The 102,090-nt window shown below is 34.3% G+C and overlaps 2 protein-coding genes and 1 long non-coding RNA gene across 13 annotated transcripts; 1 reads left to right on the top strand and 2 right to left on the bottom strand.

Annotated features, from left to right (window-relative positions):
• Positions 1-33,022: 33,022 nt before the first annotated feature.
• On the top strand, positions 33,023-44,464 carry LOC138128046 (receptor-type tyrosine-protein phosphatase alpha-like). Of its 4 annotated transcripts, none has more exons than XM_069044247.1 (23): positions 33,023-33,194; positions 33,251-33,358; positions 33,410-33,558; positions 33,611-33,770; positions 34,431-34,757; positions 34,814-35,062; positions 35,111-35,233; positions 35,288-35,421; positions 35,474-35,654; positions 37,994-38,091; positions 38,235-38,628; positions 38,847-39,121; positions 39,175-39,262; positions 39,319-39,395; positions 39,446-39,580; positions 39,645-39,919; positions 39,977-40,112; positions 40,163-40,367; positions 40,424-40,551; positions 40,724-40,861; positions 40,909-41,054; positions 41,112-41,247; positions 44,292-44,464. In XM_069044247.1, exons 1-23 carry the CDS (start codon positions 33,056-33,058, stop codon positions 44,361-44,363), a joined length of 3,873 nt encoding a protein of 1,290 aa, XP_068900348.1. In that variant the 5' UTR covers positions 33,023-33,055; the 3' UTR covers positions 44,364-44,464. The 4 variants fall into 4 exon arrangements, with proteins under 4 accessions (XP_068900348.1, XP_068900347.1, XP_068900350.1 ...); XM_069044246.1 differs by having other exon boundaries at positions 33,024-33,194; positions 44,286-44,464; XM_069044249.1 differs by having other exon boundaries at positions 33,025-33,194; positions 33,294-33,358; positions 44,286-44,464.
• A 1,458-nt stretch (positions 44,465-45,922) lies between these two features.
• Positions 45,923-47,176, bottom strand: LOC138128047 (uncharacterized). The gene is made up of 2 exons (XR_011158504.1): positions 46,844-47,176; positions 45,923-46,778 (listed from the first exon to the last, which is right to left on the bottom strand). It is a non-coding gene; the product is annotated as an uncharacterized lncRNA (long non-coding RNA).
• A 21,062-nt stretch (positions 47,177-68,238) lies between these two features.
• On the bottom strand, positions 68,239-98,009 carry LOC138127882 (uncharacterized). Of its 8 annotated transcripts, XR_011158464.1 has the most exons (9): positions 97,901-98,009; positions 92,077-92,179; positions 87,625-87,883; positions 85,336-85,623; positions 80,696-81,010; positions 80,367-80,639; positions 79,050-79,154; positions 69,285-69,717; positions 68,239-69,230 (listed from the first exon to the last, which is right to left on the bottom strand). XR_011158464.1 is itself a non-coding variant. In XM_069043975.1 (8 exons), coding segments are annotated over exons 2-8 (1,248 nt in total). In that variant the 5' UTR covers positions 92,083-92,179; positions 97,901-98,009; the 3' UTR covers positions 70,995-72,559. The 8 variants fall into 8 exon arrangements, 7 of the variants coding, with proteins under 7 accessions (XP_068900076.1, XP_068900071.1, XP_068900073.1 ...); XM_069043975.1 differs by lacking the exons at positions 68,239-69,230; positions 69,285-69,717 and adding an exon at positions 70,995-72,561; XM_069043970.1 differs by lacking the exons at positions 68,239-69,230; positions 69,285-69,717 and adding an exon at positions 73,292-76,491.
• Between the last annotated feature and the right edge of the window lie 4,081 nt (positions 98,010-102,090).

Below are 102,090 nucleotides of genomic sequence, written 5' to 3'. Positions count from 1 at the left end.
TAAAGATTCAGATGCAGGGATAAATAATTTTAGACTTCTTCCAACACCCATTTTGTTTTTAAAATTCCATTTTCAAAAAATTAACCCGACAAGCTGGAAAAGAACGGGAATGCTTCCTTATGTTACAGTTTTACATTTATTGGAAATTTGATGCTAGTGAAACTAGATTATGTTCACATCATTAACAACTAGGTACCTAATTCATTTCTTTCTGGCAGATTATAATTGCATAAATAAATATCGCTTTAAGTTTACTTTAATCACGAATTTATTTAACGGCAATTTTGAGAACAGTGTCGTGATGGGGCCTTCTAATTACATTTGAAAGTAATTAGCAATAAGTTACTACAATCAGTGCGAGATTTATCTTTAACTTTTTAAATTAATATTGATGTCCCCGAAGTCATTCGCCGTGTACCCAAACTGTACATTAGAACCTAACCTCAATAAAATAAAAACGCAAAAAAATTAGGGTCGTTTTATGGAAATGATGGGGCTCAATAAAGATTCAGACGCAGAGAAATATAATTTTATTCTTCTTCCAACACTCATTCTGTTTTTAAAATTCCGTTTTCAAAAAAGTAAACTGACAAGCTGGCTAAGAACGGCAGTGCTTTCTTATGTTACACATTTACATTTTTTGGAAATTTGATGCTAACAAAACTGGATTATATTCCCATCATTAACAACTAGGTACCTAATTCGTAAAACTTGTTACTTTAAAACAAATTTAGAGACATATTGGGCCGTATCAAGACACCCTAATTAAACTTAATCATGACTTTAATTACCATGATGACGAATTCTTCTCTGTCTGGCTGGTTATAATTGCATAAATTTACAAATCGTTTTATGCTTACTTTAATCACGAATTTAGTAACGGCAACGTTAATAACGGTGTCGTGATACGGCCCATTAATTAACGATTGCAGTAATTAGGAAAAAGTAACTTCAAACAATTAAAGGTTTCTCTTTAATATTTTAAATTAATATTGATGTGCAGGAGTTAAAATTATGCAGCCAAAATTACACCGTTTGCATTTGATTCGTAACTTTGCTAAATGTAAACTTTGGTATAAATTAGTTCCTAATCTTCCCGTAGCCAGTGACTTTGAGGACTGTCCTCGAACTATAACCAAATGTCCCTGAAAAATACGATGCAAGCTGTATACTGTCCCCGAAGTAAACGATTCCCATACATATATATATATATTATATTTTATATAGATATGGCGTTAAAGAAATTAGAGAGAAAAATGACAAGATATTTATCTCCCTAAGTTACTCCCCCAAGGGATTAACGCTAAAAAAAAAATTTGGAAACTTACCCGTTCGCTATATGCGGACGAAACTTGATAATGAGGACGAATTTAAGATGCTGGAAAAGGTGGTGAAACGATATAAGTTCAATTTAGTGGATGAGGACCTTGAAGAAATGCATCGTCTCCAAACCACCACGAAAAAACTTTACTTAGAGGAACCCTCGCAAATGAGTGGTGAGGATGATGATGATTCGGAGACTCAAAATTTAAATGGAGCCGCATCCCCAGATGGGCAAGTGTTTATGTAAGTTTCTTTTTTATTTAGTTTTGCTTAATTTTTTACCTTTTCTCTTATAAACAGGGTAGAAGATGATGATTGGAATGCGATGAAAGCTGGTTCATCTCACCAACAAAATCATGAGGAAGAAGGCAACAGAAAAAAAATTAAAATATTGCAAAATGTTAAATTAAATAAATAAATTTTAAAAAAATTTTCAAATTTTATTTTTCTGAAATACCTATATTCAACAATGTTTCTAAAAATTACTATATTATTTTTTACAATATTTACACCAGTTATATAAATTATACACATTTTCTAAACTACAGTATAAATTATTAAAATAATGTTTTTGACAGTGTTGAGATTTGAAAATTTCTTTTAAATTTTTAAGTGCTGGATAACAGTCTTCTTCCAAATCAATGACTTCTATTTTGAGTAGATTGCTTAACCATTCCTTTTTCTGAGCACCTTTCACTGCAACTATAATGTCATCATAGTCGGTGACGTTTTTATTGTTGTTAATAAAATTTTCAATGAAACCAGTTAAATTTTCAAAGTTGATGTTACAATGCCAGTCACAATCCCATTGAAGTCCATGTACATTGTTTGTCAACCAGTCCCACTGTTTTTCGGTTCGATGATTAAATAATGTCTTATCGAAGGGTAATTTTAAAATTGCATGATCAACATTTCCTGTTATGGTATCTATTAGAGCTATTTCTTTGCATATAAAAGAGGATGTTCCATATTGGAAACCTTGCACGTCAACGATAAACATTTTTTTTTTAATTATTATTATTTTTACAAAATTCTTACTCTATCAGTTAGAGGTTCGTAACTCACGAACTGTTCGTACAAGACTAAACAAAAAGCTGAAGTATTTGCAGGCATATCAGCGAGAGTTTCAAATTCTATTCGCGCATCTACAGTTCCGTTTTAGAACGTTTCATTTTGATACGAACAATCAATAACAAGCAAAGGTGCATCCGTTTTGAATTTTGCAGGTTTGAACAACGGTTCACAAATCATTTTTTTATTGTAGTAATAGGACTGTTGAAATCGTGCATACATATCATAGGCCAAAGCATATTGGTTATGTCTATAATCTAGATTTAAATTTTCATATGGATAAGATTGAGAATTTAAATATAGTTTGATATTTTTTAAATGACAATGATCAAACTTGGATGCATCTTTTCTCAGATTATTTTTTCGATCAGTTTGAAAACCTATTATAACGAATCGCGGTTTTTCCAAGGACGTTGATGATTTTAATACCCACGTAAACGAATGACTTTCTTGTAAAAGAGGATAAGTAAATAATTCCCATCGTCTATGTGCAATTGATAGGGGATTATTTTTCTCAATTATATTAAACAATTTTAATTTTTCTTCATCGGAAACGGTGAAGTGTGGAACTTGCCACACAATTCTTGTAATTCTTATATATGCTTTTTCTAATCCTGTTGCTTCGAGAGTAGCATTTAAATCAGTACTTGAACGAAGCAGTATGAGTTCTTGACGTAAATTCAACACAACCTTTTTATAATCTTCAGCAAAGCCTAATATATTCGAAAGTGGCCAACATACATCAAAAGCACCTGTTTGTGCATCAAAATTTGTATAAGTATCTTCGAGGGGACTCCAACCGGCATTTATTAATGCTGTACTCTCATTAGGTGTATGTGATACATATCCTTTCATTGTTGTTGTAATACCTGGATTTTTTATACGATCTACGATAACACCTCCCAATTCCAAACGAATCTCATCGAAAAGATGAGCAATGAAATTATTAATTGGTAGAACTTTAGTTGAAACGGCTGACTGATCATGTTTCAATATCCTTCCTTGTATGTGTAATTGACTTAATCCTGGAGCAGTTAGTAATTCTTGTTGTTGAATAACAATTCGACACTCATCGTTGTATTTTAATTCACCTGGTATATATGATTGATATGAATGATACTCAACATTCGTGATTGCATTATCGAACATCACTTTTTCATTCACATTCAACAAACTGATGGATGCCATTATTTCTCTTATTTAGGTTGTAAACCGATCGATTTCAAAAATAAAATATTCTGTGATGTTAACTTGATCAATTTTCTTTCGTTAATATTCTTTTTTCTGGCAGGAAACGTTCTTATATCTTGTGAAAAATACTGATAAGGTGTGTTGAATCTAATAACCATCACTACACTTTACACTTTTCTCAAATGCAATGTTACCGTGACAACTTCTTTTCGAAAATTAACTGGAAAACCGTTCTGATCGATTATTTTAAGAGAAATGTTATGTATTATGCGTGTATTTATTGGTAAATATATAACATTTCGAGGATTTTCAACTATCTTATAACCAGGTGGATCGGTTGGATAGAAAGAATGAATGATGTGAACGGGCTCACCATTTTTATATGAATTAGTTGCAATATTACATTCAATTCTAATCATATTTACGCGCATAATATCAACAGGAAAATCTGACGTATGTAATTTGTTACTTGTCAATTTTCGGGGTTCAAAACCCAATAGTTGCCCTATAGAATTGGGTTTTGAGAAATCTATAGTTTTATTACATTTAATTTCACATTTTAAAGTATTAAAATTTGCTTGCAAATGTAAAAATATTTTCTCCTTCTCTTCTTTAGATGTTTTATTTGTAAGAATAGTCTTTAAATACTTGTTTATATCGGCTATTTCATAACTACCAACAGGTATTTCGATCACATCGTCCTTATCACCATAATGGAATTTATTATTTTTCTCATCAACATTCGGTATTGCATTGTTAACACTAAAATTAGTCAAACCAATTTCGTAAAAACCATCGTTTTCTAAGATAATAGGAGGATTAAAATCTTCAGATAATTCTGATGTTTCTTGATCACTAAAGAAAAAGTAATAAGACATGTTGTAGGCTATAGGATTAAAAAAGAACTGTTGTTTTTCGAATTGGTGAACAATTTATTTATTTTTTTGTAAGAAGGTTAAACAAAGATGGCCACAATTAAATGTATTAAATTTTTGAAAACGTTCATGATTATAAAATATTCTACATGGACCATTCGAAGTAAAATATTGTACTGCTTCCTGGGGTGGTTGCAAATTTCCAAAACTATCAAAATATTTCACAACATTTCCAATTTTTTTATAAGCAACCCAATGAGTTCCTCGTCCGCTGTTTTTATCCAAATTAATCACACCACTTTCATTCTTGTGTATTTTTTTAGGTAGAATGTCACGAGAAAATACACCTCGAAAATATGGAATTTTATTCCATTTTACAAATGATTCTATATCAACATTTGATAGTGGTTTGTTTGGTAAATTCATTATTGTCTTTGAATGTTGTTGAAAATCCTTTAATCTAAACAAAAGACCCAATCCTTTTTTGTACGGTTTCAAAAATAAACCTTTTCCCATTGCAATAGCTTCCATGGTTTTATTGTGACGTTGGGATTCTTCTAATTGTTTACGTGCTTCTTTGGCTGAATTTATTGCTTTAGCAATTCCACCAACACCTCCACTAAGTGCACCAAGTGCACTCAATCCAGCAAATATTGGAATTAATGGTAAAATACCACCAGATTTTGGAATTTTTATTATACGTGATGGCTTAATACCATTCTTCTTTTTTTTCTCTTGATGTGCTGCCTTTAATGCAGCAAAAATAGCATCATTGGCTGTTTTTGATTTGCTTCGAATAAGTTTATTTTTGATTTTCTTTAAAACTGTTGGAAAACTTATTCCCCCACATTTATTTTTTGAGTTCTTCTTCTTCTTCGTTTTGCTAACCTTCTTTTTACTTTTTCTTTTGATTCTAACCATAACTATGTTGTGTGTGTGTTTATTGTATGCAAGCAAATAATGGACTACGTTCAATTTCTACATGTATTGAATATTTAAGTAATTTTCAACGTCTTAGTAATAATACCACCATCAGCAACATCATCATCATCATCATCATCAGTTTCAATATCAAGTTTACGTTTATTTTGTTGTTTTCTTTTAAACGGTTTAAGTTTAATTCGGTTATCTAACTTTGGTTTTTTATTGTCTTCAAACGGATCAAACTCTAATTTTCGTTTAAATGAAGATTTTGATATTGGATTTGTTACAATCTGATCATCTGAATTATTATTAATCATCATATTTTCAACAGCAGCAGCAATACCTTCTTTTTCTTTTCGCTTTCGATTCACAGGAGGCTTGTTTTGTTGTTATCGTCGATATTTATTTTCACTTGCATCATTCGTTTTAAATTCTGATATTTTCTTTAAACAATCTTCAATTGTTGTTTTAGTTTTCTCCAGACTTTTTTCACACTGATTTAAAACTTTTACACAACCAACTTTTCGTGTTGATATTCCCATACCAAATTTTATTTTTGCTTTCATCGCTCCAACTACACCTAATGCTGCAGCTTTTTCACCCCAAGATGCATTCTTCGAATGGAAACGTTGCAAGGCTTTTTCCGCTAATATCCTATCAGCATCATGACGTAATTTTAAATCTTTATTTTGTGAATAAGCAATGTCATGATCTTTACATGCCATATCAAGACCATTAATACCTACATCACCTCGTCTTAAACGTTCCTCAAGTTTCGTATTCGGTCCACAAAATTGATAACCAGGTATATGAAATTCATACGGAATTTTATACAAAGTTTTTTCCAATATTCCACTACCGCTGATGTGACGACGATCACTCATTTTTTGTTTTTTTGTTTTAGTAGGTTGTGTAATAACGATTTTAACATAACTGAACTATACATAGTAAAACTAAATCTTTTATTTTATTTTTATAATAAAACAACGCTTGTTTTTTGTTTTTATTAAAATGAGGTATAATCGAGGCTAAGCTCATCCAGGCTAAACTCGAACTTATATACCCAATAATCACATACGCAAGTTGCAAACACTTTGTAGCTCAATGGATCATGCATCCGTATTCGCAATCGCATCTACGTGGTTCGAATCCCGACCAAGTTCAACAAAAACTTTTTTTCATTAGTACACGCCCACTAACCGCACCCGACCTTCAAATAATACGTCACAGGACCAGGTGTAATTACCTGTACAGGTAATACAGGTAAAAATAATTTTTTTCACCTGTTTTGGAAACACCTCAAAAACACCTTTAATTACACCTGGGACCACGCCCTTTTTTGGGTGTGGTAACGGCCACTGTGACGTAGCTTCTGGTCATTGTTGACCACTTCTTCGGCTGCAAGAACTTCTTCAGCTTCTGGTCATTGACGATCGACTTCTTCGCGACCTTGAGGTCACCTTACCATTAGATGCGGATGGACACGCCATCGAACTGTCCCAGAACCCCCCCATGATAACTACTTAGCGCTTTTCCTCAAAGCTTTGAGTCATTTTATCAATAAGTGTTAAAATAGCATGTGAGGTGGAAGAATCGGAAGAAGAGAAATTGGGAGGAAGTTGTTGTTATCACTTACATTACCTTTTTTATGAACAGGTTGTATTAAAGCTATTTGTAGGCAGTTCGGATAAACACTTGAGTTTAAGCATAGATTAGTTAACTTTGTAAATGGTACAATTAAGATGTTTTTTTATCGAACGTATTACATCAATATTTAGGGCTTTAGGGCATAAATGTCCCTACTCCTAGAAGCCCGGAGTCCATCAAAACATTTTCGTACTTCGTTGTAAGTGACTTCATGAAAAGAGAAGTGAGTTTGAGTTTTGCCCTGACTGGAGGTCAAAAAACTAATAGGATCAAACAGATTGGAAGTTAATGAATCTAATATTTTTTTGGGCAATACTACTGAAATAGTAATTATACACCAAGGTAGAGAACACATTTTTTTAAGCCGAGGTAGTTTATTCAGAATAAAGAAGCGAGGCTTAAAATTGTCTTCTCTACCGTGGCGTATAGTAAGTAAGTAAGTAAGTAAGTAAACTGTTTATTGTACACTGTTTTACAGGTATACAAATGGTAACGGTTAGGTAAATACCTGTCTAACACCGTTTCACAATTAAACAAAATAAAAGAAAATAACAAAGTATGACAAAAAAAGGAAAAAAAAAAGAAAAATCAAACTTAAATCTAATTACAAAGCAAGAACTTAACATTCGTATCGAGAAACCGCACACATTAGAACTAATAACAATACATAAAGCAAATCTATAAAACTGGTCACAAAAATCGTTTTATGACTCAATCAGGTAACCAACACATAGTTTTTCTATTTTAATTCTAAATTGCCCCTCTGGCAGATTTAAATATTCAAGAAATTTATTTAATATTGTAGGAGCCATATAAGAAAAACTACCTTCAAATTTTTTGGAAGAATGTTGTGGTATCGTAAATGTATCGAATCTAATATTCCTACAATGTTCCTCAGACCTTCTAACCAGCAGCTGATGTAAATAACTCGGAACTTTGGTTAACAAGAGCTTATGCAAAAAGACTGCTGCTTGGAATAAAGTTCGCAATATGAAATTCAACTCATTGAGTCGCACAAGATGTGGTGTGATATGATGTCTACGCGGTACACAGCGCACAAACCGTATGCAAGCATTCTGTATTTTTTGCAACTTAAGGCAGTTTTCATTTGTTAAAAAATAATAGTACACCAAAGAACAATAATCGGAATGTGGATAAATAATAGTTTTGACTAACTGGAGCTCCGTTTGTTGATCAAGCTGAAATTTAAGACCATATACACTTCTCAATTTTTGCATAGACTTCCTATATATATTGTTAATATGTTCTTCAAACGATAATGATCCATTAATAACCAATCCTAAACTTTTTACACTTTGAACCCACTTGACATTTTCATTATTAAGTTTAATGGTAAAATTAGATTCAATGGTTATGCGTTGCCTCTCTGATCCTACTGTTAAAGCCAAAGTCTTCCCCGAATTAAGTCGCAAGCCATGGTCCGTTGTATAAGCAGCAATGTTAGCCAAATCAGAGTTTAGATTATTTATAGCGTTATATGCATGGTCAATATGAAATGAATATTGCAATTGAATATCATCTGCATACATGTGTAATTTGCAATACTGTAAGTATTTTGGCAGATCATAAGTGTATATCGAGAACAAAATGGGTCCGAGGACACTGCCTTGAGGGACACCCGATGTGGTTGCTTTTAACAACGACTGCATCGTATCATCTAAAAATATTTTTTGACGTCTTCCATTTAAATAACTTTTCATAAATCTCAAAGCACCTTCCTTGAAACCAATATGTTTTAGCTTGATCAGTAAGAGATCAAAATGAACAAGATCAAATGCTTTACTTTGATCGAGCAAAATTAAAATTGAGGGCTTTGACTTATCCATCGCATGAGCTAAATCATCAGTTACGCGTAAGAGAGCTGTCCGAGTGCTATAGTTACCTCTAAAACCAGACTGAATGTCAGGTAGTATATTATTTTGATCCAGAAAATTTACTATTTGCACAGCCAAAAGCTTTTCAAAAAGTTTCGATAATGCGGGCAAAATACTGTATATATATGTATATTATTTTTTTCACTACTAGATACGTTAGAACCCTTTCTAATAATAATTATTAATTAAATTATTTTTCGGCCTCCCAATCTGGGAAATATAGCGTTACCTTACACTTTAGGTCAAGGGAGGTGCGATTTCCCGTACAATGTCAAAAATTTCTAGTGGAATGTGGGAAAAATCTAGTGGAGTACGGGAAAAATGTGCGGACACCGTTGATTTATTCTTTTCACAGTTACTTTAAAATTAAAGTGTCCATACGTTACTTTAATTTAGTGTAAAAAAACACATTTCCCTGTATAATTTTTCCGATAAATGTATTTGTTTAATTTATATCGATCGAAAAAGAAAATAATCGTAACAGGGAAAATACAACCTATTGGGTTGGCAGCTGTATATGTCAAAAAGTTTGACAATTGTCAGCTATTTAATAAATATCTGCAAAATTGCACAATAAAACTAAACCACAGAAGTTGATATATGGTTTTGTGTACCTACTTTATCCAGTACCAGCTGTTAGTGCTAAAGTGCAACTGGAAACTAAAAATTTACAAAACATTTAACCCCAAAATCTTGTATTCACCTGAAGAAAGATGATTCGTTTTCACCAGGAAGTAGTGGTTAAGTACAAGACATTTTAATAATTTACAACATTATTAACATAATTTATTTTGTAAAATTACAGTTGTAAACAGTATTGTTACAATTCTCCACTTTAGAGAACAATGCAGAAACAATTTGGTAACTGTCAGCTTTATTACTTCTGGGTTGAATGTCAATATGTTGTACTGGTGCTTCTCTTACGGTACTGATGAAGTGATGATGGAATTCTCAATGGTTACATTGGAAGCAACTGCTAAAAATTCAAGTAGATTAAAGCACTGTATCGAAGTTTGTGACACAACTCACCATTGTTTGAGCTGTAGCTGCAACACAGTACATTTTGTTTTTGATGTTGAAGGAAGGCCATCAGTCATCACGAATCATTTTAGGAACTTCAATCTTGTGTTAATAGGGCAATCAAGGTTCAAATATTTGTCAATTTTATTTGAAATTGTTTTAATACCAATTTAACCTGACTTCCATATATTTCTTCACAGTTTCAACCTAGTTTGGATTGGTAATGGCAAACGATCTACAAATATTGGTTTTTGTGTCAGTTATCAATATAATATCTTCTCTTGACATTTTCCATTTTCAGAGTATATAACTCCTTTCGGAGACAGGCACCACAAACACCTATTAATAAAACTGTCTGTAATAAAATATGGTTTATTAAAAATTTGTGAACTAAAGAATAGTTATTACATACTTTTGTGAGAAAAAATTGTCCTATGTAACGTTGTTTCGATTTTTGTGGTAATAATTCAGAATTTAGTCCTGCCACTAGTTGTACTGCATCTGGTGTCACATTTAACTCACTCTATATTATATACTAGACATTTTTTTCACTAGATTAATACACCAAAATCAAATTTTGAAGCACGACCGTGAAAATTTAGCCGGCAAATAATTTGTTAGGAAAAAAACAAATGAGCGGTCACGGTCGTCAAGGAATTGATTCCACAGCATTCGATTCTTTATTGACGATGTCAGATTCTACAATAAAATTAGTCTTGATTTTTCAAAGATTTAATATTTTGGTCAGCCGAAAAGTCTAATACAAATGTCGTACGGGACGTATTTTCCGGCCCTCCAACTAATCAGGCACTCGGCTGCGCCATCGTGCCCGAAACCAGTTGTCGTGCCGGAAAATTCACATCCCGTACTCTAATGTAAATAACTATTGTCCGATGCGACGAGCCGAGTTCTCATTTTTCAACGGTTGCTATGAAAATTGAAAATCTTCTGTCTACGTTAACCAATGAAATCAAAGAAAATCTTTCGTTGCTAGGTGACGGCTGTTCATTATTAACCACTGGTTAATAATAAAAAATTATTAACTAGTAGAAGTTCAAAACATAATGCTAGGAAAATTATATTTGGCAAATATAAGGGTTGGTAACGCTGGTAAATAGAGGAACAATTGTAAGTTTTGAATTTAAAGTGTCATGAAGTGCACCGATCACGTAGCACAACTCACTATCAGTCACTGCCAACATTAAAAATTGAAGTAAATGTTCCTGAAACGCGTATCGAAAAGACTTCCTTTTCGAAACCCGTTTGAGTGTTATACTGACTGTTTTATATGTGCAAAATAAAAAAAAGATATTTAAATCATCCGGACTCGCTTGGGGTACTGTTTGAGTTGATTTAGGCCTGCACTGATTTATCACGTGCCGCATTGACTTAGTAATGTTATTAGTTGATCTTATAAACTCGTCATTTGCTTTAATCTTTGCTTTTTTGATAGCAAAGTTATAACTCTGATTACATTTGTTCATTACAACTTTTAACTCTAGAGTTTTATGTTGTTTATATGCCTCTCTAAAGAATTATAATTTTTTCGCACGCAAGTGTGAAGGATCACGGCAAACTAAGTGCAAAAAATTCTCTTAAGTAGTCAATAGGTTCCCATACATCTAAAGCTACGGTTTCTTAGAGAAGTACGCGGCGCACAACTCACAGTGCGCGACGCACGACTGAAAACGCCATCATCGACAGACAGTGCATTTTGCGTCGATGTGGTTTCTTATCGCCATTCGACGGCTCCAACGCAGTACCTTGTAAGTGCTTAAAAGTAAATTGTGCAGGAATCGAAAAAATGCTGACAGTCAATTTTTAATAGATTTTGAAGATTATGTTATATGAGTATAATTATATAATAGAGACAAATCATGTTTCTATAATAATTTTTCCTATCATATTTGTTTAGACAAAATTAAAGAACTTGCGAGGTACTGCCTTGCAAAAGGTTGAAATATTTAAATAACAAAAAAAAATTGTATCAATTTTGTTTATTTTTTTTAACGCTGACTCTTTAGCAAGTGGCATAATAATCATAATATGTCAACAAAAAATTTAAAAATACATATTATCGTTAAATGAAAAATACTAAATACATATAGTCAAAACAGAAACGAAATTTTATTTTTTCTTAGTATGGAAACAGAAACTATAATATACAAGTCATTATTAAAAAATTAACATTGTTAAATAACAATTATTTCAATTATTATAATGTCATCAAGGCATCATAAAACGGCCAACAATCTTTAGGAATGACTAGCTTCATTTGTTGCAGGTCCTCAAATTTCTTTTTTGTTATTTTGCGGGCCGTCGAGAATAAATTTCCAAATTGGCATTATCGCAAATTAATATTTTTCGCACGCCGTGGTAACAGTTTATATTCATCATCAAAATCAATTTTGAAATAAATTTCTCCAGATGGAAGATATTGAATTTCCCGCAGGTCAGTTACGACGGGATCCTTTACAGTTGTCCCTAGACGGATAGACTCATATTTGAGATTGTTTTTATCACCATAATTGATGAAAAACGTGTAATCTGGACATTTAACTTCGTAAGGATTTATTAATTTTTCATTTTGGAGTTTTTGTTTTCGCCTAGATTTTTCGCACAATCTTGCATAATCTGATGGCAGATAAATGTCTTGATTTTTTAGTTTCCTTTCAATGATAGCATGAACGGAGTCACACTCCATTTGAGTGTGGCCCTTTTCCAAAATTTTTTGCGTAATGCACACTTCATATTTTTCGGCAAGATAAAGTAAGGCATTTGCCATAGTTGCATTCCTGTTCTGTGCTGCGCACCCGTGTGAATATATTATTGTTGGCTTTTTGTCAATGCTTAAATATTTTTCTTGTAGAAAATCTACTAAGCACGATGCAAAAGTAGAGGCCTGTAAATCGGCATTCGTCTCATCGAACCAATAACATCTCACATCATGGGATTCTAAATCATAAATTGTAGAGTTGTGGCAACATAATTTGGTTCTGTAATAAAGTGCACTAGCTTTAGTTTGTGGAGACAACTTTACAGCCTGGAGATCAACTGTGATAACATGACATGTGCCAGATTCAGCCTTTTGTTTATCACTGTCCTTTTCGATTCTTGCTCTTATCTTCTTTTGGTTGTGTTTCTCCCATTCTTCTTGATCTAAATTTTGATGTTTATATTTTTCGCACAAGTCGCATCTGTCTTTACGGGGTGTAAAAACACCTATCTTTTTTTCATCCATTGCTTTCATGAAACTAGTTAATGACATATTTTTTAAACTGCTTTCTTCACAACAATCGATTCTGGTTCCACAGGTTATGCTTCAGTTTTAGTGTATTTAATCGTCGCTTGTTTTCTGTTTCTGGATCACGTCGTTTCTTGGGTTCTGAAACTACTACTGTATTAGCTACGAAAGTTGTTCTTTGGTCCCAAGTTGTTAACTGCTACAAATTCGTAAAGGTTTCTGTGCGGATATCTGAAAATTCATTGCACTTATAGTAAGCTGCTTTACATTTACATCTGTCTCCCATTTTGCGTTCGTCCCTCTGCGCATTGTGAAAAGTATTTCTTTGGTTTCGTGGTTTTGAATAGCCTATATAAGATTTTCCTAACCTTCTTTTCATTTTATTAATAACTCTCTTATTGCCCTTATTTTTTTCGTTCTTCGGATTTATTGTATTGTTTTGCTTCTCAGTTTCAACGTTTTCTTCTGTCTCATAAGTTCTGTCTACTAGTTCATTTTCACTATATTGATAGTGAATCGTTTCATTTTCCATGTCGATAATTATATTTTCAACAGGTTTTAATACTGTATTTTGAATAATTAAATTTTGACTTAAGATGTCTGTATTATCATTAAAAATGAGAATGAGTGTCAAGTTTGTAATGATTTGTATACATTACTTTTTCCGCCAAATATTTGAACCTGCGCAAAACGGTAACAAATGTGGTCGTGATCGTCATCGAAGCGGAGGAGCCCTACGTTGTGTCTTTCTTTTGGCGGAAAAAGGTTCGGAATGCAAACGATGAGGGTTCCAGTTGGAAGAGTGCCGCAAATAAAACACACATGTGAGGGACGCAAAATACCTTTTATTAAAAATGCCTGTAATAACTTTGATGAAAAAGAAATTGAAACGAATACAAAGGACAGAAATTAAGTTTAACGAGGTACAAGAAATTAACTAGTTGAGTACATCACAAAGATAAATGACAAGATGAATGCAACAATATTTAAAATAACAGAAAAACGGGCACATGACAGACAATTTGACAGTTAAAGCTTGCAAGACAAGTAAGCTAATTATGGTGCAGTTATTACAGACAGGGACGGATGAAAAACCCTCTTCAAAAACCGTATCCCAGGTATTACTCATATTTCACAATTAGATTAACGACAAAACAATGTTTAATTTGGAACTACGCGGTCAAGGTACGCCAACGGGAGCTTAGAGCTGGAGGTAACAAACTTTCGGCTGCGGGGGGACTCAGAAGAATAATCTGAATCATCTTGAAATCAAGCGACGTTTATAGATATTCGGGGTATTAATGAGCGTCAGACTATTTCACCGACCAAGCAAGAGTGACAGAGCGTTTCGGGGTCGTACGATTAGCATTCCTAGACCGCAACCGCAAAGACCTAGGTCCGCCGTCCCCAACCAACCGTTTCCGGACAAAACCCTGAAGTCTCTATAACCGTCGACGGAAGCTTCACGAAAACATCCCGACGCCGCTCCCGCAAAGACTAAGGTCCGTCCCCGCTAACGGCTCTAAATAACCGTAGCTTCCACAGAAATTTACTAAAAAAAAAAACCCCACGACTTCCTGATTGTCACCTAGCTCCCACAGGGGCGCACTTACAACATTTTACTTTAACTTTTCCGAAATCTAGCAACAACACGAAGGAAAAAAAAACGAGTTTAACTCTATCGAACAAAGCGTAACATTAAACGATGAGAAAATCCAACAAAACAAAGCGCAACATTAAACAAGGATCAAATAAACAAAACAAAACGCAACATTAAACAAGGATAACATAAGCAAAACAAACCGCAACATTAAACAATGAGGAAATAAAAGAGAACAAAACGTGAAGTTAAATAACGATAAAATAAAACCACTTTAAATGGCACAAATATAAGTAAACAACATAAATCACGAATACAATAATCGCTGGTAATGTTAAACAAAAGAAAATGGCGGGTCGAGTGCCGTTAGAAAATGTTCGTGAAGAAAAAAAAAACAAAATGGACGCACGCGGTTGGGACGACGGCTCCGAATTTTCGAAATTACGAGATTGCAAAAAAATGAACCTCCCGGGAGAAAGATAACGCTTAAAATTAACAAATGGGCGCTTTCTTAAAGGAACAGCATGCAACAAAATGAAATCTACAACATACCCTTACCACGTGGTCCTGGTCCCAAAACAAAACACAAAAAAAAACAACGAAAGTGGAATAAATTACCCAGCTGAATTAAAAAAAATGTCGAATTCCTCACGGGGACACAAATATCTACTCGGAACGGTAGTGTAATTGTTCAGATTTAACTTACAAATTTGAGAAACTTGGATCGCTCTTCGCAAGGTGTGTTCGTTTCGAAAAACTAAACAAAAGTGACCTACCCCCTTCAACCGCCCGCGCGAGCCCGTTTCCTCCCCCCTATCTTTCCGATTTTCAACCGCGTCCACAACTCGCCAAGAGTACCAACCCCATCCCTTAGTTCCTAGTCTAGCCGCTAGTACCTTCCCATTTGGCGCGCTCTCGTGGCGGTACCGGGAATTAACAATTTTAAATTTTAAACTGGGTCACTACAAGTTGTTAACTATGTCATTCATTGTTTGGTTCATTGTTCACACTATAATTATTATGGTCGAGTCAGCTCAAATCAACGACTGCGTCCAAATCAAGTCGAAACAGATAACGACGTACACCACCCAACTCATACGCCAACAATGCGTTCAGCTGAACTTTTTTTTAAAAAAACGCTTCCGATAAAGCTACGGTTTTTTAGAAAAGTACGCGACTCACAATTTACAGTGCGCTCAAGTCAACGACTGCGTCCAAATCAAGTCGAAACTGATTACGACGTACACCACCCAACTCATACGCCGACAATGCGTTCAGCTGAACTTTTTCTAAGAAAACGCTTCCATCAGTATCAACTGATTGGATTTACGCGGTTGTGCGCGGCGCTCGACTTACCGTGAGTTGTGCGCGGCGTACTTCTCTAAGAAACCGTAGCTTTAGGCAGAATATAGCCTAAGGGAGTCTGTTTTGGCTCTGGGACGTGAGGGTCGCGGGTTCGAGCCCGACCCAGGGCGAAATTAAAAAAAAGGCTATATTCTATCTCGTGATTCGGAAGTCAGGTTAAGCCATTGGTCCCGGTCTATTGAATTAGTCATCATGCCCTTCATAGATTTGTAAGCCAGTCCTAGACTGTGAAACAAATTTATAATAATAATATTTATTTGTCTCCACATTTACAAAGAGAAAAAAAAAACAAAAATGTAACAAAAGTATTAAATTTTTTTGAAGTGAAACTTTTTATGGGAGGGTTTTGAAATTCTGATCGGCAACCTTTTTGTGTGACGAAAAGTGGTGGGGGTAAACACTGTCGGATCGAGTGGGAGCAATGTCTCGCACAACGGTCGCGCCAATATTTCCATCTCACTTAAATGTAAGTTAATCTGTTTGACACGATACAAACATCCCTTAATTGTGTATACTTCTGTCTTTGTCACACTCACGGCATTTATCGATAATGTCCTCTCTTTTAATTTGGAGGCTTAAAAATGAACAATGAGTTACGCATTTCGATATTGTTTAGTGTTATCGTTGTTTATAATTTATTTTCTTCATTAAAATATACAATTTTATTGTGAATATGCTATTTAAAAGTGATTGATGAATAATTATAATGTTTCCCTGTCATACAAAAGTTTCACTTCTATCGTGCGTCTTTACGAGACACTCTGTTTTTTTTTTCAATTTAAACGAAGCCGGTCGTAGAGATTTAAAATCTGGATTGATATTGTTCATAATGTACACAATATTATAGGAAAAACTACGTTTAAATATGTTCTTTGTGTGAACAGGAAAAGATAATAAGATTAATAAGTCTTTTCTTCTGATATTAATATTGTGTACATCAGTCCTGAACCTAATTAAATGTATCAAGTACTGCGGTTCCTGGGTGGAGAGAAGCTTATGGAACAAGCATGCAGAATGCAAAAGACGTCCATTCTTCATATTTAGCCAGTTCCTTCAGCTTGTAGGATACATGGTCATAACGCGATATGCCAAAAATGAATTTCATACAAGAATTCTGAACGACCTGAACTCTTCTTGTGTCTTCGAAATCTATAAACGACATCACAAAACGAAAAATAAGATAATACTAGCACATTACACAGGAGGATGCGATGTTTGCGACTGAGAAATTTTTTATGATTTTATTTTTCATTTTAGTATAATTGCATGTTAACTCCTAGGATACGAAATACGTAAACATGTCCATAACAACCGGGGCATAATACAGGGCATAATAAGAATAAGCGGGCGTAATAAGAATAAGCGGGCGTAATGAATTCATAACGCCCTCATCAATTGATAATTGCAAAGATGCCATTTTTTTTTAAGAACACGTATGGTGAAAAATAAAATCTTGTATGCACCACGGCGTCACCGAATGATTACGCCCATCGAACGATGGCTAAAGCCCTCGAGCTGGATTCATCGTTCTCCGGGCGTAATCATCGTTGTAACGCCCTTGGTGCATAAATAGCTAAAACATCAGCTTTAAGTTGCAATAAGCCTGTCTTATGTAATTTGTTACGTGAGCTTCAAATCTTAAATCAGAGTCAAAAAATGGACCTACATTTCTAGCGACTGGAACAATACCTAAGTCTGTACCATTAGTGGTAATTTTTATCTGATTAAAGACTGATAAACGAGCAGTTTTATCACCATTAGAACACTTTTATTCTTATTTATAGCTAGACCATGTTTATTTACAATCGTGGACAACTTATTCAAGTCGTTATCGATCTGGTTCAACGCAATTCTCACATCATACCTTTTAAAAGATAAGTAAAGCTGAGTATCATCAGCATAAAAATGATACTTGCAGTGGGAAATTTGTGACTCAAAATAGGCCGTATACATGCAGTATATAATAGGTCCCAATATAGAGCCCTCTGAGGCACACCCTGAACAATTGCGATCCTATCTGAAATATTCTTGTCGAGTTTTACTCTCTGTGTCCGATTAGCAAGATAATTTCTAATTTGTGTTTGAGCCTTGCTATTGAAACAAAGAAAATGTATATATGGCTCAAAATCACCAAGGTGGAAAATTTGCTTCGGCAGCAAATAAATTACAATAAATACCATTTTATTGCACAAGTGAACATTAGTAAATACTAAAGTTTATTTGTTTTAACTGTACATCATGCAATATACTTCAAAAGTAAATAATATTTGATATTATTTCAAGATATATGTATGGAAAATCATTTCGAGAACGCGTCCCAAGGATCGATCCTTAGAAACAAACACCAGGAATTCGCATAAAATAAACGATATTTAACAGTTTCCACTACTTCTCAGCGGCCAATTTTGTTATAAGTATTATTCAAAAAAATCTAATTAATTCAAATAGAAATATGCTTAAATATTTTGTCCGACAAAGTATGCATCATTTCAGTGAACGCAGTTGTAACTAGCTGAAAAGAATTTATAATGAACACAGCCTTTAGGTGCTAGCCGCAGTTTGTAGTAGGAGATGATATTATAACCGGCTGTCATAAGTGTTTTTCGCCAAATTAATTATAATTACGTGATAAGTACCTTTCAATTCACTATTTACAAAGCGTACATCAATAGGTCATCATTCCGGGGATGCGTTTATAAGTTTGGAATATTGAAAAAATACCTTTTAGTTTGTAACGTGTCGTTTCCACCCCGTCGTCAGAGCCGTTTGAGGCTCGGTTTGAGGTTATCTTGTTTGTTTACATCGGATAGCCCCATAACCTCAAACCTCCGCGATTTGTCCCGTGTCGCGGACTCCGTCAGCGATTCTGACCTCCTGTTCCACCTCCACCTTGACGCCGCGTCTCTTCAGTTCGACCAACCCACTTTTCTAGTGATTTGATTGATGTCACCAATTTTCTCCTTTTTCCGTTTTTTTTGGGTCGAACCGTCGAGCATCATGGGCGGAAGGGCGGCCATGTCACTTGTGGTTTTGTTGGTCTAAAAGTGAGAGTGCGTGTCTTGTCGGTCCTGGTGACGAATTGGATTTTGCAACCGCAATCTTGGCCGGTTGGTTCCATCGACGATAGGTACGTCGGATTAGGTCACCAGCGAACCTCCATTGTGCTGCTTGGGCGAACATTTTGTTATTTCGGGCAGGGGACGATTGCGCCGATATGACCTGCTATAATCCGGGGTCTCTCAAACTACCTGTAATTCACAGGTACGATTGCGCCGGTACTAAATTTAATCCCTTAACGGGAAGGGTAATTAGGAAGGTACCTGTATCTGTTTGCAAATAAAGTAGGCGTACTTGGGAATATTCGGACAGCGTTTTACTAAAATCATTAGTTTCGTCCAACAATATTCAAATGATCGCTGGAATAAACGCTACAATGGAGAACATGCTTAGTGAACGTGGCAAGATTCTTGTCATTTTCGAAAATTTTAAATTCCGTAATTGCGGAAGCACGGAAAAAGGTGTTGTAGGTATATTTTTTGTTGTAAATAAATGATTTGTTGAAAATCTTTTATATTATTTGGTTTTCATAATTGCTTTTAAACATCGTTGGGGTCCACCATTACCTACTACCTATATTTTATTGAGGGGCTTAAAGAATCAGGGGTGCGGCGCAATCGTGCCCAGGTATTAACAACCACTTGGGTCGCCTCGGCGCAATCGTACCATCAGCTTAAAACAACTCAGGTAATACCGGCGCAATCGTCCTATACCGGTTATTTCGCAACCTTGAGAAGGTTGAGCACGCGACTTCAGGTCGGATAGGGAAGACACCACCACGCCGAACACCACCACGTGAAAGCCGACCACCATCTGAGGTAAAGACCGCTGCCGAGTTTCCTACACTAGGCCAGTTTCCCGTTGTGACGCGGATTTCGACTTTTGCCCTTACAAAAAAATTAATGTGTTTTGTGCTTGCCCTATTTAAATATTATTTATACACAAGTTTAGTGACGATTTAAGCTAATTTTCATAATCATAGCTTCCAAGTTTTTTCATCATAAAACCAAACTTGTAATTTACCACCTTGGTGATTTTTACCCATATATATGCACACTTTTTAGCTAAAAATGCACTGAAATATGCATAAATATGCTATAATATGCTCTATCACTTTTATAAAAAAAAGACAAATTTCACAGAATTGATCTATTGATTCAAAATTTATTAATATACAGTGAGCGGCAAAAGTATGGAATAAATTCATTAAAAATTAAACAAACTTTATTTCAAAAAAATCTTCAATTTTAGTTTATAAAATAATTATTTATTTAACGAGTTCGTGTGTAATTTTGGCTTTTTTTGGCATGAGTGGACCAGTTTAAAACTCGAGTGAAACGAGAGTTTTAAAGGTTCACGAGTGCCAAAAAAAGCCCAAATTACACAAGAACGAGTTGAATACAACGTTTTTTTGTTCGACGAGCCCCTTAAAGGCTCCAAATCGCTAAAAATCTTTAAAATTAGCTTGACGTTTCGTTTTGACAAGTTGTCAAATTTATCAAAATCCGTTCACACAGGAGAAAATTCTCAAATTTTGGCAGTGTCGAACAAAAAATACATATTTTAAAAGTAAAACCAGATAAAATTCCAAGAAGTCATTTATTTTCGAGTGATGACGTCATCGATGTTTTTTTTTAAATGGAAACCCCGTATTTTTTTCTTGATTCTGATAGACCTTTTAATTTTCTAAACGACAGTATAAAATTTTTGTTATCTTAGATAAAGAAATTTTTGAGAAAAAAAAAATGTTTGAAAAAATTAATTTTATAACGCACAAAAACAGTGTTACTAAGTACTTAAAATTAAGGAATTAAATGTTCGAATTGCCATCCCCCAGGTTGTTGGCAATACACAAGTCTATGAAGAAATTTCTCCTGTTATAGTTTTATCTAGTTTTAACCCCGCACCCAATCAAAATTAAAATTTCTATACGGAGTGTTTCTGTTAAATGAGTCATTTTCCAAAACGTTTTGTAAAACAAATAACACAAACGATTGAAATTGGCAGTACTATGTGACTGTTTGATTTATATACTTGATTTTTTGACTTGTTTTTGTTCGTTATAAAATTTATTTTTTCCAATTTTTTTTTTCTCAAAAATTTCCTAATGTAAGATAACAAATTTTTTATATTCTCTCGTTTAGACTATTAAAAGGGCTCTCAGAATCAGGAAAAAAACAGGGGGTTTCTATTAAAAATAAATGCCGATGACGTCATCACTCGAAAACAAATGACTCCTTGGAATTTTGTTTGGTATTAAAATATGTATAAACTAAAATTGACCCGTCCAAAGAGTAAAAAAAAAATAAATTTTAATGAATTTATTCCATACTTTTGACAAAAAAATCTGGAAAATTGGAGAAATATGCACTAATATGCATTTTTCCCCAAAATATGCTCAAGGTGCTTAAAATATGCAAAATATGCATTTTCAAAATGACGTAATTTCATTCAAAATTTGTTAATACGCCCAGAAAATCCAAAATTTTGTCTATACTGGGTGCCCCAAAATTTGCGGAACAAGTCAATGAGGCAATGTCAATTCATGTTAGAAAACAACGAGAAAAATAATTTAAAAATTCTATACCTCTTAGATGTGAAGATATTGTAATGGTCCGAATAGGTTCAATAAATTAAGAATTTTAATTGTAAAATAATTTCAACGAAATATTTTAAATACTGTTCATTTGCGACGGAAATGCTGGTCAGTTGTAAATTTTATTGTTGCTTTGTCCACAAGAGTGGCACCACACTCCTCAAGTGAAATCTGCCAACCTTTCTTTGAAAATGCAGGTACACGTCCTGTCCGAACACAACACAAAGATAACAGTTTTTATGGGAAAAGAAACATTGCAAAATTTACTCGTTCGACAATTTGGGGAGTCCAGTTAAAATCAGGGGATAATTGAATTAATGAATTTGATGTTAGCAGGTTTCAAATTGAGAGAACAACAAAATTAATGTTCATTAGGTTAATTTACTTTTTTAGCATTCTCAAATTTGTGGCATATTTGTAATTAAAGGGCGAGAATTGCAAATTAAAAACAGAGCGCTTTATCGTAGAAAATAACTAGAATCGTTTGCACTTTTAGTTAGAAAAGTAACAAAGCAAAGTAGAAAGGGAGTCGGTAGAAAACACAGAGGACCTGGTAACGGTAAAGCCAGGTAGTCGTAGAAATCAGACGTGTGAGTGAGAGAGAGAGAATGAAATTTACGAAGTAATTATTAATTAGAACGGTTTTGGGGAATCAAACCAATGTAGAACAATTTTTAGAAGTACGGAGTGATCAAGAATGACTGAGTCTGTTGGTAACAATGAAATTTGGCAAATTTAAAATTTACCAACGAAGGTTAATTTTTGTAACAGTATAAACATAACCTGCATAACCAAGAATGTTTATAATGTCATCTCAAGTTAAAAAATCCGGTCAGTGCGTGGTCAGTGCCAATTACTAGACAAAAATCACTAGGATTTTCAATTGTTTCATTGCCAACAGACTCAGTCATTGTTGATCACGCTGTAGCAGATCAACGGAATTTAGTTGCATGACATGACAATTACGTAACAGCGTTTCAAGCCCAATTTAGGTTTCAAAATAAGGTTAATTTGTTTCATTGTAATTCTGTTTGTTTCATTTTAATTATGTTTGATTCATTTTAATTATGTTTGTTTCATTTTAATTCTGTTTGTCTCATTTTAATTATGTTTATTTCATTTTAATTATGTTTGATTCTTGGTGCTGATTTTTGTTATTGTATAGAGTCGGTAATTCAGTGTTCCTGTTAATTCTGTTTGTTCCATTTTTTAGATTGTGTTTGTTTCTTGATGTTGATGTTTATTATTGTATAGAGTCAGTAATTTAGTGTTCTTTTTCAGAGTTCTAATTCAACAACAAATTATGTACATTCGGTCTGGTCCTAACAAAAGTCTAAATTTAAACATTTAAATTAATGGTGGAAAACGGAAACTGTAATTTCAAAAGTTCTAGAGATATCGAAAGGGTGTCGCGGTCGGCGTAAAGTAGAACCGAGCTGATTGGTCACTTTGGTCAAGTAGGGGTTGCGAAAGTGGGGTGCGCGAGAAATGATAAAACCGATTTCGGGAGGGGAAACAAGGTTTTTTTTTATTCACTCGGGGTTTGATCTCCAAAGTAGCCGGAGGTACGTTCAGTACTTCCAGCAGCCATTTTGTGACCACGTTCTTTACATTCACAAGGTAAATTATTTCTCTAATTCTGGTACATTATTTGTAGTCGTGATTTAATTAGTCAACCAGCATTTAGTTCTTTATCGTTCTAAAGTAAAGATTATATTATTTTCTTTGAGCTTTTGATGACCACGTGACTCTTTAGAATCTTATATTAATTTCTTTATTGCGAAGTATGTGATCTTCTTGCATTTACCGATTGGGGAAACGTGCTCTTGTCAAGGGGAACCAGTATGTAATTATTATAAAACATTTCCATTCATTATTTATGTCTTGGATTCTCGAGTTCGGGAAGCTACCGCCAGTGTCCGTAGCACTCAATAAGCTGTGGTCCGGCGTAAGAGCACAAAATTAGCCGCGTCACCCCCAAGGGGGCCAGCGACCAAACTAGGCCAGCTGACACGTGAAGAGAGGTACCCTTTGGCCCTGTTAGAACCTTTTTTCCGTTTTATTTTCGACCACCGGAATAGACCGGGGTGATCTATGAGATTCCAGGGCATCGCGTCGGGTTAAATTTAATTGGGGTAATTAAATCTGATCACATAGTTCGCATCTCAAACTCGTATAATGCTGTTCGCGCCATAAACTCATATACAGGGTTATTCACGAGAGGGGTATTTCTGAATTTCTTTTTGCCGCAACCCATTATACACATTGCAACAATATCTTGATTTCAAATTTTGAAAATAATTATAACTGAATCCATGACGGCTCTTAGTCCTGTCTCTTTGACGTGAAAGCAAAAAATGTTTGTCAATTCGAAAAAATTGTTTTTACAATAACGACGAAAAGATATGATCCTCATTTTGGAGAGCGTGGATGGAATTCTGTCGCCGCTACGGATGTTTCTAAGCCGATGGTAGACACTTCGAACACCTTTTACATTAACTTAATTTGTTAATTGATTTGTTGAATTTTGATTAAATACAGGTTATCTGCCAAACTGACATTTCTGACAAATCTATTCAACTTACTTTGATTTCTAATTTAAAAGAAATAACACATTTGATTTAGTAGTCACTGTCATTGTATTGTTAGTTGCGGCAAAATAAAAATTCAGAAGTACCCCTCTCGTGAATAACCCTGTATTTGCCCAGCTTAGTCATTTATTCATGAGTCAGATCTCAATTCGTGGGCCGAGAGTCAAATTTCATTGGGTCAAATTTCCACCAACTTCTGTTATTAAATTCATTTATTTATTTCTATAATTTGTTGGGACCAAACACCACCACACTCGATTATTTGTTAAATAAAATTTAAGTGAAGTGTGCTCAATCGTTTTAATTTCATCTTTGAAAAACCTTCCGAAGGTACGGCCTCTCGTTAGAACCTAATTAAACAAAATGAACAATAAAACACAACGTAGGATCCATAAATATTTCTTTTCTCATTATTTTTGTTTCGTATTTTTTCGCAAAAATAACATCCGAGGGAATACGGCAACCAACAATACACCTAATGAGGGAGAAAAAAAATCATCGAGGAAAAGTCAAGGAAGTCGAAAAGTTACAATATGTAGGCCCAAAAGGTGCAGCTTTGATCTCATTTATTTTAAATAATAAAAAAGATTTTCACTATTTGTCTTTTACTAGCCAGTGGCCTAATAATTTTGAACGATTTTGATCAGGTTTGCAATTATTTTCTTCATTATTTCCAGCATTTCCAAGTAGTAATTTTATGTTCGTTTTACCTCAAATAGCGTACGGCAACACGGCTTTGATTTTTCCCTCTCATTTCCAAGGATACAAGAACAATGAAATATTTGCAGACTATTGGGATGCATAGAATGTTTTTAAATGTTGCCACATTTAGTATCACGAATAGGTCCCTATCTTCTACAAAAAAGAAGATTGATTTTTTTAAACATTTTTACTTGATCTCTTAATGACTACTTAACAACGTACTACTACGTTGTTCCGCGAATTTTGGGGCACCCAGTATACGTCATAGAAACAAATATGCAATTTGCATAGACTCCGAGCTTTTCATGATTAATGGTATCAAAGGCTATACTGAAATCCAATAAAACTAAGAGAGTCAATTGACCATTATCACAAGCATGAAAGATATCGTCCGATATCTTAAGCAAAGCAGTGGCGCAACTATGGTTGCTTCTGAAACCAGATTGTAGCAACGGCAATAAATTTTCCTGTTTTAGATGCATTTTAATTTGCAGTGCTATGGCTTTCTCGAAGATTTTCGATATTACTGGAAAAATGCTGATTGGTCTTAGGTCTTTAAGCTCCAAGAGTCTGAATTTCTTTGGCAATGGAATTATGACAGCCTCCTTCCAACTATCCGGAAAAACACCAAACTCAATGCAATAATTTATTAAGTGGGTAATTATTGGCAAGACGTATGGACAGCATAACTTAAAAAGAAAAGAGAGTGTGTCGTAAAGACGCACGATAGAAGTGAAACTTTTGTATTACAATAATTGGTTAACTATTCTATTTACACTGACTGGAACATTGATCACCTGTCCTAAAATTCCAAATTGTCCTTGCACATGACGCAATCGGCGAATTTGCATAAATGGAATTCGAGGAGAGATAAGTCTTTCAGAAACCAAATCTAATTTTGGTAAATGAACGGGGATTGGTGGATATTTAAAGCCATTGAATGCTGCTAATTGTTGAATGGTGTTTCTCCCGAGAGCCTGGCGGCAAGTTGTACATGCCAGGCCATTACGGCCTTCGAATTCTGGAAATTTCTGTTGTATGAGTTCTTCTTCCTCAATGGATAAAGGTTTCAAATCATTTTTAAACTACAATCTGTCACACACACAACACTTAAAACCGAATGGATTATTTACAAAATCTCGATTGAAAATATTATGTCCAGTCTTGAATTTGTTAAAATCAGAATATTGTAAATTATCACTGATAAGTGCAAAGGAGGTGGCTGAGCCGAGGTGCTAGTTGCTGGTTCATTGTCTTTATTATTTACACCGTCCAAACTAGCACGTATTCTACTCCTTTCTCTACTATCTCGTTCAATTTCAGATCTATTTTTTCTTTTTTTCACATTCTGAACTGTCACTTCACTCGTAACGTTTTCTCTCACGCCACGCTCTCGTTCGTTCTGCGCCTGACTTAGGCATATTCACAACAAAATTGTATATTTTAATAAAGAAAATAAATTATAAACAACGATAACACTAAACAATATCGAAATGCGTAACTCACTGTTAATTTTTAATTAAAAGAGAGGACATTATCGATAAATGCCGTGAGTGTGACAAAGACATAAGTATACCCAATTTTAAGGGATGTTTGTATCGTGTCAAACAGATTAACTCACATTTAAGTGAGATGGAAATATTGGCGCAACCGTTATGCGCGACACTGCTCCCACTCGACCGGACAGTGTTTACCCCCACCACTTTTCGTCACACACAAAAAGGTTGCCGATCAGAATTTCAAAACTCTCCCATAAAAAGTTTCACTTCAAAAACGTACAGTTAATTTCAAAATTATAGAGTACACCTAATTTTCTACAGTGTAAAATGCACTTACATTTCTTGTCAATGATCAATTTTGACAAATAAAATGCCTAATCTAACTGAAAACGTGAAAGTGCACATTCTTTCTAAATTAGAAGAAGGGTGGTCGATCCAGAGGGTAGCCCAGTATTATAACATTGCGAAGAGCACCGTGGAGGGGATAAAACAGACAATATTATGGTCTTCTAAAATATCAGCGACATTTTATGATGTCAAACTTACCTAACCTACACTGCCGCTCAAAAAATTCCGGACACCTACAAAACTGTTATTGTGGTACCTGAAAAATCATGAAATCTCTTAAATTGTGTTTAAATAAGTAACACCATCTATACAATGAAAAAACGAAATGAAGAAAAGTTAAATTTACAAAAATAATGAAATATTTGATCAATTAACATGCAATTAAGACCTACAATAACACCACTAATTCAATATTAATAACGGGTGTTACCACCGCGAGCTCTTATAACGTCTCTTAAACGATTTGGCATACTTTGAATGAGAGTGGCAATGTAATCTTGAGGTATTTGAGCACATTCTTCCTCCAGAGCCACTCTTAAGCCATTCAACGTCTCCGGTCGGAGTTGGTGACGTCTCACTCTTTTGCCAAGAAAATCGCAGACGTGCTCTATTGGATTCAAGTCGGGACTATTGGCTGGCCACGAAAGAAGTCGTATACCAACTTGTTCCAAATATCGACCGACAATACTCGCCATGTGCGGGCGAGCATTGTCATCCATAAAAAGAAAATTCTCGCCAATGAATGGCGCATAGGAAACCACATGAGATTCTACACATTCCAGGATGTACCTATGTGCCGTCATTGCGCCGTTTTCAACAAACACCAAATCGGTATGAGCCTCTAAAGATATACCAGCCCAGATCATAATACTGCCTCCATTATATCCACTTCTGGGAGATATGCAGCATTGACTGTATCGCTTTCCTGGTCTTCGCCACACCTTCTCACAACCGTCTGGTGATCTAGGATTAAATCTGGATTCATTTGTGAAGAGCACGTTCTTCCATTCGTTGTCGCCCCAATTCACATACTGGTGTGCAAAGTCAAGCCCAGCTCTTCGATGTCCTACCGTTAATCTAGGGCCTGTAGCTGGTGTTTTCGCAGACAAACCTCTTTCCTTCAGTCTCCTTCGGACTGTTGGGGCTGAAATCATAACTCCACGAACATCAGCTAATCGTCCAGCAAGGATAGTTGATGGCAATCCCCTATCTCGCAATACAGAAAGACACAGAAAAGGGTCATCTCGATCAGTTGTTGACCTGCTATGATCAGATTCGGCCTTCTCGTGAATCCATGTGTTTCACGGAACCGCGAGAGTGCGTCTTGCACAGTACTTCGCGGTATATTAAGGTGTTGTGCAATATACCGCACACTTCGGCCATCGTTGTTTAAAGCTACAATTTGGGCAGCAATTTCAGGTAGCATGGTACACAAATGAGCCAAATTTGTAATCTGAAATGTAGCTTTGAAAAGAAAACACAATGTAAACATAAAGCAACTTTGTAAATGAATAGTTTTAGATACGCATAAAGTGCGAAAATCACTTACTGCAGGTGTTGCGCTAAAGAGTACAATATAATAATTAGCATTTTCTTCTAAAATCCTGCTAAGGCAATTTTATGTTCTCTGGGAAAATAATTTCGAATTTTACACCTTTTATCTATGGAGCTTCTTTATGCGCTCTGTCTAAGAAAGATGGTGGAATACGCCCAATCGCTATTGGATCAACTTTTAGACGCCTTGCATCGAAATTAGGATGTTATTATCTTTCTGGAGAGATTTCAAATTATCTTAAACCAAAACAACTTGGTTTCGGTACGAGAAGTGGTTGCGAAGCAGCTGTGCATTCCGTAAGATCATATTTAACAAACTATTCAGCCGAAGTTTTTTTGAAAATTGACGTTAAAAATGCTTTAAATTCTGTTGAATGTGACTCCCTGCTGTTAATGGTTAACAACAAGATTCCCCTGATTTATCCTTATTTATGGCAATGTTACTCTTCTCCTTCATATCTGATTTACAATGGAAGTTTAATTTATTCTCAAGTTGGTTGTCAACAAGGCGACCCCCTTGGTCCTGCTATATTCAGCTTATCAATTCACCCGACCATTGAAAGACTTTCGTCGCACCTTAATGTTTGGTATCTGGATGATGGCGCTTTAGGAGGTTCAGCTGAAACTGTTTTAAAAGATCTGGAAACCATTATAGTTGAATTTGAAAAAATTGGATTATCATTGAATTACTCTAAATGTGAATTATTCCTCTCTCCTGATGTTTCTGAAGAACGCAAAATCGACATTTTAAATAAATTTGAATCTCTTTCTCCAGATATTAGAAACACCTCTGCAGAAGATTTATCTTTATTTGGTTCGCCGTTATTTGAAGATGCAATGCCTAATTTTTTCTCAACAATTTTGGAAAAATTCGACTTGTTAGTGAAAAATATCGAAAACATAAAACCACATATGGCTTTATTTCTGCTACGTCATTGTCTTTGGATTCCGAAACTTAACTATTTTCTTCGTTGCTGTCCTTTTTGAAAATTCAAAAATTATTGTAAAGCTTTTGATGAAAAAATTCAATCAACCTTGGAAAAAATTTTGAACATTAAATTATCTTCAAACTCATGGAATCAAGCATCTCTTCTATTGAATTTTGGTGGACTAGGTATCCGTTCAGTGACTGATTTATCTTCAGTAGCATTCCTTGCTTCAATACATTCTTCAATTGCTCTCATCGGATGTATACTCTCTCCTTTAAACAATACATTTGAGATCAAATATTTTTGTCAGAAGCTTTGGATTGTTGGAAGCTCCTCTGTCCCGGCATTGAGATACCTGATTCACCTAATTTGCAAAGACTTTGGGATGCTCCAATTATCAACAAAAACTTTAATGAAATTTTGGATTCTTCTGATCATCGCAATAAAGCAAGACTGCTAGCTGTTTCTGAATTGGAATCTGGAGCCTGGTTAAAAGCTCTACCATCTTCTAACCTTGGTACTTTATTGGACCATCAAACACTTCAAATAGCTGTTGCTCTTAGAATTGGATCTGAAATCTGTCATCCACACAATTGCATTTGTGGCTCTCAGGTGGATAAATGGGGTCATCATGGTCTTTCGTGTTTAAAAAGTGCTGGTAGAATTCCACGCCACAGTGCTTTAAATGATATTTTAAAGCGTACCTTCTCTTCAGTCAACATTCCTTGTATTATTGAACCTTACGGATTGCTTCGTGAAGATGGTAAAAGACCAGATGGGGTTACTTTAATTCCTTGGAAACGTGGTAGAACACTTGTTTGGGATATAACATGTGTTGATACCTTGGCTGCAACACATTTAGATGGTTGTTCAAGAAAATCAGGTTCCGCTGCTCTTTCAGCCGAAAAATTAAAACACGGCAAATATTGTACAATTAAAGAAAATCATAATTTTGTCGCCTTTTCGTTAGAAACCTTTGGCCCATGGAGCCCAGATGCTAAAGAGCTTTTTAAAGAAATAAGCAAGTTGCTGCTTGAAAAATCTGGTGTTTCTGAGTCCCCTAGCTATTTCCAGCGAAGAATAAGTATTGCTATCCAAAGAGGAAATGCTGCTAGTGTTTTGGAAACTGTGGCCAAAAGCTCAGGACTTGAAGAAGTTTTTTATTTGTTTAAAATTTAGTTTACATATCATATAAATATTATACATTAATTTATACATTTATTTTAAATATTTCATACATTGCAATTAAATATTTTAAGTTTTTTATTGACTGTATATGTGACAATAATAACAACTTTTTCTTCTTATTCACTACTTGAACAAATTTCTTCTGATTTTTCATTGTTGTCACCTTTATTCTTGAATGAAAGATATATTTGTTGTTTTGCCAACGTTCCCCCGACTAATCATAAAAATTGTTTTTCCGTCTCTTAACTCCTGGTTGAGAGTTGTAATGGCCTCTTCAGTGAATTGCGATGTAAAACGCTGGGATAAGGATGTTTTAAAATCCCCACAATCAACCACAACTTGTTTACCAAACTGTGAATCCTCTTTACTAAACTGATTAACTTGAAATTTTTTATTAACTTCCAGCTGGCTTGATTTTACAAACGGCACGAAAAAAGTTGCTTCATTAACACTTTGCAAAAATAAACTCATATTAAAAGTCTTTAGCAAAATATTCTTACTGTTGATATTAAACTGATATCAAACGATAAATCTTCCTTAATTAATACTCCATATCCCCTCCTTGTTAACAAAATAACGCCCACTATTTCTTACGCAATACCCTACCCTCAAACAAAACACTTTTCCAAGACACAAACAATGTAAATTTTTTATCTTTTATTAGAATTCAACAATTAGGTACATTGAAAATATTTTTTATGATTTACTTACTATAAAATGCAATGCACGCACAGAGATATGAAACTCCATTACCTACCTCAATGTTATGTACATGAACACACACACAACACCTGTTTGGAAAAATATAGGTCACGCAAAATACCGCTTACTTACATGAATCAAAAACCATGTTTTTGATGGAACCAAAACGGATGTAATGATCAGATAATTTACTCTGAATCAAAAACTATGTTTTGACTAAACTACAAGCGCAAAACACATGATTCAAAAACGTGATTTTTGAGTGAGCCAGAACCAGCACTATATAACTACTTCCATTGTACTCTGCTTTGTTTTTTCCGTTCTACTGTATTCTTATTGTATTGTACCCAAATCACTGTCTAACATTAAGCATAACATTGTAATTAGAATAATCCCACCGCTGAAAAGGCCTTAAGCCTCAGCAGCGCCCCCCTTATAAAATTTTGCCATAGCCCTAAGAACAAATGAAATGTATTATATAAACAAGAAAATAAATGAAGTTGATTGATTGATTGAAAACAACACTTCCTCGAACCATTCGGCAGAGCACTGAACGGCACTGAAGACCGTCCACCCGGTCTCTCTGAATAGTTACCTTTTGAATTCCTTGTATTTACCAAATTGTAAATAATCATTTATGTGACAAACAACTGCCAAAGTGTCGCCCAACGTGAGGCCCGCCACAGTATTACTTTTTATAAATTTAGAAAGTTAGAAACTATTGGAAATTGTACTCGTAGTTTCGGTTGTACAGGGTCGGGCATCGTATATGCGCACGCGAGAAATCGTGGCTACTAATTAAATAAAATTTTCGAAATTTTACCTATGTAGCCAGATACTTTTCATCAGAACCACAGCACTATGTAGAAATCATGCACTTTTCGCCGGAGACTAGTGCGATTAGATGTCCATAGAGTTTGCCGCGGTCTGCACAAGTCTTTGAGCCGTGCCCCGTGCCACGCATTTCGTTTTTACTGGCACCGGAGACAGATATTCGCTAAATATAACAAAAATTACCAAAACGTAACTAGCAAACGATTACAATTTACAGTTCATGGACACGCCCAAAACAAACGACTCGTGAAATACGACAGTGGGGTCGGTTAAATATTGGATAATAATTTCGTTATTTCGCGTTCTTAGAGGCTTTATTTTAATGGGGGATAATTTAATTATTAAATATTTCGTATAATTGATTACTGTAATTGATAAATTAATCGTGACAAATGCTTCAAATGATCTTACATTTGACTTAGTCGAGCCGCCTCTGGGACACTTCTACTCCTAGGACTTGAAGTACTTCTACGCCGCTCAGAAAAAAATGAAACTTTAACCGTCTTTATGGAGATAAAGAAAGGGGCGATCTTTGACAGCTTGAAGATAAAAGATTTAAGCGGTAATTATTGGTTTAACTTCCCCTTCCCCGCACCCTGACAGCCGACCCCTGGACACCGTAGCTCCGCAAAAGCTACCCCGGCAGTGTGGCGTCCCGCCACAGGCACAGCCGAAAAAAGGGACTGGCGCTCGAGGCATATGGCGACCGACCGAGCCGAACCGTAACGTCACCACCGAAGTGACGTCACACTACTATTTAGTTAACTAAAAATACCAATAAATCATTTGTGAATACTTTATTCTTTCTGCCAAAGATAAGATGTATCTGCCATCATTTGGCTGATAAGAGTGATAAGTTATTTTTTAACTGAATTTAATAATATACATACATATACAGAAATGTTATTGTGGGTGATGTTGAATTGCATATTAGTGAAAACATTTACTTCAGGTGAAGTAATTACACTAATTAAAGATCACAGCGTCACATGTGTAGTAACTCAAAATTCAGTTATCTATATATCATCAGGAGTTCCAGGTAAGATATATTATTTGTTTTAAAACTTGTACAACACAAATATAGTTACAACGTAGAGGTGAAGCGAGAATCACGTGAACTTAGCAATTGGATTTATAGTGACTGGGACGAAATACACTCAAGAAATTCATTTCATGCTCCTGTTACAGATAAACGATGGCAAAGTAAGTTAAAGTCTTTGTGTTGGAATATCATTTTGTATATTATTTATGTAGATTTTACGACCACGATACGTGATGGCTTTATCATAAAAAGCACTCAATGTTTTTCAACATATTCTGATAACAACAATATAAATCTCACCTTTACTTCTAAAGATAAAAAAATTCGAAGAACAATTACTTTGGGACAAGATGATAACAACGCAAGTATTATATAAGAGATTAACAGCTATATGGCCATTTCTTTGATTATAGGTTGAGAAAAAGAACTTTCCCTTTCGGTGGTTTCATTATGCCATATTGGCAAAAAATAATAATCTTAAGATATTAATTGATAACATAACGGAAAATATAAAAATAGATTTTGTTCCACACGCGGTCGCAATACACAAGAACAATTTAAAATTTCACGACTGTAAGAATTTGTTTATGGTTAATGTCCATATATTTATAGATCTTGAGAATTATTATCATAACTAAGAACCAGTTTATAGAAAGAGAATTAAATATTTAATTCGAATTCAATTTTAATGCGCGATTAACTTATGAATCCGAAAGTTCGATTGGTTCAATCTGATCACGTGTTCAGTTAATCTCGCATTTGATTATGATTAACTTAATTTTGCTTCTGTAAACTGTCCCTTAAACTATTGCTCGGTTTGATGCAGTTTAAATTATTCACCTTTACCATGTTAAATTTTTCGCTGCAATAAAATTTTGTGAATTTTGAAAGTTTGAAGGCGCGTTTACCGCGCCGCTTTGCATTCAGGAGATGCTAGGTTCAAATCTCAGGCCCGCCTGACCTAGTGTGATTTTTTTCAAGGGTTTTCCCACACCACCGCATTTTGATATGAGCACAGGTCTCATATTACAGATAAGGCGAATGATCAGACGAGCATAATAATCAGTGACCTTCATTTGCAAACTGGTAATAAAATAGAAAATTTCATTCTCTACTTTTTGGAAACTAATAAAACTAAACAAGTTATCAAGACTGAAAAATATGGAAATTGAACCATTCGTTTGATTCTTGTTTATTGTAAACATTATAAATCGCCATATGAATCTTTTTTAGATTATTTTCATTATTCTGACCAAGTCACCTCTAGCAGACCGAGTGACTTGACCATTGAGTATTCCGAAAATTTATGTTTGTCCCTTTTTGTCTCGGTAGACAAGAACTGTTACCTAAATATAATTTTAAAAATAAACGAAAACATCGTTGATAACAAAACAGTTGAAGGATTTAATGAATATAACTCTTTGAAAATGTGGAGGGAAATTGAATTACGGAGTAATACTTCTGGAAAAGGAGAACTAATTTTTTATCGTAAACGGTCAGATAATCAAATCAAGGGTTATTGGGCAATCGATGACATACATTTTTGCAATCAAAAAATAGGTAGTAATTGTAGAGAACAATTAATCTGTGTTATTTATCTATACGAATATTCGTAGAAACTTTTTCAACAAAATTGTCTTCTGACGATAACAATACAACCTTCTGTAAAAGTTTAACTCCAGAATACAGATCTGACGATAATTATACATTTTGCAATAAAATTGGATATCTAGGAAAAAATTGTAACATAAGTTGTGAAGAGATACTAGGAATATCATATTCGGATTGTTCAAATCATAAAATTTGTTTGGAAAATGAAATTTGTTATTGTAGTTGGGGACACACCGGGTCATTTTGTAATGAGAGTAAGTATTAAAAACAAAATAGAACAAAATATAACCGTTCGTTTTTAGGTTGTGGTCATGGTTATTGGGGACCAAATTGCAGTTTATTATGCAATCCCAACTGTGAAACTTGCGACATTATAGATGGTTGCATTAAATGCAAAAAACAATTTTTCGGAGAAGAATGTTCAAGTAGGTGTTCAAAACTATCTGAATTTAACCGACCTTTAATCTGTTAAACTTTAGAAAAATTACCAGTTGCATTGGCACCTCCTTTGCTGAGTTCTCTTGAAGAGAACTCAGTGACAATATCGCTGACAAATCTGCAGTCTGGTGCTGATGAAGCAAAACCAGAATATTATCAAATACAATATAAACGAGTGAGTAAAACAAGGGAATTTTAAAACTGTTCATTATGTCTTAAAATTTTAGGTTGATGAAAGCATCTACACCAACTTTTCAGATGTAAAGCCAATTTCACCGAGTCTGAGCATAAATACTTATGAAATTAATAATCTGACAACAAAGACGCAGGCTTATAAAATAAGAGTAATATTAATAGTTCAGAATAGATCTTGTACAGATAATGTCCCTGAATTATCGACATATAGAAGTACGTGACCCAGCTAAGTACATAGCTTTTTTAATTCATTGTTACTTTGTTAATTCACGTTACTTACGATTATTAATTAGGTGCACTGTGTAATCTATAGCTAATTTCTATTACATTGAAAGTAGACTTGTAACATGTCGGTTAACTCACTGTTATTCATAGTTATATTTTTTAAAGAAAAAACAAGCAGAAACAACAAATCTAATAGAGCGGGTAATGAATATTGCGCTTAGGATTGTTTTCCATAGAATTCCTGATTTTTTTCGAAGAAAAAATTTCCAATAATGCTATTTTATTTATTTATTTGCGCGGTTACTATTAAATGCATTCTAACATGTGGCATATCATTGCATTCAGAAAAATAATCTCTTTCAAAATCGGAATAAAAAAAATTATACCAAGCTATTTGAAAAAACAAAGTTGATTATCATCTCACCTTGAATGACTTTTTGAAAAAAAAAAGTGCTTATAGTGTTTTTAAATTGATTTATTTTAGTTTTTGTTTCATTTAAATCGAGCCATAAATAACGGAGATATGGCTTGCGGCGTTTTTTAGGATGCACCCTGTTTATCTCAATTTCTGTTTTTTTTTAATAAATAATAATAGTATATTATGATACAAGTTTATAAGGAAGCCTTTAAAGCACGCGTGACGAGTTTAAGAGCACGACGCGTAGCGGAGTGCTTTTAACGTCGCAAGTGCTTTAAAGGCCCTTATAAATGTGTATCATACGCTATTTTTTATTATACCTTCACTACAATCTGAAAATTATAACAAAAAAAGTAAATTGAAATACCTTTTGCGAAGTAATCTGTGTCATTAATAGTTGATATAGAAATGGTCAATAGTTGTTGTTTCGTTGCTATCATAAATTGTGTATAAATGTCTATTTATCATTGTTCAAAATGTACGTGAATTTGTTGTTACCTAAGCAACCCTTAAAGCTTTAGTATTTTAAAGGCCCTTTTCGCACGCATTTTAGTGTCAAAAACAGGGATTATGATTCAGGTATAATAAAAATAATATAATAGCCATTATACGCAAGTTGAAAACTATACTTTTTCTATGACTGTACCAAGAAAAAACAATTTTAGAAAATTGAATTTAATCAGAAAAATTATTTTATAATAAACTTAAGTAGATACATAACATTTTTGGTTTACAATACAAAAATTTCCGATAATAATGCGGAATCTGGAAAAGTGCCCCGAATTTAATTTGATTTTTAATATTTGACAATTAAAATTGTCTCGTTTAGCAGTTGCTACGCGATGCGCGACTTATTATTTACAAACGCATCCGATTGGCGATCTGCCGTTGTAGAATGAAAATACGAGGGTTGTGATTGGCCGACAACCGTGGATTTCAGTAGATTCTAACACGGGGCGTGGAATTGATATCATTCTTTCATTGAATATCCAACAAGAATAATTACCTAAGAATGCATTCATGCTTTGACAGTCGTGTAGAAAATAGTATTCTATTCTATTTTATTATTATGTGCGTGTAGAATGTGTTTGAGTAAATTTTTGCTGATGCCTCATATTTTAGTTCTTCCGTAGGTACTTCTAAATTTATATTTTTCTACGTAACATTTTTAACATCAATTGTAATACAGTGCCTTTTTTTAACGCTTTTTTAGTAAACCAGGAGTGCTTTAATCGTAGAGGGCTTTAATAGATAGCCATAAACGACTCTAAATTGAATACAATAATAAACCTATTAGAGACGCAAATTCTAAAAAAAGTCGTTTTAAAATGTGATTGTGGATAAAATTTATTAAATTTACCACGAGGCTTGCCAAGTAGGCTGACATAATGTAAACTCAACAAACATTAAACAGTAATAATTTCAATGGATACCTTTTCAAATAAAGAAATGATTGAATGGGATAGACTTTGAAAAATGTGCAGTTTTATTTCATAAATATAAAACATAGAAAATCATAATTACATCAAAATAAATAAAATTCTACTTCAACAATTTTAAACTACTTTAATTATTTTTGAATTTTCATTTCATAAATTGTTCAAACTGTCTTCCATAGGCTGCAAGAGACTAACCAAGACGATCATAAAAATTTCGTCGAACATTTTGTAACTGTCTAACGGTTATAAAATCTTCTGGGAAACAAATAGTTCCGTAATTATTTTATTCTGTAGTATAAACTAAACTGAAATTGATTTATAAAATACTAGTCTAATATTTTGTCACATTCACTTAAAAATTCCTGCTAAAAGCTTATTATAACGCGATCCAAAGTAATTATCATGTAAATGCCAATGGCCAGCGTTAAACAAAAGACACTTTACCCTATATCATGATATTGACATTTTAGAAACACTTCACGCAACATTTGTCGATTCTGCAAGTTTATTAATAGACTGGGAAAATATTGAAAAAGGAAGATCTTTCAATTACTCTGTGGAATGTGAAGTAAGTATTGCAGAATTCTTACACTGATTATGACAATTTAATTAAATCATTTACGAGTATATCATAATAATAACTGGATATATTCCGACAAATTATGCAGTAAAGTTTCAAAAATTATTTTGCACATAATTTTTATATTTCAGTGCGCTGGATCAAACAAACCTGTTGAAAAGAATATACTTCCAACAGAAACAAGGAGAATTATTAAAAATGTGACAACCAATAAAACTTGCAATATAAGATTATGGGTCATCATTAAAAATGAAACTAAATTATTGGATAACATTTCAATTAATCCATTAAATCTAGTAAAAACACATTTATTCACCCAACCATCACCGATAGCAAGTGAACATTTTACAAAAAAAGTAAAAAGCAGTCCTAAATTTGAATCTTCCACTTTTGAAGCAACTGTGACTTTACCAACGTTAACCACACGTTATCAACAAAACATAACAACCGACACCAAAAGCAACTTCAAACCTTTAACTTTTGAAACGACTGCAACCTCCTTGGACTTGACAACCGCATTTCAAGGTAACTCTTAGGGCCAGTTTACAAAAAGAGAATTAAATATTTAATTCGAATTAAATTTTAATGTGCGATTAACCCATGAATGCGAAACTTCCATTGGTTCACTCTGATCACGTGTTCAGTTAATCTCGCATTTGATCACGATTAACTTAATTTCGCTTCTTAAAACTGGCCCTTAATTTTGCAAAATATTAACTACTGTTTTTTTTTTTTTTATATAGAGTCTGACAAACCAATGGACGCCTTTAGCAATGGTTGGATATTAATTTTACTTTGCGGTTTGATCGTGGCAATTGCAATTTTAAGTATTATTTACCGTTATTACATATCGAGAAAAAATACAGAACAGGAGAGAAATGTACCAGAGGAAATGATTTTGTTGGATGTAGTGACTGCGAACGGACAAACGAATAATACAATCATAAAATTACAAGATTTTGAAACTTACGTAACAAATCTAAGATCAACAACCAAGGATCTTGAAAATCAGTTTCGCGTAAGTAGCATAAACTCGCTGTTAATAAAATTATAGTTTTGGATATTTTTAAGTCTCTTCCAGAGGTAATAACTCATTCATGTGCGATTGCTAAGAAAAGTATGAACTTTAATAAAAACAAAGATGAAACATATATTCCATGTAAAATATACTAAACTGTACTAAATAAGTGAACCTGGAAAAAACATGTTTTTCAGATGACCATACCAGAGTTGTTTTAAAGGCGTTACCAGGAGTAGGAAATGATGACTATATAAATGCCAGTTACATAAATGTAAGAGTATAACAAAAACATAGGTATTTTTTCTCAATCATTATTTAAAGGGTTATAACAGAGAAAAAGCTTACATAGCATGTCAAGGACCTAAGTTTAGCACAATCAAAGATTTTTGGAGGTTAATTTGGCAAGAGAATGTTGAAACAGTCATAATGGCCACTAATTTTTTTGAAAATAAAAAAGTTTGTTGTCCACTATGTAAAATTATCAAACTAAATTAACATACGTTTATTTTGTTTTTACTAGAGAATGTGTGCCGAGTACTGGCCGCAGAAATTAAATACCTTGAATGAATACGGAAATATGATAATTAAGTTAACTAAGGTAGAAGACTTTGAGCATCACGACATCAGAGAATTCGAAATATATTATGAAAGCTACACAAGGAAAGTTAGACATTTCTATCTCAAATGGGGTTCGGATGATGAAAATCCAATTTATCCAAACACTTTAGTGCCAGTAGTAAAATATATAAGGGAAGTTACAGAAACCAGTAACGTGCCAATAGTAATTCATTCTGGGTATGTGAAAATTATCATCTAACGTAATTTAATCACTTTCTGATGTAATTTTTCCAGGTTTGGGGTAAACAGAACTGGAACATTAATTTTGTGCGATCTAGTTTTAGCAATGGCAAAATCAACAAATGAAATTGATATTTATAATTTAACAAAAAGTTTAAGAGAGCAAAGACCTCATATGGTAAATCAAATGGTAAAAGCTAATGTTTTAATTGAAACATGTACTATAACAAAACATTTTAGGAAAATTATTTACTAGTACATCTAGTTGTTTTAGAAGTTTTGATGGAAACAGAAAATCCATTTAAAAATTCTCGTCAAGAAAATTTTGATGTAAATGCCATTAAACGACAACTCAATTATTTAAAAAGATTACAGTGGAATGACAGCATTGTTAAATACCAGCATTCTCAATGTGTCACCAGTCCAGAACAGCACACCCCTTTTGGTCAGTTAGGGTAAAACACAATCTTAAGTGTTGCTACTAATTATATATTTTTCAAGTGGATGGATATGCGACGAGTGGAAACTATTTAGTTATACCACAACCTACTGAACAAACTGTTACAGAATTTTGGAAATTAATTACAACAAAACGAGTTACTCACATTTTATTTTTAAGAAAACTTAAAGTAAGTCCTGCAGTAAAATATTAAATTTACTGTTACTATTCTTGCTTTTTTCTGGTAGCGTAATAGTATGCATAAAATCCATATAAATTCAATCAATATGAGATATGTTAAATGAGAGTTTTTCTGACTTTTTTACGTTACCTGGAAATATGTAATTTTTCTCAAAATTTAGGAAAATATTCCCATGTGGCCTCACAGGAGTGTTGGTTCTGCAACGATAATTTCAGTTAGATGGTTGGAGCGAAGTAGAAAATCTTATGGCATCATAAATTACTTGCAAGTGCGGAGATTCACTAAAACAACCGGAAAAGTAAAAGTTACAATTTTATAAATAAATGAATAATATCCTTCTTCCAGATAATTTACGAAACCAATATTTGTTTGTTCGAACTGTACAACTGGAGCGTAAAACGGCCATTAAAAAATTCTAATCACTTTCTTAAAATTATGTTAAAATTTAACAGAGTTAGTGAACACCGTGAACCATGCTTAATTGCGTGCAAGTAAGTTCTTCCTTCCACTTCTAGCAGGTAATTTCATTTCCAAATCTTTGTTACTAGGGATGGAGTCAGCGCTTCTGGCTTATTTGTAGTGTTGTCTTATGTTTTCCGAAAACACGAAAAAGAGTTGGAAATTGACGTATGCAACGCTATTCGTACTGCGAGAAGAAATGGAACAGAATTTATCGACAGTGCGGTACGAGAATAAAAAGACTTAAGCTACCTTAAATATCGCATATCGGAACCTGGCGCGGATTTGTAACAAAAACAGTTCATTACTATTTTTTATTGGTTGTTTAAATGTTCTCTTCCTTGTTCCAATGAGGCCAACATCGTTGACGAAACACGTGTAAACAATTAATACAACTAGTAAATACAGCAACTCCAATGAATTGATTATACAGCGCGCCGTCTTCTTTTATTGATGTCATACAAGTCTGTCTTTAATCTATGTTATTGTTAATATTATACAGGGTCATTATAAATTATTGTCCCATCACAGTAGGCGTTGATGACGTAGTTGAATGTGCCGCAAGCCTCATAACATGAATGAGACTAGTATCGCCGATAGGTGGCGCTCCTGGCGGTAGTGGAAATCTGTCTACTATAGTATATTTCACAACCTGCTGTATTATAACCGGCTTGTTCAAAAGTGTAATTTGAGTGATCCCCGCAGAGCGCTAGTGTACGGGCGCTTTTTGGGGATATTATTCATCTTAAGTTTTGTCACCGAGAGTTTTTCTCGTTCAAATGACATTCGAATTTAAAATCAAAAATACAAAAATACGATTGTATTCAGTATTGTTTTAGAAAGAAAATATGAACTTACTGTACTCAATCTTAACTCTAAAAACATGTCTAAACATATTTTTCCCCATTTTTGTTCTTTAGAAGCGCCCGTACTCTGGCGCCCTCATCGACGAAAATTGGTTCTTTCTCGGAAACATTTTCGCAATGCTTTTTTAATGAAAGGAAGAGGCCGGTTATTATACAGCAGGTCGTGGTATATTTTTTCCTGGTAGGCGGTTGCGCACACCATTTACAAAATCCTGCAACGAAATGCGACCTCCCTATTGGTTAGTGGAATAGAGTAATCAACAGGGGGTCGCATTTCGTTGCAAGGTTTTGTAAATGGCGCGCGCAACCGCCTACCAGAAAAAAATAGACTATAGTGTAGTGACCCAGTTTAAAATTTAAAATTTTTAATTCCCGGTACCGCCACGAGAGCGCGCCAAATGGGAAGGTACTAGCGGCTAGACTAGGAACTAAGGGATGGGGTTGGTACTCTTGGCGAGTTGTGGACGCTGTTGAAAAGCGGAAAGATAGGGGGGATGAAACGGGCTCGCGCGGGCGGTTGAAGGGGGTAGGTCACTTTTGTTTAGTTTTTCGAAACGAACACACCTTGCGAAGAGCGATCCAAGTTTCTCAAATTTGTAAGTTAAATCCGAACCAATTACACTACCGTCCCGAATAGATATTTTGTGTCCCCGTGAAGAATCCGGCAGTTTCTTTTTTGATTCCACACGGGTAATTATTTATCTCACGTTCGTTGTCCGTTGTTTTTGTTTTTGGGTCCAGGACCACGTGGTAAGGGTATGTTGTAGATTTCATTTTGTTGCATGCTGTTTCTTTAAGAAGGGCCCATTTGTTAATTATAAGCGTTATCCCTAAGTTTCCCCCGGGAGGTTCATTTTTTTTGCAATCTTGTAATTTCGGAAATTAGTAGCCGTCGTCCGGACCGCGTGCGTCCATTTTGTTTTTCTTTCACTAACATTGTTTAATGGCACTCGACCCGCCATATTTTTGTTTAGTATTGCCAGCGAGTATTGTATTCCTGTTTAAAGTGTTTTTTATTTTATCGTTTTAACTTCGCGCTTTGTTCTCTTTCATTTCCTCATTGTTTAATGTTGCGTTTTGTTTTGCTTATGTTATCCTGGTTTAATGTTGCGTTTGTTTTACTTATTTTATCATTGTTTGATGTTGCGCTTTGTTTGTTGGATTTTCTCATCGTTTAATGTTACGCTTTGTTCGATAGAGTTAAACTCGGTTTTTTTTTTCCTTCGTGTTGTTGCTAGATTTCGGAAAAGTTAAAGTAAAATGTTGTAAGTGCGCCCCTGTGGGAGCTAGGTGACAATCAGGAAGTCGTGGGGTAGTTTAGTAAATTTCTGTGGAAGCTACGGTTATTTAAAACCGTTAGCGGGGGCGGACCTGAGTCTTCGCTTATGCGGCGGCGGGATGTTCTCGTGAAGCTTCCGTCGAGGTTATAGAGATTTCGGGGGTTTGTCGGGAAACTGTTGGTTGGGGACGGTGGAGCTAAATATTCGCTTATGCTGTTTAGTGATGCTAATCGTACGACCCCGAGGCGCTCTGTCACTCTTGCTTGGTCGGCGAAATAGTCTGACGTTCATTAATACCCCGAATATCTATAAACGTCGCTTGATTTCAAGATGACTCAGATTATTCTTCTGAGTCCCCTCGCGGCCGAAAGTTTGTTACCTCCAGCTCTAGGCTCCCGTTGGCGTACCTTGACCGCGTAGTTTCAAATAACCATTGTTTTTGTCATTAATCTAATTGTGAAATATGAGTAATACCTGGGATACGGTTTTTAAAGAGGGTTTTTCATCCGTCCCTGTCTGTAATAACTGCACCATAATTTGTTTACTTGTCTTGCAAGCTTTAACTGTCATTTTGTCTGTCATGTGCCCGTTTTTCTGTTATTTTAAATATTGTTGCATTCATCTTGTCATTTATTTTTGTGATGTACTCAACTAGTTAATTTCTTGTACCTCGTTAAACTTAATTTCTGTCCTTTGTATTCGTTTCAATTTCTTTTTCATCAAAGTTATTACAGGCATTTTTAATAAAAGGTATTTTGCGTCCCTCACATGTGTGTTTTATTTGCGGCACTCTTCCAACTGGAACCCTCATCGTTTGCATTCCGAACCTTTTTCCGCCAAAGAAAATCACAACGTAGGGCTCCTCCGATTCGATGACGATCACGACCACATTTGTTACCGTTTGCGCAGGTTCGAATATTTGGCGGAAAAAGTAATGTATTCAAATCATTACAATAGTTATGTGGGTTTTCAACGCCAACTGCGATGGGACAATCATAATAACCCTGTATTAGTTCGCATTAGATCTTTTTTATCGTTATTGAATTTCATGACCTAGTCCATCTATTTAAATATGCTCTAGTTTACCTTTTCATTAAGTAAAGCATTTCTTTTCCAGAAACAGCTGAGAGTGATTTATATGTTCATTGATGCGTACTTCCATGGATATGATAAATATCACTATATAGAGGAATAAGCGAAGAATGAACATCCTTTTCGAATTTCCAAAAGTTTCACTGTAAGTGTATTTTTCTGTGAGTTGTATGTTAAATAGTATTATAATTTTTTTAAATTGTGTTTTTTATTTCGTTGCTTTGCCATGGAATAAGTGAATGACAGTCTTACATTTAGATACAATAGATTAAGTATCATTTTAGAAATTCAAATAGGATTTCAGTGAAAACGGCGTCTGATGAAGTGAAGTGTATTTCCTGTTATTTAGATTTTATAGGTCAATACTTCTATCCTAAGATGTTGATGCATTTGTTCTGACAGTATCATAGTTTCCACCCATGTTCAACCATGACTTGAAGCAGCGCCGGTTGTCAACCAAGTTTGAGGATTTCTTATTAGTTATTATCCATACAATCATACGTAGTGGTTAATCTGCGAGTGTTAATGCAGTGGGTTCCCGTATTTCTCTGCATCGCAGAACTACAGGGTCATTATAAATGATTGTCCCATCGTAGGTGGCTGTGCGCTATGCTTTAGGTGCGCCGGTACGTCCACTAGTTGTTACAAACATTTATAATGACCCCGTATAACCAACTGTCGAAGTAATTTCGTTTCGTCTGTGGTATACTGTTTATGGAAAGTATTTAAAGACATTTTCTTGCTCCCAGTTTTAATATTGAAGGGTATAGTTATCTTCTTCTAACCTGTTGGTCTGAGGTGGATATTTTATTTGTATTTCCCTCCTACCTTGTACATCTGGAAGGCAGTCCCCTGTCCGCCACCTAGGGTTATTAGAGGTTACTTCAAGGAATAAGTGAATTAGAGTGATTAATAAATAATACAACAAATTGCATTTTTATTAATCTTTATAAATACGATCAGTTTAATAAAAGTTGGAAACATTCTCCCTGCACATCTTGGCAATACAGTTGTTCCTTTTAAATAGTGTAAATCTGTGCTAAAATATAGTAGTTTATTTGACGAGTTCTTGTGTAGATTGGCACGAGTGGGTCAGTTTAAAACGCGAGTGAAACGAGGTAATACTACCAGAATATTAAATGAACACCCGATATTATAAATGACTATATCATGACGTTTATTGTTATTATAAAATGTTGTTTCACAGTCTAGGACTGATTTACAAATCTATGAGGGGCATGATGACCAACTCAATAGACCGGGACCAATGACGTGACTTCCGAATCACGAGATAGAATATAGCTTTTTTTAAATTTGTAATGATCTAAGTGCTTATTCACAATGGACATAAGACATAAGAAATACATAAGAGATATATAAGAATACTTTGTAAATTTGGGCAACTGGAATAGTTATTTACATTAGAGTACGGGATGTGAATTTTCCGGCACGACAACTGGTTTCGGGCACGATGGCGCAGCCGAGTGCCTGATTAGTTGGAGGGCCGGAAAATACGTCCCGTACGACATTTGTATTAGACTTTTCGGCTGACCAAAATATTAAATCTTTTAAAAATCAAGACTAATTTTATTGTAGAATTTGACATCGTCAATAAAGAATCGAATGCTGTGGAATCAATTCCTTGACGACCGTGACCGCTCATTTGTTTTTTTCCTAACAAATTATTTGCCGGCTAAATTTTCACGGTCGTGCTTCAAAATTTGATTTTGGTGTATTAATCGAGTGAAAAAAATGTCTAGTATATAATATAGAGTGAGTTAAATGTGACACCAGAGGCAGTACAACTAGTGGCAGGACTAAATTCTGACTTATTACCACAAAAATCGAAACAACGTTACATTGGACAATTTTTTCTCACGAAAGTATGTAATAACTATTCTTTAATTCACAAATTTTTAATAAACCATATTTTATTACAGACAGTTTTATTAATAGGTGTTTGTGGTGCCTGTCTCCGAAAGGAGTTATATACTCTGAAAATGGAAAATGTCAAGAGAAGATATTATATTGATAACTGACACAAAAACCAATATTTGTAGATCGTTTGCCATTACCAATCCAAACTGGGTTGAAACTGTGAAGAAATATATGGAAGTCAGGTTAAATTGGTATTAATACAATTAAAACAATTTCAAATAAAATTGACAAATATTTGAACCTTGATTGCCCTATGGACACAAGATTGAAGTTCCTAAAATGATTCGTGATGACTGATGGCCTTCCTTCAACATCAAAAACAAAATGTACTGTGTTGCAGCTACAGCTCAAACAATGGTGAGTTGTGTCACAAACTTCGATACAGTGCTTTAATCTACTTGAATTTTTAGCAGTTGCTTCCAATGTAACCATCCAACATTGAGAATTCCATCATCAGTACCGTAAGAGAAGCACCAGTACAACATATTGACATTCAACCCAGAAGTAATAAAGCTGACAGTTACCAAATTGTTTCTGCATTGTTCTCTAAAGTGGAGAATTGTAACAATAATGTTTACAACTGTAATTTTACTAAATAAATTATGTTAATAATGTTGCAAATTATTAAAATGTCTTGTACTTAACCACTACTTCCTGGTGAAAACGAATCATCTTTCTTCAGGTGAATACAAGATTTTGGGGTTAGAATTTTTTGTATATTTTTAGTTTCCAGTTGCACTTTAGCACTAACAGCTAGTACTGGATAAAGTAGGTACACAAAACCATATATCAACTTCTGTGTTTTAGTTTTATTGTGCAATTTTGCAGATATTTATGAAACACCTGACAATTGTCAAACTTTTTGACATATACAGCTGCCAACCCAATAGGTTGTATTTTCCCTGTTACGATTATTTTCTTTTTCGATCGATATAAATTAAACAAACACATTTATCGGAAAAATTATACAGGGAAATGTGTTTTTTTATTCTAAATTAAAGTAAGATATGGACACTTTAATTTTAAAGTAACTGTGAAAAGAATAAATCAACGGTGTCCGCACATTTTTCCCGTACTCCACTAGATTTTTCCCACATTCCACTAGAAATTTTTGACATTGTACGGGAACTCGCACCTCCCTTGACCTAAAGTGTAAGGTAACGCTATATTTCCCAGATTGTGAGGCCGAAAAATCATTTATGTGTCCATATCACTCGAATATAATCAAGGCGGTCTAAAGTTACAGGCCAGGACACTGGCTACGTTGCCACATTCTCTGGTAGGCCATTCCATGACCTACGATATTCCTAAAATTTTGAAAGCAATTCGACATTTAAAATAAATTTTGACAAGTCCTTGGTCAAATTCGTCAAACTGAATTAAAAATGTCATTTAAGTGTTGCGTACCAAATTGCAACTCAAATTATGCGTCTTCTTCTTCAAATTACGTAGGTACCTGTATTTAAGTTTCCATCAAATGAGGGAACGAACCCAATTTGGAAATAATTAAAATTAGTAATTACCACACAATCACTGGGCAAAATCTTTTGGCTTTCAAAAGGAATATTGAAATGAGACTGGGAAGGAAGTTACAAGAAATGGGGTGGGATTTAGGCAATGGAGAGAACAAAATTGTTATACATATTTAAGTTGGAAATGCCCACCTCGCGTTAGTTTATAACCAAACAGTTTCAATAGCCCGGAACACGGCAGAACATCTGAAATATTATCAGTAATGAGCACCCTTATTTTTTTGTCCCCAAAGTGGATTTAAACTGTATATTACAATGCGATAATGCATTTTTGAACCGTCGCAAAATTAGATCACTCATATTTGACAAATTCAAATTCAATGACAGGTTTCGTGGATTTCGAATTTTTTCACCAAATATTGGTGAAGCAATGTTGCCACACTGTGGTAGGCCATTCCATAGCACACTGTCTTCGGTCAGTATCATGGCCTGGTAAATGAAGATCGCCTTGATATAATTCTTCATGCCTTTTTATACACAACAATAATGTTCACTGAGGTCACTTCTCATAAGTTACGTAAAAATTCATTGTATATCCACTGCATGTATCATGAATTTCTTATGCCTTATGTCAAGCTTATATCCATTGTAAATAAGCACTAAGACATTACTTCTTTCCGCCAAATATTCGAACGTGAACAAAACTGACACAAGTGTGGTGGTTGTCGTCATCGCAGCGAGGGTCCTACGTTGTGTTTTTCTCTTTGGCGGAAAAGGTTCGGAATACAAACGATGAGGGTTTCAGTTGGAAAAGTACCGCAAATAAAACACATGAGTGCGGGACCCAGAATACCTTTTATCTTCAAGCGGTCGAAAATCGCACCTTTGTGTATCCCCATAGAGACGGTTAAACTGTCATTTTTTCTGAGCCGAATAGAAGTACTTCAAGTCCTAGGAGTAGAAGTGTCCCACAGGCGGCTCGACCGGGTCCAATGTAAGGTCATTTGAAATATTTGACACGATTTATTTATCACATACAATTATCAATTACACGAAATATGTAATAATTAAATTATTCCTACTAAAGAAAAGCCTCTAAAAAAGCGAAATAACAAAATTATTACATAATATTTAACTGCGTCCCTTATATTATGTCACGAGCCGCCGTTGTAGGCCCGTTGTGGGTGTGGTCACGGCGTGGATTATACATAGATGTCAGATGCCATGATGTCAAAATTAATTAAAATAACGCAAGATAACCGTTCATTGTTGAAAAGTAAACAGATGTAAGTTGTAATAGTTTGCTATTCACGTTTTGATAATTTTTGTTATAGTCCGGTGCCGAGATCTCGAAAATTGACGCAGATCGCGGTGTAGGATCTAGCCCCACCAAAGTCCCGAAAAGTGTATGATTTAGTTGTGTATGAATAATAATGCTGATGACTCACGATGAATTGGCTACAAAGGTAAAATTTCTGAGTTCCCTAGATGAAGAATTATAAATTATTATTGTCGGTTATGTCAGTAGAGTTATGTCTCACCGGAGCTTGTAATGCGATGTATTCACCAATTTGACAACGAGAGATATCGAAGATTTGGGCTCTGCTATCGTAGTAAGAGTTCAGGATACAAAAAATTAAAAAGTTTTACGTGAAAATTTGCAGAAAGTACATCCGATAGAATGAATAATATTGTAGACTTTGCTAATATTATTGAAATCTCAAGTACCAATAACAAGAGAGGCAGAAATCACCAGTGACTTCAAATTTGAAGATTGTAACTGCAGGAAAAGAAAAATAAATAAGTTGAGTTCATGTTCGATTTTTTTTTTGTGATCCGCTTGAAGGTAAAATAGCATATATCATTCAGAGTAGAAGCTCTTTTTGTGCTTCACCCAGTTGTCGACCTCAACTGCGTTTCGGTGTTCAATCTCTGGGCTTAGCACAAAAAGAGACACTTCTACTCTGAATGATATAATATACTATTATTGAAAAATGCCTGTAATAACTTTGATTTCTGACGAACAAATGAAACGAATCCAAATAACCGGAATTAAGTTTAACGAATTAATGTAAATTAAGTAGCTGGGGACCATTTCTAAGCCAGCCAACAGTATTCATGTGGTAATACTTAAAAATGAACAGAAACGGATAAATGACAACAAAAAATACAAGTTAAAGTTTGCAAAAAACAAGTACTGTTACATTTAAAATAATGCAAGTTTTCTCCATGATTTGATCATCGTACGCACGACGTTTTCCGCCAAAAATAATAATAACCCGAATTGAGAGGGGCGAAACTATAAAAGACAGGAGAGAGTGTGAAGAGGGGCTCTTTGTTTTTGGTCTTTGGTCAGGAAGGTCAGATCGGTGCGGGACTGTGAAAGGGGCTGAAACGGCGAGTGGTTGAACGGCGAGAAAAGGGTGTGGAGACGTCGAGGGTCCGAAGGGGGTGAGGCTGGAGGAAGAGTCCAGGAAGTCCAAACCCAGACGCCGAGGAGCGGATTTGCGGATCCCTGACAGAAGGTTCGTGAAGAACCAAACGCCGGAGTGAGGAGTCAAATTCCACGCCCGGATTTCGTCGTCTGCCGTGGGCCCAAGGAAGTCCCCGAGGAAAGTCCAGGTCTCCAGAGACGTCGACCGCCCCGTGACGATCAAGGCCAGGGTGATAGAAAAAATGTTTAGTTTTCGCGAAGCCAGAGCGTCGTTTCAGGCATACATAATTAATATTATTAATTTAAATCCAAAGCTGTTTTTAAATAAACATCAAAAATCTGTATTTTTCAACAGAAAATGCAAATATACTCAATTTCATATAAATGTGCATCTAAGCAAGCCATGAAAATCTGATTTTCTGTTGGTATTAAAGCTAAAGCTGACTTTCAAAGTTGCTTGCTCTGCGCGAACCCGATTTGACTAATTTTTCAGTTTTTGTCCATTTTAACATTGCTGATTTCAAAAGCAATGTTACGTCTTTTTACTGATTAAATTAAAGTAAATCTTATTTGTTTTTGTCTTTGTATTTTAGTCCAGTCAATAGACACATAAAAATGGCTCCACCTTGCATAAGGTACTATGGCGGCCAAAAAATTTTGGCCGTCACTTTTTTGACATTCAAGTAAAGTGTAAATAAACCTTAAGGAATCGTAACCCCACCTTCGATTCTTGTCATTTTGACAATCAATTTAAACTGTTTGAAGCTTAAATATTCCAAAAATCCGACATGAATAAACAAAATTAGAGCAATCGTACATAGATAACCTGAGGTAAACGTTCTGTGTAGTACATAGAAATGACAAAATAATTTTCAATTTTGAAATTTACCACCCAAAAAATAACTTTCATAATCAAGACTGTAATGATTTGAATACATTACTTTTTCCGCCAAATATTCGAACCTGCGCAAACGGTAACAAATGTGGTCGTGATCGTCATCGAATCGGAGGAGCCCTACGTTGTGATTTTCTTTTGGCGGAAAAGGTTCGGAATGCAAACGATGAGGGTTCCAGTTGGAAGAGTGCCGCAAATAAAACACACATGTGAGGGACGCAAAATACCTTTTATTAAAAATGCCTGTAATAACTTTGATGAAAAAGAAATTGAAACGAATACAACGGTCAGAAATTAAGTTTAACGAGGTACAAGAAATTAACTAGTTGAGTACATCACAAAGATAAATGACAGGATGAATGCAACAATATTTAAAATAACAGAAAAACGGGCACATGACAGACAAAATGACAGTTAAAGCTTGCAAGACAAGTAAACAAATTATGGTGCAGTTATTACAGACAGGGACGGATGAAAAACCCTCTTCAAAAACCGTATCCCAGGTATTACTCATATTTTACAATTAGATTAATGACAAAAACAATGGTTATTTGAAACTACGCGGTCAAGGTACGCCAACGGGAGCTTAGAGCTGGAGGTAACAAACTTTCGGCCGCGAGGGGACTCTGAATCGTCTTGAAAGCAGCGACATTTATAGGTACTCGAGGTATCGCGTGTCGGACTACTGTCTACCGACCAATTCCGAGTGATATAAGCGTTCGGGGTTGTACGATGAGCTTCTCAGAGTCGCATAGAGCAGAACTTGTTCCACTTTCCCCAACCAACCGTTTACCGACAAACTCCCGAGATCCCTATACCTGCGACGAGGACTTCACGTCAGCTTCTCAGAGTCGCGTACAGCAGAACTTGTACCACCTCCGTTATACGGTCCTACATAACCGTCGCCCCCACGGAAATTTGACTAAACAATCCCCCGACCTCCTGAATGTCACCTAGCCCCCATGTGATCGTACTTACAACATTTTAACTTTAACTTTTCCGAAATCTAGCGACAACACAAAGAAAAAAAACAACAACCGAGTTTAATTCAATCGAACAAAGCGTAACATTAAACGATGCGAAAATTCAACAAAACAAAGCGCAACATTAAACAAGGATCAAATAAACAAAACAAAACGCAACATTAAACAAGGATAACATAAGCAAAACAAACCGCAACATTAAACAATGAGGAAATAAAAGAGAACAAAACGCGAAGTTAAATAACGATAAAATAAAACCACTTTAAATGGCACAAATATCAGTAAACAACATAAATCACGAATACAATAATCCCTGGTCATGTTAAACAAAAAGAAAATAGCGGGCCGAGTGCCGTTAGAAAATGTTAGTGAAGAAAAAACAAAATGGACGCACGCGGTTCGGACGACGGCTCCGAATTTTCGAAATTACCAGATTGTTAAAAAAAATGAACCTCCCAGAAGAAAGATAACGCTTAAAATTAACAAATGGACGCTTCTTAAAGCAACAGCATGCAACAAAATGAAAACTACCACATACCCTTACCACGTGGTCCTGGACCCAAAAACAACAAAACACAAAAAAGGACGACGAAAGTGGGATAAATTACCCAGGTGAATTAAAAACGTCGAATTCTTCACAGGGACACAAAATATCTATTCGGGACGGTAGTGTAATTGGTTCGGATTTAACTTACAAATTTGAGAAACTTGGATCGCTCTTCGCAAGGTGTGTTCGTTTCGAAAAACTAAACAAAAGTGACCTACCCCCTTCAACCGCCCGCGCGAGCCCGTTTCATCCCCCCTATCTTTCCGCTTTTCCACAGCGTCCACAACTCGCCAAGAGTACCAACCCCATCCCTTAGTTCCTAGTCTAGCCGCTAGTACCTTCCCATTTGGCGCGCTCTCGTGGCGGTACCGGGAATTAAAAATTTTAAATTTTAAACTGGGTCACTACAAGACGGTAATCATGATGACAATAAAGTACGGATTACAATATTTTTTTTGAATTAACAGACAATGACGGCCAAAATTTTTTGGCCGGCATAGTACAGAAAAGTTTATACTTGGCAGGTATCTTCTATTAGGCATATTATTAATGTTGCCGAGTTTGCGACCTTGGGGGGTTGCCGCTCGCCCCGCCATACTGGAGAATAGGGGTGTAAAATCACATTTATGCGATTATTTCATTATCCGTGCGAGATACGTCTATCTACGTTATTATAGAAAATGTAGAGCGTACAATTATCTACATTTTTTGTTATTTATATTTTTTTGTCACATCAATAGTTTCGTAGTTACAGCGTGTACAGTCGGAACGTTATAGATATGGATTGGGGACTTGTCGTTAAGTTGGCACTACCAGCAAAAGTAACTAGGCGCGCCAATAAGGTTATTAGAATTTATGACAGATCTCACTAATGTACAGTTCAATCATAAGTTTTAAGCGACCTTGAGTTTGACAATCCATATCCAAAACGTTTCGAGTACCTATAGAAATCGAGAATTTCAATTATTTTTGTACTTCTTATTCTTTTCCACACCACCACCACAGAGGTAGAGCAACAGGGTGCGTTTTCTTTGACGTGGTGTCCCCAATGGGCATAGTCCACGATGCAGTAGAAGTTTACTGTTTTACTCTTTTTGATCTTTTTGTAACGTAGACGGATCCAAATGATCTGGATCGATCGGTTCATCAGAGTTTATGAATTCGGGAATTCCTCTTGAGAATTTTCCTCTTGTTCCTCAGGGTCATTATCATCATATTTTTAAAATGTGCCGAAATTTTACCTACGAGGTTGTAGGACAACGTAGAAAACTAAAAGCAATTTAAAAAAATTGTAGCTCACAAAATAAATGTTATTTTATTTTTTGACAGAATTTTTTAAATATTTTCCCGAGTTCTACATGAAACCAGTAGCTCGTGATTAAAATATCTGCACAACTTTCAAAATCACCCTGTACAGTTACTCCTGCAGCTCTTCACTAAGGTCAGTCAGGTCACAACACAACGTACAATGAAAATTTAAAATTGACAAGTGACGCACAGTTGATTGTTTTTCGCTCGCTCCGCTAAACTCGACTCCCGAGATTTTAGCTTGCCGCGAACGTGACGGGCTGCCAGCTGAGAACGTGATGAATGAAACTAATTCACTGCCCAGTATTTAAATGTAGGTATATGGTGCGCCTAAAGAAGTTTTCACTTCAAAATTATTAGAACAATTTTTGTAGACAATTGTATGATCTACAACTTTTGTCTAAGCAATTTTTATGATAACACTTACCGTTTACGAGCAAAATACAAAAAACCGATATTTGCGACTTTGTGACCATGAATAAATTTTTTAGCACACATGAGATCGGTGGGGACTTTTAATATTTTACTTATAATAGTCTACTAAAGACCTATACCAATATTTAGCTCTATGCGAATTATTGTAAATTGAAATGCCTATTTTGACCGGACTAACATCTGGTAGTAAACAAAAGGGTAAGGGTATGTAATGCCCATTTTTAATAATACGGATGGTAAAAAGTTGCAAAAAAAACTTTGTACAGTAATTAAAAGTTCCATCTAAGTAAAGTTTGTGACTTTCGCAAAGATGGGTTAAATTACTTTGTGTAGCAAATACAAGTTTTCTTTCTTTGTCAGCGATCAACAAAAAGTTTTCATTTTTAATTGTTTGTAAGCTAATGCTCTCTAAAATATCAAACACTTCTTGGGCACTTCATGGTAATTTTGGATGCAGTTGCCTGCGTTTATTATAAATATTTCTTCTGATATTGCTTGTATCTTTTTCTGTAATAGTGTTTAATACGTGAGCTAAAAAGTGTTATTGTAAATATTTATCTATACAGGGTCTTTCACAACTCGCGCCCTAGAGAAAAAGAGGAAACAAGATATCGCATTTGGATGTGTAATTTTGAAGAAAAAAAAAAGTAGCTTAAAAGATATTCGAGAAAAGACAACTTAAAGTTAACCAATCAGAGATCTACACCTCCAAGGTGTATTTGCCGTAATTTTACGTTGCAAGGATTTCATTTAAGAAAAAAACATCTTTAAAATATTTGGGCGATTGGAGTTGTTTTTGAAAGATGTCACTGTCAAATTAAATTTGTAATAAAAAAAGCCAAAACCTTTGTTTATTTGGTTACAATCATGTATTCAGCCGCTGATTATTTAGAAATGATAATAATTTTTGAGGAATGTGAACGTAAGGGCAGGGAGGCAGCAAGAGTCTTCGAAGAACGTTTTCCGGGCAGAAATGACAATAATTTTTTCGTTTGCAACTAGTAGTTTATTTGACGAGTTTGTGTGTAAACCTTTAAAATTAGCTTGACATTTCGTTTTGATAAGTTGTGAGATTTATCAAAATCCGTTCACATAGGAGAAAATTCTCAAATTCTGACAGTGTCGAACAAAAAACATTTTTTTTTTATTTTTTGCTACAATACGTTGTAATAATAATTGAAATGACCTAGAATGCCATTTAGTTGCGACTATCAAGCATCAATCACTACCCCACGAGTCTGAGACCCCCGGCCCGTCCAAGACAAAACTTATGACCGCGGCCGACCTGATCATACCAGCCAAAAATCATCGGTGGGTTTTGCGCATCAGAGCCTCTATAACCGATTTATTGTAAGATCCGACGCTGGTGGCTCAGCTCAGGTCCGTGGAGTCGCTACACTCTAAGCATCTCCTAGAGTCGCCCATAGGCTTTGCTTAAGCAGTTGACATCTGAACTTGCAATGTAATGACAGCTCTAATATTTCAGATTGTTAACCTAAATTTGTTGAGAATGAGAAGTCAAATCTAATAGTATCAAAATTACAGTAACCCACACATTTTTTGTAGCTGATGGTATTATTTTTGAAACCTAGCAACTGGCTTTATTTGGTTGAAATAACATCACACCTCGAGGTGCCCTTCTGGGATTGGTAGAATTACAAGTCTTGTAACTCAGTTATGAAAGCAGTAGTAAATTCCTTGTTTCTATTTTTTGACAACTTATTGTCGTCGGCAGGTGCCCTTTTTCTCTAGGGCACGAGTTGTGAAAGGCCCTGTTTATACAAAAATAAATCCCTATTTCCCTTGGTCACGCCATAACTTGAGAACGGCTGGACCAATTTCATTCATCTTTTTTGAATGTTTTTTAATACTTTGTAGAAGGTTCTTAAGGAGCGAAAAATTAAGAAAATTGCGCAGAAAATTGGAAAATTTGAGAAAACTTAGCGCGTTTGACAGTTCGCGCATTTGATGAATGTCAAACGAATTGTGTATCGTCTCGGAGATACAAAGTCGCTGGAGTTTCCAAACGACTTAGTTAAATATGAAATGTGATGTGAATAAAACAAATTCGTGTGATTTTTCGATATTCACTTAGACCTTACTAAGTACAGCAACACTGACCAACTCCTACACTCGGGGGACGCCCACCCTTTTATATAAGTGGGTGGGGATGCTAATCCCCCTGAGGTGCAGAGAGAAAGAGAGGTACATAACAACAAAAAAAATAGACGGTATTGAACAAATTGTCTATGAATTTCTTAAAAATTGTCAGATGTCTACATACACGCTCATCGCGTTTGACAGTTCGTGCGCTGCAAATGTCGTTTAACAGCATAGACTTTAACAGTTACATCGGTCGGCATCTACCGATCAAAAAATTCATGTACCTATTCATTTCTTAGTGCACACTGCACAATCGACATTTTTCAGTTTGTCTAGTGAATTTTTTGAGAAGTATTTGTTCATCGCAGTTAGTTCACTGGTTGGTTCTTCAAAATGCAACCCATTAGACGTACGAACTTAAGTCGCAGAACTCGGAGTGCTGCAAGTCAAAGATATATACGAGCAAGTCAAACTGACGAGCAACGCGAAGCGCGAAATGAAGTTGAACGGAATCGATGGAATCGAAATCAACAACGTAGAAATGTTGCGTTTAATCGCCATCGAGCTGCATTCAATTATAACGTGGCAATCCATTACAGTTCACAGCAAATCGTTGCTATTGGACCAATGAACGTTGTGTTATGCCAGTGGCCAAGTCAAATTGACGCTATTGATACCGCCACCAGAGCCACTACATTCATTGGTTTCCGGATTTGGGCCAGATTCTATGCATTTTTTGACTCATATTCAGCAATACAATAATTGCTTTCAAATGACGTCTTTTGGCGCAACAAAAGTTATTCAAGATAATTTTATGCCTACTTTCAAAGTAAGTATAATGGGAAACAATAAAATTTTACCACCATGTGGTTGGTGCAAAATACGTTGGTTGCAAAAAACGTTGATATCAACGAAATGAATTTTCAAAATAAGATAGCTGGCGAATTGATGACATATAAATCGGTTGATTGCGTTACTAACCAAGATGATGTTGTCAACTATCCAACGGAATTTTTAAATTCGCTGTAGTATTTGAGTGTTTAATTTTGCTAGATTTTCTTGATCGTTATGTATTTCATTTCGTTGAAAAATTATACAGTGTGGAAACCACTTATGGAATAAATTCAGTAATTTCAAAACTAATGACATTTGTCAGAAACGCTGAAACAGGTCGATTTTTATTTCTCATGGTGCTTATTTTAACTTGCTTCGCTTGTTCATGACGTCATCCATTTTTGAGCTATGACGTAATCACCATTTTTTTTAAATGACAACACTGACTTTTTTCTTCTTTTTCTGAGAGACCCTACTACTACCTAAACGATTAATGAAAAAAATTGGCACCTTAGATGACAATTTTTTTGAGAAAATGACAAATTTTATTTCAAAAATTTAATTTAATTTTTAATGTAAAAATTTTAATTGACCTTAAACAGAAACAAACAAACATCTAAGGTTAACAATGAAATGTAACGCAAATGTTGAAATTATCCCCCCGCCAACTTTTGGCACTGTACACCGCGCTCAATAATGTCAGGGCTGATTTGTTCCATTTCAGCGCGAATTCTCTGTCATAAATCTTCTAAATTGTTTGGTCTATTAAAGTAAACCCTTGATTTTAAATAACCACATAGAAAAAATAATAAGTACATTAAAAATTAAATTAAATTTTTGAAATAAAATTTGTTATTGTCTCAAAAAAATTGTTATGTAAGGTACCAATTTTTTTCATTCATCGTTTAGGTAGTAGGAAGGTCTATCAGAAAGAGAAGAAAAAAGTGGGGGTTGTCATTTAAAAAAATTGGTAATGACGTCATAGCTCAAAAATGGATGACGTCATGAACAAGTGAAGTAACTTAAAATAAGCATTATTAAAAACAAAAATCGACCTGTTTCACCGTTTTCGGCAAATGTCATTAGTTTTGAAATTACTTAATTTATTCCATAAGTAATTTCCACACTGTATATTCTTTACCAACTGTGAAAATTATAGCATTGCACATTTTCTTGCTATACGTCCAAAAAGTTTCACCACTTTTTAACACTTTTTTACGAGAAAACGTAAAACCATTTACATTTCCTCTTGCACTTGTGACGTTTTGGCAACTCATGTTGATGTCGGCACAATAATAACAAGAGTGGATGCAAATAACTAATAAGTAATAAGTAAAATAATGTCTTCAATACACCCCATCTTCATCCCCTACCACCCCAACGGTACCTTCTTAGAAGGTCAGTTTTATCGGCAATAATGTCAAGCGATCTGATTGGAGGATATTGTAACGGTCCGAATAGGTTCCATAAATTATACTAAGGACAACGTAACATTTTATCTGCCCCGCCCATTTCATTTTCTTAGTTACCAATCAAATAGGTTGTTAAGACGATCTGATTTACACAGTAAAAATTTCTGACATTCGAATTGTCTTGATGACATTTTATTTTTTAGAACCTAAAACAATAATTGTGGACTTGACAGCAAAATTCTAACCTTAACTTTTTTACGTGGCAAATGTGATGAAAAGTTGTACAGATTGAACCTGGCTTTGATTCTGATTGGTCAATTTTAGCGGGCGGAGCAGATAAAAAGTTATAACGGCAATACTATAGAATTTTAATTTTAAAATAATTTCAACGAAATATTTTAAATACCGTTCATTTGCGACGGAAATGCTGCAATGCTGGTCAGTTGTAAATTTTATTGTTGTTTTGTCCACAAGAGTGGCACCACACTCCTCAAGTGAAATCTGCCAACCTTTCTTTGGAAATGCAGGTACGCGTCCGGGGCAAACCATAGCCCAAGGGGAACAAGTGTTCAGGGGAAAGGAAGCGTTGCAATAAATTACATGTTCGACAATTTGGGTGGTCCAGTTAAAATCAGGGGATAATTGAATTAATGAATTTGATGTTAGCGGTTTCAAATTGAGAGAACCACCAAATCAATCATCATTAGGTTAATTTACCTTTTTTAGCATTCTCAAATTTGTGGCATATTTGTAATATTAAAGGGCGAGAATTGCAAATTAGAAACAGAGCGCTTTATAGTAGAAAATAACTAGAATCGTTTGCACTTTTAGTTAGAAACATAACAAAGCAAAGTAGAAAGGGAGTCGGTAGCAAACACAGAGGACCAGACAACGGTAAAGCCAGGTAAAGTCCTCCTCAAGAAATAGTCAATTCTGACTTAAATTGTAAATCATTGTACAATAGGACAGCAAAGCGCCTTATAACAACCATAAATAATTTCTAATTTTATTGCCCTTTTGTCGTGCAGTGCCGACTCAAGGAAGGACAAGCATCAGGTATATTTAGCAACCCTTACTTAGAGAAAGTCTACCTAAAGCATTTGTTCAAGAAATTTTGTCTTCAGTTGTCGATTGATTTTCGTACACTGCGAATAGAAATATTTTGAATTCGCCACAATAAAAAGAGTGTATTTTGCAACTTATAACCTGTGTTTAAATATGTGGCGTCCTTTTGAAGAGAACTGCGAGGAGGAGGAGATGGTTGACGTTGAAACAATTTTTGATAATAACGAGGAAAATGAAGGTAAAAAAATTTAGATAAGGGTGGTATATTTTAATGCCAAGTTATAACAGTGGTATCTGTAATTTTTAGAGCAGGGCTGAAAAAGAAACACAGGAAGCATTACTCTAACGATGCTAAAGAAATTGTAAGAAATGTCTACAAAAATGTATTAGAATCGGGATGTAAAGCTGTCGGTAAAGAAACAGCCCGATTAACGGGAGTCAACGAAACCACCGTTTCAAAAATTTGGAACCGAAACCCGGAAAATTTGGAAAGGAAAAAAAAGGGAATCAAACGATAGTAATTATTCTGCAGCTGAATTGGATGCAATTAGGGATATCATATATCAAGTAATTCCGAAATTATTATTTAAAAATAATAATAAGAAAGTGAGTGTGAGAACACAGCAAACAGCAATATTTACCTGATGTTTGTCCTTCCTTGAGTCGGCACTGCACAACAAAGGGGCAATAAAATTAGAGGGTATAATGGAATAATTTATGGTAGTTATAAGATGGTTGGCTGTCCTATTGTAAAATGATTTACAATTTAAGTCAAAATTGACTATTTCTTGAGGAGGACTTTAGTCGTAGAAATCAGAGGTGTGAGTGAGAGAGAGAGAATGAAAATTACGAATTAATTATTAATTAGAACAGTTTGGGGAATCAAACCAATGTAGAACAATTTTTAGAAGTAGCAGGCCAATGAAATTTAGTTGCATGATATGACACCTACGAAACAGCGTTTCAAGCCCAATTTAGGTTTCAAAATAAGGTTAATTTGTTTGTTTGTTTTATCTGTTTGTTTCATTCTAATTCTGTTTGTTTCATTTTAATTCTATTTGTTTCATTTTAATTCTGTTTGTTTCATTTTAATTCTGTTTGTTCCATTTTAATTCTGTTTGTTCCATTTTAATTCTGTTTGTTTCATTTTGATTCTGTTTGTTTCATTTTGATTCTGTTTGTTGCATTTTAATTCTGTTTGTTTCATTTTAATTCTGTTTGTTCTATTTTAATTCTGTTTGTTTCATTTTAATTCTGTTTGTTTCATTTTAATTCTGTTTGTTTCATTTTAATTCTGTTTGCTCCATTTTAATTCTGGTTGTTTCATTTTAATTGTGTTTGTTCTATTTTAATTCTGTTTGTTTCATTTTAATTCTGTTTGTTTCATTTTAATTCTGTTTGTTTCATTTTAATTCTGTTTGCTCCATTTTAATTCTGGTTGTTTCATTTTAATTGTGTTTGTTCTATTTTAATTCTGTTTGTTTCATTTTAATTCTGTCTAATTCTTGGTGCTGATTTTTATTATTGTATAGAATCAGTCGGTCTGGTCCTGACAAAAGTCTAAATTTAAACATTTAAAATAATGGTGGAAAAAGGAAACTGTAATTTCAAAAGTTCTAGAGATATCGAAAGGGTGTTGCGATCGGCGTAAAGTAGAACCGAGCTGATTGGTCACTTTGGTCAAGTAGGGGTTGCGAAAATGGGGTGCGCCAAAAATGATAAAACCGAACGCGGGACGGGAAGCAAGGCTTTTTTGATTCATTCGGGGTTTGATCTCCAAAGTAGCCGGAGGTACGTTCGGTACTTCCAGCAGCCATTTTGCGACCACGTGCTTTACATTTACAAGTTAAATTATTTCTCTAATTCTTGTACATTATTTGTAGTCGTGACTTAATTAGTCAAACAGCAATTAGTTCTTTATCGTTCTAAATTAAAGATTATATTATTTCCTTTGAGTATCTGATGACCACGTGACTCTTTAGAATCTTGTATTAATTTCTTTATCGCGAAGTATGTGATCTTCTTGCATTTACCGATTGGGGAAACGTGCTCTCGTCAAGGGGAACTAGTATAAAATCATTATAAAACATTTTCATTCATTATGTATGTTTTGGAGTCTCGAGTTCGGGAAGCTACCGCCAGTGTCCGTAGCACTCAATTAGCTGTGGTCCGGCGTAAGAGCACAAAATTAGCCGCGTAACCCCCAAAGGGGCCAGCGACCAAACTAGGCCAGCTGACACGTGAAGAGAGGTACCCTTTGGTCTTGTTAGAACCTTTTTCCCTTTAATTTTCGACCACCGTAGTAGACCAGGGTGATCTATGAGATTACAGGGCATCGCGTCGGGTTCAATTTAATTGGGGTAATTTAAATCTACACCGGATCACATAGTTCGCATCTCAAACTCTTATAATGCTGTTCGCGCCATAAATTCCTATATTTGCCCAGGTCAGTCATTTATTCGTGCGTCAGATCTCAATTCGAGGGCCGCTAGTCAAATCTCATTGGGTCAAATTTCCACCAACTTCTGTTATTAAATTCATTTATTTATTTTGATACGGTTGTGAAACCTCATCGGTCATTTTTGAGTATGTCTGTGGACGTTCGAGCCATCCGTTTCCATAAGACTAATGGGATGACGTTGTAACAAGTACCTAGGGCACTTGCGTGGTCGGTACCGGAAGGCGCCACCGGGCATTCCTTGTTGGGTGATCGGTGGAAGTACGAGCCGAGACAACCCGTGTGCTGCTCCTCCGAGTCTACCCTACTTTGGAACCGTGTTGGAGTGTTCCCGGGGGCGTATCCGAGTTCCTCCCGGTGGTCACTTCTTTACCTGCATAACCCTTTTTAACGGACGAGTTCCTCCCGAGGTTATCGGGGATTACTGCGATAGGTAGTCGACGGGTGGTAGCCGGATTAGATTATAATGACGAGTATTTTGCTTAAAATTGGCAATAAATACACTGATGAGAGGGAGAAACAATTTTATTTACAAGGGTAAATTAAAATGACATACGGCATTTAGGAATTGTACTCTATTTATGTACATGATATGAGTATACAGTGAGTTTTTTTTAAGACTGGCCATGGGGTTTTACATCTCCAACGTATACGGTTATCACTTATTACATAACTTTCTGGCTTGACGAAATTTTGCACCATTCACTACAAGTTTGCCTTTTTCACTCAGTTTCCATGGTGACGCTTTTAAAGAAATAATTAAACTAAAAATTTTACTTTGAATTGGGCCTATTTATAAGTGAGATTTACCCCTGCATCCCACCAAAAAAGAGATGGTTTTAATCATTGGTCGCAAAAAGTATTTCTTCTTATAAAGAAATATTTAATTTAAAATTTTAGGAAAGGCAATGTAATTCCTAATTACCGGATCATTCTTATCTATCACCAGTGCTAATCCCTTACCGTTCACTCCCTGTTAAAAGACCTGAAAATTTCTGACCGCCCGGAGGAACTCCACTGCCGCCGTTCCCGGGCTAAGTGTCGTCTTTTCCCTCGTCGAACGAATCGGGACGTGGAGCTCTGGACTCGTCAGGACCGACCACGCTCAAGCGGATCAGCCACGTGGTTGTCGGGAGAAAAAGCCGAAAGCCTTTTTGTCGTATCGTTCGCCGTATGGTACATTGTTTTGTGGTCGGAGGTTATCCTCTTGTTTCAGGTTTGACGCCTGCCTTGGCCGTCATATTCGGAAATATAAAATCTCAAACCATTGAATGATGATCGAACGCTACTTGCTGCAACGTACAATTGAAAACTGGCTGCTTCAATAAAATTGCAATTTTTTCGAATGTTTGTTTATGAGACTTATTTATTGTCATCGCAAATGCTGCTACAATTGGAAATTGACTTCTTTTAAAATTAAATGGTAAAATAGTACCTGAATATGTTAAATTTATACGTGGAATAAAAATTCTCTTATTGCGTTCGGTTCCAGTTAAAACTTCGCAATCAATAGCATTGCGATGCATAAACTTGATGCGTATTCTTGTTCCATACACTAATGCTTCCTTTGTATTTAAGTTTCTGATCGGTAAAACGTCCAATTAACTTTCAATACTAACTCATGTTGTGGCAAACCACTAATAGTCAAAGAATTTTGTATTTCACTCCTTTATTTATCCAAGGATTTTAATTATTTATACACCAAATTAAATGGCCCTAAATAGGCTACAAAAAGCCCTAATAAATTCACATATAGGTCCAAGGATTTCAGGGCTAAACTGTCAAAATATTTTTTTTCAAATGCGAACATATAATTTTTTTAACACTTCTGATAGAGATTTTTTATTCTAAAAAGAACAGTGTATCACAAGTGTACAGTTACTTACCCAAAAACCAAAAAAATGTTAAAAAATGCTACTATCGTCGATGCTTAAACTGCGCTCTCTGCGTGCAATCCCAAATGTTATTACACATTTGTCATTTTTTTGTTTTTCCAACTAACTTAATTTGGTTAGTTTATTACATTGTAACGCAATGAATTTTGATAGCTTCTCGCTTGGTGCTCGTCATTTGTTTCAAAATGTACTGTTATTTAAAAAACAAAATTTCTTATATGAGGTTACACATGTCATACATTGTTGTTTTCAGAATAAGAATCTCTATCAGAATTAGTAAAAAAAAGTATGTGTCCGTATTTGAAAAAATATTTTCACAGTTTAACCTTGAAGCACTTTGGGTTTTACGTGAATTTAGTATGCCATTTAATAGTTTATTCATAACCATTTAATTTGGTGTATAGATAATTAACATCCTCCCATAAATAAGGGAGCTATTGTAACCTTTCGACTTCCTTGACTTTTCCTCGATGATTTTTTTTCTCCCTCATTTGGTGTATTGTTGGTTGCCGCATTCCCTCGGATGAAATTTTACGGAAAAATACGAAACAAAAATAATGAGAAAAGAAATATTTATGGATCCTACGTTGTGTTTTATTTTGATTTTGCTTAATTAGGTTCTAACGAGAGGCCCACGAATTGAGACCTGACTCATGAATAAATGACTACGCTGGGCAAATACAGAAGTTTCTGGCGCGAACAGCATTATGGAAGTTTGAGATGCGAACTATGTGATCCGATTTAGATTTCAATTACCCCAATTAAATTGAACCCGACGCGATGCCCTGGAATCTCATAGATCACCCCGGTCTACTCCGGTGGTCGAAAATAAAAAGGAAAAAAGGTTCTAACAGGGCCGAAGGGTACCTCTCTTCACGTGTCAGCTGGCCTAGTTTGGTCACTGTCCCGTTTACGGGTGACATGGCGGTTTGTGCACTTATGCCGGACCACAGCTAATTGAGTGCGACGGACACTGGCGGTAGCTTCCCGATCTCGAGACTCCAAAACTTACATAATAAATGAAAATGTTTTATAATGAATTTATACTAGTTCCCCTTGATGAAAGCACGATTCCCCAATCGGTAAATGCAAGAAGATCACATACTTCGCGATAAAGAAATTAATACCAAATTCTAAAGAGTCACGTGGTCATCAGATACTCACGAAAATAATATAATCTTTACTTTAGAACGATAAAGAACAAAATGCTGGTAGACTAATTAAATCACGACTACAAATAATGTACCAGAATTAGAGAAATAATTTACCTTGTAAATGTTAAGCACGTGGTCACAAAATGGCTGCTGGAAGTACTGAACGTACCTGCGGCTACTTTGGAGATCAAACCCCGAGTGAATCAAAAAAGCCCCTTTTCCCGTTCCGCAATTGGTTTTATCATTTCCGGCGCATCCCACTTTCGCAACCCCTACTTGACCAAAGTGACCAATCAGCTCGGTTCTACTTTACGCCGATCGCGACGCCTTTTCGAAATCTCTAGAACTTTTGAAATTACAGTTTCCGTTTTTCCACCATTATTTTAAATGTTTAAATTTAGACTTTTGTTAGGACCAGACCAAATGTACAAATTTGTTCTTGAATTAGAAGCCTGAAAAAGAACACTAAATTACTGACTCTATACAATAATAAAAATCAGCATCAAGAAACAAACACAATCTAAAATTGGGACAAGCCGTATTAACACGAACACTAAATTACTGGCTCTATACAATAATAAAAATCAGCAACAAGAATTCGACAGAATTAAATGAAATAAACATAATTTAAAATGAAACAAACATAATTAAAATGAAACAAACATAATTTAAAATGAAACAAACATAATTAAAATGAAACAAACATAATTAAAATGAAACAAACAAAATTAAAATGAAACAAACATAATTAAAATGAAACAAACATAATTTAAAATGAAACAAACATAATTAAAATGAAACAAACATAATTAAAATAAAACAAACATAATTAAAATGAAACAAACATAATTAAAATGAAACAAACAGAATTAAAATGAAACCTAAATTGGGCTTGAAACGCTGTTACGCAAGTGTTATATCATGCATTGACCTGCTACTTCTAAAATTTGCTCTACATTGGTTTGACTCCCCAAAACAGTTCTAATTAATAATTACTTCGTAAATTTCATTCTCTCTCTCTCACTCACACGTCTGATTTCTACGACTACCTGGCTTTACCGTTAGCGGGTCCTCTCTGTTTTCTACCGACTCCCTTTCTACTTTGCTTTGTTACTTTTCTAACTAAAAGTGCAAACGATTCTAGTTATTTTCTACGATAAAGCGCTCTGTTTCTAATTTGCAATTCTCGCCCTTTAATTACAAATATGCCACAAATTTGAGAATGCTAAAAAAAGTAAATTATTAACCCAATGAACATTAATTTTGTGATTCTCTCAATTTGAAACCTGCTAACATCAAATTTATTAATTCAATTATCCCTTGATTTTAACTGGACCACACAAATTGTCGAACGAGTAAATTTTGCAATGTTTCTTTTCCCATAAAAACTGTTATCTTTGTGTTGTGTTCGGACAGGACGTGTACCTGCATTTTCAAAGAAAGGTTGGCAGATTTCACTTGAGGAATGTGGTGCCGACACGGCTTCAATAAAATTTACAACTGGCCAGCATTTCCGTCGCAAATGAACGGTATTTAAAATATTTCGTTGCAATTATTTTAAAACTAAAATTCTTAATTTATCGAACCTATTCGGACCGTTACACTATGGATTTGTCTCTTTTTTTGGGGACGCCCCGTATATTATACATACATTTTATCTTTCTGCACTCCTTCTCCACATAAACTTTAACTATGCCAAATCTCACAACCCTCCGTGCGCGCAATTTGCTTAAAAAGGGGTACAAAGGTTTTCCTTCACGTATTAATATATAGATTTTGGAAAACCTCCGAAGGTACAACCTCTCGTTAGAACCTAATTAAACAAAATGAAAAATAAAACACAACGTAGGATCCATAAATATTTGTTTTCTCATTATATTTGTTTCGTATTTTTCCGCAAAATTTTATTCGAGGGAATGCGGCACCCAACAATACATCAAATGAGGGAGAAAAAAAAATCATCGAGGTAAAGTCAAGGAAGTCGAAACGTTACAGTACCCACGGCAACCTTGACATTTTGTGTATTGTCACGCGCCTCGAATAATTTCTAAATTTATTAAAATTTCTGATAAGATGTTAGTGTTAGAAAAAATCTTGAAGACAACGCGTGTTTTATAGTTTAAAAATCTCGGTCTATTAAATCCTCGCTCCCTGCGGTCGCTCTGATTTAAACTACGACCTCGATTTTTAAATAGTCTATAAAACCCTTGTTGTCTTATAGCCTATAAGACGTCGGAAAAGTTATCATTCAGGTATTCCCCCACCGAGTAAAATGATTTCGCAAGAAAGTATTTTTCAATTTTCATCTTAAACAGGTCTGGAGACATCTTTCTTAACACATGAGGTAACACATTATAAAATTTTATTTAATAAAAGTTAAGACCGTGTCTCGATCTGTTCAATCTGAAAAGGTCGAAACTGTAGTCGCTTTTCTTTGTAGAATAGTTATGAAAGGATTTTAACTTTTTATATTGATCAGGATTGTTTTTGACATATTGCAGACATATTAATATGTATAAACAAGGGAGGGTAAGAATTTTTAATTTATTAAAATATAGGCGACAATCTGTGCGATATCCTATATTTGCCATTATTCTTATTGCTCTACGTTGGAGCTTAAACAAACGTATTGAAGCGGGAGAATGGCCCCACAAGGTGATGCAGTATTGTAGCTGAGACTGTATTAAAGGAAAATATCCACTTCTTAGCGTCTTTTGTGAAACACAATTTGACAGATTCCTCAAAAGAAAAATATTTTTACAAATTTTGCTTGCCAGGAAATCAATATGTTTATGCCAAAGTAAATGTGAGTCTACGAAAATACCAAGAAATTTGGCGCTTTCAGTTTCGTCATTTGAGATTTATGTTTTTTTCAAGGTAAAACTTACGTTAACTGTTTTTGTTCGATACCTCCCTAGAAAGTGGGTCTGTATCCATAGTTACCAGTGAGTGAAGGTTCCACTTTCGCTCACGCACTTTCGCTCACGCACTTTCGCTCACGTACTTTCGCTCACGCACTTTCGCTCACGCATAATTGAAATTCGATTTTATGAAAAAGAATTTGTATATTGAAAATAATTACATACCAATAATAACTAAACGTTATTCACGTGGAGTTGAACATTTCAAGGTCAAATAATTTTATTTTTTGGCTCTGTAATTATGTTTTGTAAATAGTGACATGCAGCTAACCAACATAATGCGAATTTAGCAATGCTCAATCCATCGTGAACGGTATTTACCTGCATGTCACTGTTTGCTAAATTATTTGACCTTGAAATGTTCAATTCAACGTGAATAACGTATACAGTGCGTTTTTTAAAGACTGGCCAGAGGGTTTTACATGCTAATTTTTCAACCTCCTGTTAACTTTGTATTTGTAATACCTAAATGGTTGTAATAGACAATTTACAAATAAAATGTTATTTGCAAAAAATAGTGTGAACATTAATATTTTACATTTTATAACGATAGATTCATTATTTATGTTATAACAAGTTTCTTTACTTTAATAAAAATTAAATGAAATGTTCAAAATGGCCTCCAGAGGCAGTTAAGCAATCACATAATCAATTACATATCAAAATTACAAATGTCAGGTGAAATTTTAGCCTACTGAAAATTTAAAATTAGAGCAAACGGAATTCAAAAAATGTCTTTTTGCTATAACTTATTCCTTGATTCTGGTTATTAAATTGAAATTGTTTCAATACATTATCATATCCCACAACTTTACTACAAAACTGGGTTGAATATTTTCATGAGGACAAAAGTTAACAGGGGGTTGAAAAATGTAGCTTGTAAAACCCTATGGCCAGTCTTAAAAAAAACTCACTGTATAACAATTCATCACTTTACATAATTAATCACGACGGCCACCGAATATGCCCATCATCAGTACAACTTTCTGAAGGATCCACTCTTGGTCCGCCGCTTCCAGTAAACACTTGCAAACATCGTTTCTTCAAGAAGTTGTAGCTTTTTTCGGCTTATAGTTTCTACATTTTGTTTTCAAAAAGGAGGTGAGACTGTTGAACCTGTACAATTTATTATATTAAAACAACTAATAGCTTATTAAAAAAACCTCTTACCTGGATACCTGGAGATATAAACGTTTTGAAATACCGTGCGATCATTTAAATTATAAATTAGAGCGGGCTGTGAATTTTAAATAAGGTTGGCATTATTAACTGTTGTCAATTTGATTTAAAATTTGAATTGTCAAAGTGATGTTTCAAAATTTTTTATTTCGAACAGAACATTTTTCTTACTTAGAATTATTTTATAAACGCTGAACAACAAGAGAATGACGAATGGAAGTATTCTGTAGAGCACTGCGTTAATCGTTTTCAAAACACATTCCCTAATTTTCCTGTAGATTACCAAAAATTGGTCCAACAAATTTATAAATGTGTGGCGAAATTTTGTAATGTTGGGACTGTTGGTCAAAAAGCCGGTAGCGGAGCGCCCAAAAAAAAATTCCTGAGATTGTGGCAGATGTTTCAGCAAGAACGAAGCAGTCTCCTAAAAAAACCTCACTGCAGGTTAGCCCAAGAGATGGACCTCTGAAATGGAACTCGTCACAAAATATTAAAACAAAATTTAAATCTTCATTCCTATAAAATTACCGTCATTTAAGAGCTACTCCCACGAGATTTTCCTACGCGAATAAGATACAGTCAGTGGTTTTTGAATCATCTAAATTTCTAATTTAGATTATTTCTAGGCACTATTTAAGGCATGCAACGCTATAACCGTTCAGATGTTGGAAAATGCATTTGAAAATATGCAAGGGAGGGTTAACAGTTGCATTGAAGCTTGGAGAGAACACTTTGAACACTTTCTGTAATGCATTTGAAAATATGCAACGGAGGGTTAACAGTTGCATTGAAGCTGGGGGAGAACACTTTGAACACTTTCTGTAATTCTCAATAAAACTACATTATTCTTTATTGCTTTCATTTCCTTTAAATTAAAACTATTGAATATGGGAACCATAAACCAGAGAATACACATAAACGCTATAAAGTTAACCGTAACCTCACATTTATTTAATCAGTCAATTGGCATTCTGGGCAATCGTATAAAAAAAAACCCGCCTACTCTAATTTATAATTTAAATGATCGCACGGTACAAACAGTGTACTATGCCGGCCACAAAATTTTGGCCGTCATTGTCTGTCAATTCAAAAAAAGAAAATTGTAATCCGTACTTTATTGTCATCATGATTACCGTCTTGATTATGTACGTTATTTTTGGATGGTAAATTTCAAAACTCAAAATTATTTTGTCATTTCTATTACACAGAACGTTTACCTCGGGTTATCTATGTACGATTGCTCTAATTTTGTTCATTCATGTCGGATTTTTGGAATATCTGAGCTTCAAACAGTTTAAATTGATTGTCAAAATGACAAGAATCGAAAGTGGGGTTACGATTTCTAAAGGTTTATTTACACTTTACTTGAATGTCAAGAAAGTGACGGCCAAAATTTTTTGGCCGCCATAGTACTCTTCAACATTGAATAACCGCGCTGATGCTGCTTTCGTCTTTTCCCTTGATCTCGGTCTGCCATTGTGTAAATATTTCCAATTCTTTCTGGTATCGTAATTTTGATTTCGTAGGCACCATTTGGTACTTCGCGGCACTTGCCTCTTCCAGGACGTCATCAGGAACACAGAATTCTTCGTCATCCATTTCCACAACGTGGTGTGCACAATCACTTTATTGACTTTGCAAAACTTTGTTTATTATGTATTTTATTTTTTTCCATAGCAACAGATCTCTCCGAAAATGTGATTTATTTATTTTATTTTAATTTTATTTAAAATTTTGAATATAAAGTTACAGACTCATTTTCTAAGGAGTTATGTCTGGTATCGAACAAAATCAAATACAGCACTCGAGAGTAAGGCCGCTTTTGTTCACTTGAATTGCATCGTCCACTCCGCTGCGCGTCGTGGCCGAACATGCAATTCGCGTGAACAAAAGCTTTACCTTCCTCTCTCGTAGTGTAAATAACTATTTCGTTATTCAAATGCAATTTATTTGACAATAACCAGTCTCGTACTTTGGAAAGAATGCTATTTATTTCTGAATTTAGCTGACAGCTGATGCCTCTGACAGACCGAGAGTAGTATCATCTGCATAAAGAACTGTATCAACTTGTGGAATATAAGATGGTAAGTCGTTAATATACAGGCAAAAGTATGGAATAAATTCCTTAAAAACTAAACAAAATTTTTTTCAAAAAAATCTTTGGACAGGTCAATTTTAGTTTATAAAAATACATATTTTAGCACCAAACAAAATTCCAAGCAGTCATTTGTTTTCGAGTTATGACGTCATCGATAGTTTTTTTAAAATGGAAACCCCCTATTTTTTTTCTTGATTCTGATAGCCCTTTTAATTATCTAAATGAGTGTAAAAATGTGTTATCTTACATAAGAAAATTTTTGAGAAAAAAAAAATAAAGTCGGAAAATAGTAGTTTATTTGACGAGTTTGTGTGTAAATTACACACGAACGAGTTGAATACAACGTTTTTTTGTTCGACGAGCCTCTTAAAGGCTCCAAATCGCTTAAAACCTTTAAAATTAGCTTGACGTTTCGTTTTGACAAGTTGTGACATTTATCAAAATCCGTTCACATAGAATAAAATTCTCAAATTCTGACAGTGTCGAACAAAAAAATAAATTTTATAACGAACAAAAACAAGTCAAAAAATCAAGTAGGTAAATCAAACAGTCAAATGTTACTGTAAATTTCATTCGTATGTGTTTTTTACAAAACGTTTTCGAAAATGACTCATCTAACAGAAACACAACGTATAGAAATTTTAATTTTGATTGGGTGCGGAGATAAAACTAGATAAAACTAAAACAGGGGGAATTTTCATAAACTTGCTTTTTGTCAACAAGCTGGGGGATGGCAATTCGAACATTTAATTCCATAATTTAAGTACTTACTAACACAGTTTTTGACTTGTTTTTGTTCGTTATAAAATTTATTTTTTCCAAATTTATTATTTTTTTTCTTAAAAATTTCCTTATGTAAGGTAACAAAATTTATACTGGCATTTAGACAATTAAAAGGGCTATCAGAATCAAGAAAAAAATAGGGAGTTTCTATTTAAAAAAACTATCGATGCCGTCATAACTCGAAAACAAATGACTGCTTGGAATTTTATTTTGTATTAAAATATTTCTATAAACTAAAATCGACCTGTTCAAAGATTTTTTCGAAAAAAAAAAATTGTTTAATTTTTAATGAATTTATTCCATACTTTTGCCGCTCACTGTATATCAAAAAAAGAACGGGACCGAGGATGGATCCTTGCGGAACACCGTGAATTGTTCTAGATTTTTCTGAAAAAACACCATTTACTTTTACTTTTTGAGTTCTATTACTAAGGTACGAAGTTATCATGGAAATGCTACTAGAAGAGAACTTATAGTATCCAAGTTTTTTAATTAAAATATCGTGGGACACCGTGTCGAACGCTTTACTTAAGTCCAAAAATATTACTTTATAATGGTTGTTCTTTTCAAAAGATCTGACAATATTATCAATAAAAGAAAGCACTGCACTGGATGTAGAAAGACCTTTTCTAAAACCAAATTGAGCATTGGAAAATAAATTGTTTTTATTGAAAAAAATTACGATTTGCAGAAGTAAGAGTTTTTCGAAAATTTTTGAAAACACTGGCAGAAAGGAAATAGGACGATAGTTTTTGCAATCATTTCTATCACCTTTTTTAAAAATCGGTATTACAATAGATCTTTTCAAACAGTTTGGGAAAATATCTGTCCGGATGCAATAATTCATTAATTTAGTGAAGGGGGCAATTATTACTTCCTTAATTTGTTTTAATAATTCGTGATTCATTCCATATATATCTTTGGTAGTAGAAGATTTCAAGTTCTCACCTCGTTGAAGGTAACTTCCCTAAAATTGAATAGTTTGTCGACAGCCTTCAAATCATTATTCATAATCTTTATCGGATCTAGTGAGCAGGTTGGTAATGACTGGATCGGGTTTTCAGCGATGTTTACAAAATAATAATTTAATTGATTTGGGGATAAAGAAGGATTATCATTAGAAGAACTAGGTCTGTATTGATTAATTACCTTCCACATAGCACGAGAGTTCTTATGATTTTTTTGTATGTACAGCTCGTTTGCTTTTATTTTGGCATTTTTTACGGCACTACTGTATTTGTTCCTGTAAGTACAAAACATTCTTTTAAGTTGAGGTGTTTTATGTAAGTTATAATAAGCACCTTTTAAGAAGTGAACGGTTTCTTTCATGCCTTGTAATTCAGGAGTAAACCAGTTTACAGAAAATGTTGGTCTATTGGCCCTTTAGTGCTTATTCACAATGGACATAAGACATAAACATAAGAAATACATAAGAGATACCTAAGAATAATTTGTAAATTTGGGCAATTAGAAAATAATTTATGTGTCCATATAACTCGAATATGATTCTTCATGCCATTTTGTACACAACAATAATGTTCATTGAGATCACTTCTCATAAGTTACATAAAAATTAATAGTACATACAGGGTGTCCCAAAAATGGCGTACTAACGGTGCACTACGGTGTAGAAGAGATTACCGTAAACGTCAGAAAAATGTTTAAAAAATCCTATTGGACTTATTTGCTGATTTGGAGGTCTTTGAAAGTGGCACTTAACAGGTCAATTATTTTGAAATATGTATATGTATGAAATTGTCATGACAGCTACGTCAAATTGTACATATTATCACAAAATACAAGGTCACTCACTACCAAGATCTAGTCCTGCATGATAGAGAATTTGGAAGCTTTGGAAATCGAAAAAATTATTTTAAATCCACTACGGTAACATTGCAAGGTAATAATGTACGAATATATCTTTGTTTACATTGTATTACCGTTAATAATAATAATAAAAATAATTAATTTTTTTGTCGGAAACATTTTTTCCATATTTTTTTCATGTACACTTGCTTTCAAAACTTTCGCGTACACCTATTTTAAATCAGGGTTGTAATTAATCAATTCTGACATTTAAACTTTTGAAAAGTCAAAATGCCTCGACTGACAGAGCAAGATAAAGTTTTGATGCTTTCCAAATTAGAAGAGGAGTGGTCCATAAGTAGGGTTGCTACTCATAATGGGCTAAATAAAAGCACTGTTCTACAGATAATAAGTAAAGAAGAGGTGGGAACAAGAAGGGACCGTGAGTACAAGACCGATCTTAATTTTTTTAATTGCTGTCAATGTCACCTTTAACCTAATCTCAAAATTACCCGTTCACACTGCTTAAATTTTGCAAAATCGTTGTTACTTGATTTTGAATGTGTACGCGAAAGTTTTGAAAGCAAGTGTACATGTAGACATCCTCGATAAGGTAGTAAGTAGTTTGTACGCCAATTTTGGGACATCCTGCATATACACTGCATGTATCATAAATTTCTTATGTCTTATGTAAAGCTTATGTTCATTGTGAATAAGCACTTACATTTAACAACCTACAATTCTACACTATCGCTAACCCCCATCATCTTAACCCCTACAGTTATAACATAATTTAAATATAGGTAGTCAGAATCACAAAGCAATGCGTGTACGTGTACACACGTGTACACACGTGTACACACGTGTACACATCCATGACGTCACGACATTACTACGTTTATCTGCGTTAGTCAACGGGAATATTCGCCATTTTCGAATGTTTTGAAACTTGCAGGGATCGTAAAAAACACAGGCAAAAGTTAGCTCTGAAAAGAGTTGTTTTATTACACGTAGGAAAGCAATGAAACGAGGATCTCAAAAGGGACGTAAACACTAAACAACAGCGACGATTTCTTCTAACCTCACAATTTGCTTTAATCATTGTCGATTAACAAGATGATGTAAATTAAATGATGATGTAAACTAAAAACTGGTTCCTCGACATGCCAATCCTCAACGATAAAAATTACCAACAATTGAACGATAGAATTCGCAGTTTTACAGTTTTAAATTGGTACTGCAAAACCGTCATCGATGACGTACACGCATTGCTTCGTGATTAGTGTACTGGAGAATTGAAGAATGGGGTCGAATTCTTTTCACTGATGAGTCAAGATTTTGCCTCGGCCGTCAAAGAGTATGGCGTAGGACTGACGAAAGGGTTGCTCAGTGCAATTTTGTGCCAGGGATCAGTTTTGGTAGTGGTTCAATCATGATGTGGGGTGGCATTAGTATGGAAGCTTGCACCAAATTAGTGGTGGTAAATGGAGGGGCAATGACAGCAAACAGGTACATTAGGGACATCCTGGAACCACATGTTTTGGCCTTTGCCTCATTTATTGGTAATGACTCCATTCTAATGCACGATAATGCCCGTCCAAACATTGCTCAAATCATAAAAATGAGTATTTGGACACAGTTGAAATCCACCATATGATTTGGCCTGCAAGAAGTTCCGATCTTAATCTAATCGAACATGTTTGGGACATGGTCGGAAGACGAGTTAAAGTCCGAACTCCTGCTCCTGCAAACTTGAGAAACCTAAGTGCAGCAGTCATTCAAGAATGGCAAGACGAATGGAAACTGTAATTCAATCTAGAAGAGGCAATATACGATAATGAGTTTTTAGTTTATTACATTTCGTGTTAAATTTTTAAGAGGTTTTGTTTCTTTTTTGTTATTAGAGAAATAAAGTGTAAGTTTTGGTTTAATTACGTTAAAATTGAGTTACAATCCTTCTAAACTCATCAATAAACCAAAAATAAAATTTGGTAGATAAAATAAAACTTAATTAAAAAAGTTAATTCAAATAATGCACATAGATCGAATTTTGTGCCGGTGAGTGTATTTAGGTTATGTTTTCCTTTTTAATCATTGAACTAAAAATGTTTTGAAGACTTGAAACGAAATGCAACAAATCAAGTTAGGTATATAACCGGGAAAGTTTATATATATAGTTATATACCACTTTCCCGGTTATATATCCCAGGAAACGAACACGAAAAAGTTATTTACCATTACATAGAACTTTACATGTGAGCACAGTATCTAACAAGCGAGCGATAGCAAGATCGTTATCTGCGCGAGTTAAAGTTAAAATCAATGAACTTATTTCTGAGACACGTATAAACTTCAGCATTTAGATTTGACTCTTTTATTAAATCCATGTCTGGTTGATTTCTGTGGAGACCCCCTGATATCTTTGCTTCCAACATTTAATTGAATTATGCCGTTTCATGCTGACAATTATTATTAGTGATAAAAGCAGCCCTGATATCCCTACGCTGCCAACTACAACAGAAATAACAAAAATAATTTTATCACAAATAAACAAATATGTACTATTGCGAGCAAAAAAAGTGGGACATCAAACTTGTGTCAGTTTTGAAAAATTCAATGTAGTTCAAGCTTTATTGTCATTTTGCCTTTGATTATTGTCATAGAAATTTGACACTATTCAAGCTGACAGTTTAAAATTTTATTTTATACTCCTATTTTCCTTTTCCAAATGCCCTCTTCTTTTGATAAAGGTAGATTTTGATTGGAACTTTGAATTAAATAAATATTCACTACGTGTGCTTACTTACATTTATTCCCTGCAACCTACAATACTTAATGACAACGTCAATCAATTCAAAGTAGGGTTAGAATCAGATAAGGGTTATTTCACATTAAAAGTCAAGACAATGACGTTGATGTTCCACTTTTTTTGCCCGCAATAGTACATATAGTAAATTTAAAAAAAACTCCTGGACTGTCAAAACTAAATTTTAAATAAAATGTTTGTTTTGACTGTATTTGGGTATTAAAAATTTTCGCTAGAGTGTACCGACGTCAAAATCTAGTTACAAAATATATTTAGGTTATGTTTTGAATCATTCATTACTTTGTACACTTGAAGCAAAATGCAGCAACTAAATGAATTAGAGCAATTTAATAAAGTTTATAAAAAACACACGACAAGCTGAAAACAGGTAACAAATTAAACAACAACCAAAATCATTCAAAATAAACTAATCTGTTTCATTTATTCAGAATCAGAAGAACATTATTTAACACATGATTAACACTTATCTGCAAAATTTTGATTTGTGAGTCACAAGAATGAACATCAATTATTAGTTAACAATACTGGAGAAGCTTTGGCACAAATTTGTAATTTCTTCCCCTTATTACCACTTTTTTGTTTTTTTCTCATAATAATTTCTTATGGCCCTCTTCTCTCGCGCCAGTAGAACCGCCCTAGTTCGTTCCATTTTAACCTTTTTACAAAATACACTTAAATAATTTTGCAATTTATTTGACAATGTCAATTTAAAAAAATTAATAGTTTGAAAAATTGAAAATCATAAATAACAACTGGGCAATATGAAAATAACTAGTGGTTTAACCAACCTAACAACTGCAATTTTAATTTTGACTGTACAGATGTTTTTTGAATGGACTTTAGTAAAATTTGTTACACAGTCTAGGACTGGTTTACAAATCTATGAGGGGCATGATGACGAACTCAATAGACCGGGACCAATGGCTTAACGTGACTTCCGAATCACGAGACAGAATATAGCCTTTTTTTTCTATTTTTTTTAAATTTCTCCCTGGGTCGGAATCGAACCTGCGACCCTCGCGTCGAGCCGAAACAACGAGTTTCTAAAGCGCCATTTTTTTGCACACGTGAGCAAGTTTAAATAACGAGGCGTTGGAGAAATACCTAATACATATCACAAGATATTGAAGATATTGCACACTGGCTTCACAAAAACGTATAAAGCAAAATCACATTACACGCGCTTCCCTGGTGTTTAGTAAACACACCACCGCCATTTTACGCAATTACAGTCTTGCTGTGCTTTTATAGTGAAAAACATGTAAAAAAACAATTATGATGAGTGCCGAAATAAGTAGACACAGTGATATTCCCGACATATTTTTATTTATTTTTAAAAAATCTTTTTAAAACAAATTTATGGCCCATAAAAATCTGAATGCATACCTAGTTTATCTTCCTTCTAATTTTTGAATACATTTATAGTACATTACATACCGAGGGGAAAAGTATTCCATTCCTGTCGAGAGAACTGTAGTTTACCGAGAGACTTGACTCGAGGTGAGCTAGTTCTCGTTAATAACAAGCAACATTATAATAATAAAATATAAATAGAAATCTACCTCCATAATATTATTGTTTATTTCGGCAAAATATTAACACTTAGTAGGGCTGCACGATTGAGATTTTATTAAATTTGAGTTCACAAAAGCCACCAAATTTGCATTTGCCCAGATTTTTTAACAAACAAAATATGCCATAGTAAAATAGAATGTACCCCCCAGAATTGCGGGAATCCGCACAAAAATTTACACTCAATCTCTTACCTGAAAAAAACAAACTACGATACGAAAAAACGTACAAAGATTTTCGCGACTGGTGCGATAGTAGCGCCCTCACAGGTCAGTATTGGGTTTCATTACTAACCGATTACTGACTCCTTTTTCACTGTTTCTGACCGGTTCAAAAGTACACATATAATCGCTCACTTTCCAACCTTTTAAAGGGTTCGAAAAACTGAAGAAAAAAATTTACAAATTTAGCAAAAATTTCGAATTACTTTAGATTTTCGGTAGATAAAGGAAAAGACGTTATAACTAAACTCGTATGACGTAGTTCAGAAGTCTATGTATGTATTTATTTTATTTAATAAACGGAAATTTCTTTAACTAGTGAAACAACGAAGAGCAAATCCACATAAAGTGGAGTCTGAGTGCATATAAACAATTTTTATCAATTAAAGCAGAACACTTGGAGCACAATCGCACACTAAAAAATGTACATCTACTAGTAAGTTACTTACATAGTAAGTAATGGTTCCCACAAGTTCCAGTTACTCTATCACATGTCCCGCAATCTGATTGGCATAATTTTTTACAAGATAGTCCCCATTTTCCGTTTTCGCACCCTAGAAAATTGTCATAGTTCTATATAATTGATGTGTTATACAGGTAGATATTATACCGGATGTCCAGGGGAATAGAGTGGATGCGTCTATTTCTGGTGGGGACGTAATTTAAGACAGGTGTCATGCTACTACTCAACCATCAGCCACTCCCATTTGCAACATTTTAAATTACACAGAGTTCTTATGATATTTTAATTTTGATGTATAAAAATGTAATATTATTGTGGATAAAAAAATCGAGAATAATAACATAACATAACATAACAATAACAAAACTGTACTAAATTACGTCCCCATGTGGATTCACTTAAATCCTAACTTTGTAATAGTACGAGATCCCACTGCATGATTTCTACGTTCATCTGTTTTTTAATCAAAATACAATCTTTATAGATGATTATGAGTAGAGAAATACGTTTCTGCCGGGTTGCCTATCAAAATATGGCCGCAAGTATTTTTTAATTAAAATTAAATTAATTATTTTTTTCCAAACAGTTTCGTTCACTTGTTTTTAAGATAAATTATAATTCATTTCAAAGAGAGATGTGTAAAGAACTTGAAAAGTTTTGGTTGCCATTTCTCAGTTGCCAACTTCACGTCATTTTTGCTCAATTAGATAGCGTCATTTTTATTTTAACCACGCACAATGCATCCTTATCTGATGCACGGTGTGGTGCGCTAACTCTCTTTCGCTCTTATCTATCTTTAACAGTTACCCCTATTTGCGGCCGCTTTTCCATAAGCAACCGTATTCCATCGTGTAGAGAAAAAAATTAGCTTTAATTTGATGTATAATTTATGAGGATACGTTATGAAGTTATAAATTAAACAGAGAGGTGCATGTTTACACCCGGTTGCCAAAGGGTTGCGGCCAACTGAGAAATGGCAACCCAAACTTTTCAAGTTCTTTACACATCTCTCTTTGAAATGAATTATAATTTATGTAAAAAACAAGTGAACGAAACTGTTTGGAAAAAATTAATTAATTTAATTTTAATTAAAAAATACTTGCGGCCATATTTTGATAGGCAATCCTGCAGAAACATATTTCTCTATTCAATATTATCTATAATAATGGTATTTTGATTAAAAAACAGATGAACGTAGAAATCATGCAGTGGGATCTTAGACTATAACCTTACAGATATCAGATAGACACATCCAAACACTTCGTGCGGACACCTGTATGTTATTTTCAAAATTTTTACTCACGTGTATTACACCGCAGTCCTGTATATCCCCAAGCACAACTGCATTTTGTGTTTTCACAAATGCGATGTTCTTCACAAAACTTATACTTCTTTCCCAATACAGATTCACAACTGACGTCACAGTGTGGCGGTCCTAATTTTCCCGCTTCACATTCAGATCCTTCTTTTTGTTCTTTTGCAGGAGCATTTCTTTTGGATCTTTTACCGACGGATGACATAATTTGGCAAATAGAGTTGGTCTGATTTTTGTCAGTTATTTGTGTCCTGTAAATTACTGAAATAAAATTGAACAGATACTTATGCAAATATAAATAAATAATAAAATGTTACCTTTATCATCTACAATTTCGGAACATTCTCTGATGTCAATTCCCCAGTGGCCTTTGGTATCAATATCTGTTTTTTCTTTGAAAAAAGTTAATGTTTTTTCCTTAAATTCTAAGTTCAATTGACGAGATTGCCAAGAGTGTACATCATAGTCTCTTGCTACATTTGTTGACGTGTAGGTATGGTTTAATTTTGGAATCTTCAAAACGCATGTTTTACATAAAGAAACATAAAACATTAAACATGATTTTTCTCTGGATGGAATTGCTACAGTAGTGGGTTTTACATCGGCAGAATTATCGGACCACATATGTTGATCTGAAATGAATGTAATCCCTTATATCTATAATATTGGGTGTGTTAAAAAAGACGGATACCAAAGAAGGTACACAATTTAGGCTAATCATGGAACATGAAGAAATTGTTTTTGTTTTTTTTTTGGCCTTTTATTAACGCGCAAGAGCTTTTGGAAGTTACAACTGAACTATCTGTAAAATTAAATGATTCTGTTATTGATGTGGGACATAATTCAATGAGCCAACTTTCAAAGGTGGTTTCAACACATATCCAAACATTTCTTTCACGAATACGTTTGAATTCCGTTTCTTCATCAGTGTTAAATATGATGAAATTTAGCCTGGGGGACTAGATCACAAACACGGCATCATTGCTAACATATCATAGCAACGAAAAAAAAAACACCTTTATAATTTATTATTCTGAATCTGAATGACAGTGATGACAGTTAATATGTGATTTACACCACACAAAAATTTGGTGGAAAAAGTAAAACTTACAAAGCTACCTATGGCTTGCTTAATCGCATCGACCACTCACCAAGATAAAGAATAGTGTATATGTATAATCAATCCACGATGAATGTGGATAACGGGTGGCTGTGACATCTGGTAACATTGTTGGTAATAGCTAGGGAGCAAATAAAATTCCCTAATAGAAATTGATGGCTTTCGTGTTATGTTTAAGGCTGGGAATCGTATTCGAATTATTCGAATATTTGAATAGGTGACTATGTAAAATTCGAACAAGTGTAAATTCGAATATTCGAATAGTCGAAAATTCGAATAACTATTCGAATATTCGGCTATGTGATTCTTAAAATAGTGAGATGTAGGGAACCAACATAATGCGAATTTAGCGTAGTAAATTCAGTATTTCAAGGTCAAATAATTTTATTTTTTGGCTATGTGGTTATGTTTGTAAATAGTGACGTGCAGAAAACCAACATAATGCGAATTTACCAATGATCAATACAACGTGAACGGTGTATAACTATTCGAATACCAAAATCCAAGAAAGTCCCAGCCTTAGTTATGTTAGTTTGACTTTAATTAAGGTTAAATTATGTGATGGAAACGGTAACAGAGTTGCCAGCTGGAACATATTTCGTATTAAATCATAATCTGAGAATGAAAGCCTCTGAAATTTGAACTTGAATATTTAAAAAAACAAATGTGCAAGGTTTAATTAAATTAAACAACATTGTTCAAATTTAAACGTCGGAACAATCATGTCATATTTCTGACAGGAAAAAATATAAAATTGAGTCAGTTTATCCAACATGATAAAAATAAATCACAGCGACCCCTTATCCACATTCATCGTGAATCGATTATAGTCTTCAATATTTTACTTAAAATATGGTATCTACAGGTTAATATTATATACCGGCATTGAAATCAGTAGGTGAGTAGGTGTACGTAAATAGATTTTACCGAAAAAATTTCAGAGCAGGACACAGAGCGGAAGCATAAGATTGAATTTAACATTTTAAATAGATCAATTTAAATTAAGTGGATTTATCAACTTACGGCAAAAATCTCCCCAACCATTCGGTCAACTAGCATCTTCCCCAAACTTTGATCATTTACTTACCAATTTTTTTTAACACCGATGAACACTTTGTTCTGTCTCTAAAATGAGGCATTTTCTCTTAATAACCCTGCCTAGGGCCCTGCCATGATATCGCTACTTAATTGTGTTTTTTTCAATAATAAATATGGGGCCTTCAAATAAATATATATTTAAAGTAGGCGTAGGCGACATTCTAATTCTGTTAACAGCGTAAAGTAACCAATTATTCTTCGGAGTTACAGAGGTTACAAAGTAAGCTTTTTCCCAATTTCATATTGTCATATTCCGTGGAGGGGGAATAGATAGAATGCACTATAAAAATTAAAAATATTTTCGAACCTAATTTTATTTCGTTAAAATGTCAGACGTTTCTTGTGTCATTTTCTACGCTGGAAAACTGTTGCAAACAATTGAATTTCCATAGGTTGTTCTAAATATAAATTTATTTGAAGGCCCGTTATAATCTGACAGTGTCAAATTTTTTGACAAAATTTAAAACGCCCACTTTGAATGTGCAACATTAGAAAAAATAAAACATTTTCATTGCAAAACAAAAAAAGAAAATTTCCTAACAGTAATGTATATTGAAAATGGATGAATTGTATACTAGGTGATTCACAAATAATGTCTGATTTAGCTCCTTTATTCCTGCAATACAAATTACTCTCTCATAATCATCGCTGTTTTTCAATTTGAATAAAATTTTGGGATCATAGTAATCCGATTTCAGAAAAATAAATCAATAGTATTAATCAAATGTGTCAAAAAATGTAATTATATTTTTGTAAATCAATCAGACACTATTCGTAAATCACCCTGTATGTTTCGTGTTATTTATAAGAAAGCAAATATCCACGTTAACTTTGTAAATGACTTAAGGGTTGCATTTTCAATTCCGTAGGACGTATTTTAAAGACCGGATTTTAGGCGGTTAAAATTTATAGAAATAGGCGCCTAAAATAGGTCGTTACAACACACTTTTAGGCGCTAAAATTATCAAAAAAGGCACAAAAACAGGCGTCACTGAAATACACTGCCGCTCAAAAAATTCCGGACACCAACAAAACTGTTATTGTGGTACATGAAAAATCATGAAATCTCTTAAATTGTGTTTAAATAACTAAGTAACACCATCTTTACAATGAAAAAATGAAATGAAGAAAAGTTAAATTTACAAAAATAATGGAATATTTGATCAATTAACAATTAAGCCCTACAATAACACTACTAATTCAACATTAATAACGGGTGTTACCACCACGAGCTTTTATAACGTCTCTTAAACGATTTGGCATACTTTGAATGAGAGTGGCAATGTAATTTTGAGGTATTTGAGCACATTCTTCCTCCAGAGCCACTCTTAAGCCATTCAGCGTCTCCGGTCGGAGTTGGCGACGTCTCACTCTTGTGCCAAGAAAATCCCAGTAGTACTTTATTAAAAGATATAACAAAAATTTTTCAAATTTAAAAAAAAAAATAAAAAAAAAACAAACAAAAAATTTGAAAGTTAACAGTATTTTACACGCATATAAAAGTAGTAGTCAAATTATTTTATTTAGTTATTATTGTAATTATGGATTACATTGAATTTAGCGACTGTTCGCCTGGCAAACAAATTATCAGTTTTGAAATTATATTTTTTGTCATCAGTCCATTGGGCTAACTTGTCTTTATAATTTCGTTTTGTTTTTGGCATTTCGTTTGTTTTTGCTTGCGCACTTGTAGATATCATACAAAACGTTAGGTTGGTGGCTAAAGGAAGCCGCAGTCTCATTTTGATTGTCGATTGTGTCAAAAGTACCGAAATCACATCCGCACTAAATCAAAATCACTATCACTAAAAAATTGTAAATTAATGAAAAATATTATTTATAAAAATATCCTATTTTAGGTCGAAAATAAGGGCCTTTAAGACCTATAAAACACTTTTTAGGCCCTTTAGGCAATTAAGGCGTTTATTTTGAAAAATAGGCATTTTAGGCGATAACAAATGCATTCCAAAATACGTAATTTTTGGCGGAAGAGATTTATTTTTAAGTTTCCGGATAATGGCTGGAAAAAGGCCTAAAATCCGGTCTTTACGTATTATCATTCGTGAGATCCCCCCTATGTGTATAATGTCCCTCCGCCATCCGGCGGCACGGCAATTTTGCCGGAGTACATACACTATTACGGATAGGTATTTCTATCAAGTAATAGTGCAGTGCTTATCAACATAATTACCGGCGTCTCACCTCCGCATTTTGACTTTGTTGCGTATTATGTTCTGTGTCAATGTTAAGGAATTTCCTCACGATGTGACATGAGTATAATAATATACCTTTTTGAATTTCAACTACCAATGTGTTATCTAAATTCAGAATTTTTAAATTTTTAAAAAGAGATTGCGGAACTATTCCCTTTGCTGAAATTATAAGTGGTAAAATAGATTTTTTTTCTAAACTCCAAAGATTTCTCATAGCAACGGAGAGCTCTAAATATTTATTAATTTTTGTGTTATATGTTTGTGTTATATTATGGGAATTTGGAACAGCTATATCTAAAATATACATATGTTTATATTATACTCCGGGTCATTACAATTCGTCTAATTCCCATTGTAAATTAAAAAGAATTGATTGGTGTAAATTGTTCTTTGGGAACAAATCTGTTGAAGTGTTAAATATACAAACAACAATTTTCATATAAATCTCAATAATACCTAATTAAAGCATGTAGGTAAGTGTAACTGGAGTAGACGGATTATAATGAACTCGGCTTTAAGTACTTACATTTGTGGATTTTCCAAAAAGTCTCGTTTTTAGTTGTAACAACTATTTCATATGGTTTGAAATCGGGTGTTGTTCGTATAACTTCATCATTTTCCAAGTAGAAAACATTATTATTTTGTAAAAGAATAGTAAAACTTAACCATTTTTGGTCGCTTTGATTCCATTTAAAGTAATCCAAATTGTCGTCGTCATTAGTAAAAAATTCCACTTCAAATGGAGAGTAGACTGAGAATGATACAGAAGTTACTGATATAAATCGGTGATAGTTGGTTTTAACAATTTCAAAGTCTGAAACAGAACATTTTTGGGGATTAGTGTTTGCTTTTTAAAAACATTATCCTGGCTTTACAATTTAAGGATAAACATTTTAAAAATCTTATTTGCATATCGTAATGAAAGTAGCACTTTTTTACATAAAAAATCATAGTGCAAGTAGTACCTTTTGCATCATTTTATTCCTTCTCTTTGGAGATGATTGTCAAAGCATACCTATTTTTTTTTTTCATAAATTCTTTTAGGCCATATTTCTCAACTTACATCGATATGCAAAAAAATTGTGTGTACAACACGTTATGAAAGTCTCTTTTTTTCAATTATTTGCTGCAAATTCGTGAAAGAAAGTAGACTAGTTGTACAAATAACTACTATTGTAATATTTAAAATTACAGTGAAATTTATTCACAAATTATTATTTGCTGCCATTCTACTATAATATTTATTTTTGAAGTGAAAACTTCTTTAGGCGCGCCACATACATTTTATTCCCGGGCAGTGAATTAGTTTCATGCGACACGGTAAAATCGTTCGCAGCACGAGCGAAAATCGTTTGCAGCACGACACGGTAAGCTAAAATCAAGGGAGTCGAGTTTTTTAGCGGAACGAGCGAAAAACAATCAACTGTGCGTCACTTGTCAATTTTAAATTTTCATTGTACGTTGTGTTGTGACCTGACCGACCTCAGTGCAGAGCTGTAGGAGTAACTGTATATAAAGGGCCTTCAAATAAATTTATATTTAGAGCAACCTATGGAAATTCAATTGTTTGCAACATTTTTCCAGTGTAGAAAATGACAAGAAACGTCTGACATTTTAACGAAATAAAATTAGGTTAGAAAATATGTTGAATTTTTGTAGTGTATTTTCTCTATTCCCCTTCCACGGAATATGACAATATGAAATTGGTAAAAAGCTTACTATGTAACCTGTGTAACTCCGGAGAATTATTGGTTACCTACAAAAATTACTTTACACTGTTAACAGAATTAGAATGTCGTCTACGCCTACTCTAAATATATATTTATTTGAAGGCCCGATATATACAGGATATTTCACGAGTGATAATGATAATTTAAAATGCAACCCACACTATATTTCCGAAAAAAGCTGGCTACTGAAATTAAAATGTCCGGCTTTTTTTTGAAAATGTAACATAAACTATAAAGACACGTCAAATATTGTAAGTTTACAGATGAATGTAGGATTTAATACGTAATTCTCAATTATATGGTTTCAACAATTCATCTATTGTGGACAAATTATTATCATAATACAAGTTATTGGTTATTGAAGCATCATAGAACTGTTCACTTCCGTCGTGCGGACTTAAGCACATACTCTTTTTTTTTACTCTTTGTATGTACAATCGCGGCCATCCAAAAGTGAACAATAGCTTGCGAAAATTTCCGTATTTTTCGTTAGATTAAATCAGGCTGTATTCATTGGCGTTCGTGCAGCAGGCGTTACTATTTTAATAATAAAAAGTAATAAATAATTTTTAATAAAAATGAGACTGAGAAGTAATTAATACATTATTAAAGTGAAAGTAAACTTTACTAAAGAAACCTTTGCAACACCTATTCGCATTGGCCTCTCAAGCCTTTTTTCTTGCCAACCCCTCTTTATATTGACGGTGCAAGTCTTACTGCAATGTAATTCTCTCGCCACAGCAGCAAACGACCAATTTTCTTCTAGCTTTGCAATAGCCCTAGCTGTCTGCATCGGAGTGGGATGTGGCATTTAAAAAAAAAATAGTTTAAATAATTTTTTTATCGCTAGTGTCAAACTTTGACATTTTAGGACGCCTATGATTTAAAGTAAAAATCAAACTGTAAAAAGTAACCGTTCACTTTTGGATGGCCGCGATAGTACAAAATCTACAAATTTTCAAAATTAGTTATTTCCTATTATTACAATGTATTTGTTTCAATCCAACAATTTATAATACATATTAGTATTCTGTGACAGTTTTATTACATCAACATTGTTACAAATTGTATTTGAAGCAACTCACCTTCCCATCTTTTATCAGTAACAGCACCGTAGCTAAATTGGTTTACGTCTTTTAGCAGCCAGTTAGCATTGTTCCAGTTGTCTTGCTTTAAAAATTTCACTGGTTCTTTATTTATCATAGTTGCTGGAGGATCAATAAAAATCGGATGATCACTATTTTCCGTTATGCAACTAATTTCATTTTCTTTTTGTAGAGTAACGATATTACTGTATATATATTTGTCGAAGGAGAGATATACACAGATAAGTATAATTTGGAACTAAAAAAGAGATGAGTTATTAAGATTGATAGTGTTATTGTAGAGCAACAAAGATTACAAGAAATTCAAGAAAACCAAAATTCAGTTAAGTACACGTTTTATTTTTAGGCAAAACATAAAATTTTGTGTTTTGGTTATACAGGATGTATCTGAAATACGTGTGTTAATTTTAACCAGTGGAAGAACTCTCCAATTTATGAAACGTTTCTCTACAACATTTTTACGAAAAAACATTACAAATTGATGTAACATTTGCAATAAATTATCCATCAAAGTGTATACCCGCCTATGGGCAAGGGCGAAAATTTTCTGTGATAGAAACGGAGCCTTGTCAACAAATTTTATTGTTATAGAAAAAATTAAATAATTACAATTAAAATTCTCATGGTTACAAAAAAAAATGAAACTAGTTAACCACACAAAACGACTCGTTTAGTAAAAATTGGGGGCAAAAAATATTGGAATACTTCTGCGAATTTTGCAAAATGTTATAGAGAAAAGTTTCATAAATTGGCGAGTTCTTGCACTGGTTAAAATTAACACACGTATTTCAGTACATCCCGTATAGATATTAGTTAAGTCTATAATGCATTCATTTTTGTAATGACGAACTAACTGGAACTTTTTTTTTGTTAAATTTTTTTACAAAATATATGAAAATTCGACAGTTGGCAATGATTTAAAATGTCATATTATTGTCACTGAGTAAAGCATCAATAAGCAAGCAGACGAAGCAGCACATTTTAAAGGCTTTCAACAAAATTAAGAAAGAAATTACTCATGGAGACAATAGAAACATAAATACGTAAAGTACAAAATTATAGAAGCAGTAGCGAATATTTTTTCGGTAAATCCTAATCTAAAATAAAACTCTTCCTAAGTGCTGCACAGGCTTCAGTCCCAGAAGTATGTATAGAATTTTAAATGAAGGATAAGAACAAGGCTTATGGAAAACTTTAGCATCCATGACATATCCCAAATTATTGTTAATTTGGTTGAAGATTCGGACTTGGAAAATAGCGACGAGGATGAGTAGCAAAATGCAAAATTATTTCATTATTACGTTCAACTGCCTTTTCGTATTTGTTTAGTGCAACTTTGCTTTTTTCTTCAAAATAATTAAACACATTTAATTTCACTATACTTTGAATTGGACCAGTTTTGACAGAACAAATGAGAATTGACGTGACCCATAACCTAACTTTTTAAAAGCCCAAATTCGCGGTAAAAAGATGTGTTTACAAGACAAAAGTTACTAAATTTAGTAACTCTATTTCGTCATTACAAAAGTGAATTGATTATAGGTGTTTGCATTGTACTGAAAATAATGTGATTACCTTAAGTAACTATTGTAGTTAAGATAACCACAGTAGCACACTACTTTCAACTGTTACATACAAACAAAAAGATTAAAAGACATCCCATAATGGCTATCTTTATTTTATGTATTTATTTAAGGTGCAGAAAATTTGTCTCGGTATAACATTATGTTTCTTTAAATTCTCAAAAAACTATTGTCTTAATGCCACGCATCGTCTCCTCCTATCCGAATGAAGCTCTTCAGGAAACACCTAATAATATCAACTCCGTTCGCGATACAAATGCGGATTCGGTAAAGCTACAAACGCATCTCGATAATTCGTCACTCGTATTTTTCCATAAAGGATTACGCTGTTTGGAACTTTATAGTAGTTATTTATTGTACATATAAGTGTCTTAGTAAGCATATAAAACACGAAAAAAAAAGGTAAACACGAGAGCGTTAGCTCGAGCTGTTTACGCTTTGCTTGAGTGTTTTAAGCTAATAAGACAACGAATGCAATACAAAATTTTATCCACAACCAGGTACTATTGGGAGCATTGAGATACCCGCTTTTGAATTCAAACCAACCGCCAACAAAAGCCATGATAGTACCGCTGTTGGTACCGTCAGCGACCGCTAGGGGCGGGGGTGAAAGTCGACAGGGGATGAACGGCCATGTTTTTTTTTGGGGACACTTTTTGTCTTGACGGCAGAGTAGTGCAGAAGTACGGTGTATTCTTCTGTGTTCAAATTGTGCGTTTTTAGTTGCTTTTTTTAATTATTGGACTGTGCTAAATGTTGCTGTCCAGCTTCTGTTTTTGAACTAGGTATGTGTTTGGGGTACTAAAATTCATTCTGCTTCGCGCGAAATGTAGTTTAACAATAATAAGACACAAATGGGTCGCACGTGGGTTTCCACCATGTTTTATAAAATCCACAATTATCTCAACCATCCCCATGTATTACGTTTTTAACATTTATAAGCTTGCGAAGGAGCGTAAGGCAGCTTGGTTCTAGTTTTGCTAAATTTATAAAATTGTACGGATCACGTTTTCCTTTTGTTGTCAAAGCAGGTTTTACAATCCACTAATTTTCCTAAAAGAAAAGGACACCAAGTTTTAGCGTGGGTCTGTGGCTTTCACTTTTTATAAGCGCACTCCCTCATTTTTGATCCCCTTTTTAATTATTCCGAGTGACGCTTTTGGTGTAACAAGTATCTATTTATTTCTTAACACTTTAATCAAAATTTTAAAGTTTCCACTTTCCATCCCGGTAGCAACCAATTGGGTTTATATTTCAGGTATCTGCGCGGGCGTTTCCTTATCCAGGGATCTTCTACATTTACGTATTTCTATCGTTTAGTCCCGGGGCGCGCTCCATATTATTCAGGGCGCCCCCTTGTCGATAAACCGGCTCAATTAAGCTAGGGTCGACCGGACTGTGTTTTTTTTTATGTTGTTATGTATGTGTTATTGGTTGTTACCACTTTTCCATCCCAACTGAAAGTGTTCTTAGATTACTCCGTCAACAAAGCTTTGTCGCGGTTTCGTTTGCATTTTCCAGTTGCTGTAAATGTCAATTCTTCCTTATCGCGAGGGTCTCTCTCTGTTTGAGGGGTTTGGTTTCTCTTAACATCCAATCGTTGAACACGACCCCGCGGCCCCTCGTTTAACATGTTGTGCCCCAAGAGAGACCCGAAAACCATAACGCTTGGCGGGGCTTGCTGAATGCTGGTCCGCAACGTCGCTCATGGTGTAAGTTGAATCCGAGTTCCTTGGCACAGAACTTCCGGAATGGTAATCTGTTCCCGAAGTTTGTTGTACTTGAATTTCGCGGGTTTTATTTTCATTGCGTATGTTGGTAGAAAAAAAAATTGAGATGGCCGCTTGGTGGGATTTTTGAATTACCCACTTGGTTCATCACAGCATGGAATTTCGGGCAGCAATTTATATGTCATTTTAAAAAACCCAATGTAGTCTAAGCTTTATTGTCACAAATGTCATTATAATTAATTTTGACCGAACTTCAAAATTAACTGTCACAATTATGCACAATTATTTTACATTTTAGTTATTGATTTCCAAAGTTTAATAAAAGACTGTTCAGTTTTCAGAAAATCACATCTAAGCACTTGCAACTTTTCAGGATTGATGAATGCAATTTATCAAAATGATATGTGACAATGGTAAATATTAAAATGAGGTTATTAATACGTCTAGCACCTAAAGCGTATTTCACATATTATATCAGTCAAATTTCAAGTCTGCCCGAAATTCCGTGCTCCCAATAGTACAGTTGCGGAATTAAAATTTCGGGCACTATTTTTCTGCCACTTCAATAAAATCTCTGTAAAGCACCTTCTACTGTCATCATGACTGACATCCAAAAATTAAACTTTTCTGTGTCAGTCACCCAATCAATTTTGAATTTTTAGATTTTAGTTAGTTGCACTGAGTGTAATTAAATCATCGCTTTGATATGTTGCCTACCCGTTATTATGCTACAAATGACAATTTTTGAATTCCAAAAGACAAAAACATGACAAGAGTAAAAAATTTTAATTCCGCAGCTGTACATACAAAGAATCAGGTGTTTCCTTTATTTTTTTGGAAAATTATTATTTGATGTTTTTAAATGACGTTTGTTATGGAACGGTTGCTATTCGTTTCCGATTGTATTGGCAAGAATCAGAATATTTCAGCGGAAAAACTTTCAGAAACTGAAAAAGCGACTTCAGAGTCAGTACCGAGAAAATCGAAGGAAGGCTACAAAAATTTGCAATCTTTATTAATTGGAAAGAAAAAAAGGAGAGTAACATCAGTGATAATAATAACCGAAGAGCTCCTATGGGCGTAATTCTTCAATGTCAGTAAAAAAAGTATGTACCTACCTTCATCGTCGTAGACAAATGTCTCTATGTTAAAAGCAACTTTGAAAGTGCACCGAAACTTCTGGTGAGGCTACAGTTCCATCTACTATTGCAGTTAATCAGTCTTCGCCAATGAAACAAAAAAAAGACCGATAATATTTTTTTTTTAAAGGAAACAACGCCAATGTTTTGTCTGTTAATGTGAATATTAATGTAAATCTTAAGTACAGGGTCTGCATAAATGATTGTCTGGTCAAGCCAACCTTGGAAAAAATTTTTACTGTTCCGCTTTTTTGAAACCGATGCCAAATTTTAGTTCGTTTTTACCTTTCACGGTCACTTCTGACATTAATGACGTTTCGTTTGCGCTTGTCAGTCGAGTTTTCGTTCCTTATATTCGTTTTATCGCAGCTAATCACAGTTAATAAACATCAAAAATCTTTATTTTTTCAATAAAAATTGCAAGTACGTCCGCTTTTAGAGGTAAAATTTGTGAGGTTATGTTTTAATGTTTTATGTATTATTTTAGCTTTATTTTCTTTACAACGGTTTATTCTGTTGAACAGAACACGTTCATTGTTGTTTTTCACTTTCAAAATGGAAGGTTTATTAATGGGGAATTATCTGTTTGTAAATAGTAATTAACGTTATAAGTCCGGGAACTCATAGTTTACAGTACGAGTGAGACATTTAGGACGAGGCGAAGAAGGAGCCGAGTCTTGAAACTCGAAACGAGTACTGTAAAAAGAGTTCACGGACGAATTTCGTTATGTATTTTATTTCATCCTGCCTCAAATTTCGTTTAAAAGAAACATTGAAATTAATTTCAAAATAATTCAACAAATGCTCCAAATTTAGTCACATTTTTGGAACATGATTAGCAACGCCTGTTTGGCAATTGTTTATTTTGTTGAAATAATTTGGTGCATCAAAATGACTTCTAAAGCAAATCCTCCAGAAATTGTAAGAAAATCTGCAGACGCCTGTGCTGAATTAATACCTAGCAAGAGTAGCAAGTCTGGTGAAAGGTATCAAAAACAATTCAGCCATTTTTATAAATGGAAATCAGAAAATAATGTGAAGAAAATTACGGAAGAGGTTATGCTGGCTGGCATATTTTTTAGATTTGGTTTAAATGGTTGTATTATTTTATTTGTGAACTAGTTTTTAGTCTGAGAAAGTAAGTGCATCATCTTCTTTGTGGCCGAAATAGTTAAATTGTTAATTTATATTTAGATCTAGTTTTGAATAAAACATTTCTTAAACCTGAATAATTGTTATTGCGATTGTTACTTTTGTGTTTCCAATAGCAACAATTAACCGGCGTCTGGCCGTTTTTTGCGTTTTCCCGGATTCAAACTGATGACGTAAAGTATTGAAATTTGACACAGGATGAAATAAAATGAATTCAAGCAAATTATCTGGACAACATTCAAGATGATTGTTTGTTAAGTCGCATTGGGCGAATTGTGTACAGATTTTTAACAATCGGAACAATTAGCAAGGGTAAATCATCAAGACGACCACCAGTATCTGATGAAATACTCGAGGATTTGAAAGAAACTGTGGAAAAGACTCTACAGAGAGCCTGTTTATCTCAACAATCTGGTGTACCAGGAAGTACTTGTCACAAAATCATTAAAAACAGGCTACAACTGCAACCTTATAAAATAAGTGTTGTAGGTACAAGAACTCCAACCTGCAGATTATCAAAGTTGTGTTTAATATTGTAATCAGATTCAAAATCACATCAATTTCAGAATTTAGAGTGCTGAGAATCCACATCAATTTGTAGAGACTCCTTTACATGTTTTGAAAATTGGTGTGTGGAACTGTGGATAGCAGTGTTGCTGTACCCTTAACCAAGTAATGCCGCAAAATATTTTTTTTCCTAGCGGTTAGAAATGTAGGCTGTGGATACCTCATTTGAGGTGAGAAAATTCAACTTTCTCGCTATGGTAAGAAAGTTAATCATGAAATGTTTATGGTAAAACTGTACCAAAATACAAATGTCAAAAGTGTCAAAAGTGAAATAAGTTATTGATAAATGAAATCCAAATCAATAAAGCAAGTTGGTAGATCAATCATATAATCTAGAAAATAAACAAATAAGCTAGGTAGGTACTACAACTTCTGTTTATATTAAATTTTCGAACAAACGTCAAATCTTTAAATGCGATGACAAGTTAATTAAACAAAGAACCCAGCCTACTATTCGATTCTCAAAATTTTCGTTTTAATCAGGAATATAACCATCTTTTTTTTACTTTTTTCAACGAAGTTGTGCCGGTAGGGAAAAAAATTGTATTCTAACCTTGTTAAGAAAGTGCCCTTGCAGATATTGGGCGCTTGCAAACCTCGCCTACCCCTCGGTTTATAATCTTTGCCTGCGGTCTCCAAGAAAGCACTTTCTTACTTTGGTTTGAAATATACTATTTATTTGAAAATAAATGAAGAAGTGTTTAGAAGTTAATGGGGCATCAATCTATTTTATAAAAAAAATACCAATTTGTTATCGTTATTTAGTGTTGTGAATTATGTTGTTGAATACATTTGATTTTATTGAAAAACCAGTAAGACTTATTTGTCATGAAAAACACTGTTATTTATATTGGAAGAAAAAATGGGAGTCGGAGTCAATACCGTATTCGACAATTCAATCGATGTCGTATTTATCACTATTTATCACGACAGCTTTTTTTGTCGAAATAAACTTGACATTTCAATGAGAATTTTGTTGTCTGGCAATTTAACGAAAAAAAACTGTCTCTGAAAAAATTACTTATAATAAAAAATTACGAGTCCGTAGAACGAGTAATTTTTTCTGGCAGTTTTTTGAGTTTAATTGCCAGACAACAAAACTCGAATTATACAGGGTGATCAAAACGAACGCACCAACTATTAGCAGTTGTACAGAATAGAGGGAGAAGAATATAAAAAAAATTGGAAAATTTTTTTTCGCAGCTTCAATTAAAAGTTACAGCGTGTTAAATTTAGAAAATTTTAATCAAAAATGTTGAAAAATTTTTTTTTTTGTTCCAATTAGGTACATTAGACGGAGTTTTCGTTCAATTGCAATAACATTCACTAATTAAATTAGTTTTTATATAATTGATTCAAAAAATTGAAATTCACGCATAGTTATCTGTGCCTGAAGCGGGTCATTTTCTAACGTGTATTTTTTTTTGCATTGTTAGTAAGATCGAAACCATAGAAACCATACAAAACAGTGTGTGAAATGCAATTTCACGCATACGACTATTTCTGTTTTTCATTTCACGCACTGTTTTTTATTAGTTACCAGCAACATGGTCACTGCATTGAAACTTCAGAGTTCCTTCAAAAATTTGAATTTTTAATTTCAATTTTTTGAATCAATTATAGAAAAAATATTGTTTATATTTCGTGCGCGAAGATGTTTTTGTGCATTCAAAGGCTTATACTGCCTCGACCTTCGTCTCGGTGTAAAAGACCTTTTCATGCACAAAAACACTCTCTTCGCGCACTTAATATAAAAATAACTATTTCTTTTAGTCCGTTTGCCTTTTTAAAAACCGAAATTTAAAATTTTTGTTACACAATTTTTTAATAAATCTTAGTGAATTAATGTGCTTGTATATGTCAACAAAAAAAATCATAATTTCGAAAAATAAGAAAAAACAAAAAAGCATCAGGAGAACATTTGTATTATTATTTTTTTGACGTTCCTCTCACTACTTTATACGATTACAAGTAGTTGGTGCGGTCCCAAAAGAAAAAGCTTGAGCGTAATTCGGTAAGACAATTTAATGAATACGTAAATCACTATGATGCAAAACCTGCTAGAAGACGCTTTCAAACGTTAGGTTCCGTTTTGTCGCTGGAAAAAGTTAGGGCAAACTTTTTTCGCTGTCATAATGACAAAAACACCGCTGCTTATAGGCATTTTAGTGTATGAATTAAATTGTCACTAGCATAAAACAAGAAATGTGAAAGCAGACAAAAGGCAGTATTGTGTAGTGCCATACGGGGACAAGGTGTTCTCAATATTTATCTGTTTGGATTTGTTCTCATACCAATTCCTGTACACTGTGTGGCGGTACGATGGGGGGCAATAATTGTTCCCCTTTTGGTGTTGATATTAAATAATAATAGATATTTATGCATTAAGGGAAATATGAACATGATTTTTCCCTGAGGTTGACGTGGTTATAATCCGAGGGCCTTTGGCCCGAGGAATTATAAATCAACCGAGGGGAAAAACATGAATATCTCCCGTGGTGCATACAATATTTTATTTTTTAGTCTCTGTACTTAAAACTTAAAATTTTATTAAAAATATTTAGCAGGGAAGATTGCTATAGTTTCGTTCTCATGAGTTTATTGTGAACAATGTGGAGGGCGAAAAAAATTTGACAAATCCCAAAGGAGATATGAGTTGTTTTTCACAATCTGTATCTATGACGAAAAGAAACAATATCGTGTTACTAAAAAATAAATATATTAATTTTAGCAGGATTAAGGAAAAACACAGTTGAAACCTGTCAACCTGTCTCTGGTTAAAACATTAAAAGCCAACAACCTAACCTGAAAATGTGACATTCATTATTTGTCGAACAAAACGGCTCATTCAAAATTTGACTAGTTTCCATGGCTGGCTGGACCCGACAATCATTTATAGAGACCCTGTAGTTCTAAATAAAGTTATCCTGACTTTAGCGCTATTGTGTCTTATTATTAAACTAGGCAAAAATGAATAAGGAATTTTTCCATTTTTGAATTTTTTATATCTACAGTTTAAAATTTGTAATGAAATGTGTTAGAAATATATGTATATGCACATTAAATTTAATGTTTCAAGTACCCGTAACATTTCAAATTTATCTAGTGTTTAAGAATGCGTGGGAGGATTGGGGCAATTATTTTGCGTTCCAAGAAAAATTGTGGAATTCCCTATTCATTTTTGCCTAGTTTACTTATAATAAGACATTAGTGTCTTATAATATAAGACATTAGTGTATTATTAATCCCATAAAACGTCTCAAAACAGTATAATTATGACCTCATAATGTATCCGTTGTGGATAAATTTATTTAACACTTTCTTTGGAAGAATCAAACTTTTATTGTAAAATGTTCTAAACTAAACACATTACATAGTAATGGGTGTTCATTTAATATTCTGGTAGCATCACCTATAGAAATTTTTTATTTTGAAAAACGGATGTCGCAGCGTTAAAATATGACATAACCTCACTATAAAATAACAGCATGATAAAAAAGTAACACAATTACAATTCACGCACGAATTAATTAATTTATTAAATGTGGTCCTGGAAATGTCTACCTTCTTCTTTTCGTAACAAGGTTCAGTCTGTTGCGTTGCGATAACTAACGTATTGAAGTGTGGGGAGCATTTTGCATTATTTCTCTTGCAGTTTCAATAACTGCAGCAGTGCGTTTTAGCGGCTGACCTGTGGTTTTTCTTCGGTAAATGCCTCCAGTTTCACGAAACAGATTTACACTCCTGCTCAGGGTGTCTTTGAAAATTTTTCGGTCAACAATAATATTGAGAAATTCGGCCATAAACTCTTTTAAGCAGTTTTGTAAGGAGTAAATCCATGAAGCATTCACTTTCAAACCATTGCAAAAATAACTTTCAATCAAAAACGTTTTCTGCTATAACCTGAACACCAACAAACAATAAACCTCTCTGAACGCAAATGTCAAAATATGACAGTTCTACTCTAATTTTACTAACCGGAAGTTCTAATGACGACATGTCTTAACAAACACATAATATTTGCATAGGTAATGCTACCAGAATATTAAATGAACACCCGATACCTCTGCGTGTAAGAACTCACCTTTCGGGCGGGCATAATTACGTTTCACACTTTTTTTGTTGAGAAAGTATTTTGAACATAATAAACGCAACAGCTTGGAGCTGGATTTTAGCGAAAATTTAGCTTAGTTATATAGGTACTATAAATTGCCCCTCCACAAAACCTTTTTAAATTATCATGACTCTATGTTGTACAGATAACAAGAAATATGTCTAAAATATAAGTACATATTGAGATTTGATTAAGATTAATTCTTTCGAGTACTTTTGTGGGGCGATTCGAAACTGCGCACGGATTCAGGTAAAGGGATTAAAGGTGCATGAATCTCCGCACGTTACAAAAATTTGCCGTTTTTGGGTGCACGAAACTCCGCACGAAGGACAGGTAAAAAGGATTAAAGATATACCTGCCTAAATATTTCTTTAAAATTGTTCTGTATTTACCTATTTTAGAGAAAACAAATGGCAAGATGGTAACAGAGTATTTATTACAAAAATTGAAATATATTATTACTTACATAAATTCATAGATTCATATACTAATGTTACTTACACTACAGTAAAATTAATAGGAGTAGTACGTATACCTACTTAGTATATTATTCCTATAATATTATGATGTACAAATGTGAGCATAATAATGGGAAGCTAGCTTAACAAACTGTAAAGTAGTGATGTCACTGTTCTGATAACTTAAAATTTGTTTCTCTAAATATATTTGATTAAGGATTACCTACCGGGCGCCGCCCGTCCAGATTACCTGTGCTCGACCGGTGCGGAGATTCGTTTAGGGATTATAAGCCATAATTTTATGACACCCCGCTGGTAAGGGATACGTGCGGAGTTTCATGCCGCCCCTTTTGTGGGCCATATTTTATTACTTATATTGTTATACTTTGTAATGATTTGAATACATTACTTTTTCCGCCAAATATTCGAACCTGCGCAAAACGGTAACAAATATGGTCGTGATCGTCATCGAATCGGAGGAGCCCTACGTTGTGATTTTCTTTTGGCGGAAAAAGGTTCGGAATGCAAACGGTGAGGGTTCCAGTTGGAAGAGTGCCGCAAATAAAACACACATGTGAGGAACGCAAAATACTGTAACGGTCCGAATAGGTTCGATAAATTAAGAATTTTAATTTTAAAATAATTTCAACGAAATATTTTAAATACCGCCAGTTGTAAATTTTATTGAAACCGTGTCGGCACCACATTCCTCAAGTGAAATCTACCAACCTTTCTTTGAAAATGCAGGTACACGTCCTGTCCGAACACAACACAAAGATAACAGTTTTTATGGGAAAAGAAACATTGCAAAATTTACTCGTTCGACAATTTGGGTGGTCCAGTTAAAATCAGGGGATAATTGAATTAATAAATTTGATGTTAGCAGGTTTCAAATTGAGAGAACCACAAAATTAATGTTCATTGGGTTAATAATTTACCTTTTTTAGCATTCTCAAATTTGCGGAATATTTGTAATTAAAGGGCGAGAATTGCAAATTAGAAACAGAGCGCTTTATCGTAGAAAATAACTAGAATCGTTTGCACTTTTAGTTAGAAAAGTAACAAAGCAAAGTAGAAAGGGAGTCGGTAGAAAACAGAGAGGACCCGGTAACGGTAAAGCCAGGTAGTCGTAGAAATCAGACGTGTGAGTGAGAGAGAGAGAATGAAATTTACGAAGTAATTATTAATTAGAACTGTTTTGGGGAATCAAACCAATGTAGAGCAAATTTTAGAAGTAGCAGGTCAATGCATGATATAACACTTGCATAACAGCGTTTCAAGCCCAATTTAGGTTTCATTTTAATTCTGTTTGTTTCATTTTAATTATGTTTGTTTCATTTTAATTATGTTTGTTTTATTTTAATTATGTTTGTTTCATTTTAATTATGTTTGTTTCATTTTAAATTATGTTTGTTTTATTTTAATTGTGTTTGTTTATTTTAAATTATGTTTGTTTCATTTTAAATTATGTTTGTTTCATTTTAATTATGTTTGTTTCATTTTAATTTTGTTTGTTTCATTTTAATTATGTTTGTTTCATTTTAATTATGTTTGTTTCATTTTAATTATGTTTGTTTCATTTTAATTATGTTTGTTTCATTTTAAATTATGTTTATTTCATTTAATTCTGTCGAATTCTTGTTGCTGATTTTTATTATTGTATAGAGCCAGTAATTCAGTGTTCGTGTTAATTCGGTTTGTCCCAGTTTTAGATTGTGTTTGTTTCTTGATGCTGATTTTTATTATTGTATAGAGTCAGTAATTTAGTGTTCTTTTTCAGGCTTCTAATTCAAGAACAAATTTGTACATTTGGTCTGGTCCTAACAAAAGTCTAAATTTAAACATTTAAAATAGTGGTGGAAAAACGGAAACTGTAATTTCAAAAGTTCTAGAGATTTCGAAAAGGCGTCGCGATCGGCGTAAAGTAGAACCGAGCTGATTGGTCACTTTGGTCAAGTAGGGGTTGCGAAAGTGGGGTGCGCCAGAAATGATAAAACCGATTGCGGGACGGGAAACAGGGCTTTTTTGATTCACTCGGGGTTTGATCTCCAAAGTAGCCGGAGGTACGTTCAGTACTTCCAGCAGCCATTTTGTGACCACGTTCTTTACATTCACCAGGTAAATTATTTCCCTAATTCTTGTACATTATTTGTAGTCGCGATTTTTAGTCAAGCAGCATTTAATTCTTTATCGTTCTAAAGTAAAGATTATATTATTTGCTTTGAGCTTTTGATGGCCACGTGACTCTTTAGAATCTTATATTAATTTCTTTATCGCGAAGTATGTGATCTTCTTGCATTTACCGATTGGGGAAACGTGCTCTTGTCAAAGGGAACCAGTATGCAATTATTATAAAACATTTCCATTCATTATTTATGTCTTGGATTCTTGAGATCGGGAAGCTACCGCCAGTGTCCGTCGCACTCAATAAGCTGTGGTCCGGCGTAAGAGCACAAAATTAGCCGCGTCACCCCCAAGGGGGCCAGCGACCAAACTAGGCCAGCTGACACGTGAAGAGAGGTACCCTTTGGCCCTGTTAGAACCTTTTTTCCCTTTTATTTTCGACCACCGGAGTAGACCGGGGTGATCTATGAGATTCCAGGGCATCGCGTCGGGTTCAATTTAATTGGGGTAATTGAAATCTAAATCGGATCACATAGTTCGCATCTCAAACTTCCATAATGCTGTTCGCGCCAGAAACTTCTGTATTTGCCCAGCGTAGTCATTTATTCATGAGTCAGGTCTCAATTCGTGGGCCGCGAGTCAAATCTCATTAGGTCAAATTTCCACCAACTTCTGTTATTAAATTCATTTATTTATTTCTATAATTTGTTGGGACCAAACGCCACCACACTCGATTATTTGTTAAATAAAATTTAAGTGAAGTGGGCTCAATCGTTTTAATTCTATTTTTTGGAAAACCTCCGAAGGTACGGCCTCTCGTTAGAACCTAGTTAAGCAAAATCAAAATAAAACACAACGTAGGATCCATAAATATTTCTTTTCTCATTATTTTTGTTTCGTATTTTTCCGTAAAATTTCATCCGAGGGAATGCGGCAACCAACAATACACCAAATGAGGGAGAAAAAAAAATCATCGAGGAAAAGTCAAAGAAGTCGAAGGGTTACAATACCTTTTATTAAAAATGCCTGTAATAACTTTGATGAAAAAGAAATTGAAACGACTACAAAGGACAGAAATTAAGTTTAACGAAATACAAGAAATTAACTAGTTGAGTACATCACAAAGGTAAACGACAAGATGAATGCAACAATATTTAAAATAACAGAAAAACGGGCACATGACATACAAAATGACAGTTAAAGCTTGCAAAACATGTAAACAAATTATGGTGCAGTTATTACAGACAGGGACGGATGAAAAACCCTCTTCAAAAACCGTATCCCAGGTATTACTCATATTTTACAATTCGATTAATGACAAAACAATGTTTAACTCGGAACTAAGCGGTCCTGGTACGCCAACGGGAGCTTAGAGCTGGAGGTAACAAACTTTCGGCCGCAAGGGGACTCAGAAAAATAATCTGAATCGTCTTGAAAGCAAGCGAAGTTTATAGATATTCGGGGTATTAATGAACATCAGACTATTTCGCCGACCAAGTAAGAGTGACAGAGCGCCTCGGGGTCGTACGATTAGCATCACTAAACAGCATCAGCGAATATTTAGCTCCACCGTTCCCA

The sequence above is a fragment of the Tenebrio molitor genome, chromosome 4, assembly GCF_963966145.1.
Source record: "Tenebrio molitor chromosome 4, icTenMoli1.1, whole genome shotgun sequence".
Classification (NCBI taxonomy): domain Eukaryota; kingdom Metazoa; phylum Arthropoda; class Insecta; order Coleoptera; family Tenebrionidae; genus Tenebrio; species Tenebrio molitor.
The sequence above is the reverse complement of the archived record's forward strand: the minus strand, read 5'-3'. Positions and strand labels throughout refer to the sequence as shown.

Bases quoted from the DNA above. Each gene is read 5' to 3' on its own strand.
- LOC138128046 (XM_069044246.1), top strand. From the start codon at position 33,056: ATGTTATTGTGGGTGATGTTGAATTGCATATTAGTGAAAACATTTACT. The intron at 38,629-38,846 runs GTAACTCTTAGG...TTTTTTATATAG, and splicing joins CTTGACAACCGCATTTCAAG to AGTCTGACAAACCAATGGAC. The intron at 41,248-44,285 runs GTACGAGAATAA...TTTCTTTTCCAG, and splicing joins CAGAATTTATCGACAGTGCG to AAACAGCTGAGAGTGATTTA.
- LOC138127882 (XM_069043970.1), bottom strand. The intron at 80,640-80,695 runs GTAACATTTTAT...ATTTTATTTCAG, and splicing joins CGAAATTGTAGATGATAAAG to TAATTTACAGGACACAAATA. The intron at 76,492-79,049 runs GTAAGTAACTTA...TTTCTGTTGTAG, and splicing joins TGGGAACCATTACTTACTAT to TTGGCAGCGTAGGGATATCA.